General features: G+C 31.2%; 4 protein-coding genes across 6 annotated transcripts; 2 read left to right on the forward strand and 2 right to left on the reverse strand.

Moving 5' to 3' along the window:
* Positions 1-1,241: 1,241 nt before the first annotated feature.
* Positions 1,242-15,080, reverse strand: LOC113517386 (trichohyalin-like). The gene is made up of 7 exons (XM_031912479.2): positions 14,326-15,080; positions 13,478-13,573; positions 13,120-13,256; positions 12,457-12,979; positions 2,374-2,499; positions 2,017-2,153; positions 1,242-1,926 (listed from the first exon to the last, which is right to left on the reverse strand). Exons 1-7 carry the CDS (start codon positions 14,375-14,377, stop codon positions 1,381-1,383), a joined length of 1,617 nt encoding a protein of 538 aa, XP_031768339.2. The 5' UTR covers positions 14,378-15,080; the 3' UTR covers positions 1,242-1,380.
* On the forward strand, positions 5,007-7,749 carry LOC113517384 (uncharacterized). The gene is made up of 2 exons (XM_026902040.3): positions 5,007-5,401; positions 6,401-7,749. Exons 1-2 carry the CDS (start codon positions 5,125-5,127, stop codon positions 7,204-7,206), a joined length of 1,083 nt encoding a protein of 360 aa, XP_026757841.1. The 5' UTR covers positions 5,007-5,124; the 3' UTR covers positions 7,207-7,749.
* A 1,363-nt stretch (positions 15,081-16,443) lies between the features above and the next one.
* Positions 16,444-26,228, forward strand: LOC113517513 (ATP-binding cassette sub-family F member 3). The gene is made up of 12 exons (XM_026902202.3): positions 16,444-16,645; positions 16,757-16,862; positions 17,291-17,456; positions 17,532-17,746; positions 17,836-18,099; positions 18,600-18,800; positions 19,750-19,932; positions 20,115-20,288; positions 20,592-20,766; positions 21,933-22,113; positions 23,030-23,250; positions 24,884-26,228. The coding sequence occupies exons 1-12, from the start codon at positions 16,573-16,575 to the stop codon at positions 25,037-25,039; spliced, it is 2,115 nt and encodes a 704-aa protein (XP_026758003.1). The 5' UTR covers positions 16,444-16,572; the 3' UTR covers positions 25,040-26,228.
* A 13-nt stretch (positions 26,229-26,241) lies between these two features.
* Positions 26,242-116,697, reverse strand: LOC113517215 (cerebellar degeneration-related protein 2-like). 3 transcript variants are annotated; one of them, XM_026901810.3, is made up of 6 exons: positions 116,311-116,697; positions 32,020-32,132; positions 31,000-31,148; positions 30,251-30,697; positions 29,051-29,222; positions 26,242-27,874 (listed from the first exon to the last, which is right to left on the reverse strand). In XM_026901810.3, the coding sequence occupies exons 1-6, from the start codon at positions 116,384-116,386 to the stop codon at positions 26,483-26,485; spliced, it is 2,349 nt and encodes a 782-aa protein (XP_026757611.2). In that variant the 5' UTR covers positions 116,387-116,697; the 3' UTR covers positions 26,242-26,482. The 3 variants fall into 3 exon arrangements, with proteins under 3 accessions (XP_026757611.2, XP_026757610.2, XP_026757609.2); XM_026901809.3 differs by lacking the exon at positions 116,311-116,697 and adding an exon at positions 55,828-56,217; XM_026901808.3 differs by lacking the exon at positions 116,311-116,697 and adding an exon at positions 40,988-41,270.
* Between the last annotated feature and the right edge of the window lie 6,221 nt (positions 116,698-122,918).

A 122,918-nucleotide genomic window follows, 5' to 3' on the forward strand; every position in this document is an offset into this window, starting at 1 on the left:
TATTGTTTCATTCGAGTTTCTAGCATTGTGTTTGCATGGCTATCTTTCGGCTTGAAGGATGGGATATGGCAGTGAATTTAAAGGATACAGAAGCATAACACAGTCCTCAAAAATAGCAGCTCATGAGAGGTATCATGAACGAAAATGTATACTCTGTTATGTCCATGGTACTTTTCATATCTATAGATGACAATCACAACTTTTTATCAGGTGAGCATTCAGCCTTTTTGCCATTTTAAGATATGTTATATATTTATACATAAAAAGCATTCTATATACTCCGAGGTCGGGGTGAATAGAAACAAGAGTACACCGCTCTCGTCATTAGAAAAATGAGTTAAATTAGGATTGACACTTTTATAAATTAATTTTAATACTTAGGTAGATACTCCTATTTATTAATCTTATATTGGGTATTGAAATTATTAATAATAGTCGAACAAATACGATTTTTACTGCATCATCATTTTTATATATTTTATTTCACGTAAAAGACATTTGCAAGCACGTATTAGTGCGCCTCTGCAGAGAAATTAAGAAACTAAAATTACATATATAGAAATTAATATTGAATATAGTCCTGAATGTACTTTCTTTCATAAAAAGATAAAAGAAAATGTATTAGGACTATCTTATATTTATAATTTAATCCATCTGACAATTTAAAAGCATTTATGCTCATAATAATTTATTTTTTATCTATAATTAGCATTTCTATAATTACTTTAAAGGCGTCATGGTATGAATTTAAACAATAGTGTTTAAGGTCTACTTCTGAACTGCCCTGTATAAAGATGGTTTCTTATAAGCTGATGATAAGCCTCCAGGTTGTCCCGTAAGCATTGGACCAACGGGTTATGGACGGTAATCAGATCTATTATCTAACAAAAATACTAAAATTTATATTCCTAGGTCTTGTAGTTATTAAATTATGCTTTGTTTTCAAAATGTGATGAAAATATCATCCATGTAAGCTAAATATTAAATTTTACCATATTTGTTTATTTTATTGTTGTTTTTCTTCAAGGTAATTAAGAATACATAAGTCTTCCTAATTAAAATTATATTCAAGCATATTGGACAACAACAAGAAAATTAGAACATAAACTAGATGCAAACTTTACTCTTACAAGTTTACTAACTGAAATTTGAACAAAGCTGGTGTAAAAAAAAATATTGTAACATTAAATATTTGGTTGCCCTATAATTAACACAATTAGGTTTTAAGTCTAAATTTAAAATTAATAATAATAATAATATATTTATTTATTAATAGCAGTTAATATATTAATATGTTACATAGCTGAAAACATCTCTAAGTATTAGCTTTACTTATATTTATATAATAGTTTTGAGCCACACATATATATAGTATAGATGTCATGAAAATAATTGCATTAACAATGCACATTTTTCTCTTTGTATCTGTAAAATTTCGTTAACATCCTTTTCAGCTAATTCAATTTTCTTGCATTCAAGTGCTTCTTTTAGTGCCACTTCTCTTCTTCTCAGCTCCAGCTCTTCCTCTTTTAATTTTAACTGCCTCTCAATTAAATCCTCTTTAACAAGTCTGTGTTGTTCCTGCTGCCTTAGATATTCTAACCATTGTCTTTCTATATTTAGTTTTGTTTGTGTTCTCTCAGATTCTATTCTACTGGCTAATCTGAACTTTCTCAGTTCAATCATTGCTTTGCTTTCTGATCCAGAAGTAGCATCTAATTCATTTGATGTAGATTGTTTACTCCCATTTCTCTTCTTTTTTAGTATTTCTGATATTGTATATGAATCACAATCAACATTGTATTGTGAATAAATACTATCCATTTCTTTGAAATATCTAAATTTCTTATGTTGTCCACTATCAATACACTGTTTATATTTTTTTGCTAAAGCATTTATTTTCCATCTTACTTGATCAGGAGTCATCTGTAATAAAAATAAGCATTGGAATCTTATCTTGTTAAAGCTGCTTAACTCTGCTTTTTTCAACTATTCATTAATAATATACATATATACCTCAATGCCACATTTTTTCAGACTGTCTGATATTGCAATCCAGATTCTAGTCTTCTTTTTTGGTGTTTCAAGCATTTCTAACTTGGATTCATATAGTTTTAAAAGGGTAATGGTTGATTTTGTTGTCCACACAGCACCTGTAATGTTAATTAGATTATTTTATAATTCATTCATTGATATCATGAAATTTAACATATATACTCTGTAATTATAATTTTACTATTATTAATTAAAATCTGTACACACAAAAAATAATTACAAAATTATGAATGTTTTTTTTTATATAATAAATAATAAAATATATTTATAAAGCATATTACTTAGCTACTTTTGAAAAATCAATCATCAAATACTTACTTTGTTTTTCACTACTTCCATTAGAATTTAATTTTAATTCTTCTGATTCATTACTATAAGTAATTTGTGTATCATCATTGGTGCTTCTTTCATTGCAAGTTCCTAATTTCTCTGTATTGTGATAGGCTACAAAATATTTTGCATACAATATTTTTATAAAAGTAGTAAAATTATTATCTAAATCTGAAATAGTTTAATCTTAAACTTAACAAGTTATTAGCTATTAATTACAAACATTATTTGTTTCAAATAATTATAATTAAAGCTTAAATAGGTGTTTTCACACACTGTAGGAATATATTTATTTATTTCAATTTATTTATAACATTAATTAAAAATGAAACTTTTATGCAGAAATGTTACGACTAATTTTAAACTATTTAACAAAAAATATATTACTTATTTATTTTATTACTTATTTTAACGAAAAACAATTGTCATTATTATGACTAATCTGAAATAGTTAATTTGAAGTTATGGTAATAAACTACACCATGAATTCGATATGAAGATATTTCGTACAGAGCGGTTACACCATTTGCCATGTGGTGGCGGTGATGGATTTACAAGCGAAATGAGAACGAAAATCTAATTTATGAAATCTCTTAAAAATATAGTAGGCTTAGGTGCTTACAATCATCTAAAACATTGTCAACATACGAATTATTTGAATCAATATCCATTTTAATAATTGCTTAAATTAGCATTTCCTAAACATAAATCTAATCTAAACATGTTATTTAGTGTTTAATTACTACACTATTCTGTTTATAAAAAGTCCAGATTAAGAGTAACTTTATTTTTTTTACTACAGTTAATATAATAGAGAAACTAGGTTACTGTCAATCACAATCAAAGAGCATACAACCACAGATTAGAAAAACTATATCTAAAGACTAAAGATTTTATATTTCGTTTAGTGATTTAAAAGGACCATATGAATATTATTAAATGTTTGCTACTCAATCATAGAAAAAATTAAGTATAAATAAATAGAAAATTTACTACAATTACTAGACTATAATTGTATTTTTAAAGTAACAGCTAGCATTGTGTGTGCTGGCATGGTTCAACTTTAAATTGTCTTCTTGTTATGGCACTATTACCGTGTTGGTCCTGACTTAGAATAGGCCATTCCTATCTGTCTCGTAGGTGTCTTAAGAGGCGACTAAGGGAACTTATGGTAGAAAGAAGGGCAGCAGCATCTCTCTTAAAATCCTTACCAATCCGCCTGCGTGGCAAGTACTGACAAAACTATCTCGATAGTATTCTCGAGCACGGTAACAGCGGAGGAGAGAGTGCTAAGGATCTCCGATAGAAATTTCGCTACCAACCACAACGATTGGACCTGCCAAGATACAATGCACGAACTTTAAGGACCGATATTTATCTGCAAGTCCCTAGTTAATAATGTTCTAAAGATCGAGAGTGTGTCCGCAAAAGTGGTATACTTGATACTAATAATTACCAAAAGATATTCGCTGAAGGTTCTACAGGTACATGCATGGACCGTGACACACTCCGATGATGAGGTGGAAGCAATGTATGAGAACATTACAAGAGAACATTTCTCTGACACTCAGTACACAATATTGATGGGAGACCTCAACGCTTTACTTGACACAAGGAAACAAGAATGAAATTACGGTATCGGGCAACGAAATCCTAGAGAACAGCAGTTGTCTGACTTTATAGAAAAGGAGAGACTTTTGGGAAAGGATAAGACTAAAATCATGTTTAGCGTCCACGTGTGTAATATCGTCATAGTCATAGAATACTGACGGATCTAACAATGATTACATATAAAGGTCCGTCAATATTCTACGACTATGACGATATGACCTATAGCGGTTACGTTTGAGAGCACTACGCTCGAAGTTATCGACAAGTATGTATACCTGGGACAAGTTATCCGAATAGGTAAGTCCAACTTCGACCAAGAGGTCAACCGACGAAACCAACTTGGTTGGGCAGCAGCAACAGTAGTTCGGAAAACTACGCAATATAATTTATCATTTCAAATTAAATTACTGATATAGTCCGAAGGATATGCAAACTGAAGTGGCGATGGCTGGTCACATAGTTCGAAAAATTGTCAACCAATGGGGAAGAAAGGTTCTTGAGTGGCGACCCCGTACGGACAAACACAGTGTAGGACGACCCGCCACTAGATGGAGTGATAGACAGGTTGCAGGTGGCTCAGGACCTTCCTTATGTCTATAGGGGAGGCCTATGTCTAGTAGCGGACGGATAGTGGCTGAAATTATGATGATGATGATGATGATATGGCACAATTACATTATGTAATTTGTATATCCAAAATGATTGTGTTGATATTCGATCGTCTAGTCGTTTTACGTGCCTTATATGAAATTATTAGAAATAGGTTTATTTTCATACAGCTATAAACTACTGGCCGGTTGTAATTTAAAAAGATATGTTTTTAAATTTAGTTGACACACTGTTAGAAACAATCGTTGCTTTTCTGTATTTGCTCTTCTATTAAATTTTATCGTACTTTTATATTGTGTTTATCCTATTCCCTTCCACTACGGAAATATAAGCTGATTTCACAAACAGAAATAAAGTCTCATTTCCTTTGGTTATATCCAAGAACAAGGTAGACTTTGGGTTATATACTCTTTGGTTTACACGTAGTCTCTCTAACACTCTCTAATCTGTGTTTCTGTTGTAAACAAACATTAAGTTACGAAAATATAAGTAGCTTTTAATTATTATTATTTTAATGAAATGGAAGATTCCAAGATGATTATTTGGTTAACAGAAACTATACTTAGCAGTAGTGATGACAGTGATGTAAGTAGCTGGGGAGAAATATGCAGCGAAAAATATGAATCTTCTGAAGAAGATGATGAAAGTGATAAATTGTTTTTTCCATTGATGCAGTATTTATTAAGACTTAGGAGAAAACGTGTTGATGATTATTTGCATATTATTGATTCATGGTCTGATACAGAATTTAAAAAACGTTTAAGAATATCTAGAAAAACAGCAATGCGTTTAATTGGTAAGTCAACACTGTTAAAAATAATTTTATGAATAAGCATGTTTATTATTTACACTAATAGAATAACTGAAAAAACATAGAGACTAAGGATTCCACATATTCACCAATTAAAGGGTATTCAGTGAGCTTTGGAAAAAGCTATGCTTGGAGTTTAAGAGGCAAATAGCAGCAAGAAGCAAATCAGCAGCATCCCTCTTGATACACCTCTAAATTTTTTTTTTTTTTTTTATACAACTTAGAATGGCAAACAAGCTGACGGCCCACCTGATGGAAAGTGGTAACCGTCGCCTATAGACATGAGCAGTACCATGAACATAACAGAGTATACTGTTTCGCCCATGATACCCCTCATGCGTTGCCATTCCTGAGGACTCAGGTGTTATTCCTCTGTACCCAGTAAATTCACGCCATATCCCACCCTTCAAACCGAAACACAGCCATGTAAACACAACTACTTCACGGTAGAAACACGAATGGGACAGAGGTACCCAAGCAATCGACTTTTGTACAAAGTCTCCCTCTGGTAAACTATCCTAACTGCAGTTGCCAATCTGTGTGCTAAGTATGGCAACTATTGAAAAACCCCTAGAAGGCTTATATTCAGCAGTGGACATATAAAGGCTGATATGGATGTGATGATAGTGATGAATAGTTATAGAAATAAAATCACTGATGAGTTAGCAAGCTTAAATAGTTAGAATTAGAATTATGACTAAATAATTTTTTTAGAATATTTAAGGGCTTCCATTTTTTATCTCCATATTCTTGAGAAGGATGATTATTTAGATCAAATTTACAAATGGTAAATCTATTATTATGACCAATATATAATAAAACATACAGGTCCAGAATGTCAAAAAACAATATTTAAAGGTAGTCTATGAAAAAAACTATCTTTATTTGAAATCTGAATTCTTATAATAATACCAACCTATTTATTTATACAGTTTATAACTTATTAGTTGCAATATTATATCATTGTTGTGATATTTGTTTTAGCTGACTTGGAAAAATCTGGATTTATAGCATCTCATAAGTTTGGATTAAAGCCATTGGAACCAAAATTATGTTTTTATATATTTTTATCATTTATTGCTAATACAGAACCATTAACTCCCATGGCAACTCGTTTTGACATATCAATATCTTCAACATTCAGAGTAATCAGGAGAGTTGTTGCATGGATTTTAACTAAATTAAATGATGCTATTAAATGGCCCCAAGATTATAATGAAATAAAAACTATATGTGAGACATTTCATGTTAAAACTGGAATATCAAATATGTTGGGTGTCATTGATTGTACTCATATAAGAATTGAGAAACCTAAGAATGCAAGGCAATATTGTAATCCCAGAGGATACTTTTCAGTAATTCTTCAAGCTACTGTTGATGCCAATATGCGATTTACAAATATATTTTGTGGAGAACCAGGTTCTTCAAATTGTTCTCGTGTACTAAGAAAATCACCATTATATAATACAGCATCGCAAAATAGAAATGCACTGTTTCCAGACAATACATTTTTAGTTGGCCATTCAGGATATCCTGCTTTACCATGGTTGGTTCCCCCATTTCGTGAAAATAAACGATTAACATTGCAACAAAGGGAGTTCAATTCATTACATTCTGCTACTAGAAAAATAAGTGATAAGGCATTCCAACTCTTAAAACGAAGATTTCAACGTATCAAACTTTTCACAGTTTACAGAAATATTGCATTCATCACAGATACAATTGTAGCAGCATGTATTTTACATAATTACTGTCTTAATGAAAATGATTACTTAGAAGAACAAGAGTGACTGAAGAGAAAGATCATATTTTCATATATTTTCTATTTTGCTAACATGTTTTATATCACTAAAATCAACATACTAATGTAATGGTGGATGTTTCTCTTGTCACTTACTAAATAACTAATAACTACACTAATGGTGTATACAGTTTTCTTGCAGACCATGGTCATCATTAAAAGTATCATAATGGGAGAATAGGGATTGGTGGTAATGAAGCCAAAAGTGATCCCATTGCTAGCAATATACCCTGTCAGGTTGACCTCCTTGTGGTTCTCCCTGGAAACAATTGTGACTTATTCTTAAGGAATTCATCACGATAGGCTAACTGACCTTTTTTTATCCTCACCTATCACCTTCTACCTATCTTTACCATTTGTTGGTGCCCCGCTAGTGTACACCGATAACAATGCAGATGTGGTTATCATTCCATTATTATCAATTTAAAAATAAAGCATCATGATTGAGGTGTTAGCCCACAAGAACAACCTTAACTGATCTTCTGGTCATGAGCTCAATCTCTATTCATGAGACTGGGCATATGTGTTTTCTATGTATGTGATGTTTGTGGGTACATCATTAATGTATGACATTTGAAAATGTGTACCTACCTCTCAATCGGGATTTGTCAGTCTGTTGCCGGCATTAAAACGTATAGCTGATTAACTGTGTATATATTTGAAACTATATCCCTAAACAGTATATTTTGGCGACGAGGTATTGAACTCAAGCGTGCATTTAGTCATTTAGTGTAGTGGAAGTAAAATGGCTAGTAGTGGAAGCATGTTCGGCGGCAGTCTCAGCTTCGATCATAGAACGCAAGAATGGAGCATTTTTCAAAGCCGTTTTGTACAATATTGTGCAGCGAATGATATCGACGATAACACAGACAAGACAGGGATAAAACGCCGTGCGTTGTTACTCACGGCGCTGGCTGAAGATACCTACCGAATAGCGATCGATTTGACCTTCCCGACCTCTGTGGAGGTTATCGACTACAAAGCGTTGATTAAAATTTTAAATAATCATTTCAAAAGTAAAAAAAGTTCCTTTGGCGAGCGGCTCAAATTCAACTCGGCACAACAACGACCGGGTGAGGAGTTAGCGGAATGGGCAGCTCGAGTGCGGAATTTGGCTAAACATTGTGGGTACAAAACTGAACTGGAAACAATGCTTCGAGATCGTTTTGTTCTCGGTATGGTGCCTTCGAAGGAGAAAGAAAAGTTATTTGCTGAAAGTGTCGAAACTTTGACCTTTAACCAAGCTTTGGAGATCGCTCAAGGTGTGCAGTGTGCGCGGCAAGCATTGCAAGGGGTGGACATGGATGCAAGTGGAGGAGTGCTGGCGCAGCCGGTGTTCTCGTTGCGTACAGAGCGCAGTGAGCGCGGCGGCCGCAGCGGCGACGGTGGCGGCGGCGGCGGCGGGACCGGCGGCGGCGGCGCGCCGCGGCCTGGCTCGGCGCCTGCAGCGAAGTCGATAGTGGTAGCGCTGTTTCTGTCTTGCCTTATAGTATATATCGGTCCGCGTTTGAAAAGAAAAATAAGCTTAAACCGTGTGAAGTTGTTTTGAATTGTTATAACGGGAGCAAAATCTCACCTGTAGGTTACATAATGACTTCAGTCACTTTTGAAGGTCGCATTAAACCAATTAAATTGTTTGTAATAAATACACAAAACAATCAACCAGCATTATTAGGCCGGGATTTCATTAGCGCATTTGATTTACATTTGTGTAGGGTCGGTTGCAATAATTTAAATGTTGAAAATATTAGTGATTTATTAAAAAAAAAGTTTAGTGATTTATTCAAAGATGAGTTAGGTACTTTTAACAAATATAAAATAAATTTAAAATTAAAATCAGACTCGCAATTAAAATTTTTTAAGCCTCGCCCGGTACCCCTTGCTCTTCGAACAAAAGTAGAAAATGAATTACAACGTCTTTTGGAATTAGGAATTTTAGAGAAAGTAGAATATTCTGATTTTGCCACTCCTATTGTACCCGTTCTTCGGTCAGATGGTAATATTAGAATATGTGGTGACTTTTCAGTGACATTAAATAAGGCTTTATATTCAGATAATTATCCATTGCCCCGCATTGAGGATTTGTTTGCTAAACTGCATGGAGGGGTTGAATTTTCTAAATTAGATCTTTCTAGAGCCTACAATCAATTAGTACTAGACGATTCAAAAAAATTTACATGTATAAATACACACAAAGGTTTGTTTATATACAACCGTTTAGTTTTTGGATTGTCAAATGCGCCATCTATTTTTCAACGGACAATGGAACAATTATTATCAGATATCGAGGGTACTTGTATATTTTTGGACGATATTTTAATAACAGGGGCGACTAAAGAGGTACATCTTAAGAGGTTAGAGGAGGTGTTAAGTCGACTGCAAGAAGCTGGCCTACGACTAAAATCTGACAAGTGCGAATTGTTCAAAGAATCGGTGGAATATTTAGGATTTAAAATAGATCGTAACGGCTTACATAAATCGGAAAAAAAAGTTGAAGCAATTTTAAACTGTACAAGCCCAAAAAATGTAAATGAATTAAAATCTTTTTTAGGTATGGTTAATTATTATAGATGCTTTATTCCTAACACTTCTAGTTTATTAAATCCACTGCATACTTTATTGAAAAAAATGAGAAATGGAGGTGGGATGCGATACATGACGAGACATTTAATATGATTAAAAAGCAATTGGCATCGGAACGGGTGCTGGCGCATTACGATCCAGTGTTAGCCACTGTGGTGACATGTGATGCCGGTCCAGCAGGACTGGGCGCTGTGCTGGCCCAGCGGCAAAGCGACGGACGCGAGCGGGTCGTTGCTTATGCGTCTAGGTCACTTTCCAAAGCAGAACGTAATTACGCACAGATCCAGAAGGAAGCGGCTGCTATTGTCTTTGCTATAAAAAAGTTTCACTACTATTTGTACGGTCGTATGATTCCATTTACGCTTCGCACAGACCACAGGCCACTTTTATCAATTTTTGGAAGTAAGAAAGGGGTACCGGAAATGGCGGCCAATAGATTACAAAGGTATGCCTTATTTTTATCGGCCTACAATTTTAACATAGAATACATTAAAAGCGATCAAAATGTTGCCGATTACCTGTCTAGATCGGTATTACCGGATCAGAATTCCAGTAATAATGTAGAGGACCAAGCTTTATATATAAATTTTGTCACGGATACAATTTTGAAACCAGTGACTATAACAGATATTAAAAAAGCTACAGCTAGCGATAAATTAATTAAAAAAGTAATGGGTTACATCGAAAAAGGGTGGCCTACCAAGATAACCGATCCAGAATTAAGGCCTTACTATAACTGTAGATTAGAACTATCAGTTGAGAATAACTGTTTAATGCGTGGCCATAAATTAGTTATTCCGGCTATTTTCAGGGAACAGTTATTAAACGAATTGCACAATTCACATTTCGGAGTTGTTAAAACGAAAACGGAAGCTCGGAGTCGTATGTGGTGGCCTCAAATAGATAAGAATATTGAGCAAAAAATCGGCTCTTGTAGTATATGCGGCGCGCTTCGAAACGCGCCACCGCGCGCTCCGCTCGCGCCGTGGCCGTACCCTTCGCAGCCATGGGAACGTATACATCTAGATATGTTGTATATAGATGGAAAATATTTCATGGTAGTAATAGACGCACACTCTAAATGGTTAGAATGTTTTTTAATGACGACCACTACTACTGAAATGATTATTTCTAAAATATGTGAACTGTTTAGTAGGTTTGGGTTGGTGAAAACTATAATTACTGACAATGCTCCTAATTTCTGTTCAAATCAATTTGATGAGTTCTGTAACAAAAATGGAATACAACATTTAACTATCGCACCCTATCATCCACAATCAAATGGGCAAGCAGAAAACAGTGTAAAAACTATAAAAAAGGCTTTAAAAATTATATTACAAGAAAACAAAACACAGAAAACTATATTACAACAATTGAATAAATTTTTATTTGATTATAGAAATAGTAGTCATTGTACTACCGGTTTTTCTCCAGCCCAGTTGTTGTTGGGTCGGTCTTTACGTTGCAGACTCGACCTCCTGCTGCACGTGCCAAATGCGGATAGGACAAATAATTTAACAGAGTCAGTATCAGCTACAGCCAATTCTAATGTTAAAAATAAACAGACCTTACAGAGTAAACAATACGGAGGACATCGCAGAACTGATTTCAAAAAAGGAGATAAAGTTTTAGTTAAGCAGTATTATAATAATGGTAACAAACATATTTGGCAATTTGGGATCATATCTAAGGAAATCGGTTCTAGGATGTACAACGTGTTATTACCGGGAAGTAAACAGTATGTAAAGAAACATGTGGATCAAATTTTAGCTTATAGAGGCTCGGATAAAACTTATGAGGTTGATGATGTAAGCATTATTGGAAGCTTTGAACAAGAATATGAGAAGAGCACAGAGGGCCAAGAAGATTTCATATACGAGCAACAAGATCAAAACAGCGATTCTTCATTTCAATCATTACCGGAGAACATCCATAATAGTATGATGTCCAAATTGGGAGAGGAGCGAGCTGGTGGGGAGGAGAGAATATTAAGTGATAACAGCGCGTCGAGTCCGATACCTCTAGGTTCGGATCCAGTGCAGCCTCTCAATGTGCCATCAACTGATAATAATGAACACACCTTGCGTCAAAGACCCCTTAGAGCGACTCGGAAAAAAAATAAATTATAAATTGTAATTGAGATATTTTAGGCTGTTCATTGTTTTAGATAATTTTATACTACTGGTGGAGGGATGTGATGTTTGTGGGTACATCATTAATGTATGACATTTGAAAATGTGTACCTACCTCTCAATCGGGATTTGTCAGTCTGTTGCCGGCATTAAAACGTATAGCTGATTAACTGTGTATATATTTGAAACTATATCCCTAAACAGTATAATGTATAATACGTATTAACAAAAATTAAGTATTTAGTTTATGATATAATAATTTAAATACCATCTGTATTCTTGATAACAACTACATATTCTGAAAATATACTGTATTCTTGTCATTTAATATATATATTTATACATTATTTAAATAATTGTGTCTAAAAAAAAATGAGTAAACATATTTTGAATTCTATAATTATATCAAATTCTTTTTGTTATATTATGCTGAGATTCTGTTAAAAATATAATATCCAGTAGGCATATAAATAATTATAATATCACATTTTGTTACACTAGTATAGTAAATAGTAATTTATTACATTTCATTGGTCTTCTAACAATTTCCTGAGTAAAGCACATTTTTCTCTTTCTATTTTGAGAATTTCCTCTTGTTTTTTTTCCTTTAACTGTAATTTTTTTAAAGCTATAGACTTTTTTATTTCTAGTTCTTTTTTTTTTTAACTGTAATTCTTCCTCTCTTAATCTTAAACTCCTTTCACATCTTTCATCTCTTTCTAGTCTATGTTCTTCTTGTCTCCTAAGGTACTCTATCCATTGTTTATCCAATTCCAACTTAGCTCTTCGTTCTGCTCTAAGTCTTCGAAAAGGAACTGTAGATTTTGATGACAAATTCCTTTTGAGTCTTTCTTTATCAACAGTTTCATCACTCTGCATCACACCAGATGCCAATCTGTATGCATTACCTTCATTATTATAGCGCCCTAGAATTTGATGCATTTCATTAAAATATTTAAATGTTGTTGATCCTTGCCCATTATCAATACAGTCTTTATATTTTTTTGTTAAAGCATTTATTTTCCATCTCACTTGATCTGGAGTTACCTGTGCATAATGTTATTTATTATAAATATTTTATGACTGCACTCACCTCATTTAGGTTGTGGTGTGTTTCAATATGGTATAAACTTATAGTTATATACTAGTAGATACTTATAAACTAGTAGATTATCACAATTTAATACCTCAATATTAATTGCTTTTAATTCTTCAGCTATTGATGTCCACATTTTTGATTTCTTTTTTGGATTGTCAAGCATATGCATCTTGGTTTCATATAAATTCAAGAGCATACATGTTGCATTTTTTGTCCAAATAATACCTAAAAACAATAGAGATAGTTTAATAGAAACTACTTACTTTTTAAATTTTGGCTGCCTAAATTCCTATTTCAAATATAATTAAAAAAATAGTAGAATATTTAATTTTTTTTGCATGTTTTTAGTATATGCAAATAGTACTGAATTTTTTTTCTATGTTAATTTTTCATATATTTTTTTATCAATATATCTTCAAATAAGAATAACTTGCAACAATACCTACTTTGTTTACTGCTTTCACTAAGTTCAGTTTCTTCTTGATTCATAGAATGATTTTGATTAAAAGGTGTAATTTCCATATTGGGTTTATAAGTTGTTGCTGAAAAAATTTTACAAGATATCAATTACATCAATGATCATCAATGCCCATGTGATAAAGGCAATTTAGATAGTTAACCTATCTAAATTGCCTTTACCACTTTATTTTTTTAGTAGTTTTTACTTCCTGCTTTTTCCTTAAAATATTTTACGTTTAGCAGTCCACATGATTTATTCAGAGGGAAAAAGATACAAAATAGCGCCAACCTAAATATGTGTATAAAAGTTTTCATTATTTAATTTTTCTTACATATATTGTATTTATAAGAACAATAATAAACAAAGTGACAGTGCATGCACCTGATGGAAAGTAGTAACTGTCATTTATAGGCTAGCACTATAGAGATGAAGCCATTGTTAAAGACTAAGATATTATGCTTCCATATCCTTACTGCCACCTTTAAATTTAAATCTGGCAATGTAAACACAACTGCTTAGTAGCATAGACATTCATGAGTGGGATAGCATAGTTTAATACCATATTAAGGGGGAAAGGAATTGTTAGTATTGGGGATCTAATGGCCCCCTTTGCTAACAATATACCCTATCAGGTCAACCTCCCTTCAATCCCTCTTTGGAAACCATCTTGATTAATTCATCACTATGGGCCAACTGATATGCTTTCATCCTAATCTATCATCTCTCCCTAATGCCAGTGTATACCGATAGTGGAGGTGGGGTTACGATTACATTGTAATCCATTAAAAATAAATATACTAATATAAACTTAATAGAAATCCAAATTTTACTTACATTGATTATCTAACATTGCTAATACAGATACAGTATTATCAATATTATCCATTGTGTATATATAAGTATTCTAAACAGATCAAGTTTTCTTATTAGGGTCAGTGAGTACCCATAGGGATGGTTAGAAATATTTGCAAGTAAACAATTTGAAAATAAAGCTATGTCATATGTATTTGAATTCTAAGTTTCATATTTAAATAATAGATATATATAATTTAATTCTATATAATGTTTCCACACTACATTTTTAATTCAAACACGGTACATTGTTTGATAATGTTCTATATGTAGGGAAAAATGCTGAACCGAGCGTCAATAGCGCTATGTGGATTCTCTAGAAGGAAATTCGCGTCCTGTAGGTCTTAGCTGCAAGTATAATCTATTGATGAGGCAGATTATAATCTTGTGCGAATATTATTTCAGATAAACTTCACGGTAATATCGAGTTATTCATAAAACAATAAAATAGAAGTGTACGTTCTTGTGCCGCCAAGTACATATACCACAATTAGCTTATAATCACATACAATAATATAATAATGTGTTCCAAATCAATGAAAATTAGATTTTTTGCACTGACTTATTGCTATTAACAAATTGGGCAAGTAATGTTTATATAATTTTTGGTAAAATGCACAAATTTGGCATTTCCTTTATCCTTTTTTTTTATTCAGTTTAATAGGCGTATAAGCGCCTTGAGAAAAAAGTATGTATGATATCTATGTAACCTGTTTATTAAATTGTAAAGTTTGTCTACTTTTTTTATCAGTGACAATCAGTCGTTACTTTTACGACCATTCCTTCCAGTGTCATGCAGTTATGTTTACATAAACTTTTTCGGTTTTAAAGCGTGGGGTATGGCAATGAATTTACAGGGTACAGAGACACTTTAGTCCTCAGGAACAGTAACGCATGGTGGATATCATGGGCGAAAGAGTATACTCTGTTAAGTATATGGTACTTTCATGTCAATAAACGACGGTTACCACTTTACATCAGATGGACCGTCAGCATGTTTGCCATTTTAAGTTGCGTAAAAAGAAAAGAGACTCTTAACTCGATTTTATTATTTTTTTGCAAGTAATATTCTAAGCATACAACAATAATAATAAACAATACATGTTTTAAATTATTATTCAACAAAATATTTTTTATCAACACTTTCTGTCAATTATAAATCATGGAATCTTTTATAATAATTATCTATAAATACTGCTATTTTAGAATATTTAAAAATAGTTGCCGTATTTATGTATTCTATGCCACAGTGTTATGTACATTATTTAAATATTTGTATGTTTCAAGATAGTCGGATAGATTTATTTTTCGGTTTCGTTGATATAAATTTAGTGCCGACTTTATGATTACATTCCTAATCTATGACAGAGACAGGTATTGTAGGTAGTGTAGATACGTTTCTGAATCGTCTTTAAATCTCTAAAATTAAATTTTCAATTTAATATCAGACCGAAATTCTTGTTTTAAGAACTGATATTAAAATTATTAAATTAAAATATTAGGAGATAAGTTTAGAGAAGTGCCTCAGGATGGGCCGAATACGGTGGTTGGCTTTATTATAGTATTTTATATCTGAATATATCAAATCTGGTGTTTGATATATTCAGAGATAAATCACTACTGTAACAAGTGTTGGAATTGTATGAATTGGTGTGGCAACACTGGACATATAGATTATTGAAAATGGCTTGTTTGTACGTCTTGTTTACTGCTACAATAAAAGTATTAATAAAATAACACTATTTATCATTATAACAACTACCTTCAACTCTTTAATCTATTAATATTGCTGCATTATATAATTTCATGACCGTAAACTATAATTACTTTACGGTTTATGGGCATAAAGTTTAGATGAACCGTTAGGTTTAAACTCTATGATCGTGTACGAATGTTTGCGTGCTGTTTGAAGATATTTACTTATCTATCTTTCTATATATTCTGTAATTACGACGTGACATCGACAACAACTGATGACATCAGATTCCAGACAAATTATCTTTTTGAAGACTAGGCAGCATGGTCTCCGACCTTAGCCTGTTCCAAACGGAACAAACGTACTAAAAAAAAAAAATGATGACATCAGACGCTGACAATGACAATTCAATTTGTCAATGTATTTCACAATTTGTCGGGTTGATTGATTTCGTTTTATAGTTTTATTAATACTAAATGTTTTTAGAATAATTAGCACGTTCTTGGTGACTACCAAGCTTTAGTAAATATAAAATGGCTCAATGTGGTGACTTTATTAAAAGTCAATTTCCATTAATAGACGATGATCTCAAGAAATACGTTGAAGGTAAATGTTTTATAGGTTATTCCTTCTGATTTGTCGGAGCCCTTTTTCTTATTTACATCGTAACGTGTCAATATTGCAATAACTTTAAGTTAAAGACAAATTTTCTTTTAGATATTTTAGACAACAGCGCAGGAGAATTCGAAGACACGGAAGAAGTTTATGAAGCGGTTGGTGAAGTACTAGCTGGCATTTCAGAGAAATCTGAGGAAGCCATACGGTATGTTTTTTAACTTATTGTTTTACTAGCTTTTATTAGCAATTGCATCTCTTTGACCGGAATATGTTGGTTAACCAGAATAAGCCTGTCCTTCATCCTAATTTGTAAGTCTATGCCGATTTTCAAGTACCAAGAAGTAACAAATTCATTTTCACTTTTAGAGAGAGATATTTTATTTGCATCACTTACAGCACACAAGTAACATTTGATATTGGTACATACTTAAAAAAACAAATATATAAAAAAAGTACATAAGCAAAAAATTTATTAATAAATAAATAATTAACAATTAATTAATAAAATAAATAATTAATCTTTACTCCTTATAAAAGTAGTTCAATCTTTCCCCCTTTAGAGTTGGTAAAAATAAATAATACTGTAATCATTTCTTTTTGTGTCTGTTTTTATGTATTTAATTATATCTACAGAGAGATATGTGAGCAGCTATTACATATGCTGCAACCAGATAAGACTGTAAATAATGGACCAAGGAAAGTACTAGATGCTCCAATCCACTTAGCATCTATGACAACAACCACAAATGACACTGATGCCCTTAAAAGTATATGGTTACAAACGAGAGATGATAATTTGGTATGACATCTTTTAAGATATGTTCTTAATTTATTTGTTGTAGAAAGTGCTTACTAATGTTTATTTTGCTTTTAGAAAGTTGATGCAAAGAAACTAGAGAAGGCAGAAGCTAAGCTGCAACAAAAACAGCAGAGGCAGAAAGAGTCAAAAGTGACGTCTGCCGCACCAGTGCTACAAACTGCTACTGCTTCACAGGTCACATCAAAGAAGGATAATAAATTGGAAGCAAAAGGCACTAATAGGACACAGGATATTAGGATAGAAAACTTTGACATTGCATATGGAGATAGGTAAGTCTACCCACATTTTACAAAAATATAAAAAATGTTATATGTAAAAAATTGTTGAAATATATAAGATTAATTTTACTTATTTTCAGGGTGTTACTACAAGGTGCAGATCTTGTTTTAGCATTTGGGCGTCGTTATGGTCTAGTTGGGCGAAACGGCCTTGGTAAGACCACTCTCCTTAGAATGATATCAGCAAAACAGTTAAAAATACCATCACATATATCCATACTTCATGTAGAGCAGGAGGTAGTTGGAGATGATACAGTAGCATTACAGAGTGTTCTAGAATGTGACACAGTTAGAGAAAATTTGTTGAAACGAGAAAAAGAGATTACAGTTGCAATTAACAATGGGTGAGTATCATATTTTTCTTATAGTATTTTTCTTTAGTTAAAATTTTTCAGTATTTTGTATTTTAATACAATATTGAATAGAATTGTTATTGTAATGATTTGATACAAATATTGTATTATTTTTCTTTTCCTCTATTACTTTCTGGTAGTCTAAGTGGATAATTTTAACCTTTCTAAATCCCAGCATAAAATAGGTCATCCCTTCCTTTCCTGTGGGTGTTGTAAGAGGCAATTAAGGGGACTTAATGGTAGAGGGACAGGCAGCTCCATCCCTCTTAAAATATCTCTGAAAGCCTAACTGTGATTGCCAATCCACCTGCCAAGTGTCGCAACTACTGGCAAAACTCCCATTATAGGGAAGGCTTATGTCCAGCTGTGGACAATTAATGTCTGAAATTTTTTTATAAACTAGGCAATTGGTTTAGAGTGTCTTTTTTAGTTGTTTGTGTATTTAAATTGGAATTTTTAACAATTATATTAACTTAATAAATTGTTGTTAGGTCAGCAGATTCAAATCTGTCAGCGGAATTGACTGAGTTGTATGCACAATTAGAGAATATAGAGGCAGACAAGGCACCTGCTCGAGCATCCATCATTCTGAGCGGTCTTGGTTTCACACCAGAGATGCAGAGCCGTGCCACTAAGACTTTCTCAGGAGGATGGCGGATGAGGCTTGCACTTGCTAGAGCTTTATTTTCTAAGTAAGTAAACATTAACTATACATACTCTGTTTTTAGGATGTCTTTGCTTATTTTAATTGAAAATTACTTATTTATTTACTCTTAATTGCACCACTGTTAATACAAAGTAATACTTATAAAGTATAATTATCTCTAAAGCAATCTCTTTCAGACAACCTTTTGGATAGAGGAGAAAAGCAAAAAGACGGTATCTATTTGAATTACTAGTTTTCTTATAAAAAAATAATATCACATATTAATACTCTTTATTTTTATTTTATTAATGATAATATAAAATATTTTTTGGATGTCATTAAAACTACAAAATAATGAATATATAATTTCTGTTTTCCTCATTACTGAGGGGCCATCACCACATGAAGATATCACTTTCGTCACCAATGCTCTCTACCCATGCGGTTTTCATACAACTGTATACATTTTTGGGTATACTTCATTCGGCAGGTTTCTTTTATTTATTTATTTATTTTATACAAAACTCCACAGCTCTTAAAAACACAACTTACATACTATGTATCTTATGAATACAACCAATAACGGATTTTATTTATACAAAAGAAAATTATAATTCCAAAGCAAGGTAGGTAAGTTAGAGTGGGTGTATGCAAGTAATATAAATGCATGTATGAAAGAAACCATGTATAATAAAAATTGTCCATAAAGTCAGGTTAATTAATATATAAAATAATTAAAATCCATGTTGCTACAGTTCAGATATGGACAGCAGATAATAAGATTTCATGGTAACCAATTGTAAAGAGGTATAAATGTATGAGTAGGTAAGATAGTGTGATAAAAATACATGTAAATATATTCTTGTTGATCTTTCTCAACCCCTTTTCTTCTTCTTTCACATGACCAATAATAATGAGCTTCTTTAAGTTATCTCTCTCACGTGTGATCATATGTCCAAAGCAATGTATTATATTCAATATTTTTTTATTTTCAGACCAGACTTGTTACTACTGGATGAACCGACGAACATGTTGGATATAAAAGCTATTATTTGGTTAGAAAACTACCTACAAAACTGGCCAACGACCCTTCTTGTTGTTTCTCACGATCGGAACTTTTTAGATACTGTACCTACAGATATATTGCATTTACACTCACAAAGGATAGACACGTATAGGTAAGGAACAGTGGTATGATGATTTCTATTGTTTATTTTTTTTGGTGAATTGGTAATGGAGAAAAAATCAATGTATGTCCATTCCTTTCTCATCTTCAGAATAGATTAAAATGACAGCAAACACAAATTATAGGGGTCCTAGCAATTGACTAGTCATTTACTTAGGAGCATAATTTTTACAGGGGTAATTATGATCAATTCCATAAGACGAAGACTGAGAAGCACAAAAATCAACAGCGAGAATATGAAGCTCAGCAACAGCACCGGGCGCATACGCAGGAGTTTATCGACCGCTTCCGTTACAACGCAAACAGGGCTTCCTCAGTACAGAGCAAGATTAAGATGCTTGACAAACTGTAAGTATTTTTTTTATTACATAGTTATAACATGATTATACATAAGATAGTTGATCTGTATTATAATATAAACTGTGTAAACATATATATGTTATAGTGTGGACATTTTTTATAATTTATAATTATGTAAGCATTATTAAGGTTTTTCTCACATAAGTGGTACATAAGGAAGCAAAATTCGCGACATTGTTTCGTACTACGTGCATTATTTTTTTTATTATACAACTTATTTATTATTATTTTTGTTATAGATCTCTATAACAAAAATAATGACTCTAACAGAATACTTATTAATATTTACAGTCCAGAACTGAAACCAGTGGAGAAAGAAATAGAAGTAGTACTCCGGTTTCCTGAAACTGAGCCTCTCTCACCTCCTATATTACAACTTAATGAAGTTGGATTCTACTACTCTAAGGATAAAGTTATATTCACAAATGTTAACTTGGGCGCCACACTTGAATCTAGGATATGTATTGTGAGTATAAAAAAATATATTAAGTTACACTATATTACAGAAGTAGCCAAACTTTATATATGAGATTGAGGTCCACTTCTATTAAATTTTTTCATCTAGTTGATTTTAGTTTTTACTCATCTACCAAAAGATAAACACCATATAATATTTTAATATATAGGGTAGTGTTAGATTCATTTTCATTATAAAAGTGCTATCTACAAGGTACACGACAATGGTGTAAAACAAATATATTAGCTTTAATTGCTTATAACTTGCAAAATTTAACAGTGCGTTTTTTTTATTTTTCACTTTCATTTGTTATTTTAATTAATGTAGATTTCCTATATTGTCTTCCTGGTCGGGATCTTGGCATCCCCTGTTATATTATTATAATAATAACATATAATTCAAATGATTGTACTGTAAATTTAAACCAGATGGGTTTGGTATTTATATCTTTAAATGGCAACAGGTGAACGGTTCACCTAACTCAAAATAGTTACCATCGCCTGTAGAGAAGAAAGGCATTGTTTTACTAACAATCCCTTAATTGGTCTAATAGCCCCATAATCAACAGTATCAGGCCAACCTCCACGTGGTTCCCGTTGGAAACCATCATGAGTAATTCTTATCGAATCTGTCATGATGAGCCAACTTATCTGCATTCGATTTCACCTATGTCATCATTTCACACTGGTGCCTGCCAGCGTAAATAGGTTATTATTCCATTTTTACCCATTAAAAAACTTATGGATATAGACTTGAATGACACCATGAAATGGTAACCCCGCCTGCGCTAACGGTATATTATTATTCAATAATGAAAATGTTTGAGCAGATTATAAAAGTATGTGTTCTTGTTCTCTGGAGCGAGTGGCAAAGGAATCCATCGGTACATATATTTTCGTTACTGCTTGCATGTGAAATAATAAGACGCTGGACTTTGCTGTCTTGTTTATCTCGTGCATGCGATAGCTATAGTATTTATAGATAGACATGTTTTTGACAATTGTCTAGAGGGGCTAATTTCCTTGTATACACATTACCCACACTATTATAATTTGTATGTACACATATAACCATAAGAAACGTTTCTGTGAATTGTAAATCAGATGTCATTGTTCTCTATCTATATCTCAGTAGTAAAACTGAATTATTATAATATTATTACGTTAATTTTATAGGTGGGTGATAATGGTGCTGGCAAGACGACTCTACTAAAAATAATTATGGGAATACTTTCGCCTACGAGTGGAATTAGGAGTGTGCACAGAGGACTTAAGTTCGGCTACTTCTCACAGCATCACGTAGACCAACTGGAGATGAATGTCAATTCAGTTGAATTACTGCAGAAGAGTTATCCAGGTATGTACAAATATTCTATCCAAGTCTTAGAGATTGCTTCATTTTAATAGTAGAAACATTATTTTATAACTACTCAAGATGTTGATCTCATTTATATTCTCATTTTTATATTATGGACAGCACAGACGTGTAGCTATTACAGAGAAATATGTATGAAGATTTTGTTTTTCAGTTGATAAGTCAATTCATAAATAATACATGATTTTAAACATTAAATAGTATTTCGATCGAATGACTTCACTTGTCTATATTTTAATGGTATATTTTTCGGAGAATCTAACCATGTCTTCTTATTGACTAGAGACATATCTCATAAGACACTCGTTTATTTATTAATTACAAATTATTATAGAAATATAATGATATACATGATCATATTCTAATAATTTTCTGTGAATGAAAAAAGTTTGCGAGCGGGATTTGAACCTGTATTTTTATGATGTAAACAGCAGAATGCAGTAGTAACATGTATACGTATTTGCAATAGAAAATATTCAATTTAGTGAAACAACACATGTTTTGTAAAAGACTATCACAGAACAAATAAATAAAAAATACACGTATTAAAAAAAACTCAGTGTTCATCAACCAGTATTGAAACTCCAACATACCTTATTACTTGTTTACTTTATTTCATACTGTATAATTATGTTAAAGTAAATACTGTAATAGACATGTGCATTATTATTGTATTGTATTTAATGTTTTTTTATATACGATATAATGCAACATGTTGGTGTTCCTATAAATAAATAAATAAACATTTTTTATTTATTGACGGACGCAGTTCAAAATATTGCTTTGTCCAAAAAAGGGAAAAAATTAATAACTAACTTCTTAAGTACTAAAGCTAATGTATTTTGATCTTTGTACCAATAAAATTTATGTAATTAAATTATAATCTAATGATTTATAGGTAAATCAATAGAAGAATATAGAAGACAATTGGGCAGTTTTGGCGTCAGTGGTGACCTTGCTCTACAAACGATCGCCAGTCTTTCCGGAGGACAAAAGTCGCGGGTTGCTTTTGCCAGGATGTGCATGGGCAACCCCAATTTCTTGGTTCTTGATGAGCCGACCAATCACTTGGATATAGAGACCATTGAAGCTTTGGGAAAAGCGATAAATAAATATACGGTACGTGTCTGCACATAATAACTTTAAAAACAATTGAAAACAGAAATGTCCCTAAAATAGGAGTAGGAATGCTACAATAATAGGAGTCTCATTAAAAAAAAAAATGCGTAATAAAATGCTGCGAGTGTGTAATCCCTAAAGGCATAGTCCCATAAAGTTTATCTGTACTTAGAATATTTCGTGATTAATCTTTTGACTGTTCGGCTATATAGCATTTGACATTTCTTTAGTGCTTGAGCCAAAACGCTGCTTTTATTGTACTTGATTTTATTTTCAATCTATTTAAAAAAAAGGAGGTCAATTGGTTTGTATTTTTTTTATCCTTGTTATCTCATAACTCCGTCAATACTAAACCGTTTTGGAAAATTCTTTTATTATCTGATGTAATGATATATAAAATAAAGTAGGATGCGACTCAAGTCGCATACTGAGCACGCCATTAAAGTATACGTCAAAAATACTATTTATTGTCCCAGCAAGGAGACAGATCGTAGTATATATAAAGACAAAAAAAAATCTGTAAGAATATACTTATCTTATCATATCTATAAATAAATATATTTAATACTTTATTGTACACATTAATTATACATAAAAATATGGTAGAGGTAAGCAAATGTACGAAGGCCAGCTTAACTACGCTGTCACAGATATTATTTTTTACAAATCTATCTTTTTTAACGCGCCACCTACCTACTTATGCTTTAATCCTTTCTACCCAAAGGTTGTCTGGAAGAGATTGCTTCTCTCTCTATACGTATTGAAAATTGTTTTAACAAAACATGTTATGTTGGTGCAATAAAGTGTTAAATAAAAAAAAAAAATAACTATAATGGAGGTCTCTCTCAGCAAACCCAAAGTAGACAAGAGCATTAATTTCAGTGGATAGAGCTCATTTACAGAAATTTTATCAAAATTTCCTCAATACTTTAGTTTTTAGATGAAAATAACTGGTTTTATCACAATTGAAGTTCATTTTTTTATGGGACATAATCATTAATATAGTATTTCTAATTATGATATATAAATAATAATTTTGACTGGGGTAGTTTAAAGGTTAACATTAACATACCTTATTAAACAGATTTATAAGGATACATTTCTTTTAAAACAGATTTAAAAGGACTGATATTTTTTTAACACTTAGAGTGACAAATAAGCTTATGGCCCATCTGATGGAAAGTGGTAACTCTCATATATAGATTGAGCAGTACCATGGACATCAAATCACAGTATAATCTATACTGTCATTTCAATGGCATCCCTAATGCGTAACTATACCTGATGACCAAGTTATTATACCTCCATACTCTATAAGTTCATTGCTATATCCCACCCTTGAAATCCTTACTTACTATTATAAATGTGAATGTGATTTTGTTTGTATCTCTTAGAGCCTCAATTGCTTAACCAATCACTATGAAATTTATACACATAGTATATGTAGATAGATATAGAGTACTTTTTATCCCCGTCAGTGAACATAGATAGATAGATACTCTTTAATCTCATTTTCATCTTTACATATTCTGTTCACATAAAAGAAGTCGTGGGTAAAAGCTAATCATACAAACATGTTCTTAGGTATAATTTTTGGTATAGTATTTGTCGTATAATAAAAATATTGTTACAGGGCGGTGTAATATTGGTATCCCACGACGAACGGCTAATACGAATGGTGTGCAAGGAACTATGGATCTGCGGAAATGGATCAGTTACCAGTATAGAAGGTGGATTCGATGAGTATCGCAAGATAGTCGAAAAGGAACTCGATGCGCAGAACAAGTAGATAAATCTTACATCGATAACGTAAACATTCGAAAGTATTCCATGCATGTGTATGGACATAATCGAAACTAAATTGAGATCATCGTTTTGTGTATTAAAAAAAATATTGGTTATGTTCCATTAAAATTGCATACCTGGATTGCTTTCTTGTTTACTTAAAGGAATGTGACTAATAATTATTTATATCGTCATACTCGTAGAATACTGACGGATCTTTATATGTAATATTTGTCAGATCCGTCAGTATTCTACGACTATGACGATATTAGTTTTACTCATGTATTTAATTTCAGAGTTGCTCTGCTAGTTTGTGACTCGATTGAACTCATAGTCATGAACAACAGGCTGTTACGAATAGACTGTGTTACCAGTAAACTAAATCCGCATTGTTATGTCACAGCCCCTCGGGTTCGATTTCTGGATTTGTCTTTTGGACAATGATGGGGTATCAATGTATACTGTACCATGCATGCATACATCTAACTGATCGAGCATGTATGTAGTAAATAACAACTCACTGATATGACAGTGTTAATCACAAGAACAGCCTCGTCATGAACAATGGTTATGTTGAGTCGTGAAATTAGTCAAGCGACTCCAGAAATAATTACATGAGTAAAGTTAATATAAATAGTTATAATCCAATATGATCCACGATAAATTGTTATTCTATAATATTAATTATCTGTGTAAAAAGTAAACCTATACAATATTGTAATATAGCTGTAGTGTTTTATTTATTATTTCATACTATTTATACATATAATTTTATTATAAACGACGATTATCGTTAAAGGATAAATGAAATACTTATTGTAATTTTAATGCAAATTTTTATTTATACCTTCAACCTTCCTCTGTCTGCATTAAATAGTTATAGCATACAATTCCATACAAAACCTTGAGTACTCGTAAATATTCATGGCAATAAAAAAATATAATTAACTTAAAAATGATATTTACAAATTAAAATTCAAATATATAATATACAATTAACGTAGTGACTAAAATAGTAACAGAATTGAGTTAAAGTTTTAAACTCAGTCGATTGAAAATGCCAAATCCAATTCAAATGCAGTAGGTATCCGGTGCTCAATGGAAGTTATATTGAGAGAACAGTTTGTATTTTAAATGCATAAATTTTCTTAACAAAAGAGGAATGTACTTTATCGGAGGGAGGTAAAACATAATAAATAAAATTGGATGTTTGGACTATTTGAATGTGTACATACATAGGAATTATGCGGTATATGTATATCAACTATACCAAATTATTATGGCAATTTATAATTGTGAATATATTAGTTACAAATTAAAAAGTAACGCTAGCAGATCACAAATACTTCTAAACTAAATTACTTATGTCCAGTTGGCAAAGACAAATGGCGGTTGAATCACTCAGCTCTTACTAATAAGCAAGAGGGGGTCGAATAATTAAAAAAAATTATTGATGCTTCTTGCGCCTTGTTTTAGTTTTGTCGGCGTTTCTCAATACTTCCGCGTAGGAAAGTTCTAATTTTCTCAATTTATGTATCTCCTGCGAGGCCGTGCTCTGTTTGATATCCCAGGAGTCCGTCTCAGGGTTCCAGCCTTGATATATTTTACCGGTTCTACCGCTTACGCTGGGCGTGGGCGAGTTTATATTCCTATTGTAGAATTGCATTGTGGATCCGTTCCATTCACTTTCAGTTGCTTTCACAAGGGGGCTCACTTCGATCGGCCTATAATCTCGTCGTTTTTTGCTTGATGATTTCTGGTAAGTGATTTTTGGTGGAGACGGGAACACTGGAGAGTCTGCTCCTTGACGATCCTGGCTATGTTTGCGATTGCGATGTCTGGACTTCTTTCTAGTGGCCGCAATGTACTCCAGAGGTTGACGCACCAACGGTGTCAATACACGTTCTTTCTCCTGTTTCTTTTCTTTCTCCTTTTCCACTTCTTTTTCTTTGATATCTTCGAGCGTACTTTGTTCTACGATTGGTTTTATTTCTAATTTGTCTTGTTTGTTATTATTTTTGACAATGTCTGGTTTTGTGACTGGTTCTGTAATAGGCTTCTCTTCTTTGTCTTCTTTCAGTGTTGGTGTTTCTGGAGCGGTAATATCAGATACTGGAATCGATTGTTCAGACATGACAGACGACAAGACACTTTGGGTATCGTCAGTAAAGTTACCAGGTGGCTCTTCCGTCGCTGGTGTAACGGGTGGTACCTTCCCAGCTGTTGTATCATCAAGGAGTGGCAGTTGCTCGCCCTCATCCTTATTCTCTGCAGCTTTCTTTAGGATCGTGAAGATTTCTTTGAAAAGTTCACGATATTCCGGTCTATTACGGAAACGGCTGTCCATTGGGCTGACATCATCGTAGATGCTGAATCTATAGTCTTCGCCATCAGCAATAGTGCAGAGAAAAGAGCCTGGACGTTCGCGTTCCGTTTGTGTTGCTTTGTTGCTTGTTTCATCCGAAAACCCGGAGCTGGATGTTTCTGCTTCCGAGAAATCGGGTGTTTGTATAATTTTTTTGCGAGATGTCGTTTCAACTTTTTTCTGTTGTTTATTGTCTTTTTGTGCTTCTTCACCATGTCCACTTTCTTCATCAGTATCTTTGACATTGAATTGGCTATATTCTCCAGAAGTCTGTAGTTCGTCTTGTAGTGACAGTGACCCAGATTGAGTATGCACATTAGGTAATGTATTCTGTTTGTTCTTCCTTATATTTTTTACTTGTGACAGCTGAACTTCCAACAGAGCTTCATACTTCTGAACAAGCTCTCTATATGGATTATCATGGCCGTCTTCCTTATTGGCCCATATGCCTTGGAGTAACTTTTCCTTAGCATTCTGTAAATTATGCAAGCACAAATAATTAAGAACAAGAGATATATCAAAATTAGGTTGTATATCCTACATTATTTGCAATTACATGATTCATGACTAGTGAAATGTTGGTTATTTCTATGATCATTAGAATCTTGTTAAAACAAGATTATTAATTTGAATTTATATGAAATGGAGGCAACAATTATAAAAAGTAATGACAGTTAAGCTTGTTGACTGAAATCGATGATTTGTTCAACCTTAAATAGATATTTTTTGAGAGTCAAAGACGTGTAACAAAATGGCTAAAATATTAGTCAAAAATACACCCATTACTCCACAATTACACAAATTGTATTACATAATATACCAATATTTAAGATAGCTGATTAACCGTCACTCTGCATATTAAATATAGGTTATTACACATATACATTCAGCTGATACCCATATATCATTAAATGTTAGTATATTTATTGTTACACAAAAATCGTTATTAATTTAATATTTGTTAGAATATAGTTATTGATACCAAACACCTTGATAGCGGTTCATATCAGCTGTCAAAATCCTTACCCATATGAAATGTTCAGCACGATATAAATGATTCAACAATGACCTTCACCACTGTACCGGTTAGCGTGCACTGTTGCACTTATTCTAATAATGTGTCAGTAATGGACGTACCTTCGACTACATTCGATATATCCAAAGAAAACTACTGCAAATGCGCTTCATAATGCATATGCAAAGCGTGATCAACAACATCAGGGGCAGTTGTAAAAGCTTTGTCGCCTAGAAACGAGCGAAATATTCACATGAGATTTGATGGAAATCCTATGCCATTGTATTATTTATAATTGGCACGGTAATCTCGCTGCGAGGATGTGAGTGGGGGATGTTTTAATAAAACAAGTAGATCCCCATACATGCGTAATAAGAATTCTAAATGTTTCATTATGGCTTCAAGTATTAGTATAGCAAGTGTTAGTAATGTTAACCATGTTGCATAAATGCGAAATTGTGTGTTAATGTCATTATTAGCTTTCTTTAAAATTATACAAGTAGTGGAATATCTAGACATTGTTAGGAAGAACTAAAATTATTTGTACATAAAAGAGAAAGAAGCTTACAGCGAAGATAGTTATTATATCAACAGAACAATGCATGCTGCATGAGCATTGGTGTGGAGGAACTTACGTCAAATTTGACAAGTTTGTTCGTAACGATGTCGTCCCTGGGGCTGTCTTGACCAGATGGAGTGAGGACCAGTGAGCTGATAGCACTTCTGTCATCGTCGTCGCCGTCGAGCATAGAAGACATGTCATCGCGCTCAACACCTCTTAGGCATTTGATGCAGAGCTGGCCTTGTCTGAAAAAATAATCATATGTCCAATTTATTAGTGTGCATTTTCGTGATACATATCTATCTATGTAATTGTGTGGTTCTTCTAATTTTGTGACTGCCTAGGTAAGTCCTACTATTACAGCGCTGACCTTGGAATAGAGCCAGAAGAATGGTGGACCTAGGCTGTAGATGGCAAGAGGCGCCAAAAAGCAAAATATTGAAAAACAATTTACAGCACAAAATAAAATGATACGGCCTTTTGAGAGGCGCGGAAGTAGAGTTCATTTTTTAAATTTAGGAATTATTTTTTATTTATTTAACATAAAACTTGGCTTTATGTTAAATTTATGTTGAATAACAATTTCGCTTTACCCTGATCAAGGACTAGGACCGGCGCTGTACTGTATTTCGATCTAAAGAATAAAGTAGTTAGTAAAATCATTGATGCATAATAGTCTTCCAAGAGTTACTATTTAACTTGCCATTCTCCACAAAATATATAAAGGGCTTTGAAGCGACATTGCGGTTGAAAAGTTTTTTATTGTACTTATTATAGGTACAATAAAAAAATCCATTTCAACAGTATTTAGTTGAATATCTTGTAGCTTTTATGGAGAATAGACGAACATTATTCTTTTTTTTTATACAACATTAGAATGGCAAACAAGCTGACGGTCCACCTGATGGAAAGTAGTAACCGTCGCTTATAGACATGAGCAGTACCATGGACATAACAGAGTATACTGTTTCGCCCATGATACCCCCCATGCGTTGCCATTCCTGAGGACTCAGGTGTTATTCCTCTGTAATCAATAAATTCACGCCACATCCCACCCTTCAAACCGAAACACAGCCATGCAAACACAGCTGCTTCACGGTACAACATACAATAGGAATGTCTATATTCCTATTGTATGTTTACGAGACTTATACTATTATAGATTTATACTACTATTAGAGAGTTATACTATTTTTAAGAAGCCATTATTATTTAGTTCTAAACAGTGTTTTGTTTAGAATGCATTATCATATAAAAATTGCTGTAAACATACCTGACTTCTTCTAATATGGAGAACTCTTCTTGCATCGACTTGGGTTCATCTTCTCTTTGATGCCAATTCCTCAGCTGATCTTGCAATCTATTGTTTTCTTGAACCATAGACGCCAACTGCTCTTCAAGTTCTGTTACTCTTCTTTGCTCTTGGGCGAAAGAGACTTTGCTTTCTCTAAGTTCATCGCTTAGCCTAAGTAAATCCTCGTCCTCTTTAGTCAGTTCTGGGAGAGGTGTTATTGTCTTCAGCGGCGTACTGGTCACTTCAACTTTCTTGGAATTGGGCGTGACTGGTTCCCGTTTTTGTTCACTGTCTTTGGGTTTCTCATAGCTTTCTGTTTTTCGCTCTGCCCTTCGCCGGGCTATTTCTAATTGGACATTGAGGTCATCGATAATCTTCTGAAGATCTTCACATTTACTCTCCAAAGTTTCAATATTGGCGCATAAACTGAAATATGTAAATAAAAATTGTTAATAATATTGCTTAATAAAATTCTCATTTTTTAATGTTTTTATTTAGGATATATTTTACAAGTTATTAATTGATAATGATAACTATTGAAATAAACCGATTATAGAGTATCATTCCATTCTTTGTTTGAAATTATACGTAAATCAACATACATTATTATGGTTATCATAATATATATGGGAAAAGTCAATAAAGAAAAACGGGAATTCTAAAAGTAATATAATGATAAACCACAATTATATATTGGTGAAAAAATATTAGTGATTATGTAAACTCACGATTTAATGTGTTTCTTGTCAGCTGCATGATCGACGGCTAGCCTGTGATTCGCGCGCTCCAAATCTTGGATGCTCACTTCCAGCTGCTCATAAATTCTCAGTCTTGAGTCGTTTACTTCGCGCAACGCGACAGTTTGTTTTGTCAGGTACTGAAATAAAAAATAGTAATTTAAGCACCTAGCGGTATGAAATATATTTTACGATCTATACTCATATTTATCAAATATATATTAAAAATTTCATAAAAACCGGTCGATCCTTTCGGAGTTCGACCATAAACATTGTGACGAGATTTTTATATGTATATAATATATATTTGTTTAAGTTATCTTTCATGAGCTCAGTGGTTTTAGGTTGTGCCTTCAGAGTTCATTACTTGGTTTATAACAAAGCACATCCTAACTTGAGTATTAAGCGACTTGTGTGATTGTATAACTAGCACTTTTTATTATTTTATTTGGAATAAATTCAGAATTAGGATGTTTTTGACTCTTGTAAAATTTTATCTCTGATAGGAGGTATAACCGTTAAATGTCGAAATACTCCTGATCACCAATTAAACCTCAGCCTTGTTTTTGATATTATTATTATTTTATTAATCATTTTACAATATAGAGATGTTCGACATATTGGTCGCATTGTACATACCTTATTTTAGGTAGGAAGGGATTGTTAGTAATGAGATTTAACAGGACAATTGCTAGCAATATGCCTTAACAAGTCGACTTCCACGCAGTTCTCCCTGAAAACCATGGTGGTTAATTTTTGATGAATTCACCATGATGGGCCAATTGATCTGCTTCATCTTCACCTATCATTCCTCACTGATGCCCCACCAGCGTATACCGAGAGCGCAGGCGGTGTTACCATTCCATTTTCATCCATTAAAAATAAATACCCTATTTTAAACAATTCATCATATTTTAGTATGGTATCTACTTTTGTAAATAAGGCCAACTTATTAAATATTTTGCAAAAAAAAGCACGGTAATAATCATGATGATATTTATTCATATTTACCTCGATTTCTTGTGTTTGATCTTCGATAACATTCTGATGCTGACGTAGCGCTGTTTCGAGTTCCTTGTTCCTTTCTAATAGAGTTTTCCCGAGTTCCGCTGCTAGCTGCAAATCTGTAATAAAGACAATAAAAAATTGCTTTATAATGGATTCCCTATATTATAGCAAATGACATTATAGTGAATAATACCATCATACTCGTAATATATTGGAGGCCTAAATCGAGAATATGCCTTGGCATGACGTTGCATTGAGGTGGCCGCTTGCGACAACCACAGATGAAGCACGGATGTAATTGACCATTGCACGCAATACAACCAACGTGTAGGTATAATACTTGTAACTCGAGTGTTCGTAACAGCAATAACTCGTCACATTGCTGGTTTATTACGACTTCTGTCACACGCAAGTGGAACACGAGAAGCATAGTATAAATGTATTGCGATAACACCGTGAAAGGCGAAAACTCGGTAAGTAACCTTGTTGATTGGAGAACAAAACGCCAAAATTGTTTAGTTTATTGAGGTCATTGAGTGTGTGCATACGTTATGTATATATTAATTAAATGAAAGTTATTGAAACCCAAATTTTACTTGGCTGTGTGTATTGAATTGAAACATGTGTAGGTACAGATGACGGTTACTACCTACTTTCTATGAGATGGGCCATCAGTTTCTTAGTTATTAAGTTTAAAAAAATATATAATAGCTTTAAACAATAAATATTAGTTAAGAAATTAATAATATTGTTTTATGATAATAAAAAAAAGTTGTAATCACAAACCGTAAATAAATTCCGCGTCCATTCTTTAAATATTACAATTGAATTAATTGTTGTAGGTTGCACAAATGTCTAGGTTTTACCGAGACAAATTTCTGACTATTTGCACTTCAATTTTGGATACAAAATCATTTTTATTCGAATAACATAATTTTTTATAAACAAATGTATATTTTTTAGACATTGCATTACTTTTTTTATATACTGAAATATTTTATACAAACACTAGCGATATTAAACCGAGCTGTGCAAGCAAGACGTAAACAACGACTATCCTTGCCAGCGTTTCGGTTAAGGCCACATTTGTTTCATACTCTACTACCGAGTGTTTTGAAACATTTTGTAAGATTTATTATCCAATATTCACTTTCGTAGCAAAAATATTTAGTTTTAAAATTAATTTTTTCAGTAGGTACCTACTTGCTTACTAAGTATTAACACACGCATTCATTGTATATATTATCAACCAGTTATATATAAAAACCTCAAGATTTATATTTTAATGCAAAAATATACTTAATTAAAACGGTGTCAGTTTAAAATTTAAAAATAAGTAGATAAGTAGTTGTTGTAGAAAAAGACGTGAGGAAAATTAATACTATTGTAAATATTAAATTCTGTGTCTAGACGTTATATTTATATATTTTGTAAAAAAATTTTAGCATGTTTAATCATAAATGTTACTGGCTGGATAAAAATGAGTATATAATTAATTTGGCCAGCTTTTGTTGATATCCATTGTAATGTAATCGCAAATCAAAACTAAGTGGTTACAAGGCAGTAACAGATTTAAATTTTGTCTCATTACAATCGATTAGGTGTGTAAATTTAACAGTAGTATTCTGTTTATAATCTAGATAGATATATACATAAAGACGCCAAATACCTAGAGAGTGTTTTTATTATACTTTATTTTAATATCACTTAATGAAAAGATAATAAAATTATGTTGAAAATATTACAGAAATTCTCTCCAGATAAAATTAGAGACAAATAGAAACAATCAACTAATTGATATTTGATTTGTATTAGTAGGTAGTTATTGGATATCAGCAAACTTTCATAGTCGAGTCAAATACTTACTCGTTTACATTTATATTATCTTCTATTGAAACAGACTATATCTGTGCTGTAATGACGCCAAATAATAGGAAAAAGTTATAATAATGATGATAATCCTATATACCAGAGGGAGACTTTGTACAAAAGTCGTTTGCTTGGGTACCTCTGTCCCATTCGTGTTTCAATCGTGAAGCAGTTGTGTTTGCATAGTTGTGTTTCGGTTTAAAGGGTGGTATATGGCGTGAATTTACAGGGTACAGAGGAATAACACCTGAGTCCTCAGGAATGGCAACGCATGGGGGGTATCATGGGCGAAACAGTATACTCTGTTATGTCCATGGTACTGCTCATGTCTATAGGCGACGGTTACCACTTTCCATCAGGTGGACCGTCAGCTTGTTTGCCATTCTAAGTTGTATAAAAAAAATTTATGTTTTATAGTAAAACCACACAGTACCCGATATCGAGTGCATTTAATGGTCGAATTAATTATTCGTTTGTTTACTTTTCTATTAAATTCTATTGGAATTGACTATAATTTACGATAGCACGGCAAGTTATTTTTATGTGTATGTACCTATTGTAAAGTCCGTTATCATTTTTATCATTGTTCGTAGTTCAACAATATCTATGGTGCGATTTGTTTACGATTTTATCTGTTGATTAGGTATAATTAATTACAAAATATTGATTCTAAATAGGTTTATAGATAAGAACAATTTATTTCTACAGTTTGTCACTCTCTAGTTTAGTGTCATTTCTCAATAAACGAGTGAGAGAAACCATGAACATGAACAGAGTTTGCTACGTTACTAGAATATGTCAATATGTGATAGTTTTCCAAGCAAGCAATAAAACTATAGTACTAAACCATTAAAGCAAATCTTTAGAATAGAACTAAATAGTAAAATTAAATCTTCACATAGTTTTCTATAGTATTTCAATGACTGTACCTATTGCTGTATTAGATACAGCTTATAAATAAATAACTATGTAAGAGGTATAAATTACGGCAAATTTCTTTTATGAAAACTTAAAGTAAAACCGAAGCTAATCGATTTATCTATCATTTTTTGTTTATATATCCGTTATGTCAATAGCCGGTTCCATTAGGTGAAAGCGTGATAGTTAATATATTAAGATATCTAGTGCTCTCTGAAATTAGCTGACATATTGATGCAAAATACAGGTGTAAGATGTGCACACGTAATGGATGTAAATACATCATCATATCAGCCCTTAACTGTTCACTGCTAAACGTAAGTCTCCCCCTTGGGGGGTTTCGCCAGTAGTTGCTACGCTTGGCAGGCGGATTGGCAACCGCAGTTAGGCTTTAGAGATGTTTTAAGAGGGACGCTACTGCCCATCCCTCACCGTACCTTAGTCGCCTCTTACAACACCCACGGGAAAGGAAGGGGTGGCCTCTTCTATGCCAGGACCACACAGTCAAATAAATACATACCTATAGAATATTATAATAATATGTAAATTCCTACTTTCTTATATATTACGTATGTATACATATTATATGTAGTTATGATTATCTCTTATCATAATATTTGATAATTATTTAATAATATTTCTATATTGTGTGATAAGGAATAATGTAAATATGAAATATTGATAGGTATGTATGGCACAAACTCATCTTTTCTTTTCGGGCGAATTGAGAGCACAAATCTCTATTCTTACCAAGAACTTAGTGCTAGATTTAGAATTAGATATATACCTACATTTACAACTTATACGACTATATATACCTTCCTATACGACTTTAGTAGAGTACACAAATTCGAGATTTGGAATGTCTTTTTAATAACCAGCAATTTTGTCTATTTTAAACTTTCTGCCTTTTTTTATTCTCCTGAGGTGGCAAACTAGAATACGGCCCACCTGATACTAAGCGGTTACCTGCCTATGAACGCCTGCCATACTATAGATATTACGCGCGCGTTGCCGACCCTGAAGAAACCTCTTTACCCTCCTTCTGAAGATCCTCATGCTATGGTCTCTTGAAAAAACCTCGGCAGGGAGCTCATTCCATAACTTGAGTGTTTGTGGAAGAAAACATTACTGAAACCGTGTTGTACGCGACCATTTAGGTTCTAGGGTATGAGGGCGAACTCCCTGTCGATGGCGAGCCGTATGATGGTAGAAAGTGGCCGTGGGTCTTATTTATTTTAATCTTACAAATTCTGGTATTGAATCAGCTATAATTATATAAGTTTTTACAGAAACCATAAAGTAAGAATTGCTTTAAGATCCAACTATAATAACAAAAGCAGACAAAACTTTCTAGCACAATGATGCTTAGATCGCGGATGATTCATTCTCGCTACAAGAGAAATGATCCTATCTGCATACATCACGAAATGTAATTACAAAGGAGTTATTTTCTCATTATAAATGTGAGAATTCGCTATCACTATTAGATATCTACGTACTTACAATGCAAACCGCCTGATAAAAAAATTACATCTTCAGTCCAGTATACACATAGAAAAGGTAAACGACTAAAAATAAGTTGCGTTTGCAATAATATGTAACATTTGTTTAACAAATAAACAAAAAAGGACAAGGAAAACCAAAGTATTTATTAAGGATAAGAAGCAATAAAAAAAGACCATCAAGTAATTACTACTTAAGGCAAATTATTATAGGAATTTGTCTTAAGTAATAACACATGCTCAAGCATCTAAAATGGCGCCAAATTTATCAATAGCTGACCAACCTGATCTTAATTGATTCTATAATAATTATGTATACAATTAAAAATTACATACGTTATAGCAAATCAGTTTGAAACTTTCGTGGAACACAAAATTTTCATTTAAATTTATTTCTTTAGAATTAGCTACAGTATTACAATTGACATCACATTCGCTATCATGAAAGCTTTATAATTAAATAGTTAATTTAAAATTGATGTTTAAAATGGGATGATAGTAATCGATTAATTTCGAACTTTGTCCTCTTTATAGAACTTATTTCGCTCGCATAATAGCTAACATTTTTTATTGATTTTCTGAGGTTTGTATTGTTGTATAACTTGTTGCTTGTCAATAAACTGCTCCTGTTAGTATTATGACATAATCCAAGTAGACTACGAATATAATATTAACTGAATTTATAATTGTTCTAGAATTCTAGATGATACATCAGTACTGACAGATAAGAGAAATATATCGATGTCTTAATACACACACTTAATTTGAACTACGTGTTTAACTAGTTAAAAATACAGGTATGAATACAAAAGAATTCAAATATTCCATTAATTGGGACAATGTATCTATTATACTTTAAATTACTGTAATAGGTTAACAAATGCAACCTTTATTTTTCTGTATGTAAAGCAATAGCTCGTTAATCTATTTTTGTATACAAGTGGGAAACTAAAGTCTAAATAATTAATTCATATTCTTTACTATTATAGTCTTTGTATTTCTTATCTTAATATCATCCAGCTCGTAACCCTATTTGGGGGTCAGTGTAATGCTTTTCTCTTCCGTTCATTTCTATTTTCCATTTATTAATTTCGCAGTATTAATTCTCTATATGATTTTATCAAATACAAAATGTATTTAGTTTTTTTGTCGACTTAATGCTATATGCATTAAAAATTAAAGAATATTTATATTACTAATACAATGTCACAATTTTTTTGTCTATAAAATTGATAGAGATTAGTTCTTCCTCTACTCTTGTGGTCATCAACATTCATAATTAATACTTTCCATAAAATATTTTCCTCGTCCTTGCATTTCACGTATCACATACGATATAAGTAAATTAAAAAGTAATCATTTGTCAATACAAAATGACTCTACTTTAAAAATTCTTTTATTACGACACACGCACCTCAATATTCGTATCTTAGCTATATGCAATCATCGTTTGTTACCGTTATTTATTTTCCATATACGTAATATGTCATAGTTTAACCATATCATGGTTTATCTGTTATTTATGATGCCCTTTCAAATTAAAGTCTCTATACGGTCACACAAGTTCCCTTAGGTCTTTTCTAGGTTCAGCATAAAATGTTTATAGATTTAAATGCAATTAGATTTATATTAAAATGTTTTTGAAAATAATTATTAATATCTAAAATGTCTCAAGAATAGGTATTAATGTATGTTTTATTATAAATACACATTCATCTTACTAAATGATGAATGTGTATGATGTTTTTTTTATACATTATAGGGTAACTAAATGATTATTATTTATGAAAAAAAAATTTAATATATGGATATGTCATACAGATCATACAGTATTCATCAATCAATCAATCAATTAACATTATATTACCTTTTTAATGTATTTGTACTGCATTTAATAAAGTGCTATGCTATAACAAGCTATAAGACTGGATATCGATACAAAATTTTAACAAATCGTACAATTTGTTGCAGGTCTATTTTGCATTATATATTTTATATAGGTAGGTCATAAGTATATACTAGTTAGATAAACTGTCCATTTTACCATGATTGTTATTAAATACGATACAAAGGTCAAAATTTATTTACTTATTTTCACTTATCTATGTAACTATAAACTGACCTGTCGATAAAGTAAGGCACATTGTATATTTTGAATTGAAATGATATAAAAATATACCAGTATATAATATATAGTACAGGAACATGTTTCTATTATTTCAACTAGAATCGGTGGAGCGTAGCACCATCAAACTAGTCTGTAATTACATAACGTATGTTGATTATATAGTCCCTATGATTATTTTAAAAAAATGTGCATATATTACACATATCTATAACAGCAATTGCTTTTGCCCACTTGAATGTTGTATTTAAGAATAATTAAGAAAAATTAAAAAGGGACTTTCTATTTTTGTAAATGTTGATTTAACGCGATTAATCTTTATTATTTTAACTACCATCCAAATCACATTAGAGAGATGTGAATGAGGACTGTGTATGATCTCAACAAGATCCAGAGGGAGACTTTGTACAAAAGTCGTTTGATTGGGTACCTCTGTCCCATTCGTGTTTTAACCGTAAAGCAGTTGTGTTTTCATGGTTGTGTTTCGGTTTGAAGGATGGGATATGGCGTGAACTTACAGGGTATAACACTAGAGGAATAACACATGAGTCCTCAGGAATGACAACGCATGGGGGGTATCATGGGCAAAACGGTATACTCTGTTATGTCCATGGTACTGCTCATGTCTATAGGCGACGGTTACCACTTTCCATCAGGTGGACCGTCAGCTCGTTTGCCATTCTAAGTTGTATAAAAAAAAGATCCTTAATCACATCCCGCTTCAGATCGTACACTTATCAGTCTTATAAAAAATCAGCAGTACTAATTGTAGTTTCCTATAAATAACTATTATAACCTATTAATAACTAAACATATAATTCGCCGTGTAGTTCTTGCATAGAATAGGCCACCTCTTCCTTTTCCGTGGATGTCGTAATAGGCGACTAATGGAACTTAATTGTCGAGGGATGGGCAGTAGCGTACCTCTTCAAACATCCCCGGTTGCCATCTCGCCTGCCAATCGTGGCAACTACTGGCAAAACCCCCAAATAGAGGGAGGCCTATGTTTAGCAGTGGAAAATTAACGGCTAACATGATATGGTATGGCATAATAAAAACACGAAACTTGATGATGTACACAGTCAATTAAAGTTGCTATTGCAGGCCTACACTTGCTTGAAGTTAGTTGTAAAAACATGGGCAGTATCATTATATTGACTCGAGCAAGAGGTAACAATAAGGAGGTCCTCTATAATACTATAGCTGTAGCTACAGTTCACAGTCCATGGTTAACCGTTTTTTCTGAGTCATATACCTATGTAAGACTGTAAATTGTTTCACAGTAATCAAACAACTTTAATCGGTAACAATATTTTTTCCGTAGAACATAAGTCAAATAAAAGTAACAGAAAATTTATTGATGAGGTTAGCCACGTATGTAATAATAATAAAGAAAAATTAAATACAATAAAATGTCAGAAAATTAGAATTTAAAATTTTGAGCAAATTGAATGGAAAACAAATAATAAAAAAAAACCATAAAACCAAATTGATATCATCTGTTAACTGTTCATTGCTAAACATAGGTCTTCCCCTATTGGGGGGGTTTTGCTAGTAATTGCTACGCTTGGCAGGAGAGTTGGCAAACGCAGTTAGAGTTTAGTGATGCTTTAAAAGGGACGCTGCTGCCTATCCCTCGACCATTAATTTCTATTAGTTACCTCTAACGATACTCACGGGAAAGGAAGGGGTGGCCCATTCTATGCCGGGATTACACGCATGTGGTTAAATAGATCATGGTAACATTAAATCGGTAATTGATATTAAGAGCTTTAGAGAAATTATAATTATAATAAAGAAATTATGACTTATACAGTAAAGATAGATAAGCGAGCTATCTTTATTTTGTTAGAGCTATGCTGAACTTTGTTTTCATTTCGTTATCTAAATTATTAAGATTATGAAAAGTACATATTAAATAATACATAACGCATTTGTAACGACCCATCATTAACTACTAGCATTTAAATTAATGTTTGTTTTTCGGTATTGTTTATTTTTTGTTGAAAGATCTTGCGATTATTACACTTACTACAATTTTAAATACCTACCTAAGTTTTGAAAATAACTGGAGTTATTACCTGATATAGATAGAGATAACTTCATTTATTTATCTGAAGCATTCAAGTATGATTAAACTGAGTAATAAAAAAGGTTTATCTTCTGTACTTAATTAAGTTGATTGAATAGGGAAAAATAAACATTTATATAAAAGAACTGCACGATCGAAAATTAGTTAACATGACAGGCACAAATGGAAAAGTATCTACCATGAAATGAATGTGTAACTATATTGTCACAATATCAATAAACTTTTTTAAAGAAATATAAATTTTAACTATCCACAAGTTAAACTAGTGTTGAGACACATAGAAACACTTTTAATATTATGAGCACAAGCGTGTTAATTCAAGAATATAAAATTTTGAAGAGCGTAACGTAAAGCTAACAATTTTATGGTACAATATTTCATTTCATTTTGTGCATTACGAATCGTTTCGTGAGCGAAACGTCTGGCACTGCAATGCCTCTCACACAGCCTTGCGAAACTAACCTTCTGTACCTTGCAGGCACTCCAATTCCACGGTGTAGTCCCAAAGGTCCAAAGAATTCAGTCCATTTAATTCCCACGAGTTAAAGGAATCGCACTGTTCCTGTTCGTCGCTCATTTTCCATAATATATCACGCGCGGGAAACAGAAATATAAAGGTCACTAACGAGTCCGGCGTCGTCTACGTGTCTGTGGTTGGATGCATTATTTCTTTTTTGTTGTTGTAGTGAACAGTCAACTGCTGCGAGACGCGCCCGCTCCGACGGCGAAATACGTACTGAATTGGTACTGAGTCAGACTGAATCGTCAAACCGTTCAGCAATTAAGCGCGCCGTCGCCTGTCCAGTCCAATCTAATTTCAATCTCATTTCTTTCGATTATTCACCGATAGCAGATGGTATTAACAAACGTTATCTTTCTGCAAATGTAACACGTAATTGGACAAAAAATCTAATATAAGCAAGCCACGGAGAAAGTGTTCCGAGTCATATGCCAGTGGCAATCAATCAAGATGCTTCGGTATGGTGTTTGCGTGGTCAAAGTCGTAGGAAGAAAGTAGCGAATTTTATCCCCTCTACGTTTCTCACGGTGTGCAGTTACTAATAATATTGCTAAAGGTGAAAATGATTATCCATCATAAACTTAGGATATGATGTAGATATTAGAACCATACTGAACGCAATGGCGTTAACATAATAACATAATGATGTTATCTTAAAAAATGCATTAGACGCACTAGGTATTTTCCAGTTGAGTTTTGTTGCTTTATCAATTTGTTGTTTACATATAATTTTAATTATTTTTCTGTACTTATTTATCTACAAATTAATTTCGTACACCATTTTCAATTCTTTTATATCATTATCATCATAATATTGTTTTGTGAAACTAATAAGACAATATTATAATATTATAAATTCTCAAAAATAACGAATGAGATTGTTTTTTTGGTGTAGAAGCACATCGTCATTATATTGTTTTTTAATCTGTCATTGTTACCTTGTATTGTTTATTATCATTACTATTAACATCCTATTAACGATTGTAATATTATGTGTATTGAAAGTTATACTTTTATTCGGTAAATATAAAAAAAAATATAGCTTTAAGAATATAAGAAAATTTGTTATAATCTGAAATTCAATGATAGTTAAGTATTAATGAATCTGAAACTACTACAGCCTGTGCAGCAATTGTAAAAGAGAATAATATTCCTTTACATTTTATTTGCTAACTCTATAGTTATTTGTTCTCTTTTAATTACCTACCAAATTTGCTGGGCCGACAGCTACATAAATATTTCTGTAGAGCATATATATGTGGTAACTAATTAAACTCATAATCATTAATGATTTTTTTACCATTATAACACAATAACTGGTGTAAAACGATAATGTTAATTATATTTTATAACAGTGCAATTATCGTATCAAATTTGGTAGGCCATTAGCTATTTATATAATTCTATATAGAGCATCTACGGTATTACCTATTTATCTAAGGTCAGCTATTAGTTTTATAATCACTATCAGATTCAGATTGTAGGATACTTAGAAAATTGCTATATCTTATATATATATAAAACTTTTTGGTAGTTTCATTACATTTACTATTAATTTAATGAGAAGTAAATTGCATTATTGTTACTCTTAATACACATGCTACGAACCCGTAAGGGGTACGTAGACTTTAAAAAGTCCTGGTTTAGGTTTTTTTTTTCATAAATATTATGTAATTGTTTATAAAAATAACTAATTTCTATCAGTTACTACATAATAGTACAAGATCTGCTTAGTTTCGGACTAGATGGCGCTATTAATTGATTCTCGCCGTCATGGTTTTTTTAGTAAAGGAATCAATGAACTACCTATGAGATGGCAAAAGTGCATAGATAACAACGGTGCATACTTTGATTAATTAAATATATTTTACAAAAAAATTTTCTTTATATTCCTCCCGTACAAAACGTCAATTTTATATGTAAGGACCTAATAATACATAGCGCCATCTAGTCACAAAGTCATTATGTCTCGTGATATTATTATTATGGTATACAGTTTCGTATAAAGATGGATATCTATAGAAATTTACGTCAGGTAAATATCTACAATAAAAAAGCGTTACAATAGTCTGGATGCGTCAGATGCGGCCTGTTCGTATCGGTTGATCGGTTCACGATTCGTCGCGATTATCCGACCGAGAAAAATAGATGCCCTCCACACGCAATCAAGGTGTTGTCCTAAAATAAACTTTATTACGTTAAGAAAAAGTATGGATTTAAATAACACAGTTATATAGATTATATTATACTGGTTTTATTCTGATTTCCGTTACATAAACCATTGATTGCATTATGCATATTCTAAATGAATAAACATTTTATAAAAAAAAAAAATTAAACACAGCGATGGTAGGTTTTTTACTTATTTGTTATTTAAAAATAAGTAAGCTATTTAACTTCTTTGTTAAAAATATATCTTAAATTATAGTAAGTATTGTGGTAAATGAGTAGATAAAGACTGTACCTAAAATAATGGCAACTTCTGTGATGCTGTATTACTAGACATGGTACATACACATTACAGAGATGGTACATACATATATAAAGAAGTTTTTTTTTTTGGGATTGAAACAGTGATATCATTTAGAACCCTGTTCTTTGTTTTTTTTAAGAGTTTAACTCCCAAATTGTTAAAAAAAATATTTGGGAAAAAATATTAGACAGTCTCCTCTCATTTAATAAATAAATTTGAGGGGTAATTAAAACACATGTTTCCTTATATTTAGACACAAAACAAATACTGTCTGGCTTTAACAACTAAAGGTACGTAAATCGACTGAAAATCGTAAATGATTACGACAAAACAGATTTGTAAATGGATATAAAAGAAAACAAATCTAGTTCATGGATCACTTCGGTCACAAATATTTGAGTATAAAAAAAAATAATAATAAAAAAGTTTACAACAGTTTATACTCCAATGAATCACTGTGAAATGCCCAGTTATAGTTTAATGAACACCGTTAAATTTTGTATCGCAGAAACTAATTCATATTGCATAATCAGCATAATAGTAGCTGGACAGTAACAAATAGTAAAAAATGAACCTCTAAATCTCCTTTTTATACCTTATTGTATATCCATAGAAAGTTGTTTTTGTTTTGGTTTAGTGTTTGTTAAGGAATGTTACCTACTTCCCTAAAAAGAAGATTACCGATTCATTTCTATTTTTTAAAGTTTTTTTTTTAACAGTTGTACACCGATTTGAAAAATTATAGTTTACCTGAAAGGATTACTTACAGATTAGTCCTAAGGAAATTTTATATAAATCAGTTTAGTGATTTAGAGTTTACATTTAAAAAGTAAGTGGTTTTGCCAGAATTGAATACGGTTTATTTTAAACACTTTCTTAATTAATAAATCTATTATTATTATTGATTATAAATTATAATACTCGTGTATTACAAGTATAAAAAGATTTTGCTCCGCAAAAAAGTATCGTGACCAATGGGAGATAACGATAGAGTTTCGTGAGGATAAAGCCAGGATTAACTGCTGTAGTAATCTATTAAAGCAAACAATACAAACAACGTAAAAAAGACAGGAATGACTATCTATCACCGTGCCTAGATTCTAGCATATAGAGGATAAGTAGAGAAAAAAGAATTTTCAATAATTCAATAAAGGACTTTATTGATACATTTTCTTCAAAAAATATTTTTTATTATTAATCTAAGCTTGTAAATTCATCGTTGATATTAATGTTTAAAAGTTATTATTACCATCATATCAGCCGTTAACTGTTCACTAATGAACATAAGCTTCCCTCATAAGAGGAGCTAATTTAAAAATTAACGAGCTATTTTTAGCGAAGGGGAAAAATATTAGTAATGGGGACTAACAGCCACAATCCTAGCAATATATCATGACTTCTTATGTTGACCATAGCCCCTCTTTGAAGTAGGTTAATAGCTGGTAAATTAATCACAATGGACCAACTGACCTGACTTCGATTTCGCTTATCCCCGCTACCTAAATCAATATTGTAGGGAAAAGAGATGGTGAGTAATAAGGATTAATGGCTCCATTGCTAGCAATATACATATCTCATCGGGTCGACCTTAATGCGGTACCCCCTGGAGACTGTCATGGTTTATTTCTGGTCTGACATCATCCCTCACTGGTACTTCGCCAGTGTACTTCATGTATTTAAAAAACCAATAGCGCAGGCAGGGTAACTATTCCATTTATTGTAAAATGTAACTAATGTTGTTTATTGTAAAATGTTGATTTGGGATGTATCCTATAAAGACATGAAAACAAGAAAATAAAATTTTCTCCCTATTAATACAGTACTACTTTTGACATACCGTACGTTGAACTTTTAACTAGTATATCGTGTTGAGTGAAAAATAGGTAGATAAGTACATAATTATCACATACCACGGAATGACATAATTTATGAAGCACGATATATCTACGGTAGGTATTAGTATGTTATACATTTATTATCTTAATTGCATGAATACATAATATAACTGTGATTTTAATGTAAGCATTCAGACAAAAATATTTATTAATACAAAAAAAAAAAAAAAATTACTATTTTGAAATATGATAATATTTATTTGTAATATGACATTTTTAGTAACATAAGATATAAATAATATTTCATTGATTATCTTAAACTTAATACTTTTTAATCGACTTATTAAAGTGTACATTAATAAGTCGATTAAAAAGTATGAGTATTTTTTGAGTGTATATGTAAGACAATATTATCGCTAATTTTGAACTGATTTTAATAATTACTTTTTCATTCTATCTATAGGATGAACTCCTGTCATAAAAATACTTTTGAGTTTTTTTTTAGATGAAAAAATATATTTTACTACGATGAGGATGAAAACAGGCCAGTTAGCCCAAAAAGTCAATCGGTCTCCATCACTAATGATCCCCCAATACTACTGAGTTGATTCCATAGATTTAATTAGGAGACTGCTTTTTGTTTAGGTTTTTTGACGTTGACAAAGTTTAAGACGATAAGAAAAAATATATTCTATAGACATAGAACAGTGAAAAATAAATCATAGAATAGACATTACAGAAAATGTCGCCTAAGGCGCTACTAATGGGTAAAACTTCTTTACTGGTATAGTGTATTAACAAGCTATTTAAAAAATCAATTCAGTTTATATACAGTTGATTTGTCATAACATAACACACTGTAATACCACTACATTTAATAATAATAGATACCATTGTTAAATTATAACATATTATGTTATTCATAGCATGTGTGTCTTAGTAGACTCATCAGGGTCACTCAATTTACAAACTATAACTACCGTTACATAAGGTGAGTTTCAAAATATTTTGCTCAAGCCACTTATCAATTTGGTTTTTGGGGGTATAATTGCAGTCATTATGAAATAGAACAATTGCACAGTTGTATCTGTGACAAGACTACTGCGAATGGCGTAAAGAAATAATTGCCGCACCTACAAACTATAGTTTCTAAAATATCTTATTTGTTATAATTGGTATTATGCATGTAATCATAGAAATTGGATTAGATACGCTGTTTTTTTTTTAATGGATGATAATGGATGGTAATCCCGACTGCGCCAACAGTACACGCTGGCGGAGTACTAATGAGGGATGATACGTGAGAATGAAAAGGCAGGTCAGTTAGCCCATAACGACAATCACACTCGGAATTCAGCATGATGATTTCCTGGAGGGATCACGGGTAGATTGACCTGTCAGGATATATTGTTAGCAATGGGACTGATAATCCGCATTACTAACAATCCCTTCTGGTAATAAATTTATTTAATTAGTAGACCACTTACCATACAAAATAAGTCGAGGGCTTATAAAGACAAAATATGAGATACATGCCAGTTATTAGATATGAGGTTTGAATGTAATATACTACACTGATATTAATTACTGAACTAGACAGAGTCCTAATAGTAAGTAGATAAAAACTCAGTAAAGGCTAATTTTACTGGTATTGCTATTTTATATCTTAAACTCAAACTATTTATTTGTATATTTATTAATGAAGATAATCAGGTATCTGATTTTTTAAAAGATTTTTTAAATTAAAATAGTATCATAAATAAAAAGTGAATATCTACTTTATTTAAAATAGAACTTTTCGATCAGTTAAAAATGTATCCTAAAAGAGTAAAGTTACCATCTTAAACATTATCTTTGTGCTGGCATTATTAGAGATGAAAGCCTCCTGAAACTAACATGACCAAAAGCTTAAAAGGGACATCAAAGTAGAGAAGCCCATTAAGTATTCCAAGTAACATTTCCCATCATAAAAATGCAAACTATCTTTTTTTCTCAGTGGGACAGCTATAGTCGTTTTTACCTAGAAATCTCCACCATTGTTGTTTTATAATTGCTAGGCTTATCTATATACTTTTATAAATGTATTTTGCTATAAAAAGAACTCGTAAAAATGTGATAAAAGTGATAAATTTAAGAATAAGGTATATTAGATAATGGGACTGAGTTCTATGACCGCCTTAATGGTTCTTTATCCATTTTGCAAACCAGAATCAGGAAGCGCCGCGATATTGTTGTTGCGGTCACATTGCAAATGTCAGCTCATCGTGTTTCGCTGCGCACGCGCAAGTGCTAGAAGTGCCGCGGCCGGCGTCTGAGTAATTTGTTGAAAGTCGAATCAATTTGTTTTAGAAAGTAGATTATTTTACGGCCTCGCCTTTGGTGAATTGACTTTGCTAAAAATTATTTGGTTATAAATTTCATAAAGCACATTACAGTACGCAGTTACGTTAGGTTTAATACGCAAATATACATACTAGTCAGATACAAAATGAGATCAATTTTTTTATTATCAGCATTCAGACCCGTAGTGTTACTGTAACTATTACTATTGTTATTATTCACATTTAACATGATGTGACTTTATTTTTATAAATTATTTTTATTATTCACGGTTACTCTCCATGTGTTAATATAAGTGGGGCATGTATGTGTCCTGAATGCTGACCTAATAACAAAATTAAACATGTTCCCTTACGTTTAAATTGTTTATTGGTTTAGAGCCATGTGTGGTAAGTACGAGTACAAACTACTTATACAAGGCCATGTAGGCTGAAGAACGTTTACGCTTCTCTTAAATAATTCAGAAGAACTAATAATACAATTTTAATCAACACTAGACTGATAGTCATAAGTATATTTGTGCTCTTTTTTATGCTTTTGTTCATCTCTAGCTTAATCTATTAAATTTGATGTTTACAAATTACAAACTATTTTTAATCTTAGTATAATAGCACTATTTCTTGAGCTATGCTTTGTTATAACTCTTTGAATAAAGCGATTCACTCATGTAATGCTTAAAAAGTTCATATATGAAAGTAATCCTTAGAAAATTTTCATAATAACTCTATCAATATTTCGCTCATTCATCATGGGACTCTATCTGATAATAAATTTTCAAAATAATCATAAAGTTGCTAAAATATCTAATCTGTTGCAATGAACGCTTAAATGGGACACGTTTCAGCTTGTTAAATTAAACTTCATTTAAAACAAGTAGGGCTACAATGACCAATTTACTATGGTTAACTGCAAATAACAAAGTGTACTCAATTATCATATCTAAGTTAAATACGATAAGAATGTAATTAGAATGAAAATGCTATTTCACAGATGATGATGAATGACGTGACTTTTGCACTATTGTATACATAGTATTTATTTATTTATATACTTTTATACAATCACTTTTAATAAAAATATTAGGTATATATTATATTGTTATTATAATATTGTTTATTTAAAAATTCACATATTTAAAACTATTACAAAGTTATAAGTCATTTGAAATGAAAATTAAATATTGAATTTAATAAATCTATAGTGAGACATTAAAGGGTTAAAGCGATGATATTGATGATGATGATAATGATGATGAAATCCTTAGTAGCTATATAGGTATTCCTTACATAACTATAACAGCAACAACTGCACGTAACTGCAATACTGTGTTATCTATACCCATCATATTGTTTGGCTAATCATCACGGTGTGGTGGAAGATATCCTCTTTCTATCAAGATATTTTACCCATTAGTAGGGCATTAATGAGTTGTTAATATTAAAAACAAATGTAATAAAAAAAGCTGAGGTACATAAATTCATGTAAATGGACATAAGATTTCTATAATCGAAGTTTTTGTACAAAATACCTGATGATGATTACAATAGGTGAACAATGAATGGAGCATTTCTTTCATGCACTTCACTACACATTATATACGTCAATCTAGTGAGCGTAGGGACAGTTATTTTTCTGTGGTAATGACGAGGAGAGTGGAATGAGGCCGCACACGTAATGAAACCAAGAGTCGTTTAGAAGGAGGGTCACTTTATGTTCAATATTTGCTGGAAAATATTTGGAATCTGGATATCCTAACCTATACTAATATAGTGGAAGATAGAGAATTAGTTCGTTTAAACGCATTCATCTCTGGTACTAGCTATTGGATTTGAAAATTCTTCTTACATTTGATAGCTCATTTCCTGAGGAAGATTATGGGCTATTTAGTGTCACGATACGACCACGAGTGAAGCCGTAGGAAACAGCTAGTTATTATTTAACCTGTTATTATATAAAAACAAAATATTGAGTTTGTAAAGGCCTTATGACGTTTTTTATATATACATAGATGGAGTAAACGAATTGAAATTGCTTGATACACAAACTACGTATATTATTGTAGTTTAACCAGATCCAGCAGACTTTTAATTCTTTATTGTATTTTTATATAATTTGTAATCGAAATTCACGCACCTAATAAGCAAACACTACTAAACCAATTTAACATTTCCTTTTGTATTTAATGTCTGCGTATAAATTTGACGATTGCCTGCTATTGTCATTAATACCATACGATACTATCCTTATTTTCATAAGCCTTTTTAAGAGATTAATCACTACAGCTCTGTACTTGAAATGGTCTGACAATGCAAGTAGTTACTGTAATTTATGTAGACAAAAATTTTATGGTTAAAACAGGAAAAGATAATTAATGATAAATAACCAGTGCCGACGAACGCTGCGCCACGTACGACAGAACCATCGGTTCAAGGACGGTGAACAAGTCGGTTTGGTGCAACTTAGTTAAATATAGATATGAACATGAGACAGCACTAAAAAAATCAATACAAATACAATACAACAACTGTATTTTAAATACCTAAGTTTGACATCATAGAAATTGGTATCTGCGAATCTGTTGCTAATGAAATAAGTTTAATATTGATTGTTACTAACAAACTTTATCCAGTAGATAAATAAATGGCGTTAATTCTGTAACATAGCTCCCTGGTTTGGTACATCTGATAAACCTAACTTCTAATCATTTACAACTCGGAATAACCTGTTTAAACTAAAAGCAAAGAGAATTTAATGTATGTTTATTAAAGATAAAAAAGATCCACTTGGGAGCGAGTTGCAGAAATAAGAAACATGGCAGGTCAATTATAAATTTATATTATATCTAGCTTTTTGCCCGCTACTTTGTCCACGTGGATTTCATAGGTAAGAAAACCAATTAAATAGTTAATTAAATAATAATAGACCACTTTTAGACGTCGTATCAAGGAAAAAAATACAGAACAGTTTTAAAGTTCAAAACTTCAGGAACAAAACTAAAAACCGTATTGGATTTAGTGCAGTAGTTTTGCGTGATGCTAGAACAAACATGCAGACAGGCAAACATTCTAAAAAAATATTATTTTGGTATCTACTGCGATAAGATAACAATTCTAAAAATTATTGCTAGACGTGCTATAATTCTGACTACGACAAATTATACATGCGGCGAATTCGAGATTGTGACAAAATTGCGTTTGCGTCAAACTCAATATAATGTTTGAAGCGTTTGCGACATGGGGCATGTAATCCGGATTTTTACGTTTCCAGAATATAAAATTGAAAACTATTGATCTGGGACAGATAACATACCTAATACTATTAAGGTAATGTTATGTGTCTAGTTTAATCAAAACCGATTTGTTTTTTATATGTGTGTTAAAATTATCTGTAGTTTTAATATAGACATTTCATCATTTGTACCTACCCCGTTTTTATATTTATTATTATTTATTTACTATCAGTAGTGTACTGCGATAACGCGTAACAGGGGACATAATCGAATGTCTTGTTGTTTGGTAATCTAAAATTAATTGTTTAATTACTTATTTTCCCACATTAGACAAAAATGTCAGTCTAAATTTGACTTACATTTTTTATTATATATTTCGATGTGATAAACTTAAAAACTTTTAAATATTAAATGGTCGGTCGTCCAAGTTTGAATCTAGGTTATTGAAATTATCATGTCTATTATGCAGATAGGTATCTAAGCTAATTTATGTCTGTGTAACAAGAACAAGACCTGCCTCACCTGTCCGTGTCTGCATAGAAATTGACTGCGGTACCTAAATATTGTTTTAGCGTCATATTGCAACACATGTAGTCTACGTTTCGATTTTGTAAAAATCTACGAAATTCAAATAGAGATGGTACAATGGTGACATATAATATGGTTATGTATAATAAAAAAAACAGTAGTGTGTTATTGTAGATTTTTTACTTATTCTCTTTTATTTTTAATCTTAGCTAATAGAAAATGTCTATAAATTTATTTTCATATTATTGGTTAATAAGTAATTATTGAGACTTTGGCATTTCTATAGATTAACCTAAGAACAGAGATTCCAATTCAGATCATAAGCAATAAATGGAATCAAAATGGAATGACTAGGCAATTAAATTGTATTTAATTATTAAACGTCTGTGCCTAAACTATATAGTCCTAAGACCTTAAGGCGGAGAAAGGGATTGTTAGTAATGGGGAGGTTAGTCCCCATTGCTATCAATATACCTCATCAGGTCGACTATCGTGACTAATTTATCGTTCAATTCGTCACGATGGACTAACTGACATGCCTTTTTATTCTCATCTATCATCTCGCACTGGTGCCCCGCCAGTGTATACCGATAGCGCAAGCGGAGTTACCATTCCATTGTCATCCATAATTTTTTTTTATACAACTTAGAATGGCAAACAAGCTGACGGCCCACCTGATGGAAAATGGTAACCGTTGCCTATAGACACCTTTAGTCAGTAACATATAATTAAATATCTACTAAACGTGACGTAAACGTTTGCGTAGTTTAATATTATTGATAGTATTCGTATAATTACGTTCGTATAATTCGTATAATAACATACGTGGTTATTCTAGTAGCTGCGCTTGCTGAAATTCGAATCCTTAACTGAATCTACACTATAACCGTCGCCGCTTCTAGGTTTATTATAATTTGCGCAACTACAAAATCGTCGATTAACAACTTACGTATGAGAACAAAAACTAACGAGCAGTCACATGCAATATATTATGCATTACACGGAGTTACGCGTACCAAAGTGAATAACCAGAAATCACATGGCTCGTACCTATCGTAAGTCGTTAATATTCTAATGATATTGCAACTGAGGTGTCATGTTATGCATCGAGTTTATTGTTTCAAACAAATACTGACAGAGTAGCCTATGTGCATAATTTAGGTCCTATGCAATATAAACCACAATAGCAATCTGAAACTAAGATACCTAATATCCAATCCAAGGTATAAATGCAGTAGAGTATAAAATAATATAAAAAGGACGAAAATGTTTTATTACTTTAATCTAATTTGTTTCGGATTAGTTTCCAGATAAGTCGATACGTCATGATTGTAATTTTGGCACCAGATCCGTTTGATAATGTATTAAATACGATAAGAGTACGTACAATCATTAATAGATGTTTTGAACACTAGGGGGCACCGAGGGGTGAAATAGCTCTTTGAATACCTAATTGTAATTTTTTAAAGAAAATTTCGATAGATAAATGGGCAATCGCACGAAGACTTTTCACAACCTAAAAATTCGTGAAAGGAATCTGTAATCAAAATGTACGAGACCATAATGTATAGCTTTTTTAGATGCTAGTTTAGTTTCTTCTTTATGGAACTGGATATTACAAAAGTTGACAAAAGGAACTGCAATTCTTTCAGAGATGGCGAGGGTCATGTTCTGAAACTGTGAAGCCGAATACAATTTTTTTATAGCAATAAATATGGAAGCTTACTTTTATAGACTTAGGTATCTAAGTAGGTCTATGTTTACGTCTTGATCGACCCCAATTGGAAACTGGCTAACTAGAGTACTCTGGGTTATAAGCAAGCTGGTGTGATATTTTTAGTAAAAAAGGTTATTTTGTAAACAAATATTTTTATTATATGTATTAACGAGTCATTAACGTAAACCTACTTAGTTTTCACATGTTCACATACGCGGCTTCGGAGAGAAAATTCGGTTAACGGCCCACCACAAATTATACGGCAGGTATTCGCGTATTAAAAAAGTTCACACCACAATTAAAAGTCGATCAATTAAAAAGTCTGAACTTGGTTGCGGCACAAATCGCAAAAGTTGAAAGTGAAATCATTTATATCTAAACCGGTTGGGGCTGTATTGATTTTAAAGCCCTATAAAATTGTTGGGGGATCGGGAAGTCAGGGTGAATGCTCGCGGCGGCACGCCATACGCCGTCGACACAACAATGCTTGCCAAAAAGAAATACTGTATCTGTTTTAATGTTATGTGCTTTTCGTTAATTTTTCATATTTAAATTTTTTCAATTGCAGTGTACATGTGTACTCCTAAAACATGTGTATACCCCTAATTGCAGTATTTAGAATGGACCCAAGACTTTTTTGTATAAAGACTTTATTGAATAATCCTAGTTTAAGTCGTGGACATGAGTGCTATGTAACGCCATCTAGTAGTACTTATTAAGTACCTGATAGAGATATTTCTAATAAATTTTTTGCAAATGCGTACGCGTCATTCATAAAAAAAAAAGTCTAGACAAATGTAAACATACGGATGCAAACGTTTGTATTGGAGGGATATCAAAGCCAATACAAATATTCGTCGTTAACAAATTAAAGCGGTGATTTCATTATTCTTAAAATTATCTACAAAACTTGTGTTAACTACTATTATTGTATCATAAGTATTAGTATTACAGATACTAAGTTGCCTATCTAAAATGTCGTTCAAGAAACAGCATTACTACGACGTGAGTCATAGTTACATCACAGAATATCCAATAGCTTACGTTGTGGTTTCAAGCAAATAAATGTAACCTGTCTAACGTATTTTAGGACTATGACATAAACATACATGTTTAATTAATTGCTCACATGAATGATAAGATACATCCATCTTCAAAACATCAAACGTTCCAAGTTAGATTTAGGTATTCTATTTTTGATCAACTTTTTGTGATTTTGTGTCTAGGATATAAAATTAATTAAATAATTAGATATATGTAGCAATATAGTTTTTTTTAATCAATTATAAGCTATTTGTTGTTGTTTTTAACCGATTTTAAAAAAGGAGGAGGTCCTTTATTCAGGTGTATTTTTTATGTTTGTTACTTCTTAACTCTGTCATCTATAAACCGATTTAAAAAATTCTCTTATAGAAATTTTATCAAAATCTGTTCAGTAGCTTAGTTTTAAGTCAGAATAACTGATTTTGCCACGATTTAAGTTTTTGGTGGAACACAATCTTATGTAGCTAAACTAAAGATTGATTCTTTTGCTATAAATAAGAATAGATATAAGACATAATACCCTATAATATATATTCGTGTTGTGTCTGATGTCATTAAAAATTCCATGCGAAAGAAGTCGCGATATTATCCTAGTAAAAAATATTAGAAAATTAAATGACGTTCCATCTTATGGGCAATAAGCGTTTAATTTGATTGAGTTACATGAACACACGTGATACACATCACAGAATATACTGTGTTGTCATGACGCTAAATGACGGTGTTGTTAGATATGTCACTTGTATCAAAGATTGCGCTAATTATTTATCATTTAAATCTGCACGTACCTAACCATGCAGCCAGGAGAAAGGGATTATTAGCAATGAAGTTTGACATTCCTATTGCTAGCAATATTAGGTCGACATCCACGTGGTTCCCCTGGAAACTATCGTGAACAATTCTTTGTATTCGTCACGATGGGCTAACTGACCTGTTTCATCCTCATTTATCATCCTTCACTGGTGCCTCACCGGTGTATACCGATAGCACGGGTGGGGTTACCATTTCATTATCACCTATTAAAAATAACTATGTAGCTATTGCTAATTCAGGGAGCAAGACGCGAGGAGATGGTACTTATTCAGCTGTGCAAAGATAATCTCGTAATGTTATATAATGTATTTAAGAAGCTGAGGACAAATAAGTTTTTTCAGCAATAAAACATTATAGTTCTTATCTATAATATTATATCTATCAAATGTATTATTATTTTTATCGATACTTATTTTAATATTATTAAGTTTATAGTATTAACTTATCTCTTTATGCCGATATAATATTTTGCTCTTTGGAATGGGCATGTGTCGTATTTATTGTCTTTTGATAAACAACTCTTTGCAAATATTCATAATAATTAAGTATATGCATTCAATATAATTATTTAAAATTGACAAAACAAAAACGAAGTCGTATAATATGTAAACAACATCTGTGATATCATCTGCAAATAATCAATAAAATGTTTCCTTCTAATGCCTGCAGCCTTCGACGCATTTGAAGACGTCACAGCTAAGCGGATGTGTTTTGATACTTATTTTACATCTTCTAATTAGCCTATTACAGCCTTAATGTATATTATAGACTGTGTAACATGTAATAATAATTATTAAACTAACCATCCAGCATACAACGACGCGACGTCAAATCATCCTCTTCAAACTCCTCCAATCCAGACTTTTCTTTTGCCACATCCATAGTTATATGCCACAAGCACAATGCAAACAATGACACATCACTTAGACCACAACGTCACAGATATCAAAGGGTTCCAGCATCACGCGCGCCCGTGGGTAGGTACTCAGCTGATGCCGCTAATTTCACACGATGGTAAGGAAACGCGTTACCACAGTAGTCGTAAGCTAATAACTGGCTGTAATCAACCGGTCGGCCGCCGTACGTCGTCCGTTCAATGTCAGTATCGAATGGACAATCAATTATGCGACACAGCCACGGAAAGAGGAGCCGTGTGTCGCAACTTCGCGAGTCCGCCGCCAGTGTAGCCTCGCAATAGGGCCGCACATGCGTCCCTCCCGGTCCCAGTTTTGTTTTTAGGACGCATGCGCGTAGACCAGACGGCATGGACATGTCGATATCGACGCCCCTTAGCGACAAGCAGACGCCATGTCTCAGTGAATAAGATGAAACAATTCAATGGAAGGTTACTAATGACGTAGCTTCAGTAATATAACAGATAACAATGAGACGGGAAATTTTAGATCTATACTTATATTAATTATCGAATTAAATTATACTAGTTGGGTACATGATTTAATTATTTAAAACAAAAATGTTTGAAATATCCAATATTAATAATTTATTAAACACATCATTCATGGAAAAAAAAATCTCTGTTCCTGGGGCTCTACGTAATAACATACGAAGTTTTGGGCGTTCTGTACTATGAATTTTTTGAATGAAGTGGATACTGATTTTTTATTCTGTCTGACTGACATATTATTATTATTTGAGGTTTAATATGCTTTAACCTATCTTCTAAATCAATTTGAGAAAATTTATAATAAATTAATTTATAAAAAGCAATGCGAATGTCGATGATTGTCATTCGGATTCGACCATTCGTAAAGCTTAGTTATCTAGGTTGAGTATGAGAGTTTGCAATTTTTATTTATGATTTAAAAATGGAATGGTATGTTAGTACCCACATGCAGTATCGATATACACTGGCGGGCTTCCAGTGAGGGATGATAGATAAAAATGAAGTCAAGTCAGTTGACCCATTGTAGTGGATTCACTGAAGAATAACCATGATAGCTTTCAAGAAGGGCCGCATGGAGGTCGACCTGTTAGGGTGTGTTGCTAACAATTGGGACATTATTGTATATTTCTAACAATCCTTTACCACCAGAGTTACCAATTAGACATATAATCGAAATTATTAATTATATGTTGTAGTTGATGCCCATGTTAATTTAGGTAAAATTAATAATTTATCATGTTAATCCAGTATATCGATTATTTGTGTGTGTATCAAATTTTATTGAAATTCGTTCAGCGTTTTATAATGTATTAGGCGATTTTAAATTTAATAATTTTTTTTTTAACTAACAGTATTATATAAATTAATTTACAGCGAAAATATACTTACATAGTACAAAAAAATCAGTAAAATTGAGATATTTCTGTTTTGGAAATCTGTTAAAAGTTAAACTTACAACCAGCGTTAAGTTAGCTTAAAACGCCTACAATTCTTTTAATAGCAATTGTTACACATTGCAGTTAAAAAAATTGCAGGCGTTTTAAAGTTATTCGAACTACTAGGTGTGCAAGTACTATATTTATTAGAATAAAAAAGTTACCTTCATCTATTACACTTACGTACTTTCTAGTTTTAAAAATGTTTATATATTAAAAACCCTAATAAAATATATTAATTAACAAATTATTTTCTATATTTACTTACATCATAACATTCCTTTAAATTTTTACAATTCTACTTGTACTATATATTTATTTACTTAGTCCTCAAGCTGGAATACCCTGGGCACTTATTTTTTTTAACACAATTAGAATAAAATTTTTAAAATAAGTAAGTCCCTTGTACATATTTTAAGGCAAATTTACTACAATACATTAAAGTTTGATCATTTTATCATTAAACACCATTACTACTTGTACTAATTTATTAAACATACAATGAATTAGTACAAGATGTTCCTGATGTTGATGTTGATGATTGTTGTCTGTAGACGTAAGTTATTTTCGTTTAAATTTGTCTATTAAAATTTTTACAGACGAATTTTTAAATTTTCATGTATATTTGGTTCAATATTTAATTTTAGTTTACAAAGATATAACCACCCTAAATATAATATCATTCTAAAACGTGTAAAGATGTAAACGAGAATGATGTAAGTTTAAAACAGTGTTAAATCATTTGTCGTCCACAAATGAATAGTCGGATATCTATTTTTTATTATTATAAAGCCACAATATATTATAAACACGCAACAGTAACGTTTTGCATTTTAATCATTTTAAATACATAAATCTGTTTAACACTTATTCTTAAATAGATTGTATTTACTTGAATATTTATCGTGATATTAATCGTACCCGTTCCAAAAATAAATTTTGAATTAACTGTAAAATATATATTCTGAACTAGCTTTTCGCCTGTTACTTTACTAACGAATATATATTATTATTATTTATTTACTATATATTTATTTTTATAAGTTGGAAAACCTCATTGGTTTATGGTTTATAAAATAACAATCATAGATGACGTATCAAGCAAATATCAAATTTTAAGCTAGACCTTCAGGAACACAACTGCTAAAACCGCATCTAATTTGTTTCAGTAATTTTTGCGTGATGACGGTACAAAAATACAGATAGACAGACAGACAGACAGACAAATAGACAACATTTCTAAAAATTATTGTTATGATATTTCTTACTTTTAAGGCCCCTCATATTTTTTTTAATATCTCCTATGTAGATTGTAGTCCTAGTAGACAGACATTATCAGGTTACAATTTTTTTATATTCTTAAGAATTAAGGTATTATAAATGTTTATTTTAGAGTTCCGCTTTGCATATATAACTACTATGTTAACACCTAAGGCTAGCACTAACATATGACCGTGAGTGTATTCACAACATATCAAATTATCATTGACATAGTAAGTAAACATGTCTCATTTCAATACTGATGTCAAATTTAAATATAACTTTACGTACGCAGAACAAGTTTGATGATAGTTCACCAAATTGTCAATGATGTAATTTAATGATTGTTTTTTTTATAGTAAGTGTAGGTTTGATTAATTTTAGTAGGTATTAACATTACAGATTTACTATCCGTAGCTTCGCTAACGGGAATTATCATGAAAAATATCGTATTCTAATAGAATTCCTTCCGACGAATTGATGCGATGGGATTCGAACCTACATATCCCCTGCGAAAAGGGATTGTTAATAGGTAATGGGGATTTGAAGCCTCGTTAGTAATATATCCAATCAGGTGGACCTTTTCGCGTTACCCCTGAAATTCCGTTGGCATACATATATCGATTTTTTTATACGGTGAAAATGGAATGGTAACCACGTTTGCGCTATTGGTATACGTTGGTAAAGTTATTGATGCTGGTTTCCAGGAGGAACTACGTGGAGGTCGACCTAATAGTATATATTTTTAACAATAAGGCTGCTAGACTCCATTATTGATAATCGCTTTATCCCCGGCGTATACCCTTAGCGCGGGTAAGATCAGAAGATCTATCATGAAATATTTTCCGAAATTTCGGAGCCGAATGAAATACAAATTTGAAGTTAAAATACATACCTGTGTTTCGGTTTGAAGGGTGGTATATGGCGTGAATTTATTGGGTACAGAGGAATAACATCTGAGTTCTCAGGATGGCAACGCATGGGGGGTATCATGGGCGAAACAGTATACTCTGTTATGTCCATGGTACTGTTCATGTCTATAGGCGACGGTTACTACTTTCTATCAGGTGGGCCGTCAGCTCGTTTGCCATTTTAAGTTGTATAAAAAAAAACATAGTTACACATGAATATGAATAAATTGAGAACCCTATCTACTTTGGAAGTCGTTTAAAAATGATGAATAATTATGGTGATGTAAGGGATAAAGGAGTTTTAATATTCTACCACCTTTTCACCGGTGCCATGGAAAACTTATTGTATTATGAATAAGAATTGTTATAACCGGAATCTACTTGGAAGGTCACTTGCATAATTCTCTTCCATATAATGTGCTATGTGGTCACATTTGTCACCACAGCATTTATTACATTGAATTTAAATAGAAGAAAAACAATTGTAATAGATTTTATGTTATATAACAAGAAACAATTGCAGCTTGTTCTTACACTGCTTTCATGATAGTATAACCACCAGAAATTAAATAATAGTTCCAATATAACTATAATTAATTAATTACTTTCCGGTACTTACAAAATCGGATAAGATAAATCTATTTCAGATATAATTTAATCTGGATAATGTTAATTACACAACCAATCGGAACCGCCCATTAATCGCTTGAAAGTTCGCCAAAGTTGAACTATTTGTTACCTCCTACAAAGCTTCATTCACATTGAACAACAATAGTTGCATTATAATTCTGGCCGCCAGCGAAAGCACTTGCGCAAGTCGAATGTAAACGGCGATTAAAATAATTAATGGTTACACCTAATGACTTACATCACTGAGACTCCTTTGAGTTAGCCGGTGACAACAATACACCGTTTATTAAACTAGGCTCATTAATAAAATCGGCAATAAACGCAGCGCCGCTGTAATCTCTATTGTTCTTTAGTAATATGGGAGATTTTGGAAAAACTGCTATCATTGTTTACGCAAATCAAGTTAACATACTTATTTGAATCTTATTCATGAACTCGTTTTATGTGTTTAATGCGTTTTTTGATTGTAATTAATACAGTAAAATACCTAAATAAAAATAATATAATCTTATGTTAATCCTGGATAAAAAAATATCAATATCCATTCGTATTTTTGACGTAAAGCAATTATGTTCGCATGGCAATATTTCAGTATGAAGGATATGGTAATGAAATTACAAGATACAGAGGTATAACACCTTAGTTCTAAGGAATAGGAATGCAATGCGGAACAAAGTACGAGTATACTCTATTATGTCCATGGTACTGTCCATGTCTATAGACGACGATTATAACTTTCCTTTAACTAAGCCGTCAGTTTGTTTGCTACTCTAAGTTGTATAAAAATACTAAAAGATACTAGAAAACGAAAAATACCAAATAAAAATACAAAATACCTATTAATAATTGGCTCCAAACCAAAATAAAAAGTTGCAGGTATACTTAGGCTTTGGGAAATATGACATATACTAAGCTTTTCCTATAAATTATAATATCTCAATAAGTACGATTCTCAGTTCGGCTTTTCAAATGTTTTCTTCATTTAAATAGATGATGAATCGTCTTATCTAAAGATTAATTAACCTTGTTATAATTAGGTCGCTAAATAAGATTAAGTAAACAATTTTGTCGTTAAACATGTAGAGAGATGTTATCTTTTATCATCTATATGAAATTGTAATGAGGGCAATGGGAACTGTAAATGAAAGTAAAAAATTAATACCTATAAGAAACAGGGGCTGATCTTATTTACAGAATTATTTTAATTTTATAATTTCAACGAATAAATCAAGGGAGGAGAAATTAAATTGGACGTAGAGAAATGCCTGCCTAGTAACAGATAAAATAACTTTTTTTTTCAATTAAATATTTATATAAGTGTTATCAAAAATGTAAAATAACACTTTTTAAGTGCACTTTACTTTCATTTATGTATTTATGTGAAAGCTGTAATGATAAATAACCACACGTTCCTATTACATTCTCAAAATTATGTAAATTACAGGTGCATTAAAATTTTTCAAAATTGTAATAAAATCTTATATTTTGGAGGTGACATTTCGCAGATGGATTGCATAAAGTACCCAACCGTAAAATAAAGATTAATGACTCTTTGATATGTATAAAGATCATTAAAAACTAATAATGGTAGTTTTATAAATCAGTTTAACGTTACACGTTTATATAATTAACAACAATGGAATTTAATTGCAGAACATTTGGTAATTTGCAGAGATCTTGTCAGTAAATCACTTCACATTATTAAGTGATAAAAAAATTAAAATTAACATTTTAATCCATTGAGAATGTCAATCAAGTAGAACGGCTTATCTGATAGAATGTGAGAAACACAGAGACACGAACGGCATATCATAGGAAAAAGATTTTTTTCATGTATAGTTTAAAAGTAATGTAATGTAATGTAAATTGGACTGTCTTTTCCGCGCTTAGCCAAACTTAGTTAAAAACTAATAAATAACGACAAATTTGTGTTTTATAAAGAAATTTAGTAACATGTGTTTACGTACAAAGAATAGGATTTAATAGTATCCTATTTGGTAAAATTTTCGAGATTTTATGACAGAGTCACTGCTAAAAAATGTGAATAGAGTGATTGTAAATTGAGCAATTATTGTCAATTCAGGTTTTTTATCTTTAGTCGCATAAGCTGATAGCCTATCAGATGTGAGAATCGTCGTATACAAAAAACAAAACATCACAGAATATTCCTTTTGTAATCTGATACATTTTGGTTGCCATTAAGTTTGCTTGTTTGTTGTCTCTTAAATGAGGTTCCAGATTCGATTACTGATCGAGTCAATATAGGAAACGTTATTTTCTAAACTGGATCGCTTCGGGGTGTTCTGATTTGTGAACTCAGGTGTTTTTGACCCATTGCTACCTTATCAGGACGACCTCCTCGCGGTAACAATCGCGTCCTATCCCATGATGGGCCAACTGACCTGCCTTTTCATTCTCAAATATCATCTCTTAACGGTGCTCCGCCAAAATATACCATAAGCGCAGGCGGAGTTACCATTCCATTACCATCCATTTAAAAAAAAATCTTATCCTCTTAACTAGTTAACCAATCGTCATAAAATAGTCGATGGTAAAAATTATTAATATAATGAATAAATAATGTAAATATTACTTATAATTCTCATAATTTATAATTTTATATAATTCATCAATTTGAAGTTTTATGATTACATAATGATAATTTAATGATTACCATTTAAAGTATGAATATTTTCTAATTACATTAAACGACAAAACACAAGATAGCTGTCGCTTGTTCGAGAGCTATAACTTTTTAATGGACCATTGTATGAAGCAGTTCAATTGACAATAAACAGAAGAACTCTGTTATTATACACATGATATCTGTTATATCGTGATTATATTTTTATTCGCCAATGAAATTGAATGACATCTAAATTACCACAAAACAAAACGTTGAAAAACAAACGTTAAAAGTCATGTATGTATGTAATATTTACCTGCAATCATATAGCGTCAATTCAATCGTGAATTTAAAATATGAAACGTTGATATTATACAACATAAACGTATGTTTACGTACACACGAATATTTCGACAATACTATGCAAATGAATCTAAATTATATAGCATAAATTGTAAAGGGAATCCAGTGGTAATACTAAGCAACTTTTCCCGAAGAATAAATTCGAAATTGCAAAACAATTTTGAAAACTTCCATATAAGTCACGTAGTCATATAATCGATTTTGTATGAAACTTTTAAATTTTTACTATTATTTTTGGGGAAAATTGTTCAGGTTCATTAATACTAATACTGGATTCAGCTTGGTATACTTTTACGACTACCCTGTAATATTATAATATTTATAAATATTTTTATAATTGATTTAATATATTTATTAATATTAAGTTAACGAACAGTATCCCGTGACTTTGCTTCGTGAATTAGTATATAAAGTAACCTAGTATTTCTGTATATCAAATTTCAATTCAATCCATTTAGCCACTCAGCCGTTATGGAGTAACAAATATCAAAACATCTTTATAAACTTTCACAATTATACTTGTAGGATATAGAGTGTGTTTGTTTGTTTATTACCTCTTTGTGTGTTAACGGCTCAACATTTAGTATACAGGATGTATTTGAGATAGAAATGGGCATAGACTACTTTTTATCTAGATCACGCGAATGAAATCGCATGTACAATTTTGAAATAAAACAATTGGAATTTGGAAAGATATTTACATTCCCCAGTTAGAAAGTGGTAACCGTCACTTACATGATTAACATCTTTTTTACAGATAATAATAGAATAGTGACTCTTACTAATCTATTGGTATACACTGTCGGGATGCCAGTGAGTGATGATAGATGGGAATGAAGACATTTCACCTGGGCCTTTGTGATGAATTTATCGAGAATTAACCACGATGTTTTGTAGGGATTTTTAATACATACATATCTGTCACGCCTGTCTCCCATTAGGGACAATGGAACGCCAAATGCTTCAATTCAAACAAACCTCTTTCGCTTCTTCTACATTCACCAATCTTTTCATACACGCTCGCCGGTTACGGGTACTTTTAATTTGGCCCTTCTTCAGCACGTCGCCTATTTGGTCGACATACGCTCATCTAGGGCAGACTACCGACATCTCCATTCATTGTTGCTCGATAAATCTCTTTCGAAATTCTTCTTTCATACATCCTCTCCAAATGGCCAAACCAATCTTTAATCTTTTAGCATATATAGATAGCAATGGATACTAACATCTATATTACTAACGAGCCCTTCCTCTCCAATCAAACTGATTAGGTAATATTATTAAGCACTATCGTATTAAAATGAAGTCGAATTAAAAAATATACGAGTAGATAGATGTAAATGTTCGTAGAATTTACGTAAAAAAAGAAAGATACAAATATATCTACATTCCGATGTCGAGATCCAAAATTAATGTAACAAGTATTTACAACTACATATTTATCTAAAAATAACACCCACACAACTATTCTAAGTAAACAAATATGTAATCTAATTTTTACCAATCAATAAATTATATTGCGTGTAATTAATCTTTTTAAAATAATTAAATGAAAGTAAAATATTATAATGTTCTTCAATTACTTGTAATTGTGTACGAATCAAATGTAGGAACAATGTACTTGTCAAATATGATTAAAAATGAATACATTTTAATTGGTAGGTACGTTTAATGAAATGATTGAAGTACTTACCTAATGATAATTAATAATATGTACGTAACAGTAAATATACCAAATCTCGTCGGGGGGGGGGGGGTATTGATAGTAAACTTATCGAACAGGCCTGTTGTTATTAATACTTGTAAGCTTAACCTGTAGGCGGTTTCATCAGGAAAGCATCGTGGTTTAATTCCTGATATTTCTCACTGATGCCCCACCAGTGTTTACCCTAATTTTTATGAAATGGTAACCTCGTCTGGGCCCTCGGTATACGCTGGCAGGGCACTAGTGAGGGATGATAGATTCGAAAGAACTGAGATCAGTCAGCCCATCGCTACAAATTCGCTTAGAATTAATTACGATGGTTTTTACGGTAAACTACCTGGAAGTCGATGGAGGAATGGGGTACATTACTAGTAATAGGGTTTCTTTACTCAATTACTAACAATTCCTCCCCTCCCCCTTTAATAATTAAAATTAGAGCATTCCATTTTCATCTATTTAATAACCTACCTTGTGAATAGGTACAATATTTGACGGTCAAGACACAAAACAAATCGATTTATATTCGTTAAATTATCCAAGTATCTTCATATTATATAGAAGTAGTAGTTTCTATTATTATTTTTTATACAACTTAGAATGGCAAACAAGCTAAGGGCCCACCTGATGGAAAGTGGTAACCGTCATCTATAGACATGAGCAGTACCATGAATTATTAACAATCGTTTCCTAACTATCAATTAAATATAGGTAGGCTTAAAATAAATATTACACAACGAAACTACTAATAACTATTTTTAAACCTGACTTTATGTAGGTTATCGCAGACAAAAACAAACAATCTGTAGGCATAAGCTACGGGCAATGTTACAATCATTACTCAAATGAGTAGGCAGCTGATAGGTGTATTGCAGCTCCAAATATTAATTGTACTGACTAGTCCTCGGGGTAAAAGATTTATATGTGACGTAACTAAATCGGTTTTGCGTGACTAAGATAACATTCTATGTATAATGTTACGATCTGTCATATTTGATCATATATTGGTTTATCAGGAGAATAGTGCCGGAAGCTAGTAACGACAATATTTCATATCGTTTTAAATATTTACCGACTCGAATGTATTAGATAATTATTGCGTGGTTTGAAAAGAATATTTTTATAACACAGCAGAATCGATCAATAGGCATGCTCAGTATAATGTAATACGCTCCATAAATCCGTGAAGCGTTCATCCAGCTCCGATCCATCTAACTCAGATGCTCTTCGTATTTATTATTAGTCATTTATGACTCCATAAATATGTGTGAAAAGTCACAAACAAGATGGTAACACTAAATGTAATCAGTCTAAGTCGCCTGTTGCAGTTATGATAAGGTAGCGTTCGACTTAGAATATTTTACTGAGCACTTTATTTGATATATCATTAATATCTAGAAAGAGTATCCACCTATAATTCAATAAAAACGGTCAACGGTTTGTTGCAATCATTATAAGTTACTTATAATGTTGTTGTATGTCAAGAAATTGACGTATTGCTTTTACGGATATCCGATACAGCGTACTTAATATGCTGATACGAAAAAAAACCTAAAGTATATTGTAACAACAAACATAATCGTATTTATACCAATTCTATTAATATTATATAATCGAAAGTTTGTAAGATTAGATGGATGGATGGATGTTTGTTACTGTTTCACATAAAAACTATATAGAATGAATTGGACAAAATTCAACAAAATTAATACGAATAGATAATATAGCACAGAAGATTTATATGTACTGAATTACGCTGGCGTAGTCACAGGATATAGCTAATGCTTAATATATAAGTCACGCGCTTTAATTTTTAAAATGTATATAATTATAATTACTTCTCATTCATAATATGATTGTGTTAGAATTGGCATGAATTATCTACTTTTTTTTATAAAAAGCTGACTTCTTATTTGATGGAAATTGGTAACCAACGCCCATGGACATATAATAACAGAGTATACTGTTTCGCCCATGATACCCCTCATGCGTTGCACATTCCTGAGGACTAAGGTGTTATTCCTTTGTACCCTGTAAATCTACTGCCATATCCTACTCTTTAAAACGAAACATAGCCATGTAAATAAAATTGATTTACGGTTGAAACCCGAATGGCATAGAGGTGGCCAAGCAAACGACTTCTGTGTCCTTTTGACGTACCTGTAGTGTATAATCTACAACAGATATAATGTATGAAACGCGTTCGTAGGGTAGGTATCGGATCTCCCAAAAAGAAGTGTGAGCTCTGTTTAATTTTGAACTACAATAAATAATGCTTTGTAATATCTCCAGGGGTATTATTTATATCAATTATGAATAAACGGTTCATTAAAAGTATTAAAATATTGTACAATGATCGGTGTATTATTATAACTATTATCTGAACGGCTCTGATGTAATAAACTTTTCGTCTAGACAAACTACTTCCTGTATGAAAAGTGACAGCAATAGCAATATTGTGTTACAAGTGTATCAACATGTACACAGAATAGGTACAGACAAAGGAAGTAGAGCAATCATTCCGCAATCTGGGGCTTGCCAGGAAAAAGTAATAAAGCTATTAAGTGGCATGCAATGCATCACCAACACCGACTCGGTGATATGACTTTAAATCAATATAACGTAAATCATGTTTTAATTTCTCAAAATCCTTCTTTTATTTATCAAATTCAAATAAGAGGTAAATATCTTTGTAATTTTCAAATATAATAAAAATATTTATAATTGTTCAATATGATAACAAGGATATAGAGAAGGAATGATAATAATAACACGATAAACAATATTATATAAATATACAATAATATAATTTTATATATATATATATATATATATATATATATATATATATATATATATATATAATAATTATATTATTGTATATTTATATAATATTGTTTTTTAATATATTGAATATATTAAAAAACAATATTTATAAAAGTATTATTTTTTTAATAACTAAGGATAACATTAACATATTAAAAAAAGTTAAACTCAATTGTTTCTCTATGTCAATCAATGTTGTCATTACACTAAAGTACATAAACGCAAAACACGCATGATTATGACATACCTAAATAATAAATCTTACAGTTTATTCATAGTGATACCACAGAATATAGAATAATGTGACACTTACGTAAGTGGAAGTAGTACAAGTGTACAATTCTGAAAATGGGCACTTACTACTTTATTTCGATAAATAGTTTTTTCTGTGATTTTGACACCTGATTTAGGGTCTGCAGCCAGAAAAATAGCTAAAGAGTGATTTTATTATAAATGAAAATAAACTATGAATACATTTATTGGGTTATTATCATCATTATGCCGACTTTTTCCATTATTGAAAGTTAACAACTTAGACACCTATATTAATAATAGAAATAAATAAATATTAGTATAAAAATAGATTTTTCAAAACACTAGTCACGTATCAGTTTATAAAATTAATTCTACTTTTATATACACATTTTTTTATTTTATATTTATTATTATACTCATTAATCATTGACATTATTCGATATTCTTATTAGGTGCCTACTATGATTACGTAAACTGTGTCACCTGGTATTCGCAAAAGATATAATGCACGTAACCCATTCCTGATTACATTTTAACAGAATTTTTAAACTTAAATTGCGATTTGATCCATTTTCAATCGACTTCAAAAAAGGAGGAGATTCTTATTTTGGTTGTACCTTTTTTATGTTTGTCCTTAATTTGGAAAATCCATTTTTAATTTAAAATAAATTACTTATAGATTAGTCAGATATCAAATCAGTTCAGTAAATTCTTATTTAAGTTTCATATTCCAAATAAGTGCACTTATCTTAAGTGTCTTTTATTAAAATTTGGTAAATATATATTTAATTCTCAACTTTAATTATAATTATTCTTAAAACATAACGTCATCCCTTTATTGCCGTGTGTGTCATAGTGGCGACTAAGGGAGCTTAATGATCAAGGAATAGGCAGAAGTGTCTTTCTCAAAACATCACCAAATTTCAACTGCCACTGTCTACTCGCCTGTCAAGCATGTCAAAACCAATCTATGAATGTGTGTGTGGCCTATGTTTAGCAGTGGACAGATGACAGCTGATATGATGACGATGATGATTACAATGACATAATTTCATTATTATTAAGTGTTATTGAATAAAAAAATCTAATATAAGTATGTACATAATCGACTTGTGCTCAGTCGAACGGATATTTCTATCAATATTGTAGAAGTTTTTTTTGTATTTCGCCACAAATGTCCGGATATCATATTTAGAACGGAATATAGAACAGTCACTGTAATTGTTAATGACGTGATACTCATATTAATTAATTATACATACTTCAACTCGAGTGAAATTTTTCAGCTGTACATTTTTGATGGGTCGGAGGTTTGTTTTTTAATGCGTGTACAATGAAATTGGAATCATTTTAAAAGTAAAACTGAACATGATTTCCAAATGGGGGAAAAAACAAAATAGTTTTAATCTTCCATACTATTGAACTCCATATTTTTTAAAAAATTAAAAAATATGGATGGAATAATGACAAAAAAATTTGTGGCCCAAATTTTTTTGTCATTTTTCTATTTTGTTTTTAGGGAAAATGTTCAATTAAACTTGTACAACGATTACCTTAAAGGGATGTTAATAATTTCACGCTGTATATGGATTTTGTGTAATTAACCCAGACTTACTTACGAGTATGGATTAAATTAAAAAGAGACAGTGTATAGCTGTCCGGAAGTCACATTACAGTTACAATTTTTGCTTTACTATAATATCTAGCATTCACTTATATGTAGGCATACCTACTTCAAAATTAGTTACCTATGCGAATCACAGACCGGAATGCAAAAATATATTCAGAGTAAACTACAAATAACAAGAAAGTTTGTAATCTATTTTACAGACAGCACTTATTTCATTAGATATGTAATAATAAAATAAAAACTAAATCATCGTAATTGTCATGATCTTAATCATTGATAAATATTTATGTAAAATAGAAAATTTGTTCTTAATTAAATAGTCAGAGTAGGCAGTTTACGCAATTACCCACTCTATCTATAAATAAAATAATACAATCCCTTATAATGATGAAGGCTCTATTATAGTGTTATTTGAGCAATTGCATTGTATATTATAATTTATATTTCAAATTTAATTATATTAATATTATATTAATCTGGTGACAGTTTAAATAACCTATTAGAGTTATAATGGTTATATAATAAATCCGTATGTTAAAAACATAAGAGCAATACGGAAGATCCAGTTTAAGTGACATTTTAACGAGCCACTTATGTCCATTTGATGATCACGCTAGTTTACAGACGGTAATGTACATTATACCAATCCTTTCATATCTGCTTATCATAGGTACTTTCTGTACCCAAATTAAATGTATTAATGTAATCTTTTGTATTAATTATGAAAAGTCGTGATATTTGCAGATAAAAATTGAACATCTACCTACAGATATTTAAAGGCGATCGCACATTTGTCTAAAAGAGAACGCACTGAGAATGTCCAAATTATCGAATTTCCTTATTAATAAGAAATGTAGCTTGTTTATTTATTTGTTACCTCTTGACGCCTCAGTTGATTAACCAATCGTAATTAAATAGAGATATTTAGGTAGGTACTATTCGGGATAAATATAGACTACTTCTTATCACGAACATATCCTGATCACGCGCATGAAGACGCAAGTAAAAGTTTATTCTTTCTGTAAAATCGCGCACACTTCCCGACTGAATTGATCGTATCGCCATGAAAATTCATAGTACTCAAAAATTTGTTACGAATAAGTGTCCTTTAGTTTATTTTTTATACTTGCATATTTTACAAGTATTTATTAAAACCATATAAAGTGTACGGAAAAATTATAAACCAGTAAGCTAGTAATTGTACTTTCTGATGGAACCAGTACTGCTCGCAAAAGGCGCAACGCGATTTTTTCATGTGTCAATCATTCTCCTTTCTTGGAACTGGTAGTTATTGTGTAACTTGTCGGTTGCAATGGAAAAACTGCATGGCGAGATTTCAAACATAGTATATAGAACATTTAACTCCTCGCACTTTACCACTTTTGATTAATGATTGTTACTTTCGGATGTGTTTTAGGAATTTTGGGTTTATACTCGTATTCGTGAAATGTTACATAAGTGTTGCACTGGCTTTCAAAATTTATTCACAGTTATAAATTATTTAATAAGATTATTATTATCATCGAATCAGTCGTTTTTAACCCTTAAAGGTACATTAGACTTTTTCATTATTTTTCACTAATTTACATATATATATATATATATATATATATATATATATATATATATATATATATATATATATATATATATATATATATATATATATATATATATATATATATATATTCCTGACAACTATAAAACAGATATGTATATAGATGGTGTTATGGTCTTATTAACTTTGGTCCCATTTTTCGTCAATATTTATATACAAAAACTGAAAGTTTAACAGCCATAATTTATGTTTTAAATCAACGTAGTTGAAAGTTAAATAATTAATAAAATTTGATAAAAACAGCGGCATGTGTATTATGCAAATAATGTTAGTTTAGATTTTAAATGTTATATAAAAACTAAAAGTCAACGAACTATTTTAAATTAAACCGTGAGAGGATGATTTTTGTGTAACAATTATTAAGAACGAGAACTCTTAATTTTTAATGAGGTGGTTAGGTATCCTACTTAAAAGTTGTGTGAAATTAAATACAGTATAGTTTTATTATATTCCATTGAATTGATTGTACGCGGTATATTTCATTTATTATGTTGCATAATTTTCATTTTTGAAGTGAAAACTTCTTTGTGGAATTGAGAAAAAATACTGATTTCCTGTGACCGACACGATCAAATTCATATATACATGTCTATATATATATATATATATATATATATATATATATATATATATATATATATATATATATATATATATATATTTAATGTGTGTATACATATCTATATTAAGTCCATCATTTACATTGTCTAGGTATATTAAAGTTTAATAAAAAAATAATATACATATATTAGAGCTATATGATAAAAAAACTATACACAACGACAAAGACTATATACAACTAATTGGGATGGGAGAAAGCATGCTCATTATATTAATTCTTTTTCATGTAAAACAATGTTAATAAAAATAATAATACATAAGTACGTTGATAAAAATAATATCTAAAAAAAAATACTTCCTAAAAATTTATTTCTTGACAACCAAAAAATAATGTTTACAAGTTTGTGAAGCAGGTTTCACTTCTGACATGCAGTCTTACGATTGATTTTTTTTATAATCTACCGAGTTTTTATAACCTACTGAGGTCCTACGCTGTAGTTCTTTGTATTTGTAGAGGATGGGAGAATCTTTCATATTTATCCTCTATTACCCGTTTTTCAAGTTATATAGACTGGTTCATATTAATAACGACGACAATATTGCGTTTTAATTGTGATTATAGCGGTCTCTCAATTTCTTCTGAGTTCAGATCCTCTGATTGTTTGTCTTTAATTCCAAACATTCATTACGCAAAGTAACATTAGTCCGTACTAACGAAGATGGACATGTTAGGCTTGATACTTTGTTGAAAGCTTAATCAAGACTTTGTTATAATTCAGGATAAGATAGCATGAGGTCAAATTATTTCTTTGAAAATTTTATGCACATATCTATAAAATATAACATATATATATATATATATATATATATATATATATATATATATATATATATATATATATATATAAATATATATAAATATTTAGGAACCAAAGTCCACAAGATTGACGATAAAACTTACTATCTTATTATCCAGTCATCCATTTAGAAACATGACCTGTCTAATTGGCTCTAATCACAGATATTATAATATCATACAATAACAGAAGTTTGATCTAATAAATACGATCCCGTTATTACTGTTCACTTATTCTTGGTATCTGTGGTCGATGGCGCATAGTAATTTGTAATGCTAATAGTTACCCTGAACATGAATATGAAACCTGTAGATTAATAATAAATAGCCTAGTTCATGTTAAAATAAAATTTATCTAATAAATTTCAATTTATGTAATTACTAAATGCCAGTGCCGTGTTTCTACGTAATAGGTTTTACTGTTGTCAATGTAGGAAGGAGATTAGACCCAATAGATAGATAACAGCTACGTGATCACCTAAGGGACTAATCATACTGGCGTTGATCCAGCATATTGACTGAAACTGTAATAACAAGAAATTACTGGAGAACCTTATGTATTACACAATTGAAGGGGGTAGTAATATAATAATGATTTCTTTTTATATTACTAAGTATAAAATTACGCATAAGTGTTACAAATTAAATATAAATGATAATTTAATAAAAACTGTACAGTACTGTGTCTACAGCATATTTTAAATAAAAATGCTCACCATTTTCGATAGTGCTAAAATGTTGGCTAAAGCTAGTCTAATAGAACCTTAAGATAGGAAAGGAAAGTACATAATGAACGGAAGGCATTCCAATTGGTTGCAAGTGCACGATTTCTGCGCAATGAATCAGTTCGGCGACAGAAGTGATGTTAGATATGATAAAGGTCTTATAGCGTTGAAAATTCATTATATTATTGCAAGTACTGATACTTTATTTCTTATATAATAAATATTATTACAATTATTTCATTTAACTTTTAAATAATATTTATACTGATATGGCACGATGATTCAGATGGCTATGCAATATTTTTGAGAATACCAATAATACATATTTACCTCGTATTAGATATAGACAAAATATGATGCACAAAAATTGCCTATGAAGTAAAGAATGCTAATACAACAGCGATAATAATGTCAAAGCGACGTGCGAATGCTTCATTTGAACGGGAAAAATTGAGTAAATAAATTTAGATAACTAGAAATTTAAAGTAAATGTTTCCTGCGGAAATAAAAACATTACACAGTCTTTTTTATCTCTAAACAATACACGAATGTGGGAAATGAAAACGGTGGGTATTCAAGGGCTGGTGCTTTCATTTTATTCGGATATCTCAACAAGCCGTCGACATAATAAGATAAATCGGTTCTCAGTTGAAAGGTAAGCAATTTGTTGCTCGTGAATAACGCAGTACAGCTAGAAAGCGAAATCATTTATTTGTCTTTACATTAACATATATAAACTCCTACATAACATCCATTAAACAGTCATAATATAATCGAGTGTCTTGTTTGACAATTGTAGAATGAAAGATATTCTGAGTGTTATGCACTATGTTAATATCATGTTACTTGTAATTCATGTCCAGCCGGCAGTTTTCGACATTACTTTACGGTTATTTCATATATGATTTTCTAAGACTGTTTTCATTTTCTTCAAGCACAATATATATAAACGAAAGTTAAGATGTATAAAAATGGAAAATTAATAGCCCATTCTTTATCTGAGAATAATTAGTGGCATGGACGAATCGTCCATCTTAGTGGTAACCATTGCACATACAGCTTGATATGGAAATCATGAGCATTGTACTAGTACTATTAGATTACATTGAAAATTTTGTTCTGATGAACATCTAAAGAGGAATTTTTCAGTTATTATTATTTAGAACAATAATACACCGATTTTAATAATTATTTTTGCAATCTATGTTGTTTACTAGTCTTGATTCTATATTAATTTTGTCAAGACTGAAGCAGTCATTTCATTTTGCGAGGCAAAATTTTGCTTATTAAAGTAGAAGTCATTTTTGTTTTATAAAAATATTAAATTAATTTTAAAAATCGTATGATGACGATACTTCTAAGAATATGCATATGTTCTTGGATATATTAAGTAGAATTGATGGATGACCGAGTTACGCATACGATATGCTAACAAGACATCTAAATGTCACTAGTATCGTTATGTAAGCCAAAATATTGCATTGTCAATGTATGTATACTAGAAAATAATCCGATTATAATGTATTAATATTTCATTATTGATTATAAATATTGTGAATAGATATAAATTAATACTCAAATATATATTTCAATAATTTGGTAATGTTGTTATATCGTTTATATATATATATATATATATATATTATATCTATGTCTAAAATATAAAACTGTTTAGATTAATTATTTACATATAGGTACATAACACAACATAAATCCTCTTAAAAAGATACTCTTATACCTAATTATGACTACAAATTTATATCGCGCCAGTCCAACAAAATTGTGTAGAACATTTTGTTGAAACAAGTAGTGTTGTTCCAAAATGTTTTTCTCTTAGTAAAAATATCCTAAAATTATAATTTAATCAATTTCTAATATATATAATTGTACAAACACGAGTTGGTTAACATCTTTTCACATTAGGCTACATATAGAAAATATAACGGTTGTCCCTATTCAATAGAATATGTTTAGTTGTCTTTATGATAATGGACAGAACTATTATCACAGACCCACTATGTAGCGAGAAATGTAAATGACAAGCCATAAGAATTCCTAAGAGACGTCCACGTCTATCTTTCGAACGTGATCTCTTTATATTCCCACAACTTTCCCTACAGACTGCACAGAGTTGGAGAATTCGAGAGCTCACCACGACAAGGATCGGTCACGAATCGATAAGCAATTGAGCCTTTACGGGAATCGAATTATAATCGATTTGACATACTAGGGATAATTTTAGACTCCGACCGGCGCTGCATTCAAATAACATTCCATAATTCCACAGACTAAACAAAATAAACAAGTGCGTTTTGATTCGATTGTGAATGTATGTACACATCGATGAACGATGAAATGATACTTCATAAATACATTAGATTTAAAATATTTAAATTTAGAATGCAGAGAAATGATTCTGCACGAATGCTAAATATGTTGCAGCTGACTTTTTCTCTGTGAAAAAATAGCAGCTGCAATCTTTACAAAATAACATGAGATCAAAACAGTAGTAAAAGGTTTAAAAAAAAATGTGAAAATCGGTCTATAATAGAGGAATTACTTAATCGCATAACTTTCAGACCAATTGACAACCACCTTGTTTTGGAAGTTGTTTAAAAATAACAAAAACCAATGAAATGATGACTATGCATATTCCACGTCAAAGTGTTAACAATGTTATGAAACATTACGTCTATATTGTTCGTCTAATTGATATTGTTTGGCTGCCTCCGATTATGTTACGAGATAAAACAGCTAGCGTATATTATGGCCTTCAGACGTGGGAAACTTTCCCGCGGTATTCTAAACGAAAGTCGAGCAATAAGCGTTAATATTGTACAAATGGTGCGATTAATAATTTTAATACCCACTCAATATAACTCAATTACTATTAAAAGCTTATAAATTCTGTAGTAGATTGGTTTACTATGCTGAGTTACAATGACAAGATCACAGTGTAACGATATCTTATACCCACGCTATATCTATATGACTGCAAATGCATAATAGTCATCGTTTTATTCGTACATATACTTACAGATCTTATCTAAAGACAAACAGCAACATTGATTTATAAGTTAAAACCGTTATCCATTATCTAGAAGGTATCATTTTAATTCAATTTCATATTACGTAAGCTTTAAAATCTGAATTAAGAGATAACTTGCATCACCTTTCTTATTATTATATTTAGATTTTTATTCTGTGGTCGAAATATGTCGAATACAATGAACAAGATAAAATTGACAAAACCCATTAAAACGCTTATATTACAGTGCTATTTGAATGTAGTTATGGCTTTATGGTTGTTAGGCCGAGTCAGGTGCTTCTCGATAATACTTTAAGCTACTTACACCGAAAGTATATTTCAAAGTGGTTTTAAAAGCTTATAGATGCATAGCGTCATAATATAATTTAAAATTTTATTGTGTATGTTAAAGATTTTTACAAAACATAACAGAATGTAAAGCGGTATTCATTTATACACTAATTCAATTCTTTTTGAATGGAACATGGACATGAGTTGACAACTTGCTCTTATTAATAAATATAAATATAGTAACTCTAACATTGATCATAAGTGATAATTAAAAATTATAATAAACAGAAAAAAAAGCTTTCTAATTGGTTAATTATATAAGAATATCAACATTATTGTAGGGAAAATTCGTTAGTAAAATTATAAAACCACGTAAGCACTTACTTGAGATAATCTCTTCTAAAAAATGTAAATATGTATTCATGTACAAAATTATATCTATTTATTGCACGTATATACAATATGCTGTTGAAAGCCATAAAAGTAATGATATTACGTAGTAAACTATATTTCCATGTCGTGTCTGCAAATGAGGAAAAGTACCTATGTGAAAGTTGTCTGTGTTCAACTAGATTGAATATTTACAGCGCTTTATAAAATATACCTATGATACTTATTATTATAATGTTTGCCGATAAACGGCAGAAGTTCTCACTCTCCGGTATAAGCGTCATCTTTGCCAATTCTAAATAAATTTCGAATCGTTTTTTGCATTTAATAAATTTCAATCCAGTGTTATTCCCATATTAATTTTATCTATATTATCTAATAATTAAGATAATTTACCATTTATTTTAGAAACACTATCGGGACTTAACGAGGTGAACAATTTTTGCAGATAAATAGTACCTACATGCATGTTTCTTTATTGCCGATGTTTCGACGTGGATTGCCCTACGTCGTGGTCACGACAGGACCTCCTCCTTAGAGGTTTCAAGTTCCTTCAAAAATTTTTCATTACGTTTAGTCCTGATAGTGTATTTAAAATATGCGCAACGGGAAACTTTAAAATTAACTAATTTCGCATTTGATAGACTTTACCCCCATGAAGATACCAATTCTATCAATATTATAAATAATTTCGAAATCATTTAGATTATTCATTATTTATCATTTTTTGCCTACCTCGCAATTTGATTTGAACAAAAGTAAATTATTAATTCTGGCCCTAGCAACATTATTAATTGATGCATGCACCTTGTGTACAGCGCAAGTTGTGTAACAGATGGGGTATGTTATATACTATGGCTTCCTTCCATAACACGTGCCAAATAAAAAAAAAAAAAAAACAGGGCGTGAACGTGTGCGTGTTTAATCTGTCTACTGTTACTTGTCTTACCTGTTAAACAATGTTAACACGTCGTTTTACAAAAATAACGGATCAAATTGCAATTTTTTTTTGTTATACAATACGTGTATGATTTAGTTACTGTACAATAGAAATGATACATACATACATACATATCTGTCACGCCTGTCTCCCATTAGGGTAGGCAGAAACAATGGAACGCCAAATGCTTCGATTCAAACAAACCTCTTTCGCTTCTTCCACATTCATCAATCTTTTCATACACGCTCGCCGGTTACGGGTACTTTTAATTTGGCCCTTCTTCAGCACGTCGCCTATTTGGTCGACATACGTCCGTCTAGGGCGGCCCCTACCGACATCTCCATTCATTCTTGCTCGATAAATCTCTTTCGTAATTCTTCTTTCATCCATCCTCTCCAAATGACCAAACCAATGAAATGATATAGAAAGCAAAAACAATAGTAATGTAATAGTTTATTTAATATAAAATTATTACACTATCTGGATAACTCTAGCTATTATTATTTATTATTATTATAATTACAGCCGTCAACTGTTCACTGTTGGACATAAACCTTCCCTATAAGGGTAGTTTTGCCAGTAGTTGCCATGCTTAGCAGATGGGTTGGCAACCGCAGTTAGGCTTTTAGAGATGTTTTAAGAGGGACACTTCTGCCCATCCCTCGCCCTCCCTTAGTCACCTCTTACGACACTCACAGGAAAAGAAGGGGTGGCCTATTCTATACCAGGGCACATACGGGGATAATTATTATTATTAATTTCATTAAAAAGACACCTTTTATTATAACTTAAAAATAATATCTACTTTTTTATTGTTTTAAAAACATTTTTTAGCAATGAGGCCGTTTATGGCCTTTTTACACACATACAAACTTTTTTTATAGAAAAATACATTACTTTTAATGTCCGGGCATTAGAAATAACATCTGTTTCGTTTTAATTAGCGTGAAATGACAAATCATGACAAAGATTTGTATTAGTCAATTTAAATTTTTTCAGCGAATATTGCCGTACATATCATTAACTATCCGGACATTATGAATAAAGCTCTATTAATCAGTTGGTACACAACTAGTTTGATCAGAATCAGCTATATCAAATCAACTCCTTGTTAATAGTAATGCAATTTTAAATATTCTTTTAGTAGTTAAGCGTTGCCCATCTTTTATTTATAACTTGTCTCGCGTTCGCTCGAATGTAGTCATTGAATAATGAGGTTGCCGTGTCGCTACATTCAACTGTTGACAGAGGATTGTATTCAAACAGATTCAAACAAATTATTATGTAGACTGGTCAGTTTTGAAAGGAACCTGTCACGATGTCACTCAATTCTACATTAGATTGTCGATTCTATTTAGCATCAAAAGGTTCTGATTGCCTTGACATGTTAATAATTGTGGAGACTAATCGTGAATAGCTTGTTTCTGAAATCGAGAGTATTTTTTCCAGAACTTTCGACTAAATTTAGTCTTTAACCTGCGTAAAATACAAGCTTGCGTGTTGTTCTAGCAGTGCCATTCCGTTACCATATCCAAAAGTATTGGGATCTTTGGTGTTGCCATCTCCAGCCTTGTCGAGTTCCGGGGTAATTTTGAAGATAGAAACAAGTTGGCGTCCAAAAAGTTTGGGTTGCTCAATAGAGCGAAACAGTATTTCATCCCGAAATAAAGACTGTTGTTTTACAAGTTTATGCTGTAAAATGAGTTTCTTGACGAGGTTTTTGCTAGAGAGTACGGAGTTATTCAAAACGGGCGTATTAATATTTCTTCAGGGTCCACAACGTGCACGTGACACCCTTGTATTACAGGCGTCTATAAGCTACAGACTTCACCATAAGACGGACTGTATGCTTGTTTGGCACCTTCGTGGTGGTGTTAAAAATTTAAGTTAATATGTTTTTGACTGCAATTCTAAAATAAGGGTAGACAGAGACATTTGTGGTGTCTTTGTGGTGTTCGGAGTATTCGACATGCTCAGATTTCTCCATGACAGGAAGCGAGCTTACTCTAATAAACCTCACTCATCTAAGCTCGCTCAGATGAGTGAGGTTTACTAGAGTACTTTGCATGAACTTTACTGTAATTTCAGTTTGTTTGAACATAAATTATAGCTGATATAAGAACTGTATACAAAGAAATTAAGAGAAAAGTTACTTATTAGTGATACTGTCAATGATTATGAAGATGTGGTCGTAATTAACATTCAATAATAGAAATATATATTTATTTATATTAGTATTGTTTTACACAATCCAATCCAATAATGGAATAATGGTAATATTAAAATTTATTGCGCCCAGTGTGTACATAACTATTATATAATTAATTTTCGCCACATGCAACAATAGGCAATAGTTCATTTCAAACAATAGTGCGGTGTAGGAAATAAGTTATGACGCCTTTATTCTAAGCTGATGGTCAACGAGATTTGAAGAGGGAACAACCAAATGTTCAAGAATATTATTGCAATATAACTGTGTGTACAAAATACACTTATCTAATTTAACAACCAGTGGTTTTATATATATAATATATATAAATATAATAAAGCCACGAAAACTGTTTTTTTTTTTAAATATGAATCTATATAATCTATTTTGTATAGAACAAATATAGGAAAATGCTCTAGCTACTAAATGTGTCAAAACACATAATGATTTTAGCATATATTTTTATTAATTAAACAATGTTTTAAAAAATAACCAAAATGTAATAGATATTTTTATATAACACAATAATCAACATTTGATTTTTATGCACTGCTGCCAAACATCTTACTAATATAATAAAATTGTACCTAAACGATGTCTGTACGTAAAAGACATTTAAAAAAATTAATATGAGGTGTCTTAGTAACCAGACTAATAGAGGCCAAAAATATAAATTTTAAAAATTTTGTCTGTCTTTCTGTCTATCTGTAGGTTTATTCTGGCATCATTCAAAAATTATCACATCAATTTGAATGCGGTTTTCATCGTTATATTCCTGAACTTAAACATCTTTATTCCTAAAAACATCAAACCTCTTATAAATAAATTTTAGCCATTGAACTATTTTTGCTTTTTCTTTTTTATTAAATTTGCAATTTAAAAGAAAGTGACAAAACAGTTAAAATAGATTTTAAGTTTTTATGAATAATGGGGAAAATCTGTACGTTTTATATTGGTACGCCATCTAGACGTGATCTACTTCATTAATTTTCCTACTTCTTACTCTAAAGCACACTTACAGCAAAAAACTAGTAATGTAGTATAAAAGAAGATTAAATAATAGCGGTAAATCTTGCCATTCTTTCTATCCTTACTAATATTATAAATATGATAATGAGTTTGTTTGTTTATTTCTTGCCCATTGTATTCATGTATATATATTCAGTATTTGTATAGACATTGTATAGGTAATTTGGTATAGACGTACTATATACGTATATAATAAAGAAGGGATTAAGCTGCTTTTACATTAGGCAAACGAATTTGCGAGTAAAAGTTAGTGAGTTATTTAAACACGACATGCATATTCGATTATACTAAGACAGATATTACAACTGTAACGATTTTATAAATAATCTTTATAAACTATAAAATTTATTACTTACTTTTATATATAACACTTACCAATATACAAATAAAGTAGAAAGACGTATTCAATTTACCTGAAACACACAAAAATTAAAATATAAATAGATGTGGTATGATATGTGCCACTAATCACTCCAATCACCTCGTCTAAAACTAAGATACCCTGTGTAATGTGAAAATTGTGAAGTAAGCAACGAGCATCTGGGAGTTAGATCCCAGAATATCAAGACCAAAGCCAAAAACTCTACATATCATAAAAAATAGCGACTTTAATCCTGCTTAAATTAAGATTTTTTAAGATACTTAGAATGACATATAAGCTGACGGTTCACTTAATGGAAAACAGTAACCGTCCCCCATAGACATAAACAGCACCATTGACAATATGGAATAGACATATGGCACTAACACGAAAGTATAGCATAAAAAACAGGCGAATTGAGAAACTCCTCCTTTTCGATGTCGCTTTATAAATACAAAAGAGACTTTCGTGCATTGAACTAGCATTGTCTTTCACTTACGTTTACAAGAGCGTCAATAAATTTCTGATATGTCGATCCAAGATATACCTGGTTGACTTATAGCACCGGCCGTACTTCAAACTTGTTCTATACAACTTTCTTGACCATTTTAGGCTTTAGCCAAAGCCCTATCACGGACAATCGAGTTTATATCGTTTAGAATTATTAGGTATATTGTTTATGGTAGTAATAAGGGAAAGGGTTTATCCAAACTGGTTATTATATACGTGTACCATCATAATATTTTAGCTCTTCTAACTATATATAAAATTTTAAAACAAACATTATCTGCAATAAGTTGATCAGTAAATACCAACGTATCTAATCAAGCTATTAATTGTTCTAATTTATTTCTAATTTATATAGAAATATATAACTATTAATAATATACTATTATTATTATATTTGCCAGGACACGAAATGAATGTAGTTATTTTACTATAATATACTAATAATTTTGTAAAAAGATTCAAATTGTTACTTGCTATTTCTATTGTCGTTATATTACATATAACGTCTAATTACTATAATTATGTCACATATTTTTCACCACATCTGCCCTTTATACGCTTTCTGTTCTTACCAAATGGTTAGCTGGTAGAAAATGCCATATGGCATTAAGCTCGCCACTTGTACAAAGTTTTATTGTGCAATAAAGAATAAATAAATAAATAATAGATATGATTAAAAAATAACAATCGACAATAAAGTCATGCTCAATAAATGTGTAAAATAAAGAAATTATTATTGAATGATAAGACTGACTTTTGTATCACTTCGCATTAATCATTTGCTGTATTTCTTATTCTTATAACTGGTGCAATAAAGTGTAAATGTGTATACAATTAAAATTACAGTATGGATGTAGATATTTGTATGTAATAAGATAAGTTATCACTATAATAACAGCAACAGTTTTTAAACTTGCATCGTAAACAAATATCTACCATTTCTATTCGAAAGTTTTAGTCATTGGTTGCGATTTGGCAGTACACTGTTACTTTTAAAGGTGTTACATAAATCGTCGCATAAATAAACATACATCATTGCTCTAATTTGAATCTGTGAAATGAACACGATATTTCAAAATGTTTGTTAACATGCTAACGAAGTTATTATTTTATCTAGGAAGAGAATTTGCAACGGAAAATTGAATTCTTGATGATGGTAGACTTAAATCTTCTTGCATAATGCCTCTAACACAATATGGCCCTTCATTTTAAGAAAATATTTTATGTAGTTATAAGTAGCGATATTTATTACAATGAGATTATGAATATAAATATCTTATTTACATATTTATAATTAATATTTTACAAGTAATAAAGTAGTTTTAATTAATATTCTGTAATTGGTATAAAGTATTCGATAGAATAATGGAATCTGTAAAGGCTTTTAGGTTTATTGCTTAGATAAACTACTAATGTTAATGTCGCCAATGGAAATGTAAAATATACATACATTTTCTATTATATTTTTTTATGCAGTTAGCATGAATTAATGACATACAAGTTAACGGTTCATCGGATGGGTAATAGTAACAGTGGCCTATAGACATGAACAGCACTATAAACATTACAGAATATACTGTGACTTCCGTGATGTCCCTCACGCGTTGCAAAGAGTCCTAAGAACTAAGTCAACAACTTCGTCGTTAGGACTCGAAACTGAAATATAATAACACAAACAAGTATTCTATAATGAATATATAAAATGTGTATACATAAATTTTAGTGCATACAGGGTAAACATGAAATCAAATTGAATTAAAGAAACATGACTAATAAATATTTGGGCCTCCTATATTAACGCAGCATATTCAACTATTATGTTAGTATGAATGGTTCAGTATAACTTTTTGGCGTTTTTGAATAACGAAATTTCTGTCCTAACAACATATTTTATACCATAGATAATTTTTTTATTTTATGTACAGCTAACAACTTGGACCTGACCCTGTATACTTTAATATTTATTCATAGAATGTTTTTGTTGCGGCCTTCTTACAGTTATTAATGATATGTCCCTGTTTGCTACATACTTGTACAACGATAATACAATTTATGTCAGTAATTCTCATTAAGCGAGGGCACAACGAGGCTAGAGAAATGATGTAATCTAAATAGGTGCCAAGATAATAACATCGTAATGAGCATCATCCACTAGAAGAGACACCATCACCTTGCATAAGCCATAAGCTTTATACGTACAATACATCACGTAAGTTACTTTTGTGTATAAATACTATATAACTCATGTGCAAAAGTATTTGTTAATGTCGACAACTTGAATGTTAAAAAGATATTTATAAGATATCTGCCAAATATGACAGGTCAATATGAACAGAATTTATATACAGCAGCAGATTACCTGAGGCGATGTTCGGACGATAACTTTGTAAGTACTTATTATATCGCTTCATTATAACATATAAAGGGAGGTGAAGCTACATGTTATTTAAAAGCATCAATGTCCAGCTTTCTCAGCTTAAAACTAGACTGAACTCATTGTCTGTGTCATTGTTGAACAATATAATGAGTTTGACAGACAAGTCATGCCATCTATAGATCGATAATAACATCTAATTTTGAACGGAGTCTCTGATCTCCTAATAAATGCGGTAATCAAAAGCAATAAGTTTAGTCCGTAATTACTGTCTTATGTGGCGTTTACACTTTAGTAATAGCGCAATAACTGTGTTAATAGCGCACAGAAGAAAGTGAAATTTTGAGAATGCAGATGGGTGAAATTGTATCTAAACACTAAAAATTATCTTTGCTGGGCAGTATGAAATGACTTTCGCTTAGTAGCGCGTAATCGTCTTATTTTGTTCCTGTTGGAGCCATTATTTAAGTAATTATTAGCTAAAAGTCTAATCTTTTTGACTAAGCAATGGTTTAAGTGGCATGTTTTGCAGATGTTATTTTATTACAAGTAAATTACAATTTAATCGTAGGGAGGTACGTGAAACAGCACAATATTTTAATGTGTTTATAATTACGATAATTTAAATATGCATATTAAATTAGACAATAAACGATTTCTGACTGATTTTTAAATAGTAGGCACTGTGTTATTTAAACTTTAATCTTTAATAAATTAAATTAGAAATTATAGAAAGAAAATAAAGTATTCTTAGGTAAATCATAAATATTTTATTTCAATATAAAAAATGTAAACCTGTAAAAAGCGTATATAAATAATACGACTAAATAATTCAACAAAATTGTCAAATTCAGCACCAAGAAGTAGTAAATTATATATATATATATATATATATATATATATATATATATATATATATATATATATATATATATATATATATATATATATATATATAGAATTCCAATGTATGCACGTAATGCGCGGTCATTCGTTTACGTGTTGCGATTCACATAATGTGTGGTTGTGTGCGTAACGTGGGAGGAAATACGTGAAGTGGTCATCATGACCCGGCCACTGAATATATTGCTGTACGACACCTGAATTGTAATGGAAAAATCAGTTTGCGTCGTACATGCCTATTGTAAGTAGTGCAAGAGATAGCCGGAATGAATAAATTGTCCGGATTCAATCGTTTATGAGTTCTACTTGTGATGAGAAAATGAACTTATAAACATTTCCTGTCTATGTACGCAAATTAAAAAAACTATATACTTATAGTACTCGTTATTTTTATTGTTAACTTTTTCGTATTTCATAGAATTTATTCTCGAAAAAAAATCGGAGATATTTACGGAAATAAACAATTTAAGTTAAAAAAAGATCATTAGTAGCAGATTATATCTCGCGTAACATACAAACAAAATAACATACATGGTCAAATTGAGAACCGTTACTCTCTTGGCTTCCATTGAAAGTACACTGCTCAATTAGTAAGTACAAACCAAAAAAAAAAAAATACGAAATAAGAATACCAAAATCCATGTTATCAAAGCGTGCAAGTATCGTGTGTGGGTGGTACATAAGTCGTTTGTAGTTATTATTTTGCGTGACGATAGATACCTAAATACCTGCTCGTCTATACCATTTAAATTGAATATTTTATTCAATAATAATAATTTATTTCAATAAACTTTATTTATGCTACGCCCTTTCAAGTTTACGAAATATTTAATTTGCATCATAATACGACGAATTTATACAGTCGTAATTGTATCAATTAAAGATTTTTACGGTACGTCGTCGCATACCAACGTGTAGAGATATAGATAGAGTACTTTTACAAAAAAATATCTTCCTTATAACTCTACACATATTATTTTTTCTATGAAAATGATGCAGGATTGACACATAATGGGCCCAGAATAAAAAAAAAAGTTTAGTATATATTTTCACACAGAAATGTATTTAACAAAAACAATTCTCTAAATTTTTCTCAAACATGTAGTCATGCCGTGACGAGCAAATTTTTTGTTTCCATAACAGGCATCAAAAATTATTTGTATATTTCGTTCTATATCCAATAGTAATGCCATTCATTTGACGGCAGTTTTTGTATTTTACGATATGACTATACTCGGGGGCTCTGATTTGGAGAATTCTTCTTGCAAATGATTAATTTACTGAACATTATTATTTTTAAGATTATATTTTTGTGGAACGATATCAATACATGATTATATACTAGCGATTCGTCCCGGCCTCGCCCGGGTTGATAGAAAATAATAAATATCCTATGTTACTTGCTGATAACGAAGCTTAATATAGTTGAAAGATTTTTAAAACCGATTAAGAAGTTTTTAAGTTTATCCATTACATATAATCAAACATAAAAAAATTAAATGTTTCTCATTTATAATATTAGATGACATGCAAGATATCGGTCATATCTACGAGTATAAGCCACGATTACGTACTGTCTTTTTTGCTCTGTCAACCATCGTAGTTAATTACTGGTAAATTCATCACGGTAGGATAGACCAATAGCGCAGGTAAGTTTACCATTCCATATAAATATACAGTGTTTATGCAATATGAACATCCTCCTCTGTCTTATTGCATATCAGAAATCTAGATCAAGGAACATTCAGTTGTGTAATAAAAATCGAAGGTATTGGATTACGACGACGTATCTGCGGATCAACAGCACCTGTTCCTTGAACAATGGTGCTCGTTCACTTTCGTTGTGCACTTGAGTCGTTTACAATATCGGTAACAGAACGCAAATCGTGACCGGGCGAGATCTCGCTCCCTTTCGACCGTCACGAATACCTGATAATCATAACATTTAAAAGTAAACATGATAAAAATATAAAGTATGATTACCTAATAGGTACATTATGATAAAATATTGGTCGCTTGGATTTGAAATTTTAGAAGTGTTATGACTTCAAATATGTTCGATTAACAAGATATATGAGTAAAAGTAACTATTTATATACCTACATGAGATATTTTTAAATTGTTAAAACTATTGAGATTTAGAATATTAGGATTCTGTTTTAAAAATAGAATCATTAACATAATTATGTAAAATTATTTGTTTAAGGAGTTTGGTTCGTTTAAATTTTAAACGAGAACCAATGCATAGATGGTTAGAAAAAAAAGTAAGTTATTTATAAAATATGCAAATTCGATTTTAACATTTTAGCACCCATGTAAAATTTACACATTTAAAAATAGTAGGTAATTTCAAACAATGTTTTGTATAATTTGTGATAGGACGAATTTAAAGTTTCATTGCTTTAGTAGTCAATTATAATAGAATTTTTTGGTATCACTACATAGTATAAAACAAAGTCACTATCGCTGTCTGTCCGTCCCTATGTAAGCTTAAATCTTTAAAACTACGCAACTGATTTTGAAGCGGTTATTTTAATAGATAAAATGATTCAAGAGGAACGTTTATATGTATAATACATGCATAATATTGTAGAGAAACACTGATAAATTTAGAGGTTTCTAATGTGACGTGATGTAATGTGTACCCGCGCAAAGCTGGGGCGGGTCGCTAGTTTACAAATATTTGTATCAATTAAATATATTGAATAGAAATTAGAATCGACAGTCATCACCTTGAAAAGAGCAGAAGTCGTAGGAGGTGAGCGACCATCACTGACTGAAGAAATTACGACCGGATGTATCCATTTAGTAATAATTAGTTTTGAAATGATTTTACATTATAAAGCAATTTTCTATACTAATATCTCTAAGTATCACAAATGAGTACCAGGTAAACATAAACACTAAGAACGGACAGGTCGTGACCACAGTTTCGCAATGAATTGTTCTCATAAATAATCTTCACACTATGGAAACTTAAGGCTCATATTCATTAGTTTCTTTTTAAATATTCGGCTTTTAATTTTAATCTCCGGTTAGCAGTCCATTCGTGCATTAAGATTAGACACTTAGAACAAGAGATGGTTGGATGAGATTTGGAATCGTTCGTTTTTATAATAAATATTAGTCCTCATTCACCATTAGACATACATAATTATGACTTCGTCATGCATGATTTGGATAAAATATTTTAATCAAGATAAGTTATTTTGAAATTACTGACCTCAACAAGTCAAGTCGACATAGTAGTGAACAGAGGTGTGAACACTCGAATAAATACGTTACAACTTCATTATAACTATTTACGTTTTTTTTTCAAGAATGTATTTAATTTCTATACTCTGAAGTTTTAGACATGTTCTGTAGTTTTTATTTATAGTGCTGAATATAAACAAAATAAAACTCTGTTGCATATTTGTAAATCTTGCAGATGCAGTTGCCACCCTTGGTAGGTGGTTTGACAACTGCATTTAGGCTTTGGTAATATTTTAAGAGAAATGCTGCTGCCCACCCTTGCTCATTAAGTTCTCTTTGTTGTCTCTTAGGACACCCACAGGAAAGGAAGGGGTGGCGCATTATATACCAGGACCACATAGTATATTCTACATGCTGTGTCAAAATTAGATAGTAAATAATGTCAAAGATTGATTCTATTTAGTATTTTACGAACATTATCGTAAACGAAAACCTTAATTATCAGTGACGAGTAATTTTCTGGAATATCTAAATCTAAATAATTACGTTTTCAAGTAATGAATGAGTGAACACCCACTAAAGGCTTTTATTTTCTATTGATATAACGTATCAAACTTATAATCCTATCAAACTTATTTCAAGAATTGGCTGTTTATTTACATAACAGTATGACCAATTTAGTCATAAAGTCAGACAGAATTAAGTAAAAGTGATATTCTTTATCACTGAAGAACAACTCGTGTTTGGTGTAAAGGAACCTTTAACGTGGCCTTTAAAGGCCGACGTTGTATAATGCAGGCCTTTTAATAAAATCTGACCTGAGCGAGATTTTCGTAATTTCTGTTCCATTCGCATGGCATTAAAGGGACTTTGTGATAACAAATAGTTTCGTAATGTATTTTTTTAAATAAATAATATTTATTCGCTCTATATCTCAGTTACATCACGAAACAAAATTTAATATTGGATAGTTTTCTAAACGTCTTTAGAATATCATTACACATAACCAACATCTACGGCAGGATCTAAGATTGATGGTGGTACGGATCTAGTGATGGTCAATCTATCGTAAAACTGTTATTGTGCCACCTAATTAAACAAAACAATAATTATTAAAATTAATATAATAATATAATAACATTTATTTATATTTATCAATGTGGTAGTTTGTGATTGATCAATCCACTTTGATCTCCTTGTAATATTAGGATCTTATATGACGTCAAAGTACGTGTACGGTAATAACTGTTGTATAAAACAACTTGCTATTTGATATTAGGTTATTACGTTTATATTTACATTTAAACGTAATAACCTATTGAACCCATATTATTACATATATTACCACTTTCCATAAGGTGAGCCATGAGCTTGTCTACTACAATAGCAGTTACATAAAAAATATATATTGATCTATATTTTTATATATGTATGATTTAGGAAACATGTATTTGTTAAAGTTTTATTAGCACAGTTTAGACTATATAAGGTAATATATATGTGTATATATATATATATATATATATATATATATATATTTATAACCTGTAAAATCTACTAATACTTAAATTAGATTAACAAATTAATGCCATGTGTGAAGACGTCAACGATCTTGTTTTTCACAGATATATAGGTGCATGCGTAATAATGTATTACAATATAGCAGGATTTCCGCCGATCGACGAGCTCCCACGCTACCTTTCAATAGATAAACCATCATACGCCGAATATAATAAAAGTAATAGGTACATTCTCAGCCAAATTCTGCATAATATGATTACATGATTCCTGCCTATTTATGCATCTTAAAAGTGCTTAAAAGTATAGTTTTGAATGGGATAAAAGATAAAGAATAGATAGAACAGCGTACTAAAGGCCTTTAAGATTATATCCATATTTAAATCCATTTTTATAACTCATTTCCTGTATGCCATGCCATTTCCATGCCAAAATAAATAATAAAACATAATAAAATAAATTTTTGTTAAATGAAAGAACAAAATCTCATAAATATTAGATGTAAACTACTGTTTAGAACAGAATGAATAAGTAATGAATAAGTAAGTAAGTTTGGTCCAGTTAAAAAATGCAAATAATGAAAAAGAATAATTATAGAAATTTTATTCCGTACGATCACCTAAGAGGTGCATCTAGCACAGATAATTGGAAAAGGAACGGATACATGGAAAGTGCAGTTTATTTTAAGAAATTGTATAGAAAAAGTTGGAGATAATTACCACTTGCCACCTCTACTTCTCATTAATCTTCGTATTTATCAGCTCATGCTATTTACATATAAATAACTATTATAGTGTGCTGAATACATATCTTCGGTGGAACCCTAATATGGAATTACTAACGGTTAAGCAAGCAAAACTTGTTAGATATGGCTTCGTTCCGGTGTTCGAAATATTATCCTGGAGCACAATATGGTGTAGTCTATTAAAATATTTAGGGTAAGTAAAATATGTTTTTTTTTTTAAATAGAAACACAATATGATGGTGTAACATTCTTGTTGCATGATTATATTTCCGTTAACTGTTAACGCTTTTCCGCCTCTGCCAATATTAAAAAAATATTATAATTAATTTGTAATAAATAAAGACAACTAACAAATTCGGTGGTAATGTAGCGTAACATATACCTACGCAATAAATTATACTTGAGTACTTTATACCACGTCACCATCAAATTGAGATCGTCATTAATTCAGTATAAAAAAATAGGAGTATTATAATTTTATCATTACAATCTCGAGTACATAAGATATTCTTTCTATTTAATTATCAATTAATCACTATGAACATTGACAACGTAAAATGTGTTTTAAGCTTTTTACATAAAGTTCTTCAAACGTCGCTAATCATAGTGTTAAAATTGTTCAAGTAATTCGAAAAGTAAATTGTTATGCAAACTTTACCAACCTATATATTAATCTCATCACAGCATATTAAGAAATCTTTGGCGATTCGTTTCACTCGTTACTTGTTAACAGGTTAACAAACTGACAACGTTACTATAGATTTGTAGTGATTAACGTAAGTACGTTATATTTTACTTTAGTAATATTCGTTACATTACTATTTATTATTTCGGTTTAATTTTATTCACTTTCAATTATAAAACATCATCATTTATTACATCATCATTCATTATCATTGCTAAAGACAGCTTCTGCATTCATTCTAAAATTTAAATGATTTATAATTTTCATATTTGTATTTCATTTCTAAGAAATAGTGTGCCTATGTACATAACAAATATTGTGGTCCTATCATAGAATGAGCCTCCCCTTACTTTCTCGTAGGTGTCGTAAGAAGCGACTAAGGCATTTTAATGGTAGAAGGATAAAGAACAGCGCCCCTTTTAAAACGTCACCACAGCCTAACCGTGGTTGCCAATCCGTCTGCCAAGCGTAGCAATTACTAGCAAGAGTCCCTAAAGGACAAAGCCTATGTTCAGCAGTTAACGGCTGATATGATGATGACGAATGAAATCAATAAATAAAATAAAAGAAATATTTAAAAATAGAATTAGATTTATTAGATAAATTTTCATAAAAAAAAAACACTTTTACTAATTTAAATTGAAAAGTAGGGCTTTCTAAAATCTAGTACCTATTTTGTTCACATTTTGATGTAATATTTGCTCGCTTATTAAATTTGCATACAAATGTGTTCTCATGGTGGCACTAAAATGTATATCTTTATCATCTATCTAGAACATTCTCATCAGTTATCTGATCTGTCTCTTTTCGAGATCATGCAAATATTATACGATTAATCACGTTTTAGAAGTAGAATATGCATAAATATAATAATGCATAAACATAATATGTAAAATTGCTAAGTATCGGATACTAAACCTGTCCATTGAGTTTCATAAAAAAATTTGAAAGGAAATAATAAGTATTTATTTTTCTATTTCTCTAACTGAAGGTCAATGACCTAAACGGGATTACATCTCTATAATACATATTATACATGTTTATAGTATACAATGTAATAAACAGTTACATAATTTTAACTGAAAATGACAATGATTTTTTTGAGCGGCTGCACTCAATTATTTTATACGAGTACCTGCTTCATTTATGCATCTAAAATTCCTGACAATGATTAAAAATGTTTTATTTATAAATATTATAAATAATTAAATTGTTTATGTTTTTTTAGTGATAGCCATATTTACGAGTATTTTAATGTTCGACAATTGTTCAGTAGCGGTTCGACGTAGAAATAAAGAGCTTGTGTGTGGTATTGATACAGAAATATATAAAACAATTTGTCATTTGGAATTAGCGAAATTGAATAGCGAGAACCTCAAGGTACTTTTTGGTGGACCATTTGAGTTTTTTTTATGGATGAAAATGGCATGGTTATCCCGCCTGCGCTATGGGTACACATTAGCGAGGTACCAGTAAGAGGTGATAGGTGAAGATGAAAAGACAGGTCAGTTAGCCTATCGTGACAAATTCAACGATAAATTAGTCACGACAGTTTCCAGGGGGAACCGCGTGGAGGTCAACCTGATAGGGTATATTGATAGCAATGGGACTAACCTCCCCATTACTAATAATCCCTTCCCCTCTGGACCATGTGAGTTAATAGATACTGGAGTAGAAGAACTAAAAAAAAAGATCTCATGAAACTCAAACATCTATCTCTTTCAATTAAATCCCTAATCAAATCTTGTAGATATAGCTACCAGAAAATACTCGTGTGTGGTTCTGATGGAGAAGCTTACAGATCAGTATGTAACCTAATAATGACAAGAATATATACCTAAATCAAACCTTCTATTAAGACATATGGGAATGTGTCCTGATAAATCTAATTTTAATTCTCCAAAATTAAAGAACAGAGAAATATAAAACTAGATGAGAAACAATTAAGTATCGTTACGAGTGTGATAATTTTTTATTTTTTATTTTGTGACCGTTCCTTTCCTGAATATATTGTTATGAACTTCTCATTATAATAAAATATTAAAAATTACTAGTTTTAATTAAATACATCTCACATTTATTTTTATTATTCGTTAATACTAAAAATAAATAAATATGAAATCTGCAAATCCAAAGCATTCTCAATAGTTTACAAAAAAGAGAAGATTTTTAAAGTAATTAATGTCGTAAATTTATGCCATATCTTTACCAGTACTAATATATTTTTTCCACACTTTGGTTGCTTGATTTCATCCTATTATTGATGCGATAAAAGTGACTTCTAAAAAAAGAATGTTCTCAATTATTGATTATAGAATACATTGTAGCTATTATGACATTGTTTTTTGCGATCGACAGGATTTACTTCCGCGTAACGATTAAAGTTCAGCGTATATTTATACAGCAAAATTTTGTAAAAACACGATTCCGCATGCCAAATTCAAATAAGTACTGAATATATTTCAGTCACCTTCATAGTATCTTTGTTACCAGAGGAAGAGTTTGTACAAAAGTCGTTTGCTTCGGTACCTCTATCACATTCGTGTTTCAACTGTGAAGCGGTTGTGTTTGCATGGCTATGTTTCGGTTTGAAGGGTGGGATATGGCAGTGTAATAAACATGAGTGTATGGCAGTGTAGTAAATAAAATAAGGTACAGCGGAATAGCACCTGAGTCCTCAGGAATGGCAACGTATCGTAGGTATCATGGGCAAGATAGTATATCTCTGTTATGTCCATAGTACTGCTCATATCTACAGTCAGGCGACGGTTACCACTTTCCATCAAGTGGGCCGTCAGCTTGTTTGCTATTCTAAATTGTAAAAAAGTTGCTGTTTTCTTTGCGTAAAAAATGAGCTCGTGTTCATCTCTTGAATAATCATTGCAATGAATGTCAGTGAATATATAAAATATTAATTTATAAATAGGTACCAATTTAATGTCGATTTAATTTGGGCCCACCGAAGCAAAACGTGACGGCTCTTATGTCACAATAACTATATACTTACAACAATTTATACTGTAATTTTAATAAATTCATATAAATGTAATTTACGTTGTGAAATGGTACTTTCAAAACATTGGATGTATGATCAAACTCTGTAAGTATATTTACACAACTGTAACATAATAGGCTATAAAAATATTGTAAAGTGAATCTAACTGAATGATCCAGAACACAATGACTTCATAAGATGTTTCGTAGACACATATTTGAATTAAGGACGCGAAATCGTGTATTTACAAACTTTTGCTTTGTATTTAAATTTTTACTCTACGAAGGAATATAGCGTTACCACAGTTACAAATTATGAAAATAGTAAATTTTGCACACGTAATATCTAGATAGTTGACGTGAATTTCCGTGCATCCAACGTTATTCCTTCCGATCGTTAATTTTTTGCTTGTGGGTTTGTTTATGGGTTGCGATTAATATAAAATGAATCATGTAACTAAAACTACAACATTCACCTACACACTATTATCTGTATTTGGTTTCGTAGATACTTAAAGAATATGCTGTAGTGTACAGCTTAGTTTTTGTTTGAACTTTGAACCGGAATGGCTAGTCACATATTTAATGACCCACAGCTTTTAAGTTTTTTAAGAAGAATTGATTTCTTTCTTAACAAAATTTTTATATCGAACATTTTCTTTTATAACGAATCTGAAAGAGTTAAAAATTATACAAAATCAGTATACATTTGGAAACATATTGGTAAATATACAAAAAAATTAAGTTGAATTGATAAACTCTTTATGAAATCAGTTAAAAATTGCTTACTTGAATGTTTTTTATTGAATCCTTGTATCATTTGTAAAGTTAATTGACTGTTTCATTCTAACAAAAAACAGCATAACAAGTTTCATGTAACCGCTAATTTTAAATTGTTCATGTTATTAACAAATCGACTCTAATCAAAATATGGAGTTACTTGATAATGAAGTAAGAATTTTAAAGAGAACCTGTAAAGCAATTACTAGAAACGGACATTATGTACTTTGTAAATTGGTTTCATTGTACTTATAACAAGCTAAAATATTAGGTAGGCAGATAATTAAATACCTTATCCAGCCTTGTTAACAAAGCACCAACAAAGTGCGGCACCGTTATTCCTATTCTCATGTGTAGTACAACCTTTTGATAACGGAAATACGCTTTCCGTTATCAAAAGGCTGTACTACATATTTTATGCTATAATTAACATAATCCGATATCTAATTCAATACTAGCTATTATATAAAATATATGAACGTTTTACGAGTAAGTCAAAGCGATATGTATTACGAAACAAATGACAAAAAATTTTCAAACGATTCAGAAACCGATCTGTTAAAAACTTTTTTTGTGATATTGAGAACGGTAAATAAGCTGCTGGCGGATCTGATGTAAAGCGAGATATCTTTGCCTATAGGTAAAAATAATATAATAAGATGTCCATCTTATACAGTGTACTGTAACGCCCATAATACTTCTCATGTATTGTAATTCTTGAGGATGAAGATTTTATGGTTCTATACTCTGTGATTCCACCCTTTCACCTTTTCCAACCGAAATACAGCCATGCAAGCAGAGCTGCTTCATTGCACAAATTCAAGAGGGACAGATGTACCCAAGCAGAATTTATTTACAAAGAAGCTTTTATAGTTTTTATGTTTCATCATCAAACTCTGAACACCACACAGAGTTATTGACGACCTCTTTATTCATAAAAACATCAATCGTCTCATAAACTTATTTTAGCTATTGAAGTGTTTTGTCTTTTTCTTTTACGTTAAATTTCCAATTTGTAAGATAATGACAAAACACTCTAATAAATTATTATACTAATTATTAGTTAACAATCATCATCATTATTATATCAGCCTTTAACCGTCCACTGCTTAACATAAGTCTTTTCAGTAGTTGCTACGCCATGCAGGCAAATTAGTAACCGTAGTCAGGTTTAAAAGATGTTTTAAGAAGGACGCTGCCGCCCATTCCTCGCCTTCCCTTAGTCACCTTTTACGACACCCACGAGAAAGGACAGGGTGGTCAATTCTATGCCGGAACCACACGACGTTATTAGTTAATGCAGACTAGTAATTACGAAGGGACTCCAATATGATGCCTGTATGGTCACTAATGATTAATGGGGAGAGAACCATTCCCAATAGTAGAACGTTTATGGGTTGTTTATAGCAGCTATATCGCTGGTTCTATATACACTGGACATCATTTGCATCTAGGTCATTTTAAACACGAAGGTCATATGACCACATAATCTGCTGCACATTTGCATCTTAGGATCTGTGAAATAAAATTTAAATACAATAGGCAAAATTGATGACATGGAATTACACCATGTAGACGCTTATCACTATTATGATTGTCATGTTGTGAAGGTTGTGATTGTGACACAGTTTTATCGATGATGTTATTGTATCCCAAGATCATTATCATCGTCATTTCAGTCAACCTAGAATTGAACTGATTATGTCTCTAAGTATAAGAATTATCCTTAAGCGACTGATTGAAAGACCCATATACCTAAGCTTCCTTCTGAAAATCATATAAAAATGAACAAATATATTCACGAATGTAATCTCTGTGTATCTCTGTAATCTAACCTAGTGGTCGCGTGATCTATTCAATATGTGTATTTTCGTGCCTGTTTGTTATTAGAAAAAAAAATTTGTCTAAAACAAATTGTATTAAAATATACAAAGAATCCTACCTAAATATACATAGAATACCATAATACGAAATATTCATAAGCATAATAACATATCCATTAATACAAAATAGTAAAAAATATAAAACTAAAAGAATGAAGTTATTATCAATTTGTTCTTTTCAACTATGGCAATTATGAGTTAATGTCATATTTTGTGATATAATTAAAAGGAATTACTCAATTGTTTGAGACGATGCCAAGTATTTTCCCAGAGTTGTGTGAGTTGAATAGGTGATATGATACCAATGATGTAATGGAAGTTGTTGTAATCACACAATATTTAGGCTACGCGTACTAAGGTGGATAGTTTATTACTAAAAGAAAAGTTTATTACTAAAAAGCAATAGTGACTTCAAAATTTAACTAAAATATATATTATGGTGGTGTGGTGTATTGTACTCGTATTATGGTGTGGGGCCCCGTGTTAATATTCGGGGTACAAATTGCTCATCTAATAATTATTAGATTAAATAATATTCGCCAATAAGTAGAGACAAGGTTTATGTATATTTTAAGTAGATGTAAGTAACAAAGTACAAACAAGCATGGAAAGACGGAGAGAGGCCTAAGTCTGAAATTTGATGCGACTAGAGTTGGACTAGAGATTTAGATTTAATTTATTATAAACTTAGAGGCGTAGGACTTTTAAAGTTTCTTTATGTTTATTTTTTATTATATTTCTGTTTAAATATTTTTAAAATGATTCTTTGAATGATTTTGTTCTATGTACTTTTGATTGTTGGATGAGAAAATTTTTAGTACATCAATATCTGTTATTCAATAGAGACCTAGTGCTATTTTAATAAATAAATACCTATATCATCATCATCATCATCATCACATCAGCCGTTAACTGTCCATTGCTGAACATAGGCCTCCCCCATAAGGGTCATCTTGCCAATAATTGCCACTTTTGGCAGGCGGGTTGGTAACTGCAGATAGAATTTGGTGATGTTTTAAGAGGAATGCTGCTGCCCATCTCACGATCATTAAATTTCCTTAGCCGCATCTTACGACACCTACGAAAAAGGAAGGGGTGGCCGATTCTATGCTGAGACCATATAAGATATATAGATACTTATATGCAGATAATTAAATATATAACATTATTATTTAGCATTTGATGTATATAGTTACATATATATTACTAAATACAAAATTGTATAATCATAATTGTGTTATTTATTTTTGTCACTTTCTTTCAAATTATAAGGTAAGCTTAACAAACGAGATACTCTAATAGTTGAAACAGATTTAAGATATATTTGAGATTTTTATAAATAAAAGAATTAATGTTTATATTAAGCTATATATCAATCAAACTTAAAGCCTATAAGTACAATGGAATTAAAAAATTTAATGACACACAAACAACCGCGGTAAAACTTACGGTATCGTCATAGTAAAGAATGAACTCAAAATTTTGTCATATTAACCTCAAATCCCAACATGGTCACTAACGAGTGCGGTAATGGCGTCTTAAAACTAACGATTTACTTTGAGACATCTTCAAATAACGGTAAACACAGTTGTTGTTTTTGTTTTTAAGCACATGAAGCTTTTAGACTGAGGTCATACGAAGATCAACTACGTATGACCTGTATGACCTCAGACGCGATGCATTTTTAGACACTTAAAAAACTATAGTAGAAAACGAGGTAAACATACCAGGATTTATTGCTCGAAAATATTGTCCGATTTATTAAAAAACACCATTCTACAATGTTATGAGTAAGAAGATAAAAATATTTGTAACATTTAATACGTGGGACGAGTTAGATTAATAGATTTCATCCAGAAAGTAGAATAGAATAATATAGAATAATATTTATAATCCAGGATTATAAATAGTCATTTAATTCTAGCCATCCATGGAGTGTGTTAAATAGTAAATTATAATTATTAGGTTAGCAAATGACTCTTACACTCTTATTCATAAAAACCCTCAAATGTCTAGGAGTAATAAACGTATTTTAGCTATTTAACTGTTTTGTCTCTTTCTTTTAAGCTACATTTCCAATTTGAAAGAAAATAACATAAGCAACGCAGAAGCAACTCCTCTCATATTGCAAATGTTCACGGGGGATGGTAGCCGCTTTCCTTCAGGTGGTCTGTCTATGCTTTTGCCTCCCCAAAAATAAAAAAAAATTTCATAGCTAAAATAGGTTTATAGTGGGTTTAAATAGTATGTTATGAATAAGAGCGTAAGTATTGTAGATATCGACAGAATACTTTGTAATAGCAGCTTACCGTCATGATGTAAAATGAACGCCTTCTTTTTATTTTTATTATAAATATAAATTTCTTATTTATTAAAAATAAATTAGATCCATAGAATCCATAGATTGAAAAAATCTCTATTAAAATTTTTGATAATCTATGGAACACTTTTGTGTTCCATGGATTGAAAAAAATGTAAAGGTAAGACATATTTGCATAAAAATAATATCTAAATAAACTTTTATTGAAAGCAGGATCACAACACTACTGACACTGCCAGATGCAGAATGTTGAAGTCTGTATACTATGCAATTATGATCTTGAGAACATCTCCGAAATAGGTAAGTAGGTTTCCTTTTATTATTTCGAAAGTGTAGACATTGTACTCGTACTTACTGACAAATAAATTGAGGGCGTAAAGAACTTTGTCTTTTATGAGAGAGATGACAAATAATACTTTTAATGATGTAGTTACAATGGTCAAAACATTAACGCTTTCTTTAATTATGAATAGATCAAAGGATTCTAAAAGAAAAAGCTATGTACATACTAGCAGAAAATAAAGTTATCAATAATGAAACAATTTTGTAATATAAAATACCAAACGAATGCAGACTTATGAAATTTATACTTTATATAAGTAGCTTTGCAGTGATTTGAAAAAGGAACAGCGACTTCACTAACAAAACGTATCTACGAACAACGAGATCTATCGAAGATACATTTGATTATAAATTTTGTTTTGGAACAAATAGTAACAAATAAGTATACAAAAAAAAAAAAACAAAAAAAAAAACAAATTAAAAATCTCATTTTTATGCAACATATTAATAATATATAACCATATACTTACATATGTCTAAAGAAAATACGACGATAGAGTGATATTGGCGAAAAAAGCAAAGTTAATCTCTATCTAAATTGAAACAAATGCCAATCTCTTAAACTGTTGTAGAATAGCAGGAAAGATTCACCGTATCAAAACGTAATACCTATCTGTATCTGTTATATTGATTTTATTGAAGCTAATGGATATTAGGCACGTCTAAATTGTATATCAGTAGGTTAACTATCAAACCACGTTTTATTCTTATTCTCAACCGAATTCTAGAGCTCTCGATTCAACTGCTTATTTTTGTATATAGTTACATCAACTTAGATAGTTGATTTTAGATGGCTAAAATAAAGACGGCGATAGATAATGTATATGGATACGGTAACAGCTGTCATGATACAGTCACAGAAAGGGGGACTTGCAAGTTACTACGCTGAAAAGATAGATCCGGTAAGCAAGTTATTACTCGTATTAGAATTGAGTACTACATTTACATACTGTTTGTTAATGCACTAAAGAATTATGTTTACTGTTATAACTTCTGCACCTTGTTCCTGTATGTATGCATTACACAGTATTTCCGTCAATTCCAAACTGATTTTTATAATTTTTTTTAACCGATAGGATTAACTGCTGTGTCATTATGATCTCTATTAATAAAGTATAAAGGCCCTCTATCGACTAATATTGCCTCGAAAAGTAGTACTCATATTTTATGCATGTCACTAAAATCATAAAAAAGTTATTAAAATTTATCTCACTAATAGAAAAACATTGATCGTGAGAAAGTATAAATTACGATTATTAAATTAATTTTGACCCCAAAAATCTTACTCAATATGGTTGTTTTATAGTAAAAGTTACCAAAATGTCAGCTGTCAGCTGCACCACGCTACAACGAGCAGAACATAATCGGATAGTAATAAAAATACTCATCATTTAAGATCTACCGTAATGTAAGATGGCAACAGTAATTGAACTGTAATGCGATAAAAATGCTCAATGGTGTGAAAACTATAAACAATGTCTTAATTACATGTTTACAGTGGAATGAACTTCTTTGTCTTGACAGGTCATTATAAGTGTCAGACACATTATTTTTTTTTAAATAGATATAATAGAAACCGTGGAATATACCTATCTATTATACAGTCAGATTTTCTATCATGTCCATTTAAGGACTGTATGTATTTCAAATAAAGGAATTTCTCCATTCAAATTTTTTTGTTTATAAAGTATGAGACACTCATAATCTATATATTGTGAACCGATCTAAATGATTCTGTTTTAATTGAAGTAATCTATTCTAGTATTCTACATAATAAATATTAAAGTCTATATTTTTACCGAACTAAATTTACTTTTATCATAAAGCTTAATTTGCAAACTTAAACAAAATATATAAACCATTCTAATTCTCAATTTAGTACAGTAGTAAAAAAAAAAAGAAAATTGTTATGATTTGCATGCTTAAAAATGGTACGATCAGAACAAATTATCTAACCTGACCTGAGAATATCTGGAACGAAATTTTGATTAACAACAGCCTTACGATTTGGCAATTATCAACCTGAGCAATCTTTAATCGGCATAGACATTCTAAACGAATACTAGATAACATTAAATGCTTCTTTATAAATTTACTTGTTTTGGTTTTAATATTTTTGTTTATACTCGGAGTAGTTAATAGTTGCTTTTTTTGTGAAATATGGTAATAGTTATCTATAAATATGAACAAACTCTACACAATATATATATTCATATTCATTTATTCAATGACAATTTATTTGAAATCATTTACAATATTTCATAAAAATATGTGACAGAAAAAGTGAATCACTTATTTTCTAGGTAGTTCTCTTTATGCGACTAGTACTATTTTTTCCGTTCTGAGACACAAAATACGGAATGGCAACCCCTATTCATCACTACTACTACTTACTAGACAAATAGCAAATTAATTCTGTCTACCAAAAGTGAATATTTCGCTAATAATAAATACGCATCGCTGAATGACGACATGTTTTGTAGACACAGATTGAAAATATTTACATTAGGAACTCGAAATATCTTAATGGCAATTTGATTTTGTTTAGGAACAAGCAGTTTTTTATTACGAAAATAAAAACAGTAGCCCCAATTGTCACAGAATTAATTTGCGACGAAAATCAGTTCTAAATGGCGTTATAATAAAATACAGACGATTTTAGATCCATCTCCATTCAGAATTTGCTTATAATGTCTCAATTGGCTCACTCACAAATAACATAATACTTATAAAGCTCAACTGACATTCCATTATGTATACAGGTAACCGATAATATCCGTGATAATACTGTCAAAATGTTTTTGTTACTTTGTTACGTAACATTTAAGACATGCGACTATATTGCCAACATCGTGATGGCTTCAAATTCCCACACATACTCGTATTTTGTGCGATACCTATCTAGATTGTAATAATTCACTTAATAACGGCTTGTGAAATTATTCTCAAATCACTGTATTTGAACCTACTGTACGTCTTGATAATTTAATTTGCATTTCTCCATAGTACACAACACAATAATGTGTCAATTAGGAAAATAATATGAACATTAACATAAAAATGTACTTGGAATATCAAGAATATAAGTAGATACTTTGTTATGGCAACTTTATCATTTATGTTGTGAATTAGTTCTATGACTTAGGATTTTCCATAGTATACGCAACAAAAGGTGTGAATTTGGAAAATATTATGAAAATTAAGATAAAAATCTACTAGGAAAATACAGTGCATAAATAGGTACTTTGTCATAACAACTTTATCATTTACGTTGTGAATTAGGCCAAAGTCTTACGATAAGCAATCCAAACGACACACTTGGCAGTCTAATTTGCATTTTTTTACAATGCACACAAAAGATTTGAATAAGAAAAATAATATGTAAATTAAGATAAAAATCTACTTGGAAAATCAAGTAAATGAAGGTACTACGACTATCGTTAATCTATGGGGTCAGAACGTACTTTGCTATAACAACTTTTTCATTTAGCCTATCCCAATTAACAATATCGGTTATATGTTTATACATATACCTGATTTTAAGATGATATTTAAAATTAACTTTGTGAATTGCTACAATTCCTACTAACATTACAGTAGGTATAAGTACTAGTACTAATTTTATAAATGTGAAATTAAGTTTGTTTCGTCAAAAACCAGATATTTCATTGTTGAATTATTGTCATTTTTTATTTTTGTTATATAAACAACTAATTTGATTTGATCTGTTTGTTATTTTTTAATGATATTTAACCCCATTAACACACATCGTTTACACAGACGAAATTGTAGACAGAAACCAATGCTTTATACCAAATTAAAGGTCTTATTATTTATATTATTATTACTAGAAGAAATCTCTTTTAGAGATAAGTTCGCCTTTGTTAACATTGTTATTAACTTATTGTCGTTACTGTATGTTTTAGTGCAATAAAGAATATATATATATATATATATATATATATATATATATATATATATATATATATATATTATTCTATTTGCCAAAATCATAAAGTACCTAATTAATAGGAAACCACTTTCGAGTAAACCGTTAGCCTTACCTTACTAGCATTACCTTATTTAAATATTAATTATTAACCTTTGCTTTTAAAAAAATCCTAAAAAAATCCTATTATTTTACAAATTGAAAAATAAACCTAGTAAGTAGGTCTTTATGCTTTAAGTTATTATTCTTAACGCTGCTTTACACTGTATTTAACTTTCGCAACAAAACAATTTTTGAATTATATTGAACATTATTTCATTTGTAGACTAAGTTAACAATGACTAATCCTTAACGATTTATAAATTCTTTTGATCAAAATAACATAGCGATTATATGGTTATGACATATGGTAAAAAAATGTGGCCCTACTATATTTAAAAAGGTTTGATTTGCATTCCTAATTTTTTATTTAAGCTACTTAAATAAGGTGTTTTCTTTTGTTAAACGATTCTTCACTAATTCTGAACAGAGTTTTATTAAAAAATTCAGTTTCACTGATAAAATACTCTCCTCTAAAGATGAAATTGCATTCCGAATGGACAACAGAATCATAAAGAATCACTATTTAAAAATACTTGCAATTATATTTACTTGAATATAAAATATTCTTATTTATTTATTACCGTAACCATCTAAGTAGCTTAAGTAAATAATAAGCTAATAAGTAAACAGTAATGACTGGGAAGATACTCGCTCGAATCGTTGAGAGATATGGGTTCTATTCCCATTAGATCAAGCTGTTGAAGACGAAGCGTAGTAGAAAGTACGTGTATTTTAAAAGCAAATTGGAATACATAGAGAGGTAATGAGCTAATGATGATATTTTCTTCAGATTAAATATTTATAAATTATATTCAAGTGATTAAGGTGACTATTTTATGATGAAAAGTTGATTCATATGTACCTATACGTATTTACTACTTGAATAAGTCGTACATGCTATGTAAATATATCGTAAGAATATATGAAATTGCGCAAAAAAGATGACTCATTATTGTTGAACAATTATTTACACTTTAAAATCCTATATTTTGTACATTACGGTATATAATGTTTGTCCATAATGATGACATGTATGTTTTATTCACATACTAAATAAGTTTAATCCATACTATTTTATTGAAATACGCTACTAGTATAGTATTATATTATCTGTGATTCCGATAACATTAGTCTGTGTGTGATTTCCAACACTCGAAGATGGACTACCACAATTTTACAACCTTTCATATTAGCCTTCAATCTGCGACTGCCATTTCGTCCAAGCACGTTTTACGACACGTACTTTACTTCTAAACGAGACATTTATTGGCAAATTATTAAAATCATTAATATCAAGCTCTGAGCAGCAATGTAATGGTTAAAAATTATATGGATAAAAAAGTTGACTTATTTTTGGCGAAGATATGTATGGATATATAGAAGCGATCGATTTCGTGTGGAGTATAAAAACAAAAACAGGAATCATAGATACAAAAGACAAACACAACATAATTAATGAATAATACACACACATAGTATACACAGTATAAATAATAATTAATAAACCAATAACCCAGACCTCAAACTACGATATCCTGTATTATGAGATCCAGAAACGTATATCTGAGGGCGCAGCCTATACAACACACAAACCTTAGACTAAAATTAAGAATATCATTACAATTTTACACTTTTATTTTATTAATAGGTTTTCCCTCAGCATAGTGAAAAACATTTCCAATGAAATTGGTAGGTGCTAAGGTAGGTGCGTACAGGAGAAAAAAATCTAATGCTCACTACGTCTATTCACTAGATTGCAATACAAAGGAATGCGGTTTACGATTAGCAAGGTGTCACTACACGTAGGGTGCCGCAACCAGTTTAACTGCCTGGCATCCTGTATCTGCTGCTATCACTTACTACAGATTGTCGATCGATTAACGTGTCGTGATATACATAGATATAGCGTTGTTTTTTGTAAATGTAATTATTTACAACCTCGGGAAACACGCATTATTCAAAACTAGTTATATCCCGCGGCTTCGCCCATGATCGTAACCTAATTTTGAATAACCAATTTCAAGAAATAAGCTAATAAATTAAAAAAAAAGATTATATCCAAGTAATAGTTTCATAGGAGGGAAGGGATTATTAGTAATGGGGTTTATCAGCCCCATTGCTAGCAATAAATTCTTTTAAGCGACGCGGTTCCCCTAGAATCCATCATAGTTCCAAAGATTAGCGCCTTCCAACAAACAATTTTTTCGCATTATTATATATATATATATGTTATATAATAATTATTCGTTTTGAGGAAGGTAAAATTCAAGCAAATCTGTTTGCTTCTCTCGTGATCCAGTTATTTCTTCTTGTGTTCCTGCAGTGTTCTCTTTATCGTATCTTACAGTTTTGGTTTACCCCTATAACGGCTTCTTCAGAACACCCCAACTTTAAAGTTGGTAGTTAGTTTAAAAATTTGCCCTTAATCGATTTCTTTTGTCTTATTCGAATCGAACCTAATTTATTTTTATGTATATATATCTACATCTATACTAGATCTTTTCGATATTCTCCCGTTATTGCTGTTAAAATATGTTATTAATAATAACACAATGTTTGTCACTTGCCATCTGGTCCCGGCATAGAATAGACTACCTCTTCCTTTCCCGTGGGTATGGGAATGTAATGATCGAGGAATCGGCAGCAACGTTCCTCTTAAAATGTCTACGCCTGTGGTTGCCGATCCGCCTGCTAACTATGACAACTACTGGCAAAACTCCCCAATAGAAGTAGGCCTATGTCCAAAAGGGAATAATTAATGGCTGATATGGTACGGTATGTCACTTGAATAACAAAAGCGGTGTAGCGATGATAGGTCGGTAGCAATATCTGCTACTTCTTATTTTGGTAGATGTGTCTTTCAAAATATTTTGTTTCAAGTAAACAAGCCCATTTGACAGCACAATTCTGTACAGAATCATAGTAGAGGTATTTTTTATTTATTCGTTTAATGTGGTCATTGACATAGGCGCGGTTTCACATCTTGTAACCAGTCGACTTGCTTGACGGCCCACGAGCAAACCCTGGAGGTCTCACGGATTAAAAGAGTCACATTACGTAAAATCCCTTCATGGGATGCCTTTGAAAGCTTTCAAACAATGGACAAGCACACAATACAATGACCAATGTATGTTTTTTGCAGAGCGATACTATTTCGTTTTTTTTTTTTTGGTTTGTTACAATGTGAATTCAATTCATGTATGTAAAGTGCAAATTAATGGAAATAGACAATGAGGAATGTTAATGTACGTAGATTTTATGTAATCATTAAAAATAATATGTTGTCAGTTATAAAGAAGTACTCTGCCATATCAAATGTAAACGTAGAGTGAAATCCAATAAATTTTATATTTATGGAGAGTGTTATGAAGTTACCTCATAATACGCTAATTTAACTAACAATTAAAGTTAAAATCTACAAATGACAGTAGGTAAACTTTCAAATTCAAATTGTTATATTATGCTAACCGTTGTTAAATTATTACCTAATTTATGGGGAAGGCTTATGTTCAGCAGTGGACAAATAACTGCTGCTATGATGAAGATGGTAGTTACATTATGCTGTGAAAAGCGACACCTATCTTGCTATTGTAGGTAATTTTTTAACGAGGACCAGTCTTATATACCAGTTGATAGCCGCGATTTTAAACTGTAAATTAGGACAAAAACATGTATTAATTAATTAAAAAAAATTATTCAAATCCGGACACTCACTAAAGCGTGATTCAATAACATCCACGAAAATTCATACGTCTTTTGTAAAAATTAAAAAATTCAATTTTATAAGAAACTACTAACTTTACTAGCTTTTTTACCTGTGACTTCAACCGCGTGACCGGGGTGTGCTCACTGACTAAAATAAAAAATAAGCCATATTCTTTTCCATTCCATGTAGTAGTCTGTATACCAAATTTTATAGTAATTGTTAAAAAAGTTAAGGAATAAAAAAATATAAACAAACTTTCACATTTAATATTTGTAACGAAGTAAGAATTTAATGCTCTTATTCTAGTAATTTCAACAATTATCCACTATAGGGTTATAATCGAGAGTAAATTATTTATCATAAAAAAATACTGAGATGAATCCAAGCTGAAAGTTTTTAAATTTACTCATATGGACATAGATACATTACGAAATGAATATGCTTGAATAGGCAATGTCTCTGCCCTAAGATGGCAGATATAGTTTTGATTCCTATCACATTGTTGCGTGCTTATAATACAGCAAAAATATTTCATAACGACAAAAGTTGAGAAATTTGGATGTTTTATAATACATATAAATCATAACTTCAATAAAGAGGAACTAGCTATTTATCATGTTCTCACCTTTACGGAACCAATCATATCATTCCGTTTCCACGGGAATTTTTGAAAATATTTTTCAGTGGATACATACCTACCTTATGAAATGATACATTTAATATAATACTTATATTTATAATACCAGCGATTTTGTATGAGTAGTCAAATAATAGAACAAATTTTTTATGGATCTCTCTCTCTCTCTCTCTCTCTCTCTCTATTTGTACTATTACAAGTCATTTTGAATTTTATATGTTCATTTTTCAGTTCAAATATTATAAAGCTTATATATCCTTTATACTATATTTATTTATTTAATCGTATAATATACCAGTCGTTCTTGTAATTGTTATAAAGGGAACAGTGTTATTATTTTCTTCATCCAAAGGATTGCGTCATTCTCCAGGGTGAACAAGTCTGCTGGATTACCCACGTACTTATATAATGGACAGTCTTGCACAATATGACCGATATCTTATATTAGAGTACCACCTTCGTATGCCGCTAAGTTTGTCCAGCCACGCCTATATTTACAGGATCGGCAGCGATCACATCCAGTTCTCAACTTGTTAAGAATTAACTTCTTAGGAGTGAGAATTCAGAGAGAAGGATTGAGGATTTTATTACTACATCAATGAATAGATACATAGAAAACTTAAAAATAAATGGTTGGTTTATATAATACGAATGTTTGTAAAATGAGAAATGAAACATTGAATCCCAGAATAATTGGAAGAAACATAATGGAAAAAGGTACAGCCTATTTAAGAGAAAGATGTTATTCGTATAATTATGGGAAGACAAGCTATCTAGATTTAATATATAATAAAGAACAAATAAGTCGAGTCGATATAAAACAAAATTAATTAAAAATATGTATACATTTACGCATAGAAATGAAAGTAAACAGGTGGACCAAAATTTTCATTTGCGTAGCTCTTTGTTACATGTAATCAACAAAAAAGATCCCATTATGGGTCTTTCGCAACTTCATTTTCTTCAATAATACTTGTTTGCATCGTAACTATTGTATGCTGAATTTGAAAAAATAGATTAACTAAAGTGTTATATAAATAGATGTATCGATATTTGGATAAGACGACATTTAACTTTCTGTTCCTCTTCGATTCACAATATCTATTGTTATGTTGTGTATTATGAATCAAATAATATGATATAAATAAATAGAAAAGAACCAATGTAGAACGCGGCAAATAACATTTAAACTGTTATTTTTAAAAGAATATAAGTTTTGTCAATATTTGTTTGCATAAACTGATGTTAGTTCACACAGGTATGTGTGTACGAATCAGTGTGAAACTACAATAAAATTCGACAAACAACAACAGTACAGTCATTTCACATCTTAGGAATCTTCTGTCAAGAATCAATCAATTACAGAATTATCAATTTACCCAATAAAACTTATTTTAAAATGTCATTTTTCAATCAAGTCAATCCAAATTTTTGGAAATCCTAAGCGTACAATATAATTATAGTTAAAAATTGCATGATATTCAGGATAGTCATATATAGAATTAAATGTGTGAATAGCAGAAACAAAGGGTGAATGTTAAGATACGAATTAATATTAAGTAAAATAAGACTGTTGAATATAAATTATTAATTTTACTGTTAGGATTTACAATCAAGTAACAAATTCAATCGTCTAAGATGACATTTTAATTCTGACTTTTTCAACTGTTCCAAAGTTCAAGGTGATATCTTGGCCGGTACAAATCCAATTTCAAATCAGCGACTGCGGATCTCATTATTTCATAATTTACAAAAACCGATTAGTTGGTCTTTTTTTTTTTCAAATTTACTCCTTATGAATTAAAATACTAAAATCTAAAGTACTAATTTTAAGTATTTGCTTTGTATAGTAATACTCTGAGTAAATTATTATTTAATTTTTTTTTTTAATTCTAAATGACTAAAGTAACGGTTTTGAAATTAAAAATTTTATTGTGTATAAGCGATTCAATTATACGTAATATCGTTATATTTTTATCGTTGATTCTATTACTAAAGCAAATTTTTAAGTTAGCTAATTTTTAGTTATTACACAGAAATACTTTTTTTAACATTTAAGGATACCTAAGTAACATTTTGACCTAAGACCGTTATTTGACATTATTAAATTCCTAATTATTATTCAGGTGGCTCTGCCAGAACCTTTCTAGTTATACGATGCCGTTAGACTGCTCTATACATAGACATAGTAAATTTATATAATATTGCACTTCACTTTTATGTTTACTACTGACACATACCCAAAATAATGAAAGTCATTGTATGTGACAATGACAATATCTTTAAATCTTTAGTACAACATTACATTAAAGTTTTATCGCAAACATATTATTTAATATTTATTACTATGAAAATTGAATTGACATAAATGAATAGGTAGCTCGAAATATCTGTTATATGACATATTATAACTGCTGTACCATAACTATTGTACGTAGTAGCTGTGATTTTATTGCCAATTTATAACCAGTGATAATAGCAACGATAAAAGCTTAAATTACATTGTAACTATTTATACTTGCGTATCATCAGTGCTTGAAACATTAATGTAATGAATTTATAAAAAGCGTGTTAAGTTACTTCGTGATTTTCGTATGGAACATATCTTCGAAACATGTGTAGGGCTGTATTAAAGTTTCATGCAATAAGTGAAGTAATAGTGAATAATTCTGGGGTCAATGACAGACCAATTACTAGCATTCGTGAGAACTTCGTGTGAAGTGACCGTAGAATTAAATTCTAATAAAGGAACCATTTAGTGCAACGATAATTGGTCCGAGAGAAACGCTTTGACTTATAACTTCTTTTTTTTTAATTGTTCATTTTATAATGGGAATGCAGAGGGATACACTTTATCAATTACTTAATTACAAAAGACAATATCGTAACGCTTACTTTTTAAATATGATAATTGCACCTGAGTACCTGCAATTATTTGAATAAGGAACATAACGAAAAGCAACGCGAAGCGACAGAGCGTAAAGCAAATTACTGTTGAGCTATCTAACAGATACAATATATTACTGATTTAGGTATACAGGCGCCTACAGATAATAAGAATAATATATAATATATATTATAATGAAATCAAAGATGTTGTGTAGTCCTTGTTCTCAGAATACTTAATTCTGTACTTAATCCACTGCATTCGCATTCGATTTTATATATTGTTGTAGTGGTTTTCTTTTAGCCTAAATTCGCCTTTAGTTAATTTATCCATGGTAAGGGTTTATATAATATACAAACCCTTATTAATATTATAAATGAGAAACAGAGTTTGTTTAGCATCTCTTGGCACCATAAGTGTTCAACGAAACGACTTGAATTCACATAGTACTTTTTTAAGATGGAAAAGGGCTACTTTTTATCGTAGTGAATTAAAATAACACCTACCAATCACTTCTAAGAAGTCACGAATAAATACTAGTAATAAGCAAATGAAGTTCTGTAACGTACACATGTTTTAATTACAAATTAATACATCAATTTTGCTAACATTAAATAGCAATATGTTATGAAGACTGATGTCAATTGTATTATTAATTTATATCTACCTATTCACTATTTTGTAATTATTATTAATTAAAGAATTTAAGCTTAATTTACATAAACGAAATTTCTTTACGAATAGCAACCATCAAATGAAAGTTATATTAAAATTCAACATTTTATCGTCATTATGAGGTCTCATCTCCATGTTTTAATTAAATATAAAGTATTATGAGAAACATACGATAATTGTGGTCACCAAGGACAAAATGAGACATTATTTGGTTAAAAAGAAAGGCTTGCTACCTTTCTTTTTGTTAGTAAAATTAAATTTAAAAAATCATTCAAAAAGAAAATCACAATTCAATAGAAGACGAATACAGATAAATTTAATTATATGATATTTTTCGTATTTTTATTAAATACGATTTAAACAGTAATAAAAATACAATTCCATTGATATTCTAACAAATTTATTCAATACCATATTGGTGTTGTTGCCATATTGTATATAAAATGAACCCACAGAGTATTTTTCTCGTAATGTTAGTAAAACTGAGCTCTATACTTGCGTGGTGGGAGTGGTTCGCCGTTCACCACACCTGTGCATACATATCTAATTATCTACAATAAAATAAATATTAGGTACAGAGAAAGAACGACTGTTCATTTAACATAGTCAAAAACTTACATTATCATACTGAGTACATTATTTTTTTTTTCAGCTTGTCTATAACAGATTGCTTTTAGCGATTAGGCCACCTTTTGTAGCTGTGCATTCTGTCGATATTTTATGTATACTTTTATTTGGTATGCAATAAAAAGTTTGTTTTGTTTTTATAATTCTTTTGCCATATACATATCAATACTTGCACAGATTTCTTGAGTGTGTAAATCAAACTAAATAAAAAGAATTGTACATGAAAAGCTGACGTCCATATCACATGTATAACGAACAATTCCCAAAAACAATTAGTGTACTATCAACGGCATCAGTTACCCCGATCTAAAATATTACTAAAATGTAAAGGGGCCTTATTAAACATGAATTTTATCCCATTTCAGATTCAAAATCTACTTTAAAGTGTCTTTTTTCATTCCAGAGTCCGAATTTGGGTGCAAGTAGCGATGCGAGTGGTTTAAGCCTAACTAAACTAAAATATTGACATAAAGTTTTGTTTGATCAGGTTTTTTGAGGATGACAGTCGTTGCCCTTAACACATTTTGAGATTCCTTTTCTACGTAGGTATCTACATTATGCTGTAGCCTTAGAAATATGAAGTGGCCTTATAAAACTAAACGAACAAAAAATGAACTTTTTGTACGTAAACGGGCTAAAACGTGCGTTTTGTTCTACTGTCTGTAGTGCAATAGAACTAAATCTTAGAACTATACAAATTTAATATTTATTTCTTAGTGAAGAAAACTCTTATATCATCCTCATAAAAAAGAGACCGGGTAAGTCGTGACAGATTTGGAATTTATTTATTACTAGCAATTCACCCCGGCTACGCGCGGGTAATCATGGACTGTGAGAGCATAATTATTTTATCATACATCGTGTAATCGATTTATAGCAAATTAAATAATACAAAACCTCTTAAATACAGTTTATGGAACTAAACTGTTCCACAAATTTACATTTCCAAAAAATGTTTATTATTTTGTAAGTTAGAGAAGCATAATATACAATTTATAGAACAATTCTTAGTCAGTTTTATGCTGTGAATGTAATAATGTTAGAAAATTTAGAGAAGTCGTAACCGGTGGGATTAGAAACAAATACCCAAATAAAAGTAAATAAAATCACAGGTAACTCCTCCCGCATTTTACTTCTAAAATTTAATGCTTAAATTGATGGATTTTCATATTTCAGCAAATTGTAATATAAATAACACAATGTGTAGATTACGATTTCTATTATTAGATTAACACATTTTTTATAACACCTCAGGAATAATAATGCATGAGTTGTACCAAGGACGACTCATGTCTATAGACGACGGTTACCACTTTGCATCAAGTGGGCCGTCGGCTTGTATGCCATTTTAAGTTTTATAAAAAAAATAGTATTACGAGTAGATTGTCACTGTTCATAATATTGTTTAATATTTCCTATATTAATTGCCTAGAATGACCTAGATGTAAGATTTTTTTCTGAAACAAAATTGGATGACACTGATTGTTGCAAGAAATGTAGATAAAGTAACAAACAGAGGATTTACCGGACTCAGTTGATAGTTTACAGTGTAGCTGCATTGCAGGAGAAGTATAATTATATTTTACATTCAGCTATAAAGGCAAGTTAGGTCTGTAATATATAATTGTGATTTGTGTCATTGGAAATTGATTTCATTTCACTTGAGCAATGAAACTTAGGTATTTCATTGTATAATTTCATCGCTTAAATTAAATGAGATTTTTAAACCTTTCTGAAAGCAGTACTAATATTGTATTTATAAATAGAATTTGATAATTTAGTATGTCATATAAACGAGTTTCTATGACATATTTGGTTACAAAACTGGCAACTGCAAAATTTAATGTAAATTAAATAGATGCAAAATTAATAGCCAATATGTACGTTTACACAACTTATGAGTATTTAATAACATGGAGAAATTTATATACATGCATATGTATACAATATAATATTATGAAAGAAGGTATGGATGTTAATAAGATACGAGACGATTGTTTGTCCGTGTTTGTATCGTACAACATACCGACAAATGTTTAGAGTTGATGTTTTAGTGTTAATAAGTAGTGCAAACATTAATCAAATGTTGTAATGATGCAAGGCGAGCCACACGTAACCAAGGTTAGAATCGTGTTATCACATACTTACAATTTCTTTTACGAAAGTTTAAAGTGTGAAAGAACAGGTACAAGTAATTTCACTATATACTTACTTATAGTTACTCATACTGTGCTAATAGCATAATTTTTAACATTAGGTATATGAAAAGTTTTTACTTTCTATTATTGTTTGAGACAACTTTATAAATGCTTATAGATGTACACAATATATATATATATATATATATATATATATATATATATATATATATATATATATATATATATATATATATATATATATGAAATTTATAATACATCTTTAGTGTGTATTAAGTGTTACATTGACAAATATATAAAACGCACAAAGGATGTCACGGATAAAGATAATGTTCTCTTATAATAGATTTACGTATTTATACATACAGTATCGTAGTCTCGGTCCTCCTTTTATCAAGACAGTCTCTAATATTATTAATGATAATGCACTCTCTCTACATTCGGGACCTCATTCCAAAGGATCGCGACCTCGACCCTCTTCACTGCTTTTCTCCATCTGTCACGATCTCGTGTTAGACTTGTATATGACTATGCACAATCATAGCGTTATTGTAAATTATAAATTGTTTCTTAAATCTCATACTAGTCATAGTCGTCTACAAAACAATTATAATAGATTATATGTTTAATATTTAATAGGTAAGAGGTTATCATGAATGGGCATTAAGGGTCTCATTGTAATTAATCTTGATGGGCTAACTAAGCTGACTTTATCCACACCTATCATCTCTCACTGGCACTCAGCCAGCATACACCGATAACGTAGGCGGAGTTACTATTATATTTTCGTCCCATAAGAAAAATACATTAGATTAAATGTTGATAAAATTCTGATACACGAACTCATTAAACCGGTCTTGTACTTTGTAAACAACAATCTAACTGGGTAAGCATTTGGCGACTAACTTCGATATCTGAAATGGTGAGGCCAGGCAAGGATCACACGATAGTTCCTTACATTTCAATGGATCTACAATTATTATTACATTATCTTTATGCTGCGTCGACAATCAGGTCATTATCAGGTCATCTACTTTTATAATGAGCCGTAACAAAATTTGTTTCCGTCTACAATTGTTTAAGTCAATGAACCTCATGATTCTTATTGATTTTTAATAAAATCTCGAACTAATACCTAAACCCTAAACATTATTTTATTGACCTATAATTTAGTCTATAATTAATATTACAATAAAGTCCAAGATTAAGTTAGTTAAAAATTTTGGTACTAGATGATTAGTTTTAAATTTTCGTGCCTATTTTTTGTACTTACTCCTGTCTGCTTACGAATTATTAGCACAGCTAATACAAACTAGTCAAAACCTAGTTAGTATGAGATAAATATATTTCTTATCATTAAATAATTCGTGTTAAAACCCGCCAAACCATATTAAGAATGTTGGTAAATAAATATGTAGGTAATAGTTTCAAGGTTATTACGTTTAAGCCCTCAACTTAAGCATACAAAATTAAACTAATGAAATGCACTTAACCTATTCATTTTATAATAAAAAAATATTTGAGTTTATTTGATCATGATTTCATACAAATTTGTAGCTTCATTAGATAAGGATATGTACCTACTGAATATCAACATTGGAATGTGGGTAGTTTGAAAATAGTTTTTACTATAAAGGTTATATGGCTAAAGTAAGAAAATCCTTAGAAATCAAACAATGTTTTTTTATACAATCTTAAAATAGAAAGACGAAGTAAAAATGACGGTGCCAGGAAGGTCACTCACCTGACGCGGTCCAGCACTCGGGGCACTCCTGGCAAAGCGTGGCCCAGTCGAAGGCAAGGTCCTCAAAGCTCGCCATTGCTACCACTTAAAACGCCAGTTCACTTCGTAACATTCTATCAAACAATCATTCAAGTCACCGGTTGCACTGACACTTCAACACCATACAAAGTCTCATCATATGGTTGGCAGGTGATTCAATATTAGTATTGTTTCAAAGCTACTTGAAGATTATAAACACTGAATGATTTAAGACATAAATCATGTGTTATGGTCTCATGTACTGTCTCATACACCATCCGTAGTCCGCGGTGATTACCGCGGTTGGTCGTTAGGTGTTCGAATGTACGTGCGCACGCACGGCCGCCGGAGCACTGCGCGGGTTCGCAACAACCTCGCGCCCGTCTCGGGATGTGTCGCCGACACTAACCTGTTCCTCGCTGCGGCATGCCGCGGCTCACGCGTTTGTTAGTTCGTTCTTTCGATTTCAATGAACCGTTAACGTTCTTTTCTTGTTGGGCGTGTCTTATCACACGACATCACGTAATGAACTACATAGTACAATGTACCGACAAAGGAACGCCCGTTGCAATTGTTAGAAATTTTGAATCCAACCAGACCTCTGACACCAAAATTGTTGTTTCGATGAAAAACCAGTCGATTTTAAAATCGTTCTTTCTTAGAAATTTAGATGTGACTTATACCGACAACTTTGTTTGAATACGTTTGAACATTTGCATGGTAAACACATTCGAGGCACGTTCGCAGTGTCCGTTAACACTGGCCGTCCTTACACATGCCCACGCGTTTTTCATGTCTAAATGTATGTACATAATACTTACTTACTCAATGGACCGCGAGCCCACGTAAAATGGACTTCAATAAGCATATTCTATTATCATATGTAATTTTTTTATACCACAACGGTGGTAAAGAGCATAAGGCTCGTCTGATGACTGGTTTTAGGCTAGTTACATTGGCAAACAAGCTAATCCAAAAAAATCTTTTCTTTACCTTTTTTTTGGGAATCCTACAACATATCTCCATGGAAAGAATCGGCAATAAACTCAGCCCACAAATGGGACAAACTCTAAAACCGCATTGTACGCAACTATTTTCGTTTTAAATTCTAAGGTGTGAGAATAATATCATTACATTTTTAGGTAGTCTCCTCTAGACATTATTTGGACACATTACTGCAGGGAGTTCATAAATAAAAAAGCCTAGCAAGATTTAATATACACGGTGGAAAGAAATCACTAGCAACCTATTAAGATTGTCCTGTGGTTGGGGCTTATAATGAGTTATTCCTTTCTCGTGGGTGTCATAAGAGATGACTAAGGGAACTTAAAGGTCGAGGGATGGACAACAACGTTTCTCTTGAAATATCTACTAAAAGCCTATCTGCGGTTGCCTATCTACCTGCCAAACGCGGCAACTACTGGCAAAACCATTACTCGTATGGGGTAGGCCTATATTGAGCAGTGGACAGTTAATGATATTAAATCCTTTTAAGATAGTATTCTACTAAAGAAACTGAACAAGCTCCCAAAAAATATGGTTAAAAAAAGGTTACTCAATTTTGAACCTCCATAGGTTTTTTTATTGGATGATAATGAAATGATAACTCTTCTTGCGCTATTGGTGTATGCTGGCACGGCACCAGTGATAGATGATAGGTGACGATGACAGCAGGTCAGTTAGCCCATCGTGACGAATTCCACTATGATTAACCACGATGGTTTCCAGGGGGAACCGCGTGAAGGTCGGCCTGACAGGGTGTATTGCTAGCAATAGCTCAATTAGACCCCATTACTAACAATTCTTTTCTCCCCAGCCTCCATAGGTATGTACCATCATGGTGCGTCCAACTGTCAAGTTGTATGCATGTCTCAATTTTTTTTTCATTTATCAACGTTTGTTACTTTGGGAAAAGTAAATAGTTTCATTAGTAGAGTATTATATTAAAAGAATGCTAATGCTTTCGATTTCACCCTGTATAAGGTAACTAATTTTCTGTATGAAAGTCGATTATACAATATGCGTAACTACATTATTTTAATATCTCACACTCGTCTAATGTTCATCAAATAATGGTGTAAATAACAGATGAGTGCACGGAGCACGCTATATGATTGATGATTTTACTAATTTACCTACGCTCATTTCCATTATTTAAAACTCATCACAATACAAAATTAAACACAGGTAAGTGTGTCATCTCGTCAGCATTTACAAGAAATTAAGTAAATAGAAACTTAATCCATAATTAAATTAGAATGCACCTTCTAGCTTAATGCTTACTTAATTTTGGTTCGCATAAAATTGGCATTAATTGTGAAGTGGCCTCGTCGTTTTATACTACTTGTAGTAGTTAAGACTAAGCAGAAAGCGGTAATTCTAGATATTTAGCAGACATTTAGAATATGATCAATTTGATGTGATATATTTTTAACATTGATGTTATAATTTACTGATGTTTTACTGATGATTTTTGTTAATGATGCTGATGTTTTTTTTGAAACGCCAAAGGTAAAAAATAAACCAACTTTTACATTTATAATGTTAACAAGGATCCTACACATAGAATTATGGCATATTAATGAAATTAGGAAACCTACTAATCTACGAAACACTGACAAATGAATGTGTATATAGATTGGTGACCATAATACACAGATTAATATCATGCGGCCCTAACTTTCTACTTTATAACTATTTCAGATAAAGTACATAATCGGTCATTTTAATAATCATGTAATTTACATAATTCGATTTTTTCCGGAATACATAAAAACTGTGTTGTTTACAACAATACGACTTTTAGACTTTTATGCATTAAATTTAATAGTAGTAATTTAAAAAAAAAATTATATGTCAAATAATCTTTATACCTAGTAACAATGAATGAATAGATTAAATTACACACAATTTACCACGAAAAATTTTGCACCTAATTACTTCATACTTGTATTTTGCAAAGATTTAAACTTCCGTAGCCTTTTATATTTTTTACTGTCAAAACTTCAGTGATAAGATCTTATCCCATGATTAACATTTTAATTAGCCTTTAGAAGATTTTTAACACAATTAATCAGAAATATTAAAAATAATTTATTTTTTAAATTGAACAGATAATTTCGATGTTACCACCTTTCAGTAGGCTTCGTATAAACGCTCTTAAATATGAAGTCTCATTAGTGTTACTCCACCATTTCCATACCTATGGTGTAATGATATACATAATAAGTATTATAATGCGTTGGCATGACGCCTACACTGTTTTAATATGCAAGTGCCCTAAACTCATTACGTAGTCAGTTGAAAAATTCAACGTAACATGGCGTCCTTGAACTGGAGTAACCAGTAATATATGCCCGTTCATAATAAATGTAACCAAGTATTGTACTGTACACGGACTGAAACTGGTTTTAAACCTCAATGAAGAAATTTGTTTTGAATTCAGTATATTGTTTTTTTTTAATACAAAAAAAAAAACTATTTCAAACATAACTTATGCATCGGCATATTTAAACTCCTTAAGCTAAAATTAAAATGTCATACCAATTATACATGGTAGATATACGAGTATACATAATCAACGTTGCTTAACTTGGTTGATCGGTACCAACTATAAGTGGAACTGTAAAACTAAACAGTAAAATTACAGGAATGTAAATAATAAATTGACTGACTCTTCACCAAATATAGGAAAATAAAAATATCATATAATAAAAAACAGAAACTCTATTTAAAAAATGCGTCATACTGAATACATTCTTTATTAAATATTACACTACACATTGAGATAGGAAATAATAATTCCATACATATGTAACACAAGATAATGTTTATCCCTAAATAAATCTTAGTGATACGTTTTTATTTGAATCTGCAAATACACATTGTGGTATTTTTATTAGACAGTTGCCTGCAAAATAAGGTATGAAAGGCATGTGCAGTATTGCTAAAACTTGCAACAACTGTTTACATAGATGGCATGTAATAGCTGTTAAGGCAACAGTAATGTAATCAAGTTGTAACATACCTGCGATATCATTATAGAACTTGGGCATAATGTGATTATATTATATATTAAGGATTAATAATTGCAAAGAACATACTTCCCTGTGATAGTATATTATTATTAGTAGAAATAAATTTATGGGTTTTATTAGATTATTGAAAGTGAACTAGGTAATTTAAACTGAAACTACTCAACTTTCATAAAATATACCAATGATAGACTACACAAAAATCATCAATCACCATGCCCACTAAATTGTCAAGCAGTTACAGTGCATGCATATTTTTTTTATACTACTTAGAATGGCAAACAAGCTGACTGCCCACCTGATGGAAAGTGGTAACCCTCACCTATACACATGAGCAGTACCATGGACATAACAGACTATACTGTTTCGCCCATGATACCCCCCATGCGTTGCCATTCCTGAGGACTCAGGTGTTATTCCTCTGTACTCTGTAAATTTACGCCATGTCCCACCCTTCAAAACAAAACACAGCCATGCAGACACAACTGCTTTACTGCATATCTAAACTTCTAACTAAAGTATGCAGTTTATATTTTAGTTAGAAGATTAAGATATGGCAGTACAATTACAGTATATGAATGCATTACACCTTAGTTCTCAAAAATGGCAACACATAAGGATGTCATGATAATTTATACGCGTGGATTTCGGAAGTAAAAAATACAATGAAATAGATTAAGTACTTCTAGATAGCGTAACAAAATAAAACATATACCAGTTTTTAAGTTAGACTTTAGGAACACAACAGTAAATACCGGATTTAACGACAGTAGTTTCTGCATGATGCCGGAACAAATATACAATTTTTTTTTATAGATGATAATGGAATGGTAACCCCGCCTGCGCTATCTGTATACACTGGCGGGGCACTAGTGACAGATGATAGATGAAGATGAAAGCAGGTCAGTGAGCACATCCTGACGAATTCAACTACAGTGTTGACTTCTGTTGCTCTTGTTAAAACCCAAACTATCCATCTTCTTTTAAATATCTTCCATCTACAGACGTTGTCTAATTACAATTTTGTTATATTAGTAAGATGTCCAATTGTCCAAGGTGCTATAGATATTACATCCACAGGCGTATTTGTAGAACAGATTTGTAAGACAGCTGGAGGGATAGAATTAGCAATGAGGAGGTCCTGTTTAGGGTTAAGGAAAAAAGACAAATTATTAGAACTATTAAGGACAGAAGGGGAAAAATGTTGGGACACTTGATACGACACGACGAACTTATGATCATTATAATAGAAGGTAAGATAGAAGGAAGAAGGGGGAGAGGGAGACCGAGACATAGTTACATCAGGCAGATCAAGGAAGGAGTTGGTGTCGTGTCGTATCAAGAGGTGAAGAGACTCGCTGAAAATCGTAGTGAGTGGCAAGAGCACCACCGACAAGAGCGCAGCTCTTAAATAGATAGATAGGCGTATTTGTAAAACACCAGGTTATACAAATCCATCGAACAATCCTTATTTTAAAGATGAGAAACATAGTCATCATAAACAATAAATAGTGATAAAATAAAACTAAGCCACTTTCATGATAGCTAATTTCTGTTTTTTTTTCACTATTAAACTATTGAGGTGACATTAATTGATCTGTAAATATTGCTCGCTCATATACATTATCTCACTTACTGTACTTATTTGGGTTAATTAGTACCAAATTTTGCTTACTTTAAACTTATCTATCATTGAAATGGAATAATTTTACAAACACTTTCACGTGTCTTACATAAGTGTAATTATCAGTAATAAATATATGTAAATGTTTATATATATACATATAGTGACTAGTACAGCCAACTCCGCTCAGAAGCACAGAAGCCTTCTGGCATCTTCACAGGCCTCATGGAGTGACCTCACCGTTCCAAGGATTTCTAAACGTTGAGGGGCCCTGGCCAGCTGTTTGTGGATGGCTATTGTCTTCTTACAAACAGCAGCCATATGTATATGTAACCGTATTTAGATGGATATCTATAATTTTTACATACGGTTTTGTGTGACAAAATATTAGCTTTATTAGTAAGAGCGCGAGCGAATGAGTGCCCGAGTGCATCGCTGTTTACGCAATTCGTATTGAAATACAAGGAAGTGCCGCAAGTGGAACAGTAAACAGAAGATTTAAATCAGTTTAATCGAAAGTGCATTTTGTGAAATCTGAACTTACTCATAAGATTTCAAATATATTATATTAATCATATCAAATCACAACATAATTGGGTATATTTCTGATTAATATATGGTTAAACAGAAATGGTACTTGGCAGTGAAATTAATAACTACGAAGTCATGGCTAACCCTCAGAAATTGCAACGCATGTGGTATACTTACCACGACCTTCATTTTGTTTGTGCCATTATAAACGTATTGTATCAGTACTGTTCAAGTCTATAAGCAACGGTTTCCACTTTCCATCAGGCGGGACGTCAACTAATTTGTTATTCTAAATCATTTAAAAAAGGGCATCTTGATAAGTGTACACGTCGTGCACATGCACCTCAAAACCATTACAAATTTAATTGGACATAAAGATAATTATGAGATATAAACACGAA

Source organism: Galleria mellonella, unplaced genomic scaffold (genome assembly GCF_026898425.1).
Source record: "Galleria mellonella isolate WM207_F2 unplaced genomic scaffold, CSIRO_AGI_GalMel_v1 utg223, whole genome shotgun sequence".
Classification (NCBI taxonomy): domain Eukaryota; kingdom Metazoa; phylum Arthropoda; class Insecta; order Lepidoptera; family Pyralidae; genus Galleria; species Galleria mellonella.

Bases quoted from the DNA above. Each gene is read 5' to 3' on its own strand.
- LOC113517384 (XM_026902040.3), top strand. From the start codon at position 5,125: ATGGAAGATTCCAAGATGATTATTTGGTTAACAGAAACTATACTTAGC. The intron at 5,402-6,400 runs GTAAGTCAACAC...TATTTGTTTTAG, and splicing joins AACAGCAATGCGTTTAATTG to CTGACTTGGAAAAATCTGGA.
- LOC113517386 (XM_031912479.2), bottom strand. From the start codon at position 14,377: ATGGATAATATTGATAATACTGTATCTGTATTAGCAATGTTAGATAAT. The intron at 13,574-14,325 runs GTAAGTAAAATT...AAATTTTTTCAG, and splicing joins AGCAATGTTAGATAATCAAT to CAACAACTTATAAACCCAAT. The intron at 2,154-2,373 runs GTAAGTATTTGA...TTAACATTACAG, and splicing joins TGGAAGTAGTGAAAAACAAA to GTGCTGTGTGGACAACAAAA.
- LOC113517513 (XM_026902202.3), top strand. From the start codon at position 16,573: ATGGCTCAATGTGGTGACTTTATTAAAAGTCAATTTCCATTAATAGAC. The intron at 17,747-17,835 runs GTAAGTCTACCC...ACTTATTTTCAG, and splicing joins GACATTGCATATGGAGATAG to GGTGTTACTACAAGGTGCAG. The intron at 18,100-18,599 runs GTGAGTATCATA...AATTGTTGTTAG, and splicing joins ACAGTTGCAATTAACAATGG to GTCAGCAGATTCAAATCTGT.
- LOC113517215 (XM_026901808.3), bottom strand. From the start codon at position 41,102: ATGAGCGACGAACAGGAACAGTGCGATTCCTTTAACTCGTGGGAATTA. The intron at 32,133-40,987 runs GTTAGTTTCGCA...TCTTTATTACAG, and splicing joins GTGCCTGCAAGGTACAGAAG to ATTTGCAGCTAGCAGCGGAA. The intron at 30,698-30,999 runs GTGAGTTTACAT...TACATATTTCAG, and splicing joins GACAAGAAACACATTAAATC to TTTATGCGCCAATATTGAAA.